Below are 143,236 nucleotides of genomic sequence, written 5' to 3'. Positions count from 1 at the left end.
CACACATGATGAACACTGTCATATGTTATAGCAGAGCACATGGAATTCCAGTATCCTAAATGTTCAGAGAATAGTGAATCTCAATGATGGCACTAGGTTCCCACTTATGCCATAAATATCAAGCAATAAACTTCTCGTAGCCACAAATGTCTTATGCCATAAATAACAAGCTATGAACTCTTCTAACTTATCAAGCTTCATATGGACTTCTGAACCACAAATACCTTGGTCATGATCCGGCAAAGCAAACTGGATGGGTCTGCCCAAAAAGAGATGAAGGTCGTAGACAAATGGCACCTCGTCTTGGCACACCAGACTGAAAGACTTTCCACCTCGACCGGCACGAGCAACACGACCTGTGGCACAGGCACAGAAGGAGGAGAACAGAGAGAAATATGTCAATCAGTCAAAAGACATCGGGTTTACATTCATACTAAATGTGGTTTCATTCACTTACTTAGTAGCTAGTCAGTCAACTAACTCTTTTCCCTTTACGTTATTAGAAACTACATAGGCATCAATACAGACAGAATGCAGAGCAAAGGAATCGTTTTTTTACAATAGAGAACAGCATGGGAACGCCAATCAGACATCCCAACGTCAACGCCAACAATCCCATCACTCACCCACTCTGTGCAGAAACAGTTTGGATTTGGAGGGGAAGTTGTAGTTGATGACGTTGTCCAGCATGGGGATATCAATACCACGAGCAGCCACGTCCGTCACCAGCAGCACCATAGCTTTGCGGTGGACGAAGCGCCCAATGTTGATCTTCCTGGCCGTCTGGTCCAGGGCACTGTAGATGTAGGCAACCTCAATGCCCTCTAAGGTCAACATCTGAAGACAAACAAAAGGACACAAACGTATTGCTTTAAGGACAAGAAATATAGGCAGAAATCTGACCTTGATGAAATAGTAGGTTTTACAAGTAAGGGATATTGTATAGAACACCGGTCATTATTGGGAAAATAAGTACCGACAGGGCGAACCAGACCCTGACGCGCCAACACACACACACACACACACACACACACACACACACACACACACACACACACACACACACACACACACACACACACACACACACACACACACACACACACACACACACACACACACACACACACACACACACACACACACACACACACACACACACACACACACACACACAAGGAGCTCTTAATAGCCCACGTTAAATGTGGGGTTAGGTGGTGACTGCGGGATAGTAGGCCTATCTTCAGCTGTCAAATGTTACCAATCAGGGGACAATTTAATCGTGTGTGGATTTGTTTGTAGACCAACATTTATCTCACGTGGCTTTGTTATATCATTTGTTGCCATGTGAATACAAACAAACCCAGGGGACAATGGAGAAAAATTGTATCGATTCAGAACAATTGATTCGGAACAAAATAGGTATGAAAGCGCCCTTAGACGAAAATAATGACCGGTAGAACTTTGGGAAATCCCATTCCAGTCAATGGAGCGTTCTACTTGCGAAGAGCCGTATAATAATTACAAATAGCTGCTACTGGTTCATAGAACTTACATAGATATGTGTACATGATGGTGGCATGCACATTAGGAGACAAAGATGGGGAAAGATACATTGAAAAGAGAAGCAATATCTTGAGTGTGAGATATAACACTATTACCGGATAGCCTTACGTTCAATCATTCTCACCTATGTAAGTTTAACATTGTGCAAACTTAATATTTTCCTCTTGGATAGTCACATACAATTGCTACATTTGTTGTGATGTAGAGAGAAGCAAGCAGATAAGAGAACAAATTGTTCAAAGATGGAAAAAATACATACTGTAAAATTGTCTCATGAGGTTCATTACACACGTCTCACCTCTCTAATGTACTCCACGTGATGTTTGGTGGCCACAAAGACGACCGTCTGCTCCTGGGCCTTCACCACGTTCCTGAGCAGGTGCAGCAGCATGGCAGGCTTGTCATCCAGCCTCAGGTGGAAGAAGGCGAGCTGGGACATGGTGGGATGAGTACATCATCAACAACTCATACAATCAGAACACACAAGTTTAAATATTTCTACATACACAGAAAGTATAAAGCTGACTAGGTATATATGCAACCATGTACTTTAGACTTAATTACTTAATCAATTCATGACATTTCCAATGGGTGTACTGCTTACTACTCCCAGATCACCCAGGGTTTTAGTCAATGACAAAGTACACAACATTATCGCATTAATAGCCTTAATTATGGAGTTATTTTATTACCTTCAACTGATCGCTCAGCTTTGTGTCGACATCAAGACGAACAAGAACAGGGTCTGTCAATCCTGCAAAAACCAGATGATAAAATGAACCAGAGATGAACCTACCCAACGGCAACTCATTCATATCAATTCAAAGACTGTGTACTGAAGACTCTTTACACTAGCAGTATGACAGGAGCTTTATATACCTGCTCGGGCAAACTCCACCAGCAGTTTTGGAAGAGTGGCTGAGAACAAGAGCGTCTGTCGTGTGTCTGGGAGCCGACGAATAATCTCCTGAAGCTGGTCAGCAAAACCCATCTCAAACAGCCTGAACAGGAAAAACTCATGATTTACTCTCAACACCCTGTGATGGCCACAATATTATATTTATATACAGGTTGGCAAGTTTGAATATAAGCTAAACAACAATTATTCTGCTCCAGATCAAATGTAATGCCTGCCCTTATACAATTCCAAACATTTTAAGGTCTTTAATATCAGAAATAATGTATAAGACATTTAAAGACTTTTTATGGATTACGAATGTAACTCTAGGGTTATGCTTACCTGTCAGCCTCATCAAACACCACATACTCCACATTCTGCAGCTTCAGGTTCATTTCCATAACGACATGCATCAGACGACCAGGGGTACCAATAATACTGCAGGAGGTAGAGCAATTTGTCAAATAAACAATCCCGCAAGTGAATGTAACGTATGTATTTCAAACAACTGGGGAAAAGTCGACATACATGTCAGGGTTTTCATGTAGAGCAGCAAACTGTTCCTCCATACTGAAATATAAAATGCAAACATGTCAATGCCACAGTCAACACATAGGACAATTGCACTCTCATAATCTTGTCACAATGTATTTTACCTGTCACCTCCAAGAATCAATGCAGTCTTAAAGCCAGCAAATTTACCAAGCTGGAAGAAGAAGAAAAACACAAATTAACATTGGTATGTTTCTCTTCTGTACTTCCAGACAGAGATAACACTCAAGGGGCTATCTAAAAGAGGTAATGACAAAAGATCTTACGAAAGACATAATACCTCTCGAGTGAATTTCATGGTCTGAAGCGCCAACTCTCTTGTTGGAGTGAGAATGAGGGCCCTGGCACCAGTCTGGGCCTGTGGAGCCTTTAGTTTCTCAAACATCGGAATCAAGAAAGCAGCAGTCTTTCCACTACCGGTCCTTGCCATAGCAACCACATCTTTTCCATCCAGAATGACAGGGATAGTCTGTCAAGAACAAAGTGACATTGCTCCATCACTTACACCAATAACACTATGAAAAAGTTTTAGCGTATGTAGTTGTTTACATGTCAAAATACGTACTTTTCGCTGAATAGGAGTAGGGACTTTGTAGCCCTTCTTCATTACTCCTTTAAAGACAGGATAACTGAGCCCTGCAAAGATTAAACAAAAAAGCATTTTTAGCTGGCCTTTGACAAGTTTCTAATACATATGAATACCGCTCATTGCTTTGTAGGTGCCAGAACTCACCCATGGACTGGAACCCTCCCGACTTCTTCTGCTTCTTGTTTTGGGCTCGTACCAACTCCCTGGTGTCTGGTTCGACATCCGACAGGGCGTCAGATGATGTTGGGAACCGTGGCAATTTTTTACCGGGCTAATAGAATATGAACACTTGCTGTCAATATACAGTTTAACTGCTGACGTTAGTAAAGAACACATTTTACAAGTTGCAATCCAACGCTGTGCTGCAACGTGCACTGTTTACATTAACGCCAACTAGGAAGTTCACCAGAGGAAAACAGAATGTTTTACATGACTATAAGTTAGCCGAATATGAAAAGCTTAAAGTTAAGATGTTTCATCACAAAATGGTCTTACGGAATCATCGTTCTTTATTTCGGCAGCCAACTCAAAGTCTCCTTCGTCCGAGTCCACCTCTGGTTCTCTATTTTGACCGTGTGACGGCCCGTGTCTCTTCTTTTTGGTTAGTTTCTTCTTTCTCTGTGCCATTGTCCAATTTTAGATGTCTTCGTAGCTTAGTGACGGAACAGATATCTCGCCAGTAAGGCTTAATTCGGAGATTCTCACTATTTATTTCCACAACAATTCAGCACAAGACAACCAAATAGAAGGGAGCCATTTTGAAACACGTGTGAAATATGGCGCACATGACTGACGTATACCGTCGCTGAGCATGACATCATGACTAGTTTTCCATCGGATCGTATCGAGGGCAGAGGACGGTGATAATGTAGTTATGTAGAGATTTCAGATCGGTGCATGCCATTTTCCTTCTCGTGTGCTGTACCCGATGTTAAGACCGCGCTCACTCGACAGAGACAGAGTTGCCGTACAGTAGCAACACAGCTAAATGTACAAGCTAACGGAATCAGCGTTTGCTGGCTAGCCATCAACTTCATCGAGGAAAGAGGAAGGAACTTGGAATATCGACCTCCAGTCCCCCCCCCCCCCCCCTCAGGTTGAAAACTAACTTGCTAACTAGCTAGGTAACACCACAGCCTAGAGGTGACTATATGTTTAATGGCATAATAACATAATTTGTATTTGTCAGCTCGATCGGCAGTATTGTGACATTCATTCTAAATCTGACACTTGTGGATTCGGCTAGCTTTGGTAGAGTTGAGCGTGGCTGATTTTGACTGTTGTTTAGCTTCACAAATGTAACATACTGTGACGTTAATGTTGTAGACCTTATGTTTACCCTGTGAACATTAACATTAAATCTACTTCTTAGCTAACACTTACGATAGCCACCCAAGACACACCTCTCATACAGCATATTTAGCGTGTCATTCATTGAATTGATGTTTGCCATGCTAGGCCTGTACAGAAAAATGTAGTCTCTCCACTAGATGATTGTTGTTATAGTTAATCTTCTAGTAGGATGAGGTACACCCAAAATAGCATAATGTGTGTGCATGGAGCCTTAACAAGTGTGTTGTCTATCTGCAGATGAGAGACAAGTCGCCTTTGGCCGCAGGACCTGCTAAACGTTCAATGACACTATGATTTGTGATGTCAGCGGGTAGTGTTTGATGCAGGATGCTTCAGATACCTTTTGTAAGCCTGGACAGGGACAGAGACCGGCCTCTTATACGGTTACAGTTCACCCACTTTGCTGTAGCCACGGTAAGCCTGCCACTTATTGGCTTCATCGGATGTGTCGCCACCTCACTCATCTCACACTTCAATGACTCCACCTACACTCACTGCCAGGTGCCCAACTACCTCCCATCCATCAGTGCGGCCATCAGCCTAACACCAGAGCGCTATGTGTGGAGGTTCTGTATCGGCTTGCACTCAGCGCCGCGATTCTTGCTGGCGTTCGCCTACTTCTCCTTCTACAGGGGAAAGTTTGTGAGACTCCCAGAGCTGCTTCTCAGCGGCCTGACACTGCTGGCCTCGCTCAGTGAGAACGTGGGCCTGCTGCTGCTTACCTACGTGTCCTCAACGGAGACCTACTCCCTGCACAAAAACGGCTTTATCGTCTTCATTGGGAGCTCCATCCTCCACATGGTCTGCACATGCAGGCTGTGGCAGGTGATCAAGAGGTCAGGCTTCGAGGAGAGGAAGTCCTTCCGATACAAGTGGCGCATCTTCCTCTTCAACATCTTCTTCTGCCTCTGCGCTGGCTACTTCTTCAGGCGCCATAACAAGTACTGTGAGCCGGGCATCTACACCCTGTTTGCTTTCTCCGAGTACTTGGTGGTCCTCTCCAACATGGCATTCCACATGACTGCTTACTGGGACTTTGGGAACAAGGAAGTGATGGTTGCCATGCCCCCAGAGGGCAAACGCTTCTGATTGGCTGTGGACTCTAGGTATTGAAAGCTGAAATATAAGGTTAACTTGCTACATAAGTTGCTTCTGAAGGCCTGAATCAAAGCATATGCCTCATCTTCTCTACCTACCCTACCGACACTACATTTTGTGCTAGGCTATTTGATGCTTCACAGATGTGACTACTGTGGCCAATTTGTGTCAACATGATGTGTGCTGTGTGCAGTGATATGCTAGCTATATAAATATATAATGTTTTTCAATTTGTGTACACAGTGGATTGTGTCCTAAAGTTTACTCAGATGCTGGTAGAGGTGGTATCATGTTGTCATTTGACGCAGAGAATTCCTGTCTGTGATATAATGCCTTGCTTGTGTAGGACTGGATGTTGTACCCATAAAATGACATGTGAAATCAAAGGATGATGATGATGATGATGATGATGATGATAAAGACAACAGTTATGATGGTTATGATGGTGGTGTGACCTACTAAAAACTGTCCTGAACCAAAGGTTGATATTTCATATCCTCTGACAAGACATGGTATTGAAAATGCCATATAGCACAATTTATTGGTCTTTGTTCAAATCAAAATTATTTTAATTAGTTTGATCCTATGTACACCTGCGATATATATATATATATAATGTTTTTTGTGCTTAATGTGTATTGTAACTCAGGTAAATGTCATTTCAAATTGTATTTGAATTTTATAGCTAATTTGTACTGAAGTAGTCTTTTTATTTCTTGATGGTAAAACAGCTTTGATAACAGCTTTTCAAATGATTGGATTGAATTGAATAAATGTCTGTTGCCATTGTCAACCTTATATTTTTACTGATGTCTTGAAATTAAACAGTTTGTCCACATAGTGGCAGTCAAGAGTTTGGGAATGAAAAAGTACTTCACTGAAAAAAAGACCAACAGCTTAATGGCTGGCTCGAGACCTAATCGTGGTATCAGCGATTTCATCACTAGTAGTTTTTGGCCTTCATCTTGGAGGCTGCAGCATAAATACAAAGGCCCTCCTTAAGGTAATGCCATTCAATCTATTAAGGCAATGCCATTCAATCTGTGATTACAAACTAATTTAGTTTCAGAGCTAGTTCAGTCTGAAGATTATTTCAGTAACAACTCTATTGGTCTGTATAGCCTATTGAAGAATGGCAGTGTTTTAACGAAATTGTTTTCCCTGTGTAACTTCATGTACTGGTCAATTTGACTGGTCTTTAGCTACAGTAGACTCTGAATACTCATCCCTCTTAGATGGAGATCCGGTGCCTAACAAGCTATTCCTACTGATCATGCATACTATTGTATGTGAGCTCATAGAGAATGGCACCTGGCTCCACAAATGTAACATGCCTGTTCATTATAATTGCCTATTAAGACATCAATGAGCTGACTGAAGTAATCATAGGGATAGCAGAGGAGTTTAACTTAACAGCTACACCTTCAGACACACAGAAATGAACATTCAGTTACAGCATATCTATCTATAGTATATATATAGATATAGATATGTGTGTGTGTGTGTGATACCGCATATAGATATGTGGTGGACAAGAAAATGTCTTGTCTTTATGTTGTAATTGACTTGATTGCTTAGAAAAACAACTTGGAACACTTTATTGAGTTAGCTTTGTTGAGGAGGTATAGGTAGGAGGTAGCTTCAACAAGTAATCGATCTGTAACAGTTATTACATAACCCTATCTTCTTTCCACGATACTCTTAACTCCATGATATGAAAACAGCAGACAACACATATACTGTGGCTCAAAAATAGTATATTTTCATTCAAAAGTATTCTAAGCTAAATCAGATCTTTAACTGACAAAGCCAAACTAAGCAGCAGTAGGAATGGTTCATTGTGCCCCAAGAGAAGTGAGTGTTTCAAGTGATTCATGACAGATTGACGTGATCTGCTGCAATCATATGAGAGTTAATGTTAATGTGGGTGGAAGCAATGGGCACAATTTGCTTATTTTACTGGAACAAAGGGTCAGCAACTGTAAATATGCATGTTTTAAATTATACAGCACAACTTGTAGTTTATTATTATAATTTACAGCAGATTATTTTGTGGATCCCTTGTCAATGGGTCATGGACCCGACTTTGGGAACCACTGCTTTACAATACTTAATATTGATACATACCGAAAGACTTTTGATCTCATAGGATCAAGTCCTTTTCGAGCATAAACACTTGTGAGAAAATGGATCTACTTGTCCATATGATTTTTTTTTCCTTCGGTGCTTGGCACTAAAGCTCCTGAACAACATGCTGATTATAGATTTATTGGATCAAACCAACTCATTCAGAGAAACAGGGATTCTCATTCTAGGTCAGAGAAAAAAACATAAAAAAAGTAATCAGTCCTTGAATATTCGGAGGGGAGGGGGGGCAAAGCAAATACGCTTACCATGACATACTGTCGGTGCGTCAGTGTTCTTAGCTTTCTTCGGTGAATTTCTTTCGAGGCATTTAGCGAAAAAATCCTCTTTCTGTCTCCCCTATGAAATGGGATTAGGAGACATCAACACAATTGTGAATTTTTTTCTTTCTCCAAATGAAGACAAATGAAGCACAACTTTCAAAGCATGTATGTACCACATTGTAAAACACCTCCCTTTCATTTTCATTTTCTTGTTTGTATGTCCTTTGTGTGACCCTGAATATAAAGCAGCAATCATTGGAGTGCTTAATGGTGTATCAGAACAAATGCATGGATGGGTAACTTTACATTTTACTCTTGCTTAGTTAAGCCAATTCAAATGAGTTCTTTAATTTCTTCCACAAAATTAATTGTTATCACAATTTGCATTACTTACAACAGAATGGTTGAAGTTAAGCTATTATATAGACATACTGTATTCCATCATTTCCAAACATATGTTGATTGTAAGTAGTTTTTTGTCAGCAGGGCTGTGTGTGTGTGTGTGTGTGTTTGCATGTGTGTTTTGTTTTCAGCTACACAGAGCACAGAGTCCAGAGATACATGGTATTTAAAGTACAAATCCAACCTTAAACTTCCCTACACCACATTTGTTATACAATTGATGCACCGACATTTTAACACTCGCTCACCATTTTTTTCCATGGTGGTTTTTAGGTTCCTGCCTTTGTGGTAACAACATCCTTGACTCCCAATCCATTATGTAGTTATGTTCGTCTCTGAATTCAAAGCCATTGGCTTTTACTGGCTCGGTCACTCAGCCTTTAGGTTGATTAAAAGAGGCTGGGACAACTGACGTCTTCCAGATGTGCCCGGCAGCTGCTTGGATACAGCTGGGCAGCACATCAAAGCCTCATTGAGCTGCATTTCATAGCTCATTAAGGCAAGTCTTGAGTGATGGTCTTAAATTTTGGTTTCTTTTTACTTTTGCATCCGGTGGTGGCAAAGGCGGAGAAGTTACTATTTATTATTTATTTGTTTACTTATTTGTTTATTTATTTCAATGGTTTGTTGTCTGTATTTTGCAAATGTCTTCTCTGCGACTGTATGCCAGCTCAGTAAAATCGAACATTTATGATGGAAGCCTTTGATTTGAAATCTTGTCTCGCAGCCAATGGTTTCACATAAACTGGCCCAGTCTGCTCAATATTTCATCATGTTTTTTTATAAACCCTCACAGCACGGAACTGATGTATTCTTCTGAGACATTTCCCCCAAATTATAAGCAGTTGGCACAGGATTGGGATCAAACTAAATAAAATTGCCCCCAAACTGCCACCCCCTCCCAGTTCCATTGCCTTGATGCCAGACACATAATGCAATTAGACAGAGGAGCATAATGCCATCTTTCCAATCCTATTCTACATGCACCCCCCATTACTCTACATGCATGAAATCACAGAGTATATTTGAGACCAACCAAATATGTCTCCACCCCGGGACTCTCTTGCTTTTATCTATGATAAGGGACACTGTTGCCCAGGGTGCCAGGGGTGATCCTAGCACAGGAGGGATGCATCTATTTTTCCCCACCTCTATAGGATCAGCTTTTGTTCTTAGCACAGGTTTAGTAGCTAAAGTCGATACGATTAGCACGTGTATGGGACAAAAGGTTGATCATTTTTGTTACCCTTTTGGTTTGTTGACGGGATCTCTAAGCCAAAGCTTGTATTAACTGAGCAGTCGCCTTGGCAAACGTTGCACACACAGGTAATTGGCTTAACTCTGGCAAGTGGAACATTTTCTGTTCACTGAGGGACACAGGTTTTTAAAATGACGCCTACCAAGAGTTCACTCTGCCTTGTGAAAACAGAGAGAGAGAGAGAGAGAGAGAAAGAGATGATAATGGTCATTGATAGTTTGACAGTACATCAAACTATCATACTTTGCTTGAACTGTTATTCTATTCTATGTGAGTACAGTACTTATTGCCGCACAATATCAACAATATTCCGGCCCTGTACCTTTATTATAACTTTATTGTACCTTGATTGTTGTAAGTCACTTTGGATAAAAGTGTCAACTAAATGACTAAATGTAATTGTAAATACATGAATAAACAAAGGTACACCACATGTGTATGTATATGACTGTCTATGGGTTTGTGTGCACTTGGGTATTTATGCTCCCATTGACTGTAAGAAAAGGCTTACTACAATGGATATCTCAGAGGCATGTAATATTGGTCCGGTGAGCTGTTTCTTTGCCCATTTGGCTTACACCACAAACATGAACAGAATCATTGAGACATCAGCGAAACCGCACAAAGCTGCAGATTGAGCACAACCCTGAGGGGCTAAACAGAGCAAAGCGCTCATAGATATCAATGACATCTGAGCATTTATATGCCATGATCTTATGTAAAGGCGCTCTATTTAAAATTCACGTCACACATTGTTTCCGATGGGAAGATGTGAGTTGGGTGGATATGAATATTTCCAGAGGCTGGAAATATGTTACACATGAAACGGACTGTTCTGCAAAGCACTTGGTCAAAAAAAAATATGTCTCTAATGAAAGTCATTAGGAAGGCAGATGTCAACATGTTCCGTGCTGGATTTTCTGATGAATACTACTCTGAGCTAAGCAGAGGCTGAATTTTAAGCTTGTGGGTGTGTGTGTATGGGGGGTGGGGGGGGGGGGGTAAATTAAAAGATTATTTAAGCTGTAGTGAGTCTAAGCTGTAAATGTGAGACTCTGAGAACATTTCTCAGTCATATCCGTGTCAGTTTAATTATTAATCTGTGGCTCTTAAAAGCCAGGCCGCCAGCTCGTCTAACCTTTAAATAGGCCGTCCAATTAACATTAAGAGGCCACCATTTCAGCAAATCAGATAGGCCTGCTTACTGAGTAGACTTTCCGAGCTAGCCCATACATTTCACCACAAACGCAAGAGAAGGCAAACAGTGGTCAGAGCAGAATTGTTGCCCCTGAAAATGTCCGCCACCCCTTCCTCATGAGAGCCACATATTAAGAGTCTGTCTGAGTCTGATAAATATAACTCACGTAGGACTGCAGCAGCACTAGATACAGGGTTTATGTAATAACTTAATTGTAGTGAGAGTGGGGGGGGGGGGTTAAGTTCAAGCTGGGCTCTGTAAAGCACCTTGAGACATCTTCATAAATTATGCTGCTATATACATTAAATTACATTTGAGTTGTTATCAATCATTGTATATTTCACACAACATTTGTATTTAGTATTTTAGAAGATATCATATTCAATGTTACTTGAAGTGCAGGGAAGGTGTACATTTTAGTGCACAGTACATGCACTCTGAGAATTGACCCTTTTGACCTTGGAGTTTTGCCACCTGTTCTACCAGCTGAGCCACAGACACTGGCGCCTTAATGCAGGGGCTTACCTGGGCTTCAGCCCAGGGGCCTCGACCAATGAGGGGCCTCCTAATAATAATAATGATAATCAATAATAAAAAACGGCGTGTCCGTATTCGCGGCGTCATTAGCCTACTCTGGAGCTAGCCTAAATAATTGAGCACATCGTAGTGCTCTACAATTACATCCATGCAGAGGCCCCCTTTGTCTTTTCCAATTCTAAAGTGTAACAAAATGTTAGCCTGGCGAGCCAGACCCACATTAAAATGTAATTTGTAAAATGTAATTTGCTGCTGCTAGGGGCGCGTCTAGATTTCTAGGCTAACAAAATGTAACAAAACGTAATAAATCCCAACGGGTGTAGAGGAGCTACAGGAGAGGCTGAAACTGACTGACAAACTTATCCTACAAACTCTGGAGATAACGTGGGTAGGATTGAAGCAACGATAAACGAATGACGTGGATTCCTGTAACTGTCCATGAAAACCGAAGGCATAGCAGGTAAATATAGTAGCAAATAGCCTGGAAATGAAACGGCTTTAAAAACATGTATTTCACTTGTCTCATTGGAGTGAACGCAGAACATGGGCTGTGGCGCAAAGAAATTAAGATCTGCATCTCCGTTCACCAACAGCTAAGTTTGTGCTAACCTATTCGCACATATAATAGTCTATGTTATGTTTTCTCCATTGTTAACGTGAGATATGTCTCCATGTAGTGTAGTGATAATGCATAAGGTAGCCATGTTCACGTCACATGAGCCAGCTTGTTCTGTAGGCTAAAAGTATTTCTGTCCCTCCCAAACTGCGTTAAACTGGTGTGTTAAAAAACATATAGCCCAGGGGCTTATAAGGCGCCCCCCACAGACACATCAAAAATTGACATGAATCAACTGGCACCTGAGCATCTCTGTCAACACATAAAAGGGGGACAACCTCATAACCCATGAACTGGAATCCCACATGATTTGACTAGTTGCTTGAATGCCACGCTCCTTGCTAGTGCCAAGCGTCCAGATGTTGGTGACCCTGAGGACAGCAACTTGAAGGCTGGAAGGCCTGGGCTTCCACCGTGCCGCGACCGTGACAGGAAAACTCTAGTATGCACAGATGGCTCAGGGTCCTCCAGGCATCTCCACAAGGTTCTTAGCTCGAGATGCACCCATGCACAAAATATATGGCTTCTGGTTGACAAAGGCCAGATGGAAAGCTATTATCAGTGAGATCATGATGGGAAACATGCAGTAGCCTGCTGTGCAAGCATTGCCCCTCTATTTCCTTGTTTTGATCATTTGTTCATTAATATCAATTCGCCACCACATTCTTTTCCACGTTTGCTTAGCAATGAATTCCTTACCATCTAATTATACAACGTGGCCATATATATTTGCACTTTCAGGGATACTTTCATAGATATTGCGACATAGGTAATAAATCCCAAACAGCTTGAAGATTTGTAAGGCTTGCCTTTTGCTCATGCCATTTGCTGCATAAGGGGAACTAGGATTTTCTGTATTTTTGTGGAAAAACTGCATTGCACAGAGATTCGAGACTTTCAATTACTTCTTATATTCAGGCGGCAAAAAGGCAGTCCCTTCTCTAGCCCTCATTCGTTAATCTCACGCCGAGTGCCAGTATTAAGGCGATAATCGCAGTACATGTGACAAAAGCGCAAAAAACTATCCCTGGAGTTGGTTTAAGAGGCCGGATAGGATTGCGCCCATGACAAAACCAGCGGGAGATTGCGCGTCACCCGGGCCCAAATCTATGGAGTGTTCTGTTGTATTCTCTTTTGCCTGGGAAGGCTCTCTCTTACACTAAAGGCTGCAGGTCTTCTTTGGGTACATTATGTTTATCCGTTGGCACCAAAAATGAGCTATTCAACAAACATCCCTTAAAGACACTAAATGTGACAGACGCTGAGAAATATAGCGCCTCGGAGCTGAATTAACATTTCATGCATTGTGTCCTGACTTCAGTCGTTGCCTCAGAGTGCTACCAGAGCGCACGAGTTCTCTCGCTCATGCCCCTGCTTTTAATTGCAAATTCATCAAGAATTCACAACGCTGTCACTCTCATTTTAACTCCCCCGGGGTCTTAAAGAGAATGTAAGAGACGAGTCATTGTGTGACATAAGATAAGTAGGGAGCCGCTTGGGATACAGATTCCGCTCCATCGCAGTGCGCGCCCGCCGGAGCGTTTTTGCGCTCTCTCTCTCTCTGTGGTTTTATGATCTCAGATGCAGTGTGGTCGAGCACCCGGAATACAAATTCATTATTAACTGCATTGTGAGGTCAAAACAGAGGTTATTTCATGACTGAATGGAATAGAATATGATATGTTTGCCTTGTTTTCGTTTTTGTATTAAGCAGATATTCATATTGGACAATATTTCCATTACCTTCCTGTTGTGATTTAACAGCCTACCTTTTGTTGACATTCTACAGCATAGGCCTACCACTGTAATTTCACATGTGCTGTCTGTAAACATTACAAGCCCTATCCAGAAGCAAACTGACTGCGAAATGGCCTATGACAGCAGTGTCTGGGATTTCACAGCTCAGCTCTGGGTGGAATATTGATTGGGGGTTCAAAAGACCACCAACCTCTACCGCTATACCCAATAACCTCATGGCAGAGACGTCTCTGTCAAAGGGGGGAGGGATGCTGTCTTTTAAAAGGGAGTGTTATTGGCGCTAAGCATAGGGAGAGCGTTGTTTAAAAGAAATAAAGCTCTCCAACGGGAAATATGTCACTCGGTTAGTAAATATGTCTGGATATGAGTGACAGAATCGTTGGCAGTCATCTATCAAGCGGGACCATATGTTGCTTTGGGTGGGGAGGGAACGGGAGCTTACTGCAAAGCCCGCCTTATCCTCAGCATTACAGACTCCAAGAAAGGATTTACTCTTTAATTCTTGATTAGATAGAATTTCTCCCAAGAACCAAAGCATGGCGATGCACTGAACACTCGGACCAATGGGAATGATGTATAGGTATACCGACCTCCACACAAGTAGCCTACTGTAAACATTATCACCGGGCTCTGATGAGACTCATTAGACAGTAGCCTACGGATTATCAATCAGAAATTAATCCCGTTTCTTGTATCGGTTCCAACTGAGCTGCCACAGTTTGTTTTGCTCTGAGTGTGCAACAGAGGGCTTTATTTTTCTCCCACAGAGGTGAGCGGGGGTGGAGGGGAAGAGAGGGGCAGTTCTTCTCTCCACAGAGACACACACACGCGCGCCTCAATTGCCTCTCCTAACTAGAACGTGCGCGGGCAACACAAGAAGGTTCTCGCTCACTTCTTTAGCTTGTTCACTCATGTGCTGCACACCCCCCTGCGCCTGCTGCCAGAGCGGAGGCTGTGACTGGCGCTTCGGCTGCATTGCATTCCCGGGCTGAGGACAGGAGGTAGTGGCTCGCGCCGCGCTGGCTCCTGAGGAGAGGATAGTCAGTACGCGCCGGCGGGATCTCGGATGAACACGGGCGTCCGTCGTCCTTCATTCCGCGCCCCCCTGACAGTCAGTCGTCAGCACTGCCTGCACTCATGACTTTACAGACTCTCCTGATCTATGGGCTCGGAATTACGTTGGCATTGGTGGCGTTGTTCAGCTCAGGTAAGTCTCGAGCGGGCTTTAGAAGGCGCTTATCTCAAGTGCAGCTGGCTGTGTGTGTGACAACATGAGTGCAAGTTTGTGCGAAACAAACTGTTGGGTATATTATATATCTTTGTAAAAGCTCAGTGTATTTTGGTTTGAGTAAAAACCGTGTAAGAGAGATGAGCTGAGGTTGCTGTAGTTTGTGTACTTATTAGAGTAGGCTATTTGATATTTTTTAGTCTGTTGATGAAATTTAAATTAAAACATAATTGAGGTTTCATAAAATTAAATGAAACCTCAGCTCTATCAATTTGCTGGGGGGGAAATGCAAACCCCAAACCTGTCAATAGCCTACTATGTTCACAGCAGTATAATGACATAGTCTGCTCCTCCATCATTCTCATATTTATCTTTTTTGTACATCCAAACTTGGGGGGCTGTTATTTTCATATTATCTAAATACCACCCAATTAAGTTTGTGGATCTTTACTGCCACTTACAATTACATGGATAGTATGGTGTCAAGCAAAGAATGGACAGAAAAATACATTGATCACAACAAAAGACCATTCATTGGTGGACCTTTCATGTGAACTGCATGGTTGGAGTTACATTAATCAAATCACATATTGATATAAGTGCTGTCCTGGGGCTTGTGAATTATTGGAGAAACAAATGTCATCACACTCGGTTTTGACTGCGGAGGAGAGTGAGTTCATCGATCACTCACAAATGGCTTGGATCATTGTGTTCTTATTATAGGGCTCCTGTTCAGAATGTAATCTTCAGGGGAGATGCTCTCTAATGGCTTTTCATCAAATCCATGCATGTTTGTGCTCACTGTTGTGGAGCATTTCAAGAAAACTGGTTTATCTCACTGCATCATTAACTAGGACCATGGTTGCCTCATCAACGAAAATCCAACATGGTCGGTCAGGAAGTGAGTGGTATGAAAAGTGTTCTGGTTGTGTTTAGGGTGTCTATATAACAGTACAATGTCCAGGGTTTCCTCTGGTACTCTGTATAATGTTTGGGGCTCTGCATTGATTTCAGCACATTTTTTCTTTCCTGTTTTTGCCTTGCATTTTATAAGAGCATTTGATAAGGATTACGTGTCTCTGAAAAGCCCTATGTGAGCTTTTGGGTTGGCTATTTAAGAGAGCACCAGCCAATGTGCCTTGGCTTCACTGCAGCAGAGAACCCTAGGTTGTGTGTGTGCGTGTGTGTGTATGGTGTGTGTGTGTATGGTGTGTGTGTGTGTGTGTATGGTGTGAGTGTGTGTGTGTGTGTTTGTGCAAGCAAAACACAGCCACCATGCCAACCTGGAAGATCATAGGCATCTCCCACCTCACACGACAGGATTTCCCCGGGTCACTGTAAGGTATATGGGGGTCCAGATTTGCGTCCAATCCCTTTAGACCTCTAATGGATTAATTCTGTTTAATCCGTTGGAGTCGCACGTCGAAGTGGTCGGCCTTCACCTGGATGGACACGTAGAGGGCGAGGCCATCTGGGCCAAATCAGAAAAAGACCAGGCCAAGTGTCAGACACGTTCTTGGGTGTGGGGATGATCACTACTAGGGTCACTAGGGTCAGTGTAGCAATTGACACTTGGAATGGTGGGACTGGGCTTTCTTGGGTGTGGAGATGAACCTCATAGGCCAATCGGAGGTGATTGTTGTGGGAAGGAGCATTTGTATAGTATAAGTATAAGTATATCCCGTGAGGGAAATTTGGTCGCTGCATTTATCCCAATCCGTGAATTAGTGAAATACACTCAGCACACAGTGAACACACAGTGAGGTGAAGCACACACTAATCCCGGCGCAGTGAGCTGCCTGCAACAACAGCGGCGCTCGGGGAGCAGTGAGGGGTTAGGTGCCTTGCTCAAGGGCACTTCAGCCGTGCCTACGGGTCAGGGTTCAAACCGGCAACCCTCCGGTTACAAGTCTGAAGCGCTAACCAGTAGGCCACAGCTGCCCCTCATGGTATTGGAATGGTGTAACAGGGCCTCACATACTGGCTTATTTTGCTAGCAGTCAGGCTTGAAGGCCTACAAAGTCCCGGATATTACCAAAGGATTTACAAATGAGAATCTATTTTTGCAGAACATCTAAACAACATTGGTGTCCTTAAGGACCCGGGCCACTTTGGGGGAATGCATGACAACACTAGAGGATTGCTTCTAGGGTCACAAAAAATCTTTTTTTGGATGCTCTGAATTATCTGTGGGTTGCTCATGGTTGCTGCAGTGACATTCACTGTACTGTGGTAACCTCTAGTTGCCGTTTCGGAAGTGTCCTAAATAAAATACTAGGCTGCATCTTCAGTGGATTGTATCTTTTAATAAATTAGGATATTTTGGTGGTTGATCATTCATATTTAATTAACAGCAATTGGCTGTTAAATATGTCTTGAATTTAGATTTTGCAAGTGGTTGTGTAAGTGACATCTTTTCATGAGAAAGCAAAGTCCAAATAGGGTTATTGAGATTTTGGTCTGGTCAACATATAGGATCATGGTTTATAGCACAATATACATCATGTCATCGTGATCCAAAGCTTCTTACTGCCAATAAGTAAAATCCACTAAAATTCTCTAGGCACATCATTCCCGCACACAGTTTCATTATTGCAGCCAAAATAGCTTTTCTTTTCAAACTCTGTTCTGTGTCAAAGTCGCCTTCAAAATTGTGCTTCGGTAGAAGCAGAGGTGAAGTGTGTATTTTTTTGTAAGTGATTAAGTGTATTTGTTATGGTTGCTGCTTGTCATGTCCACCGTGAGCTAAGGGCTCTGGCACTAATTCATCATCCGGGGGGCAGATGGTTGGGGCAGACAATCATCTGCCAGAAGACGCTAAATGTAGATATGATGACTCTCAGGCAGGCTCCATCACACCCCAGCCAAACCACAGGATGTGTGTGTGTGTGGGGGGAGGGAGCCTTGTGGACTCACAGAAAGCAAAAACATTCATCCAGTGTACGTGGAGGGATCTGGTCTGATCCGCTGACATCTGTTAATTAGGCTCTTTCTTTGCTCAGTCCAAAATTAATTGGTAATTATTTCAGTACTACCCAGCATACCGTATATGTATACATGTGTATATATGTTTGTTTATTCTCAGACATACAGTCATCATTTTGCCTGTTCTGCACAGTGCTGTTGATTTGAGAGAGGGGAAAGCAGTATAATGCCAGATTTATGTTCTTGCTGCAGTGTTGGCTGGCAGCCTTCAAGCCTTCCTTGATGTGCAAGTGAAGTCCATGAGTTATTCTGTGTGCTTTCCCTGTTCTGTGATCAAGTGTATGCACCATGAGTTGCCATGTCTTCAGGGGAAAGGAGGAGTGAATGCACAATGACTCTCAGAGGTGCCCGCTATACTTCCAAGAGACTAGGGCAGTGACTGCTATTGAAATGGCTGTATCTTCCTGTTTTACTTACATTTTTTTCCTGTAGTTGTGTGTGTGTGTGTCTCTCTCTCTCTCTCTCATACATTTTACATATTGGCCTTTTTGTTTCTGTTTATTTTGTTTATGTATGTATGTATTTCAATGTTTCCTTAGAATGTTTATACACACCTGTCTCTCATTCTCTCTCTCTATTGTACTTCAGTCAATCATCACGTCTTGCCCTCTTCATCTCTTTTCTCTCTCTCGCTCTCTCTCTCATAGCACATGGTCTGCAATGCTATGGCTGCAACATCATCCACGGGCAGCGGTACGTGGACATTGGCTGCGCCAACCCAGAAGTCATCACCTGCACACACTCCCACAAGGGCTTCAAGCACCGCTTCTGCATCAAGACAGAGAGCAGTGAGTAGTAGCACAGTACAGTTTATCTCTCCAAACCACACCCTCACTAAGGGACATTACACACACTTATTTAAAGATAACTATGACCTCACATTGTGTCAGTCACGTTTACACACTGACTCCATCATGAAAGTCTACGGAGCAAGTTGCCAGTGAATGAGATTTCCTGCAGAAGAGTTAAAACATTCTTTTAAAAACATACAAAAAATGCAGACTTGATGTGACAAAGCCTTGGGGCACAAGGGCTTCTGCATTCAGTACACCTCACTTCTTTCACCCTCACCCAGTCACTCACCCGCTAACTTAGAGGTTCAAAGACCATATCAGCATTAAGAAAGGGAGTGGTGAAATTTCGGAACAGCTGTGAAATGGTACTCCACCCTTTCTGTGAATCAGGAGGTTCATCCATCTTAATAAGGATGATGATCTGTAACAGCATGTCTGGGAGGCAGGATATCAAATCTCAAACCAAGACAATAAGTGTTTGAAGATGGAACATGTTCTGCTAAATGGAATAAGAAATCATTATTGCCTTCTTGCCTTCTTGAGGTTGTGGTAGTTAGCCAATCTGCTGTGTTAGGTAACAGATTGGGCGATGTGATATGATATGATTCTTGCGATTTTTCCCTTACTCACTCTAAGCTTTTCTTGAGGAAGCCATAGGATGGTAGTCCAGATATTTTCCTCGATGTAGAGGACAACAAACAATGCAGAAATAGTGGTGGCACAGCAAAAGCTTGTTGGATTTGTAGCTAGGTTATCAGTGAATGCACGGATCAAGGAGAAGCCAAGTCCTCCTGAGAGCGACGGTGTCAATCACAGCTTCTGAAATCCCGGTTTGACCTTTACTGGCTCCTCCGCTCGAGCTCTCATCTGTGGTCACTAAGGGGCCGGTGTCTGGGTATTAATTCCCCCACAAGCGAATCTGCACTGACCCAAATCCATCGCCCAGGCGAAATCTTTTATCTGCCCCAAACCCCCAACACCCCCCCCCCCCCCACACACACACACACACACACACGGCCTTCAGAACATACGCTAGTGTCATATCCTGGCTCAGAATGACCACCAACTTAACTTTCAACATGATAATGTGGATTAAGTAGAACTTTGTTACATGACTCAGGGAGATAGCATGGTGGGGCGCCGGGGTGGCGGTTTGGGATCAAGGGCTCAAATAAATCCTTTCAGGGCTCCAGTGGCCAACCGCAATGTAAAATGATGAATCACTGAAAATAATTTACCTTTTTTATCAGAGTTGCAGTCTGGTAATTATTACCGACAGCTGGACATAGCTTAAGAAGTCCGTGCAAATGTTTGAATTTGCAGTATCAGGCATTTATAGTCAGTTGGTGACTCACTCACATCAGGACCACACATCTTGCTGTCAGCTTTACCTCTGTAGCCGACTGCCAAGGCTGTTGCTTCTTATGAGGAGTGAGGGACGTCTGGTGATGTGCGCGTAACTCCACATCACTCTCTCTGACACTTGAGTGGAGGGGCCTGATGATGCGACAATTTCATTTTTTTTATTTATTTATATTTTATATCCTGACAGCTCAGGAAACAGATTGGGGTCAGAGCTTGGTATGAGTGTGTGTTCGCGTAAGCAATACAAAATATTATAATATGTATGTGTGTGTGTGTATGTGTGTTTTGTGTTTGTATTCCTCTAGTGTGTGTATTTATGTGTCTTTGTGCATGTGTGTATATTTGCACAATTGTATGATGCATAGCATAACAAGCTCTTTATTAAAATGTGGCTACTGCATTGATGTTTTAATCAGTATTGTTCAATCCAAATAAAATAATCTGTAAGAAACTGCAAGAAAATTATGTTTTCTGTTGTGTTGTAGTTGTTCACCCATTGCCTAAATCACACACTGAGATGCAACACACTGCATCACTACAGTATACATGGAGATGCGACACAGACCTGTCCTTTTAAAAACAACGTCTTGAGGGAGCCGCCCGAACCTTGCTCCTTAATCCCCCCCTGGCCATCCTTCGGCCCTGCCAGCTGCTGTTGCGTAACAGGTTTAGTGGCCCATTCCCCTTTGCCCTGTGTGGGTACGGGAGTGCCTTTCGGCCGGCTCCTTGGCTCCACTGGAGAGCACGGGTCCTCCTGCTGTCATTCATGGAGCGATAATGCAAGGCTTATCACACGCTCAAGGCACCAGCCACTCCACACGTGCTGCTTAAGCATTTGAAGTGTGCTTAATCTTAAGTGGTGAGAGAGATAGTGTGAAGGTTATTTTTTAGTAAATAGTTTTTTTTCACTAAATGCTCTTGGAATAGAAAAATCATGTGGACCACTATGTCTTGTGTGTAGGCTATGTGCGTGTTTATTGTTTATAGGATCCCCATTAGCTGGGTGTGTGTGTGTGAGAGAGAGAGAGAGAGAGAGAGAGAGAGAGAAAACTGTTACCCAGTAAAAGCCTGTGCCAGTGATTAATAGATGCAGGAATCAATTCAGTCCATTACTTGAGCTAAAGACATTTTAAATGCACATGGTATAGGGTTTTCTCCTCCAATCATGTGTCAATGCCTTTTCTAATGCAGATATGCAGAGTTGATATTGTTCCATCAATCCATCAGTGTCTCATTTCCCTCCTACCTGTCAACCGTTGAGTAAACAGAGGTGCGTTTATGTCATTGCAGCGGCGCTTGGCATCGTCCTGACAAGCGGCTGTGCTACATCTCGACACTGTCAGCAACAGGAGCTGCCTGGGGTTCGGATCCATTGCTGCGATTCGGATCTGTGCAACAGCTCCTCCTGCTGGCGAGCAAATGGACTACATTATGTCTGTGCGATACTCAGCTTGCTGCTGTTATGGCTGCGGTTATAATGTGATGCCTGAAAATATGGACTTGACATTACGTCATTTCTTTGTGTTGCACCAAGCAGAAGTTTGTTCGAAATTTTAAGATGACGATAATGACTTGCATGACCTGTTCAAGGTGTTTTTTTTTTCACAAAATAATTTAGATACAGTTGATTGTGATAAATGCAGTGATTAAATTCAAAGGATAGGTTATATTATTACAACTATTACCACCAGTTAATTTCAGTCATTTCATATGTTAATAGTCATAGTTTGTTTCCAGAGAATAACACCCAAGAGCCTATGAGCGCTCCAAATGTAAATATTCTGTATCAAAGAGTATTGATTTTCTTGAAGACTTTATTTATTATCGATTTATTTATTTTATTATTTTGTATATGTTGACCATCAATTGCACTTCATTGTTAAAGACATACATCGCAAAAGATGTAGTGCTCTGTTTAATGGCAAACTCTTGAGTCAGTGTGGGTTCTCATTGGGCACATTCTTGTTTTGTTACAGTATGCTTACTGCAGAGCAAGTGCTGGAGATGTATGACTTTGCATGTGTTTTATTAGTAATGACCAGAGTTTTTATGTCAACACAGTGCAGTGAGGTGATATTTCACTAAGTGTATTAAAGGATTTTAAAAGTAACAGGATTAAGTGTTTGTGTGCAACATTGAATGAAAATGATAGGGTTCTCTATTGATGCTATACCTTTGCTGCCATGTCCCAAATCAGTCTTGAGTCTTACTCAAAAGGTTATCAGAGAATATACATTTTATTTAATTTTCTTTTTGTCCTTGATTAGAACTTCTCTCAGCCAATCACAAATGAGGGATGAAACTGCATAATATTAAGCTTACATATATTTGTATGTAACCAGAGCTGAGTGCTCACCATGCAGCCATGACCGTTGATAGTTATAGAACTCACAGTGGATCTGTTCCTGAGTCAGTGTCTCTGTACTCCCACTGAAAAATCACATCCTCTTCCTCTCGCTGTGGTGAAAGAAACAACAGGAAGTGTGAATTTCCTTTCATACAATATGTACTGCAGAAATCTGAATGCCCTTTAAACAGTATTTCTATGGGTACTCAACATTTCTGCATTTGGGTTTCTAACCAGCTGAGCAAAGGACTGAAATAGTGATATGCTTCCCTCATACAAAACTAGACCTAGACCTACATAATGTGGCTAATAAAAGATGTGTCTGTCTATCTGTATCTTTTCAGTTGTTTTAATGCTGCAGTGTATGAAGTACAAAATGTCACCAACACCTAAAAAAATGATTAGGTATTGTCCGCCAGTCATTGTCAGAGAATAAGTCCCGAACAGCACCACGATACAAAGCTATACTGTATGCCAGCAAAGTTCCCCTTGTCCAGATCATTTTATCATCTTCAATAACTACAAGAGGAATGTATTCAGTTAATGATAGACTGGAGATTAGTATATCCTGTGATATTGTTGTGACTGGAACAAAATGTACTGCATGAAGCGAAGATGATGGGTCAAATCTTTTTTTTGTGTGCTTTTTTTAAAATATAGGTTGAATGCCGAAGCCTCAGATTGTGAGTGAGAGTGTAAATGTGAATTCATCACACTCTATGTCAGTTTCCATAAGTAGAAGATTGATGTGTTATGCAAATCTATTGGTTATTCCTGTCAGTTCAATAATTGTGCAGCTCAGTGAAATATAGATCTAGTAACTGCTAGCATTGAGCCGGTGAACTAACTGACCTCAATGTAAGTTCTCAAGTGAAAATTAATTGATTTATGACACTTTGTGAAAATGTCATCATACTCATAATCATGCTTAATATTCGAGCACTGAACAGGTCAGATATTAAGTGATTTGGATTGCTATCATTCGAATCACAGCATCTTTGTTGGTTGATAAAACTTTGTTAGTCTATTGTCTCCCAACCAAGGATTCAAGATTCAAGTATTATTTGTTTGTTACATACAGAGATACTATTTTGAAACATGTAGTAAGATGACATACTGTAGTTGCTCAACATCTTCCTGTGCAGAGGTGTCCTGAGGGATCACCAACTATTTATAAAGACAAAGAAAGAAAGATGAAAAAGATTTTAAAAAGTACAAAGTGTGTAAGTGCATATGTCAACTCCATAAAAGTGTTTAAAAGTGTTTGCGTGTTTCTGTTTGTCTTTCTGTTTTAGCCATGTGGCTAGAGGCACTTACCTGACCTCAGCACATGTTCGAACAACAGTCAGGGTTCAACAGTAACAGACATTGTCAGGGTGTGAAATGTCTTAATGTTTCTAGGCCCTTATTTGTACTCTTCTGGTGAAGATGTTCAGGGCAAGAAGAAGCACTCTGATGGGGCATCTGCAGAGCATACCACTCTGCTGGGCACTGCGATCCCGAGCTGTGCAATTTCCACACCAGGCGATGCTACCTTCTAGAACACTCTCCAAACCTGAAGAGTGGGAGGCCTTCAAGATGTAGACACCTTGGATTTCCACAGCCGACAAAGGAAGAAGTCTTTCTCTGGATTTCTTTAGAGTGTGTTGGATGTTGACAGTCCACATGAGGTCATCGGTAATGTGTACACTGAGGTATTTAAAGCTTGCAACCCTCACCACAGACTGTCCTCTGATCTTTAGAGGAGTGTAACTGCTGCTCTGCTAGCTATATAGTCCACCACTGTTTCCTTTGTTTTGCTGACATTCGGTGTCAAGTTAGACTGGCACCACTGTGGCACTTCTTCTACCTGACTCAGGTAGGCCTGGGGAGTATTCCAAGTACAAGTGACAAACATGGCTAAGTTAGTGGTAAACTTCCTACAAGAGTCCTATGGCATTGTTTTGTTAGGAGAATGAAGCCAAACAGCTCTTCTATTAGGAGGTTTACCACTTACTCTGAGTTAACTTACCCAAGTTTATCACAAAACTACTTGGAATACCCCCCTGTTCATTGTTGTTGTTGACACTTACTGGATCTGCACCTTGGTATTTTAATTCCATAATTCAGTTTTATATGGAGCTAAATTTGTCTCAATAATATTTGTATATGCGCAGAGGGGGATCCACAGATATTTCTTGATTTGCATGTGTGTTTTGATATCTACAAATAAAAAAATCCTATTTGTAACTCATATATTGATTTTTACAAATATAGATGTGCATTTGTAAATAAAATGCCATTTGTAAAACCGAAAACTTCATTTGTGAAATGTGATTCTGCATTTGTGGATCACCAGCACACGCATTCTTCGCTTTCCAAAGTTACGTGTTTTTGAGACGTTCTTCGCATGAAAGTTGCACAAATCCACACGTAAAAAAATCATATTTGTAATTTGTAAATTGTTTTTCACAATAGATGTGTATTTGTAAATGAAATGGCATTTGTAAAACTGAAAATTGCCTTTGTGAAATCTAATTTTGCATTTGTGGATCACCAGCACACACAGTTTTCGTTTTCGCATTTGTGGATCAGCACACGTGTTTTTGAGACAATCTTTGCGGCAGAGGAGCCACCCAGATCCACAAATAGCCTACCTCTAATTCGCCTGCTGACAGACTTTCTAATCCAGTAGATGGCAGTGTTGTTCTATGGGACTCATAACACACAGAGCTAGCAAAGCTAGTTCTTAAATCTAACAAGTTATGCCTTTTACAACAAGCTTTTTGCTGGAAAAGTGGTGTTCAATTTCCATAATCTTTGTTTAGTGAACGCATAAAACCGTCAGTTTGTAAGCAAAATCAAGAATGACAATCTTTGAGTTTGTTTATTGTTTATAGGTAACGATAAACAAACTCAAAGATCGTAATTCTTGATTTTGTGATTTCTTGATTCATGTGAAGAACGTCTCAAAAACACGTAAATTTGGAAAGCGAAGAATACATGTGCTGGTGATCCACAAATGCAGAATCACATTTCACAAATGAAATTTTCGGTTTTACAAATGGCATTTTATTTACAAATGCACATCTATATTTGTAAAAATCAATATACAAGTTACAAATATTATTTTTTTTATTTGTAGATATCAAAACATACATGCAAATCAAGAAATATTTGTGGATCCCCCTCTGCGCATATACAAATATTATTGAGACAAATTTAGCTCCATAGTTTTACATCCCCTAGCCCATTGCAGCCCTCTGCTGAGTGTCTGCAGTGTCAACCATCCATTAACAATAAGAGGTTACAATCAAGACTCTTTTCCTCGATGATTCCTTGTTGGTGGAATGAGTTGCTTAGTGTTCTGCGTTTTTGTGGTAGTTTTGGGACTTTCAAGAATTGTTTAAAGACTTATCTCACCTTACACCTATTTAGTTCCCAAACTTTTCCATGACAAGGCCCCCCATATACCATCAGGTTCGAGACAAGGCCCCCATGTAAGATTTGTTATTACAGCGATAATAGGCTACTATGACAAAGTTAAGCAATAAATAAATAAACCATCTAAATAAACACACAAAAACATGTAGTGCTATTTTATAACAATATCCATAATCATTTTTATATTTTTTTATCGTTTTTCTTTCGTTTTATTTTCTCGTCCAACTTGCTGCAGCCCCCCTGGCACCACCTCAAACTGGTGTATGGTGAGTGTTCTGGCGCATCATTTCTGTCGTTTATCACCCACACGTCACACATTACTAGTGGAATTCCCCTTCACTGTAAAGCGCTTTGGGTGCCTTAATAAAGTGCAGTATAAATGCAAGATCTTTTTTTGTCTGTTAACAACTCCTTGTCATCATCAAGTAGTGTCTATCTTTCGGTTATGGAAATGTCATGCACTATATGAATACATGCCATACATCTGTAACATTAACTTGATATTGGTGATACCTTACAAATTAGCTGGGTTAAATTTTAGCCTTGGGCTCCGAATCCCTTTCCTGTTCATTCTTTAAACAACGGAAGTGGAGCACACTCACGCTGCTTGCACGCAGACCTAAAAGAAAAAAATAGTAGGCCTAAAATAAAAAAAAAGCTTGCTCTTCTGGTGTAGCCAATGGAAGCATATCTTTGCGAAAGTTCTGTTGCCATTCTGTGTTTGTCCCATACGGTTCGTGCATTATTGTTCAAGGACTGAAAAACATTAGCTCACGGGCAATAGAGCTGAAAATCTTGTGGCATGCATGCCATGCAATAGGACTGTGCATTAACTGGCGAAAAACAAAAACTTTTTTTGTCAGATCATGGAGAGATTTCAGATGTGCAATAACTATAAAAGGTGTCTTCATAAGCTGGTGTTGGTGATTGCTATTGAAATGTTAAAACCGAATTGTCCACTAAAATCAGAATAAACAACCTCTGAATTCTTAATGGTGGGTAATGCTAAGAAGCGTGACCTAAATTATTAATTGCACAAAAAGATTGCTTTTTTGTTTAAAAAAAAAATTGATTAGATTCCCCATGCAAACTTTAAAATGAAGAAACGGAACAAAAATGTTAGTGTTGCATATTTATATTGAAGTATTGAAGAATCAGATGAAAATACAGTTGCTTAATATATAAAGTCTTATAGGCCTGCATATTACTGATAATTTAAATGTAAAAATCACATAGGCCTTTATTTAGGAGGATTACCCTCTCAAAAAAGAGGGTGAGGGTCTGTTTGTTTCAAATGCCTATAGCCCTCCATGTGATTTTGGGTCCTTCAGGTAGCCCTCATTCCCAAAAAGGTTGGAGTCCACTGCTGTAAAGGATCATACATCACAATATCTGTATAAATGATGAAGAAGAAAAAGGGCTGGAATTCACTGCATTTCACAATGGATTTGAAACATACCTAGGCCTAGTGCATATAGAGTTTTAGCTATGTCTCTTAAAAATCTACAAATATGTATTTTTAAATGAGCAAAGATATACCTTATTCAAGAAATAACAGATTTATTTAGAATGCATATTTCTGGATATGTTTATGCTTTAACGCATGATTAAAAAAAAAAAAGTCAATATAGGCCAATATAAAATATGAGAGTGCTGAGGGTGATGATAAATAAGGCAATTAGATAGATAGATAGATAGATAGATAGATAGATACTTTATTGATCCCCAAAGGGAAATTCAAGAAAGTGACAGCAGGAGAGGCTTTAGCAGCTTAATTTAGCCTACCTGGGATGTTGACCTCCCTTGCGCCATATTAAAACAACGTTTACTCTTGCTTCCATTCGTCACACGACCACCTGCCTCACTCATGTAATCTAGGCTACTGCAAGAAATTACTGCATATTCCGCATGTATGTGCCCTTTGTCCCAGAAGCCCATTGTATACGACAGAGGAAACCCTGTGCAGTAGGGGCCGCCATCTTGGATAGGCAGTCTCTCCAGCCCAGGATAACCTGCAGATCCCTTTAGAAACCTCAAGACATTAAACATATAAAACGCGAAACACACGGTAAGGTGATACGCATCATCATATAATAACATTTTGTTATGTTGTTTTATCTATAGAAATGCCATAGTTATGATTGTTACGGAGAACATCTAGAGGTAAAGTCTTGATAGGTAGCGTACACCGATACCTAACGTTAGCTTTATAGCAAGTCAACTCTCCAGTTAACATTAGCTATCGTAGTTTATATGCTAAGCTAGCATTATCTGCTCTAGCGTTACAAGAAACTTGACGAGCTAATAGTACCGTCATCTAAACAGCAAAGATCAGCGATGGCAAAAAATGTTTTGTCGATGGTGCTGATACTTGTGTTGACTGTTAGTAGGGTATGTAAGATGTATTTATCGCTGCTAGTTAGCCAGCTAGTTAGCCAAATAGTGTACGCTTATAATAGAGGTTGGTCCGATATTTCATTGCCTGGTTACTAGATATTAAGTAAGGCTGTCTAACATTTGCTGATATAGTTCACCTACATAGCTGACTTAACAGAGGCTAGATCAGCTATAGGCAAGAGGCTCCTTATCTTTTGGGAACGTAGACAAAATAGAAAATCAGAGAGACTGATCAGTGGTAAAGCGCGTAGAACACAGCTAGCTAGCTAACGTACCAACTGCTGGCAGTCCTAGTTCAACAACATCAGTTAACGTTACCGATTTACCGAACCACCTGAGGTTTGATGGTTGGCTGTGGCATTCTTTATGGCTGGGGCTAGTCTTATTGTGTTGCATTGTGGTTTAACATGAGTGTTTCTAAGATGGTTTATGTTAGCAATTTAGCTTGTTTGCTGCTAACATAATTGCAAACTGTCTGGCAAGGTATCGTCAGATAAAAATCCTGTTGGAGGTGGCTGTGTATGTATATATCTTGTTTTCAATTCTTCTGAAGAATTTGCTGTTATCATAAGGTCACAAAAATTAGTGGTTTTATGTAACATCTAACGTTAGTTAACATTGACTGTCATGTAGGATTCAAGTAACAAACGTCAATGTTGTACCAAAATGACAACACTGACCAGTGATGCTGAACCGCTTTAGGCCACAGACTGAGGATGCTAATGATTAGCTATTTTTCTAGCGTTAGCAAGCTAACGTTACTATAGGCATCGATGCAGTCAGTCCGATACTAATGCTACTTTGTTTTAACACTATCCTACATCTGTAACTGATTCGTCATGAACATGTCAAAGCTATCAGGAATCTGCGGCAAGTGTCGTCTTCTCTCTGAATTAATGCTACCATAAGCATAGAAAGCTAGCTTCGCTTGTGTGCAACATAAACAAGCACACCGGCATGTTTACCCACTTTGGAAAACGAGCTTCTTTATGGGTCACGATATCATATTATATTGTGTACAGTAACGTTAAACCTATAGCTGTATTCGCTTGGTTAAGCTTACATTTCAAAGAAAATAACAAAGAGCGTTCAACGTGACCTGATAGGTTGCGAGGTAGCCTATGCGGCTAATTTCTACCTGACGTATCTTTGCATTGCTTTGTTTTGGTGGCCTTTGAAGAGTTTATGCTATGCATCTTTCCTATTGGTAAGTCATAAAGCACAAATATGGCTAACCAGACGCTATCTGTGTAGTAGATATTGTTTGTAAATACTGTATGCTACGCCTCAAGGGCCCAGTTTGCCAACACGCCCTGATAACATAATTACTTAATTGAAGGATTTCCAGTCAGTGCATCTGTTAACGAATTGATTGCATGTAAGCTACAACCAAGGTTTAAGCAAATGTGGAATCTGTCGGTTAATTATTTACAAACATGTTTAATTGTAGAGCAGGATCTTCAGAAAATACTTAATGTGGGTCAGTAACAACCATGACCATTTGCACAGATGTATAACAGTGATTAACTGTATAGTATGAATACAAAGGTACAGTATATAGTTAGGATCACTTCATCATGAAAGCTTTCTGTGCCACCTATTCTTTGTGAGGACCATTTTACTTAGCTGCAGTTTGTCTCGAGAGCATATAACTTTTAGTGTGAGGGAAAACACAGCTGAAAGGGGGACAATTTGTTTTGTTTCAGCTGATCGATGCAAAAAGAGCACAGAGTTGCCACTCCTCACTAAATTGTCTACTCTACACAGATGGGTGTTAATTATTCCCTAGCACCTGTTGCCGATTAAAATGAGGGAAATTTTGCCTGTAATCCCACGTGACTGTCAAACGAATGAAGGTGTCAGTCATATGAATCGGCGGTAGGCAGTCTAATGCTGACGCCGCAGTGCAGTCACATGCTCTCTGCTCTTCTCTCTCGCCTTAATGGGCCCTTGTGGCCTGCCAGTCACATCAGGAAGTTAGGGGAGGGGCTTTCCTTATCAGCTGAGAGCTTAGGAGTGAGGAGGTTGAGATTGAGTTGGAGTGGAGTTAGCTGTTGTTGTCTCACACAACCCTGTGAGAAGGGCCTCTTCCTTCTGCCAGCCGGATTGAAGGAGAAGGGGGGGGGGGGGGGGGGGGGGGGGGGAGTTGTGTCCAGAGGAGTTGTGTGTTTGCATCCTCCTGGCAGGAGGGAGAAGGAGGGGGTCATCTGCAGCCACACATGTGACTAGGTCATGTGAAGGGAGGAAGACGGACTGAGAGGAGGGGGAGGAAGAGGGCTCGCTAGACTCCTGTGCCGCATCCAGCCCAGCCCATTAGGAGGGTGTGTCGGCGATGGCGTCAGTCATAGGAGGCGCAGTGGGGAGCGGAAGTCATCCTGGTGATGGAGCCTCATTCATCTCACCCCTCTATGCTTCATGCACACTCTTATCCCAAAACAAATCAGCCACCAAAGACTTTCTGTTTCCTCCCATTAAGGGCGGACTAAATCTCATTACCTTGTTTCCTTAACTCGCTGCCTTGCCTTCTCTTGGCTCTCCTGGCTGCTGTGCTGAGTCTTAAGTTAAGAAAGGGAAGCAGTGGTGCTTTAGTATGTATGTTTTCCTCAGTTAAAGGAACTGCATGCTTACTTTTACACCCCCACAACCAGTCATTGTTAGGCAATTTTAATCTTCAGAACCGGTTTAACGGTCCCGCTGTATAGGTCTACTGACCACACCATTGTTCAGAGTGCTTATGGGGAAAAAGAGACATCCGCTGTTGTTGTTTTAGTTATGGTTAAATGGATTAAAATAATAGCAGTTTTAAAAAGTCTGTATTGAGCATATAACCTCTAAGGGATAGCAACCATAGAATACAGTTATTACAAAGCTTGTACAAAATTGGCTGTGCCATGATTATGAAGTAGAATACAACCCCCTCCTCATTCCCCCATAGACCATAACACTCAAATCTATGTCAATACAAGAGAATATTTTCTCCATTTTTAATCAGTGGCTTAAAACTGAAAATGAAACAATGGCCTCCTATCGCTATCAGATTGTCCTGTTCCAGTGCAATTCTCTGATCTAACAGATTCAGATGTCAGGATTTCAAACTCCTTGAGAAATCTAGCGCAGGCTGGTTGATGATGCTGAGCTGTCCCTTTCTTCTCCATCTCGCTTTGGTGCAGAAAGCCTACTAATAGCTTTTCTCCCTCTTTGAATACTGACACTTTTCCCCTTCCTCTGTTGCTATTTTAGAGCGCTTGCCTGCTCGCTCGCATGCTGGCTGAATGCTGGCAGTTGTTGTGTGCCAGCAATTTAGGCTGTGTGTCTCTGAGTGTCAGAATGGGAAGTGGAGATAAAAAAAGTGGGGAAATGGGGTTTCTTTCTTGTGATGAGCCACGTCACAGTTTGTTTGAGTCACTGTGCTGGCAGTAGTGGCTAGTGGATATTGATAGCTCAATTATAGCTCTTGACTAGTTTTCAGTGATTGAAGTTAATTAGTTGTTGGATGTGGTCGAGTGTGTTTGTGTGTGTGTGTGGGGCGGGGGCTGTTTAGTCTGAGTGTAAGGAATGTTTACAAGGAATAGCATAGAGCCAATGGGTCATTGTGAAATTAACACCAACCACGTCTTCAGAAGCCCTGATAAGAACAAGTCTTAGGTCATTTTGTAATAGTTTTTTTATTTGTGATAATGACCTGTTAATTACATGGCTGCTTACCAAAGAAATTGGGATTTAGGCATAGTCCACACGTGCCAAACCAATCTTTTTTTCATCTGTCTTCCCTGGAACCGTATCAAGAATATTTGCGTCCAAACGGATCCATCTCAACACGACTCAACACGTTACTTCATATCCCAGGCCTATAGGTGGCACTGTTTCTTTACAGAAATTGACCAAAGCTTGCGCGCTGTAGGCTATACAAACAGACAGAATAGGCTACGACGAAAATGGCTAGTACAAGGAAACCAGAATTGTTTGTGTGAACTGATAGTGAACTGTCAACTATAGTCAACTGTTAAACGAATAAACTTAATTTTTATGGTTTGTGAAGGGTGCAGTCCTGTCCTTTATTTGGCTAACGCAGGTACAAATAATCTACTTTACTTTCTTCGGTTGTAGGATAAAATAAAGGGGACAAATAAAGTGCTTTGAATTGAATTGAATTGAAAAGGATAGTCCGCGATTCACATTAGTTTTGGATATCACCGCAACTGCATAGGCTACTAAACGCTAGGCCTACCCAAGTTCTAGGCTATTCCGTCGCCACATTTATAATATTGCTATAATACCTTCGTTAGTAACAGTCGATACTTTTGCCTGCATCAAATCGTGCATTCGCATTTAGTGCTTCGGCTTAACATGAGTTCTAAGCGTCTTTGTATGCTCATATCTGACTTCACTAGACTATGAATGCATTTATTTATGATGTAAGACATGTAAAATAAATGAATGACACCAGCACTACGCACAAATTAATTTAAACTTACACCGCACTTCCCTAATAACTTCTGACTAGTTCTCTCACGTCACTGACGGTAGCTAGAATGCATCAAGAAAACACTGTTCGGTCCACCAAGTCATGATAAGCTATTGGCGCTGCGCCAACACCAGTTGTGATATTTATCCTACTTAGTGTAATCATAGGTAATGTCATGTATGAAAACTAGTATTGTTAGGCAGTACTATAAGTGTCAAATCCAGGGCAGCTGAGGTGTGGCGTTGACATCATCAATACGCAAGTATGCGGTTTTGCCGTCCAAACGAACTCGCAAGGGCTACGGTTTCAGATTTTTCCACCCTGGGACCAGGTTTCAAAAAAGTGCGGTTTCGGGCAGTGTGTTTGCAGGATTCGTTTGGACGATCAGCCAAGACGATCCAAAACCTGTGGGTTTAACCCAAAAAGCGTCTCGGTGTGGACGGGGCTTTAAAGATTTAAAGTAAGCCTACTACATTTGCGTGCTAAGTAAGTATGTTGTAGCACTTTACCATAACTATGAATAAAAAAGTATTGGTTGCCTGAGGCAATGATTTGATGTACAGCTCAGCCATCCGCTATTAAGAAGAGTCACACCATGATGATTGCCCTGAATGATGAATTAGCGTGGAAGAGCAGGTTTTGTGTAATAGGGCTGTGCATTTCTTGAAAACCTCATTGTACGATACATATTACGATACAGATGCCACAATACGATTCATATGGTAATAGGCCTACATGTTGATTCTGATATCCAAAACAAAATTCACTTTCAACAGCAAAGACAGAGCCTTAAGGATTGCACAACTTAAAAACTCTTCAATTGAGGCCCACAGAGAACTTAAAAGTAAAAAGTATTATCTGTATCGATACTTATCCATACAGGACCACATGACGATATATCCTAGATATAACCCAAATAGTTTTGAGCACAGCCCTACTGTGTAATCACAAGCCTATTGCTTAGAATTTCCCTGGGAGATCTCACCACCTCCCCAGATTTGTATCAGTTTTGGCATTTTCTACACAGTTATTCTACAGCCCTTATTCAACATTGGGAAGTCTTTGTGTCTGTGTGTACAGCTCCTTTAGCGCATGCTGCTTCAGGACGTGTCCTGAGGCCTGAATATGCATCAGCGGCGTCTTTTGAGAGCGAAACAAATTGCCTCCATGACGGTGCCCCTTTGGGCTCAATCGAAGCAGAGTGAGCACTTTGTTACAAAGCTGCTGTGTTGCCAACTATTTTATTAGGCCAGTTCACAAAGTGTCTGTCACAAAGATCTCTGTACAGTATAGGCCTTTATCGTTGTCACTCTGCTCGGAGATGTGACCATATGTTTGCATTTGAGGCAGATTACGGGATCCCTTTGAGAGGGCATTAGGAGTTAAGAGACCACTTACAATTCTGAAAGTGGAATTTGTTTGTGTGCACGAAACCCCCCCCCCATAAACAAATAGCGCATCAAAAAACGTCCGTGTCAACTTCTACTGTCTCGCCCTGATCCCTGTGAGTCTTTGCCTTTGTTCTGCTAAGAGCAGGCTTAAAGGGCGTCACGGGTGGAAAAATACCCAGCTGTGACTTTGCAAATGGCTCTCTTTGTTTGTCCAGAGGGGTCTGGGGTCAGTCTTCCTATCATGAGCGACCGGCCGGCAGTGCTGTGTTTTCCTCATCAAACTCCAGATTAGATTTGTCGTTCTTAAGAAAAGAGCCAGTCTGGGGAAGGACTAAAGAACAAAACAGAATTTCCTGTTGACGGGAACTCTTCCATCTTCTGTCCTTCCTCGGACTTCTCTGCTCTGTTCATCCTTGTCTTTCATCCCTCCCCATCCCTCTTTTTTTCTCTCCTTCAATCCTTCTCCGCTCCTCTCCTCCTCCTCCTCCTCGAAGGCCTCATCAACCCTCCTTGACTCTCTCTCCTGCCTGTAGTTTTCCACCCACACATATGTGCATGTAAATCCCTGTCAGTCAGAAGCACACTCATGCATACCGCTCCTCCAGAAGTTAAGTCCGCATGGCACTCTTGACATGGTTGTGACTGGGAAAAGTCAAGATGTAGGCCCAGGATTTGGGTGCTCCATTGACAGAAAATGGGTGCTGGGGAGACTGTGGTCATAATTGGGGAGCTTCAGATGATGGTGGTGGCGTGGTGGATAAGGAGCTGGCCTAGCATGCAGTAGCCAGAAAAAGTTGTGGGTTTGATCCCTGGCTGCCACGCCTGCACCCTTGAGCAAGGCACTTTAGCCTGAGTTGCTCCGCTGGGATTGGCCCATGTACTAATTGATGTGTTTAAGTGGCTTTGGACAAAAGCATCAGCCAAGTGAATAAGTAAGGAAGATTCAGGTGGAACAGTGAAGCTATGGAGGGACCTTGGCAGCATCCAGTCGTCTGTTATTGGGTTTCAGTTTTGTGTGTTTTCTTTTTACAGAGGCGTAGGTTAGGGAGAACGGGAACTCCCTTCTGGCCTCAGACAGTGGATTTTAGAGAGGAGGAAGTGGCTGTTTTGCAGGGTTTCACAGGAACTTGGTTAGGGTTAAGGCCACTGACAATGACCTTACCAACCCTAACTGTTGACCAATCAGCATCAGTCCCTTCTCAACCAGTGGAGATGGTCACATGTAGTGCTGGGCAGTATGACCAAAAATGTATATCACGGTATTTTTAAAAATTCTTACGGTTTCACGGTATATGACGGTATGTTTTTCCATCCATAATCAGATGTTCACAGCATTTTCTACAGGTTGAGAGAGGAATTGCTGCAGTACATTGACTAAGGATGGTCTATTTTACTGTCATGATGTAGAATAACTCTACACTAGTGGTAATAAGTATAAGTATATATACTCTTTTGATCCCGTGAGGGAAATTTGGTCTCTGCATTTATCCAAATCGGTAAGATCATTAAACTTCACTGTGTGGGTTGCTAACTAACGACATCACCTACTAGCCAGCTAGTTACAGCTGTTGAACAATCTCAATAGAATTTTCGTGACAGTAAATCCCTTTCAATGCAGTATCCCTTAACGTTTTTCCTTAACTAAAGAAACAATTTAAGGTATTCTGTGCAACACCCTTAAATAAACCCCTTACCTAAGGAGAAATTAAGCCTTAAGGGTCCTACCTCAGGGGAAAAACTTATGGTGTTTTGTGTTTACCCTCACTATGCCTCGCAGTGGCACCATGCGTGCATGTGAAAAAAGTCGGCGCAGCGTTCCAAACGTTGTGTAATTAAATACACCGCTATGGCGGTATAATCATATCATAACGAAAATATACACCGGTATACGGTGTGAACCGGTATACCGCCCAGCACTAATCACATGACTCATTCTGTTTCTCTCTCTCTGTCTCTCTCACAACTTCTCTTAATGTTATATATTTGTTTTCTCTTTCAGAGAGCCACAATGGCCACCGCACCGTACAACTATTCCTACATTTTCAAATACATCATCATTGGTAAGTAGCTTTGGTAGCACTGTGCGCTCCGTCTACCAGTATTTTCTCTGCGTGTGCATGCGTGTACATGTGAGAACACTCCTGGTAGAAAAGCAGAATCAATGGACCTGTACATACTGTTATTTACACAAATCATGAAGGCACTAGACCCCCCCACCCTCTCTCTCACACACACACACACACACACATACAAAACCTGTATCTTATTAGTATGACAGTGCTGCTTTGCTCCTGTCTATTCAAGTTCAATGTTGCCTGAGTTCAGTGTGTCCTCTTTACTGTTGTGGTGCAGCTTGTGCCAAGCTCATCTGCCTGTGTTTTCATTCATGTGGCCTTGTGTAACATCTACACATTGGATGTTAATGTTTATTCCTTCTCTCTCTCTCTCTCTCTCTCTCTCTCTCTCTCTGCCTCTCCCTCTCCATAGGGGACATGGGGGTAGGAAAGTCATGTTTGCTTCATCAGTTCACAGAAAAGAAATGTAAGTACTTGTATCAAATCCCAGCTCACCATCTGTGTGTTAAATATGAGGATGTAGCATCAATCACTATGCCTCAGTCGTGGTAGAAAGTGATCTAGAGCTGTGCTATGTGTGTTTCTGGTATTAAGTACATTTTCATTGGGAAAACACAACCTCACAGACCTCACACACATCATTTATTCATAACTCAAGGCTAGAAGCCTCCTATTTTGCGCTTTGGGTTTCTTATACAGACAGATGGTGTCTTTGAAACAGACGGGCTGATTCTGCATGTCAAGATTGCTCCCCTGTAATAAACCAAGTGCCGTATTTAAATAACTCTCTTGTTTAGAAAAGCGCATCACAGCGTTGCATGAGTCACACGAGCGAGTTCACAGGCACAGACAGAAGGGCCTCTGCCACAGTGGCAGCTAAAAGAGGGGGGGGGGGTCAATTAACACCAAGGCAACAGCTCTCTTTGCCCCTCGAGTGGAAGTTCTCCATTTCTTTCAAATCTCTCTCTCTTTTCATTCATTGCTGTTGACTTGCGCACGCTCCTGCCGACACCTGCAAACAAATGGGTGCTTTGTGCCAGAGGGGGGAATAGATTCTGAAAACAGGTTCTCTCTCTCCTCTTTCCTCTCTCTCTCTCTCCCTCTCTCTAGTCTCTACTCTCTCTCCGGCGTTCTCTTTGCTCTCCTCTTCACAGCACTCGGCAGACAGAGAGAAATAAGTGGCTGAAGGCGGAAGGAGTCGGGGGGGGGGAGTGGGTTAGTGGTTGCTAACAGCTGGGATGTAAAGACAAGTATTGCATACCAACAAACCTGGGCCCTATATTGTGAAGCTAGTCCAGCCTAACTAGGATATGTTGTTGTTAGCTGGCTTGACACTCCCTAACAACCACAGTTATGCATGACCAATGACTGCGATGGTTATCAACTCATATCAGGGGATGTTTTGCAAATGGCGAACATCAGCTTCTAAACAGTGTGTGTGTGCGTGCGTGCGTGCGTGCGTGCGTGCGTGTGTTACTCGTGCGGCTGTGTTACTCATATGGCTGTGTGTGCCCTCAGCAGAGAGACTCTGCACAGGGCATAAGTGTGTGTTTGTGTGTAGTTCTCCCTCTTTGGCAGAAAATCTTCTCACACAGAGTGTGTGTGATCACAGCTTTTGCGGTGTGTGTGATCTCAGCTTTTGCAATCATCTTTTGGCAGAAAGCCCTGCTGTGCTGCCAGTTAGGTGTGTGTGTGTGTTTGTATACGTCATACATTGGCATTGCCATCTCTTGTTGGCAGGTAGTCCTGCTGTATTGGAGTGTGGCTGTATGCGTGTGTGTTCTTGTGTTTTGGAAGTGATGGTGGTCTGTATGTGTGTGTGAGAGGGAGAGTGTCCTTGCATTGTGGTGTGTGTGTGTGTGTGTGTGTGTGTGTGTGTGTGTGTGTGTGTGTGTGTGTGTGTGTGTGTGTGTGTGTGTGTGTGTGTGTGTGTGTGTGTGTGTGTGTGTGTGTGTGTGTGTGTGTGTGTGTGTGTGTGTGTGTGTGTGTGTGTGTCGTGGGAGTGCAGTGCACTGTAGGTGGTGCAGGAGAGTAATTATACTGATCAGTCTGGCAGCCGTGGCAGCAGCTATGGCGGCAGCAGTAACCAGCAGGTTAATTACAGCTGCCTGGACTCCGCTAATGGTTCACCAAGGAGTGGAGGATGCCCAGAGGACATGATGTCTCTTTATAATGCCTCTCTCTTATTTCCACTCTCTCTCTGTCTCTCTCTCTCTCTTGCTCTCTCTCTCTGTCTCTCTCTTCTCTCTCTGCCACCATGAGACCTTATTTGGCTCTCCTTTATTGAAATGTATCCTCCCCTGCCAAAGGGATGTTGTGGGACATCTACAGGAGATGTGCTCTTTCCAGTGTTTGTGGGAAGCAGACACACCTTTACTGCTGTCTTTACACACCTACAGAATTACACAAGTAAACCGATGGTTCATTTTGCTAACCTTTAGAGTCGACAGATGCTTGCATTCCAAGCTTAATGTAAGAGGCTCTGAACATCGAGATCTCATCCGTGGGAGTGGAGGTGAGAGTGGACTAGCATTGCGTTACGCGCTTCTGTTTACTCATTTAAGCCAGGAAACCAAAAGGACACGTCACATTGAACATCAAACACACCAACTCTGACTCACGGGGAACGGTGGGTCGATGTCTCTTAAGTGCACCGGCGGCTTTTTCCTGTATTGACCCGATCGGCTGTTGGGGGGGCACTAGTGAACCACTGGCCACTTAATTAAAAGCCTAAAGGTTCCCTCCCATTGAGGCTGCAGCTCTATAGAGACAGCTGGAGATCACACACAGACAGACAGCCATTGAATAGGCAAATCCGAAACCACATTCTCTCCCAAGTGCACAGGTGGCGTGCCCAGGCATATGGCTGGCGGGCCACACCCTCGGTGTTTCCGATCTCTGCCTCTGTGCCAGCTGAGTTTGCTTTTTATATTAATCTCATTATTTCGCGGCCAATATCCCTCAGAGGCAAATACTCATATCTGTGTTTCTCATGACTTCAATATCACATGAGTGGAGGTTGTAGGGGGATCCAGTGGATGATGCTGCAGGCCGTACATGTCAACACACCAGCCAGATCAGCTCACTACCTCATCATCATTTAACACAAACTGAGTCTTTTGCCAGATTGGGCTTTGCCAGCAGTTTCACTCACGTGGTGCCATTTTATATAAGGTTTGTTATCAGCGTGTGTCAGGATGTAATGTGTGTGTGTGTGTGTGTGTGTGTTGTCCAGTCATGGCGGACTGCCCCCACACAATCGGCGTGGAGTTTGGCACGAGGATAATCGAGGTGAGCGGGCAGAAGATCAAGCTGCAGATCTGGGACACGGCGGGTCAGGAGCGCTTCAGGGCCGTCACACGCAGCTACTACAGGGGAGCCGCCGGGGCGCTTATGGTGTACGACATTACCAGGTACACACACACACACACACACACACACACACACACACACACACACACCAGTGTTTCCCATACATTGACTAATCTGTGGCGGGGCGCCACGAAATAAAAATCGGCCACCACAGATTAATATTCGATGTTTAATTTAATTTAATTTAAATTAAATATAAGATCAAATCCTTGCATTGCCATTGAGCTGCGCTTTTTACGCACGCAACCTTTCCTTACCCCGCCCCGCTCTCTCTCGTAGCCCGCTGCTCCTCCTCTGCATGTGCATTTAAAAAAATTCATGATTGTTGAAGGATTGTTGTTGCCACATAGAAGCATTGCATAGAAGACCTCTGGCTAAATTGCTATTAAATCCGCTTAGCATCTTGACCATGCTGCGCAAATTTGTTCAAAACTGCTGCATTGAAGTGAACTCTGCTAAGGTCTTATCACAACATAGTAGGCTACATTGAAGAGACTCACTAAACTAATAGTCTGTAATACTGTTTGGATGTCGAATTTAGCATGCTTAGCCTACTTACAGCTGCTTGTCAAAGTCAGCTACCGCCACCGTTGTCCAAGTCAGCTACCGCTACAAATTCAATCCAATTCTGTGGGAAACACTGCACACACACACACACGCATATAGAGCTCAACAGTCCCATCCCCCTTCCAGGAAGGCTTACGGTCCGGAAGTAACTTTTCCATTCATCTCTCCCATTGACGCCAGGAAAAATCTGTATGTAAAGAGTTCTACACCTTGCTTAAGCTGAGCAGCTATGACGTGACTCGTAATCACACCACAGTTCATGCCAAGCAACAGAAAAACGAAAAAGGCAAAGGTACAACACTGTGTACATACTTTAATGTCCGAGCGAGGGAACTTCTCCCATCAGCCATTGCGAATACTTTTTGCTATGTTTTTCAGCCTTAACGATAGTTTAACATGCTTACCTTTGGATGTAAGACAACAACATTACTAACTTCCTACCATTTCCATTGAGTAAATTCAACTATCAAGATGAGAAAAACAGTCTTCATCGGATGGCCACACATCGCTTTTGACAGCCTCAGTATCCATCTTGATTCCAGCGAGTAAATGAATGTGCGGTGACTGGAATTAAGGCATAAACATTTCCATGGTAACCCATCAAAGGCTCCGCTTTTACATGGTAGGATTTTGGGTAGTGTAGTGTTTTAACGTGAAGTCGCGAACAAAACACATTTCTCTCAAAACAAGATAGATGCCCCATGAACTTTCGGCGTCTATATAAGCATATACAATCACTTAGTCATGTCATAGCTGGTTTTAAGTCTACCATGGACTGTTACGATTTTAAGTCAGTGGAGAAATTGATTCTTAATTCCGGAATGTAAGGGGGGACGGGACTGTTGAGCTCTACACACACACACACACCCACACACACACCCACGCACACGCACACACACACATGCACACACACACGCACGCACACACACACACACACGCACACACACACGCGCAAGAAGTTGAATAGAAAAAGGACCTGCATGTATTTCCTCACACACAACCCTAGTTAACAGCTCTGTCTGTTGTGTTCAGTACTGTCTCGGTTCAGATGTGTCAAAGGTACAGAATGCCCCAGAGCAATAAATGTTAACCATCACTGGCTGATTAGTAAGTAAGACATCTCTCCATTCTTTGCTTGAGAGGGTGAGCAGTCACAGCAGAGTCAGGTGACCGCTAGCCCTAAACAAGCAACCCCCCCCCCCTTCCCCCATCCATCCCATGATCCCTCAGAGAGCCTCTCCCAACCCATTGCTAAATCCGCACGGCCACTCTGGTGTGGGGGAGAACCTGGTGTCCACTGATCTCTGGTCAGACTGACTTCTGTTTAGAGAGAGCCCTGTGGTATTTTACCCACTGCTGTGAAACCCTTTTTTTGTGTCGAGCTGAACCGAAAGATTTGTGGACGTGTGTGCATGTGTGTGTGCGTGTGTTAGCCGGTTGAATGAATCACAAAACTCAAGGTTTGGACCGTATTACGTTTTATCAATAATGATAAGTGTCCTAAATCACCAATGAAAATAATGAACATACAAACCATAGTGCTGTAAGAGTGCAATGATTGTGTATTATCAATCAGCAGTTCACCTCCATTGTTGATATATAAATGTCCATTTGGCTAAACCTTGTGCTGGCACAAAATAGAACATTGTTCTATTAACAGTATATCATCACACATCAATCAATTTCGGTTTCTAAACATTCTTTGAAGCATATTAAAGCATTTTTTTAAAAACCGAAAACAATCGGTTTTACCTAGCTCGAGTTGCTTAGTTTCAACAGCTAAGCAACCAGGCAGCTACAGCGCTACACTCTGGGGTCCTGGGTGCTTTAGCTGTTAAACTAGCAACTCGAGCTAGGTAAAACCGATTGTACCGTCAGTATTTTGTGACCTCGAGAAACGGAGATGTATGTGTTCCTTTGATTCGTGATTTCTCTCTCTCTCTCTCTCTCTCTCTCTCTCTCTCTCTCTCTCTCTCTCTCTCTCTCTCTCTCTCTCTCTCTCTCTCTCTCTCTCTCTCTCTCTCTCTCTCTCTCTCTCTCTCTCTCTCTCTCTCTCTCTCTCTCTCTCTCTCTCTCTCTCTCTCTCTCTCTCTCTCCCCCCTTCAGGAGAAGCACATATAACCACCTCAGCAGCTGGCTCACTGACGCCAGGAACCTCACCAATCCCAATACTGTGAGCACTCTCCTTATTTCTCACCACGCACCCCTGTAGTCCCAACACACACTCGAACACTCGTCCTCTGATGCCATCGAATAGGATTAAAAGCCAGCCTTTGGGCATCTGGTTACTTAAAAATTTCCTTGTGCACTTCCACAAAACGTATTTCTTCATAATGGGCCTTAGGTTACATTCTCTGCTGTGGAGGACTGGTGGGTGTAGTTTGGGATGTAGTTGAGCTCTCTGTCTCCCCCTACAGGTGATCATCCTCATAGGAAACAAAGCAGACCTAGAGGCACAGAGGGATGTCACGTACGAAGAGGCAAAGCAGTTTGCTGAGGAGAACGGTATGGACAAGGGATAACAGAGAAGTGTGTCTCAAATGTTGTGTCCATGAATTACTTACTAGTGACCCTATTAGTGGGCAAACGAATACCATTTTACTATATCCACACTATTTTGAAACTTTCACTGCGTACTACACATACACATGTACAACAAAGGCTAGCTACTTCATACCACTGGAAGTCACTGGTTGCTTGCAAACCAAGGGTTTTAGTGCATTTAAAAGCCTAGTGTGCAGAATACATCTTTAGAATCCATGGGCCGAAGTCTTAACATCTCATAGCCGTTAGAGATTTGATATTTGTTCCATGTCAAAAAGAAGACGAGTTGTAGAAATCAAATCTAACAGGGATGCCCTGCATTGCTCTGTAGGGAATCTTTGAACTCTGCAGGTTATAGCTGCCCATTGATTTCCCCCCCCATTGTTCTGCAGGTCTGCTGTTTTTGGAGGCGAGTGCAAAAACGTGAGTTATTTTGTCAGTTCTTTATATTTGCCACAGTGTGTTTTGCCAACACAGACAGTGATATGCCCTGAAGTTAAATGCAGTCTTTGCCAATAGAGATTAACCTTGCCATGATCTCAACAACCTCTCCCCCTCCTTCTTCTTCCGTGTGTGTGTGTGTGTGTGTGTGTGTGTGTGTGTGTGTGTGTGTGTGTGTGTGTGTGTGTGTGTGTGTGTGTGTGTGTGTGTGTGTGTGTGTGTGTGTGTGTGTGTGTGTGTGTGTGTGTGTGTGTGTGTGTGTGTTGCACTGCGGTTCTGCAGGGGCGAGAATGTGGAGGACGCCTTCCTTGAAGCAGCCAAGAAGATCTACCAGAACATTCAGGACGGCAGTCTGGACCTAAACGCGGCCGAGTCGGGTGTCCAGCACAAGCCCTCGGCGCCACAGGGCGGCCGGCTAACCAGTGAGCCACAGCCTCAGAGGGAAGGCTGCGGCTGCTAATGACCAATCACCCAGTCCACCTTCCCCTGCCCCGCCAACATACACCACCCAACAAACCAACCAACCACCAAACCACCAACTTATCCTTTACACACACACACACACACACACACACGTAAACACGGTCACAAACACAAGCTCACAGAAAGGCAGTCCTCTTCAAAAAAACACACACACACACACTCACACACACACACACACACACACACACACACACACACACACACACACACACACACACACACACACACACACACACACACACACACACACACTCAAGATGCAAACACTCACGTCCATGTTGTCCTCCCCGCGTCCTCTTGCTCGGAGCTTGTGGGTTGCTTGGGTAACAGAGGGAGACGGGAACTAGGGATGACTTGATGAGGGCTGGGTGGGCAATCTTTCTTCCTCCACCCTCCCCCCCCCTCTCTCTCTCTCCTTTCTTTCTCTCTCTCTCTCTCCTTTCTTTCTCTCTCCCTCCCCTTCTCTCTCCTTCTCTCTGTCTTACATCACCCTTCCTCTTCTCCTCCGCCCCTCACTACCTGTATATTCCTCCTCTCTTCTCTCCTCCACCCATTCCTCTCTCCATTCTTCCTCTCTATTAGCACTCAGCCTGGCATCACCGTCTACACGGGAGCCTCGCCAGAAAAAACAGTACTACTCTGCAAAGAGAGCGAAAACAAAAAACACCACTGAAGTTACTGACAGGTAGATGAAGAGTCATATGGAAAACATCAAAGCTTTGTTTGTTCGTTTTTTTAACGTGTCATTTTATAGCTCAATATATAGATATAAATATATATAATACCAGCCACACTCGTGTAAACACACCATAAGATCGGAAATATAGAATCCAAACTGACCCTTGTAGGAAAAAGTAGGCACATCTAGACAACCACCTCCTGCATGGTTTGCTCCCTGTCTTTTTAACTGAATCGAAATGAAGTATGTAAGACTTTGTTCAACTATTACTTTTGTTTTGTTTATTTTGTCCCCCACACATTTTGGGTTGTGAAAGTAATGATGGCGTATGTAAGTTGCGCCTAATTAAATTAATAGCAACGTGCGCACACACATGATGTGTGCTTATGTGTGTCTGTGTGTGTGTGTGTGTGTGTGTCCTGTCCTGTCTAAGGCTTGACTAAGTCTTTGTATGATTGGGTCTTTGGTAGGGGCAGGGGTCAGATATTACCTGCCCTGGCCACATCTCACTTGACAACAACCCCACAACATCTTGAGTCCACACTATTGAAGGGCTCCGTGTGTATGCCTGTGTGTGAGAGAAATATGAAGTATGTGTGTGTGTGTTTTGTGTGAGGGTCTGGGGACAGAGCGTTTTGTCCTCGTAAATCAGATTATGACACTTTAAGTAAGGAGGAGAGAGAGAGTGAGAGAGAGGCGTTTATTATATTTAAAAAAATCTTTCTAAGCACCATTGTTTTCCTCCTTTGCACCAGCCCCTATCCCTCTCTTTTCCCCTCCACCTGTATCTCACCTCCAATACCCCACCCCCACCCCACCATATCAGTAGAACATGTCTGTCTTTACCAGCATTTTTATTTCATTTTCTTTCTTGGTTTGTTTGTTTGTTTGTTGCCTTATTGTTATGATTAATGTTAATATTATTATTACTATTACTGTTTAATCTTTACTTTATGCTGCGCTTGCTCTAAATACCGCTGTGGGACTCATTGTGTGTCCAATAAAACCGCTGTTTTACAACACTGCTACATGTCTCTTTAGAGACCTCAGAACGTCTGTGTGTATGTGTGTATGCATGTGTGTATGTGTGTGTGTGTGTGTGTGTGTGGGCGGGGGAGGGTTTCAAACCTGGAATATCGGCAGTGTTACTCGCACACATACATAAGCACGCATGCAACAACATACAGTAGACACACACATTTCTCTCTGGCTGTAAATCTACTAGTTGCTGTCGTATAGGCTTGTATATTAACACCACAAATTCATAAACGCCTCCACTACCAAAAGCAGCGCCAGGGCAATGCCAGTGTGGACACTGGTGTCCCGTCCTCAACCTCTCTGGAACATATATATACTAAGAGAAAGGCCTCCCACATCCCTACCCAGCTGTACATAATGGCTAATAGTTATTTGTTGGTTGCAATGCTAAATCGGGATGCATGTCGGAGCTGACCCGACTGGACTTCCCATAAACTTGTACAGGTGACGTGTCTTGTAGGATGCTTGTAACTTCTTTGCTTGGGGGTTGGGATTTAAAAGGAAAAAAAAAAATTCAAAATCAAATTCTGTAACATAGTTTCTATGAATAAACGTGTGGCCACGCTGGATGGAAAGGACTCCCTGTGTGTATTGCTCTGCTTGCGGGGTAATGTAAATGCCGCCACTGGGGGGGGTTTGATCTCAGGGGTCTATGAAACTCATCCTCCATTGGAAGCCAGTTTTTCCAGATGTTCTCTCCAGGTTGGGGAGAAAGTCATCCCTGACCGACTGTATCTAGCGTGTCAGGTCTCTAAGGGGATGTGGTGTACAGGGATATGTGATATAGGCCTACAGCATTTCATAAACCCCCAGTTAACGGATCACCATCACATTTATGCCTTGAAACTTTGAGGGTGGTGATTCACATCTGTATGCAACATTTTCAACATCTGGTTTTACATTTCAATTGTTTGTTCTAGAAATTGAACAACACAATGACATTGGCACTATGTCTGACCAGGAGAAAGTTTGGAAAAACTGGCAATATTAAGGGTGATCAACTTAAGCCAAATGGGTCATGCAGGCATTTGATCTGACAGAAGTGTTACTCCCCAAACAAGACTATATTGTAAACCTTTCAGCAATAGTGTCTGCTATAGCTGTATATTCGATTTTTGAGTCAGACAACATGGAATTGTGAACTTCAGGAAAGCTGTGGTCTCATCCAAATCCATAATCCACACTTTTAAAATATCTATCTATATATTTTTGGTTGTATTGTCAGGCAATCAAATACACCCAAGCATCCAGAAAAAAACTTCAGATGCTCTGCATACCCTTTTGACCCTGGCCTGGTGGTGGTGGGGATGTAACAATAAAACAAATGGTGTGTATGTGTTAAAGGGGGGATTACCAATTATGTTGTCAAGGAGGCAGTTCCAACCCCTTAATTGGCCGACGAGCAGTTGAAAAGAAAATGTGTAGCTATTCCCAGTCATTCTATGCCTCTCGCTTTTTTTGTTCACCATGTTGTCTGAGCCTCCGCCCTGGGTAAGGCGCAGGTGTTGGGTTAAATGTGGGGTGCTGGATGGGGTTTTGGTTGGCTAGGTAAACCATGGGGGGGGTGAAGGTTGGACAGTGTCAAGTGGTTCCTGCTTGTGCTCTGGTCTTACTGTACCTCCTCTTAGTCTGTACAACCACTTCCGGCTGTCTTGTCTCTCACATGTGTTCTGAGGAGTCAGAACCACCAACCAACACAAAAAGTACATAATGTATAAATTTTGAAGGAGTTGTGCTAACATTTAAATTTGTGTGTATATGATTTTAAAACAAATGTTGACCTTTTGGTTTTAATAATGATGAAATTAAAATGCTCTAGCCAGAAAATTTTACTTGACTTATTTTTTATGAAGCTTACGGTATTTGCAGATGATCTTACAATTGCAGTTGTACCAGTGGTTGAATGAATACAGCGACAACAGCTGTCACCTGTCTCAGGTTGTGTTTAAGCCTTGTTCAAGGTGAAGTGGAGTCTCATGTTACTGTCATTTCTCCAAGGGGTGATGTCATCTGAATCTCAATCCTCAAAGTCTGTTTAGGGGTAATAGGGACTAACTCTCTCACACACACACACAGGGCCTTCAAGCCTCGTCTTTAGGTCTTCTCATGACATGTTCTCTGTAGTCATCTTCTGAAAACACACTGTGCAGAATTTTTATCTGCATAACCTGGAACCTGAAAGGGTTCTCGGTTCACCTATTCTTTGTCAAATGTGCTATTTACATTTGAGTCACATGTTTCATTTGTATCTAGCATCAGTTGAAAGGAAGATGTGAACACATTAGATTCTGACTAAATATAACTTTTAGTTTAGCCTATGCTGAGTTTTTTGAGGCTGTGGCTGGTAGTGTCATTACCTATGGACAAGTCTTATATCTCCATCTACATATGCAAGGCAGATCCCACCTGTTACAACTGCATACCAAGTGAACCATGTAGATTACACTTGCCATAAGCCTGTCAAACCTTTGAGTTTTTAATGCAACAATTCCGAACTACATGGGGGGAAATAATTGTTCCTCTTGATGCTTTGGTGGCGGGTTTGACAACTGGGAATACCTAGAGAGAAAGAAAAGTCATTAACCCGTTTTTCCAGTTTAAGAGTATTTAACTTATTTTAGATGATAAGAGGCTTATATGTTAACTCAATTGCTTAATTCCTAGATATGGCCAATAGTTTGACGTGTAGATTGAGTCAGCAGGGGGCGGAATTGCTGGTTTTCAGTAATGGTACAACATTTGGTGTATTCAGGTTGTCAAATTTCAGATTTTAAATAAATTTTGCCACAGAGAACCTGAAAACAACACTGGATTACAAGTTGTTTGGGGATGACTGCATTTTAAGAGGCCCTCAGAAACTAACTTTAAAAGTGGAATAACCAGGGTTCAGCAGGTCATTAAAAAAAACTTTTTCATTTGCATATGTAGGTATATCCGTATAAATAACTGATAATTGATGATAGTTGCTTCCAGCAAACACCAATATTAACATTAATCTTAGAAAAATGGAATCAAACATCACAGCTCTCAAGTCGCAAATCTGTATTTTTATGCAACAAGAATTGCACCAAGATTACAGAAAGGAACACATGGAAAGGAGAAAATGCATATTTACAAAGAGCAAAATTAGTCTAAAACATGACGCGGCTCGGATACAAAAGGGAAAAGGAAAAAAAATGTAGTGGCATGATTGAAGTAGAAAAAAAAACATGTGTATGACAGTACCATGTGAGAGTAAAAAAAAAACAAAGGCAGCTTGTGGTTGGCGTCATCCTCAGGCATCGCAGTCCGAGGGCAAAGGAGTCGGAAAAACAGCAAACTAATACTGAACAAAACAAACACATTATTTCAATACTTAGAAAACACTTCAAAATGAATAGGAACATCTTTAGTAGATAGTTGTGGACTATACAGTGGAGATTCCTTTGTTTGGTAAGTACTTAATTTGTCTCTTATTTTGCTTTTTAAAAAATGGAAAGGCATGATTAACCATCACGGATAACCATTTTGTGTAAGACAAAAGGCAAAAGCATCTACTAGTCATGAAGCAATTTCACCATGCTCGAGTTTGGGGTGACGTGTACAAGTGGTCCACTTGACAACAACTCTTTAGTATCAAGAGTTTGAAGGGTCTGATTGACAAGATCATGATGAAATGGCGTCATAAACGAAGGTAGGCATTCACGGTTTTCTCTCAGATGACATCACAAAGCCGTAACAACATTCGTATACCATGCTCAATATTCCTGATCCTTTCCATGCTCGAGATTCCTTGTCCTTTTTCCCGACATTCTCTGGAAACAGTAGTGTTCGGTATGGAATTAGACTCACTCCAAGCACCTCCTTGTGAAGACAACACATTTTTGATTCCTGATACTTGTAGTAAAAAAAAAAAGATGTCCCTTATAAGGCCACAACACTGGTATCAGAGCTGGCAGTCTTTGAGAATCACAGCATGCGATTCCCAATGATAGTGTTTTTTATCCATAGGGCACCCGTTCTCGAGAAGGCAAGTGTGGTTCTATGACATCATGGCCACAAACACTCACTTCCTTGGCCTGTTCCCCTTGTTCCTCCAATCACATCATGCATGGCACAGTATTGCTATTCGATGTCTCGCTTGCATCCAATCAGGCCCGACATCGACGCCCAATCACACCTCATACCAAGGGAGCACTGACATCACACAAAATTGAGAACTGGAGCACAGAGTTTGCAGTTAAGCAGTAGGGCTGGTGACAGAATTGGGGAGAAAGAGGGTGCAGAAGAGTTGTGGCCTTGGAAAAAACGCCACAAGTGATACAAACGATGCCACACTCATGAACACTATCTATCACTTTAGATTCGAAAGGCAACTGGATTAGATTCTTTTTTTTAGGAGGCTCTGTCTTCTGTAAAGGGAAAGGGGATTTTTTTCAGTCAACACTACAAAAGAGGAAACAATAGAAAGATAGGTATACCATAATACTATTTTTAAAAGAACAACATTGGGTGATATACTCTGGAGAACCATCTGATGAGAAAAAATTCAAGTGAGGCGGAATTGGGCCCAGGCCTTCAGAAGGCCACAGTTGAGTTGCATTCATACATATATATTTTATGATTATAAAGAACAAACCCCAACAAAAAGGAAAAACAAACATCAACAAAAAGGTTTTGTGCACAATAACAAGACACTTAGTGTTTGGGTGCATCCTCCAATCTTTGGCAGAGGGTGAGAGGAGGTGAACATGTTTGTGTAGTTTTTTTTTTCTTTCTTAAATGTGCGGTAGTGCTCACAAGCCCCCACCCCCCACCCCACCCCTCACCCTTCCCCGTGTTCAACCACTACCAGAACCACTGATGACAGTTTCCTTTATTTTGCACCATCAGTGGTGTGTCGACTGTGTCACCACTGCTGCAGGCCTTAGGGTCAGTCCTCCACTATGAGGTCCAGTCCGTCCTCTAACCCCTTCCAGATCTCTTTCTCTTTCCCTCTCTCTCACACACTCACACACACACACAGTCACACACACACATGTACACATATGCAAAGCTCCGTTCCGCTACCTCTGCACGATGTCGCTGATCTCCTTGACGGAGGAGAGCAGCTTGCTGAAGTCCGGCGGCTGCCCGGCATTGGCGGAGTTGCTGGCCGTCGGGCAGATCTGGAGCTCGCGCAGGCTGCTCTCCAGCTTGTTGATGGCCTCGCGGAAGGCAAACTTGTTGCGCATCTGCTGGATGGACTCCACGTAGCTGGCGCAGTACTTGGACAGGTTTTTGCCGGCCTCCAGCACGGCACTGTGGCTGCCCGTCTGCTCCGAGTTGCGGCCGATGGCGTCGCGCAGCAGTTCAGTGCTCTCCAGCAGCATGTCGCGCGTGATGGCTGAGCTGGAGAGCCGCTCGGCCGGCTGGCGCGTCTTGCGCAGCGAGCGGCGAATCGACGCCGAGAACGGCGTCGACGCTAGCGGCGAATCGCCCGGTGAGGACCTCCCGCCTAAGCCGAGTGGCGCGCTCGTTGGGGACACGGCGGCGGAGGAGGAGGAGGAGGAGGAGGAGGAGGAGGAGGAGGTTTTGGACGCCTGCACTTTGGAGGAGGCGCTGGACAGCCCGGGGAGTTTCTTAGCGGAGCCGTCTGACGGTAGGAAGCTCTTGCCGAGCTCGGAGGGGGAGCTGGCGGGGCTGCCCTCAGAGCCGCCTTTGGCTTTGGGGTCCGACGGAGAAGAGGACGAGGAGGAATGGTGCTCGTGAGTGGGGCTCCGCGACGACAGCTTGCCCGCCTTGCCGCTTGAGGGCGGGGGAGGAGGCGGCGCCGGCTTGGGCTTCTGGAACTTGACGCGCTCCCTCTGCACGGGGGGGTCCAGCGGGTGCTTGTGGCGGCGAGCGCGGCACTCGTCGCCAGCCGCCCCCAGAGGCGAGAAGACGTTGGGCTTGAGCAGCTCGGCCTGCAGGGCGCTGGTCTTGTCCGACGACGGCGACGACAACTGGTTCTGGGTCTGCGGCCGCCGGCTCAGCTTGGGCGTGACCGTCTGCGAGCTGGACGCCGGGCTGGTCTCTGCTGCGTCGTCACCAGCAGGCTCCTCGAACTTCTTGGGGAGACGCGGGGGAGGCGTCAGCGCGCCGCCCATGCGCGGGGTCGCGGCCGAGGCGTCGCCCGAGGACTTCTGCTCGCTGGCCCGCTTGCGGGGCAGGGCGGGCTTGCCCCCGCCTAATGTGCCCGAGTCGAAATTGCGCGACGGCACGTCGCGAGGGAGCGTGACCGACCTCCACTCGGTCCGACTTCCGCTTGACCCAGAGGCTGATGCCGAGCGGAGGAAATGCGTCGAGTTGGACACACCATCCTCGTCGCCCGGCGGAGTCCCGGCCAGTCTGCCAGGGGGAATGGCCTTCTTACGTGAGTGGTGGGGGAAGAGAGGGCCAGGGTAGGTAGGGGCGCCATTGGTGATGCCGCCACTCGCTCCATTGTTGTTGGACGTGCCCAGGAACTTGACGGTATCGATGCCATGGCTGTGGTCACTGAAGGGCGACTGGCCGTTGTTGAAGGAGCTGCTGCGCTTGGGCGGGGCGGGCGCCGTCTTCTTCTTATTCTTCTTGATGAGGCTGGGGAAGAGGTTGGGGAAGAGGTTGGTGCGCGACTTGTCCTTGGGCAGCAGGCGCTCGTCCTCGTTCAGGTTGCTGTCCAGCTGGGGGCGCTCTTTCCTGGGCAGCATGGGCGACACGGCCACCTCGGGCTCCGCAGCATCTGCAACACACAGAACCCAGGGCCAGTAATGAGCACTGCTCTCTCACCGTGAAGAGTTCCTGGTGCCTAAAGCTCTCAGTATATCCACTATAACTAACTTTAACTGTGTATATAACAATGATCTAATATTAAAAATATCATCAACTATACAAAAGTTACTCCCAGTCACTGACATATCAAATGGTTTACAATGGCACTAAAAGACCTCTCTGCAATTCAGCGGTCAACAGACATTGACTACCCGTTTCTGACAGAGCAGATAGAGATACTGCTTTAAATGATCTTTTGGAAGTTCAGCTGGACTAATGAAAGACAGATCTGGATTCTAATTCTCTTAAAGCAACACTAAAGAAGATTTGCTCTTGGGGTCCCCCTGTAGCATAGCAGCTTTTCCATTTCGATTCCAAAGGGGGGCAGTGCTCCAACCCGAACACAAAAAGTTGCTGACAATGCAAGACAATGGCAGAATGCCGTTCGTCATGTTATGAGGTTATGAGTCATCAAAATTATTTTGGAAATGTTATATTAAGGTAAAAAAAAAACTCTTAAGGGTGCCTTTAATAAAAGAGTGATCTTGATTCCTATGACTTCTTAATGAAAGAGTGATTTGGATTCTAATGACCTCTTAATGAAAGAGTGATTTGGATTCTAATGACCTCTTAATGAAAGAGTGATCTGGATTCTAATGGCTTCTCTTAATGACAGCATGAAATGAATTGTGGAGAGCATGCATGTAGGTAGGCGGGTGTACCTGGGCTGTCTCCATCTTTGCCGTTCCTGCGCAGCGTCCTGGTCTTAGTGGGCAGCTCTGGAGCCTGCTGGATGGGGCCCAGGGTCATCTTCTTCCCCTTCTTCCCCAGCTCCTTCTCCACCTCTGCACACACACACACACACACACACACACACACACACACACACAGTTTGAGATACAGCACAAATGTAGCTTTCACTGTGTGCACTTGGAATGGCCCAGTGCAGAACAGTGCAGAACTTAATGAAGTAGTGGTGAACATACTAAAGGTGAACCATGTTAAGATGCAATGGTGAACTTAATGAGGGTGAAAACTGCTACTCTAGGATGGGTGAAAACGTACCGTCGGAGATGCTGGACTCCTGGAACATGGTCTCAAACGCCTGGTGGGTCTCAGCGAAGGATGGCCGCTCCTGAGGGTTCCATCTCCAGCCTGGAGGATTAACACAGCTCTCAGCACACACACACACTACAGCTACACCATGACTAAGTACAAAAACACTACAACATTTCCAATAGTCTAGGATAGGTTATGTTTGTTTTTACTCTTTAAGAGGAGATGGTGCCTGTAACACAATACCTAGTATGACTTACAAGACCATGGATGATCAACAAATTTTTTTCCTCAAACATTACTAAAACCCTGCAGTCAAAATATGCTGCCATGGTTACACCTCCTCCGTCTCTGTCTCTTTCTATATATCTATCCAGAGGCGGTTTACTCACAGGCTCTCATGAGCTCGTAGACTTTCTCAGGGCAGCCCTCGGGCCGGTCCATGCGGTAGTCCTTCTCCAGCAGCTCGTACACCTGGGACAAGTCAATCCCTGGGTAAGGGGACATCCCATAGGTGGCGATCTCCCACAGCAGAACACCAAACGCTGTCAAACACACAGACGTTTTGACATCAATATATATTTAATGCAAATTGTACTAATAAACATCACAATTCTCATAGCTAAAGACTGCTTTTGCAGCTGTGCATGAAAAGTATTCAAATACAGCCCATTACTAATACATCCTCATCACTCCCAGGAGGGTACCATTGCTATTACAAGAATCTGTGAGACATTATGAGTCATTGAGAATCAAGCTCATTCAGAATGATATCATAAGAATCATTGAATATTTTAAAGGGCTATGATGATATTTTTACCCTAGAGAGCTTCAAGGCTCCTTGAAACAAAGGATGCTTTCAGAGCGCACTAACAGGGCCACTTGCTTTCCTAGCTCCTTCAGACAGACACTCACCCCACACGTCGGATTTAATGGAGAACTTGTTGTAGGCCAGGCTCTCTGGGGCGGTCCACTTGATCGGGAATTTGGCGCCGGCGTGGGCTGTGTACGTGTCTCCCGTCATCAGCCGACTCAGGCCGAAGTCGGCCACCTTCACCAAGTGGTTCTCCCCGACCAAGCAGTTACGGGCAGCCAGGTCCCTGTGAACACCACAATCAAGGATATATTGAGATAAAAATATGAGGAATGCACATTTGGCACAGATCAGATGGAGTTTGCCTTGCCTGGGAGTGAACGACTCACATAAAAATACCTAATCAAATGTTCAGATCTAATCAGAAGTTCAGATTTGGGCAAAACTTCCTATCCTCAGGGCTTTATAGTGATTTGTGTGGTGAGAAATATTCCCTCAGAGACCATTTGTTAGGCTTCAGTCCAACAAACGTGCCTGAGGCCATACAGCTTCGCTCACATTCAGTGATTAAGAAAGAATGATGATGGCACAAGGAATTTCACACACATACCCATTCAATCACTCAGCAGTTAACTCATCAAACTGTTTATGTGATGACAAACTGAATATTTTTCAACTGATCGTGTCAAACTCACACAGGAGAGACAAGAATGTCGTATGTCATACTCGTTTTGACCACACGCTGAATCAGTGTGGATTGATAGTGTTAAATGCGATGTGCGAGTGGAAGGAACACTGAGCTGGAATCACAACCAAGTCGAGACCCGATGGATCACCTCTGTGACTGGCACCTAATCAAAACATTCCCCAGCGGAGCTATGTGTGTGTTTGTCTCAGCCCTTCGTGACGCGACTGGTATGCGTGCTTCGATCGCAGGCCGGGTCCCAACAGGCGTGAGGAGCAGAGCAACCTCCGTAAATCACAACGGGTCTCGGGGAGCCGTCATTAAACAGGCCGAGGCAGGACAGGTAGGCAGCTCGACAGGTAGGCCCTTCCCCATACCTGCCTCCACTCCCTTACTGATGGCTTATCTATCTGACTGACAGAGGGAGCCAGGGGCTGAATGGTAAACACTTTGACACAGGCGGATTCGGACACCTCAGCAATCGACTGTAGCCTATGGCACCTGGATTTGATATATAGTGTGCACATGCATAGCGTATCAAGTACAACACACAAGTGAGTGGGACATTGCTGCTGTGAATGTAATGGTGCGTTCAAGACCACTCAAATTCTACAGAATTCTACACTTCACCCCTTTAATGCTTTTGTTAAAATATTGATTGGTGTATAACAGGTTTTACAGTTTTAAATGACGGAAATCTGTAGGAACCCATATTTTATTTAACAAGGCGAGTCCTTGCATCTTTTTTTCAAAGAAGCCCTCGGTTCTCAAAAACACCATATTATAAGGCATTCCATAAAGAAATGTATTTTTTGTATACATCAAATTCATGAACTCCTTGTTGACTGTCAGCCCTCGTAAGAAGTATGAGGTAGACAGCGTAACAAGCCGTGGACAGGTGTGTGCAGACAGGGCAGCGTGAGGGTGGAGTGTGCGGGGGTCCTGCGCACCTGTGGATGAAGTTCTTCTTCTCCAGGTACTCCATGGCAGAGGAGATCTGCGTGGCCATGTAGAGCAGCACCACGGCGTTCACCTCCTCGCGGTTGCACTCGCGCAGGTAGTCCAGCAGGTTGCCGTGCGTCATGAACTCCGTGATGATGTAGAAGGGCGGCTCCCGCGTGCACACACCTGAGGTGCAGGTGAGACAGGATTAACGGAAGCATCACCAGCAGATCCCCGACTTCAGAAACGAGTGCATATTTATCATTAACAAGAGCCATGTCACTGGACCAGTATCAGTATCAATTAAGTCACACTCAGTTAGAAGTCCAGTAGTCAGAAATATGCCAATAACAAGTTACTGTCTTACTGTTGCAAACTTCAAATGGTTTATGATGGGTCTCAAATTATCACTACATATCTGGCGTATCACTGCATATATTTCTCTATATGGCCTGTGCTAGGCCCATTTGTACTAATCCATATTTATATATTTGAAATTCAATTTTGTTCTCAGCTGTTCAGCGCACTGTTCAAAGCAGCAGTGGGCCTCAACTCACCGAGAAGCTGCACCAGGTTTGGGTGTTTGATTTCTTTCATGACAGCAGCCTCCTTGAGGAACTCCTCCACCTCCATAGTGTCCTCCTGAAGGATTGCGCATATATTTTAACCCTTAAATCTGCTAAACCTCGAAAAGTGCATTAGCAGCATTCCATTAGCAGCTAACACCATAACGAGGCTAACATGCATTTAAACGCTATAGCGGTCCATTTGTCCATTGCATGCTTTCTGTAATGACACATTACAGACAGCAGGTGGGGACAAACTAGGCCCTGAATGCAGTACCACTATCCAATCTCATATCCTTTTTAGAATTGATTCCCAAAGACAATTGTCATTGTGGCCTACACTGAAGCATACAGGTTTACATTATACTCTTCCACCCGTCAGAGAATATACAAAGCATTATTTGCATGAATCCAAAAAATGTTGCTCGTGGGAGGAACTGTAGACTTCCTTAAGTCTCTCATAGTATAATTACCCCGGGTATTAAAGAGAGGAGTTTGAATGTTCATGATGGAATTTTCTGGCAGGGATAGTGAATTTGTTTCAAGGATTTAAGAATCTTTACTGTATTGTCATTCCAACAGCGAAATGTAGTGCTCAAGTCCCGTAATTAAACACCAGGGCCCACCATAACCCCATAAACATACTTCATGGTAGAAGTACCCAAATAAGTAATAAACCATATAATACCGTAATTTCCCAACTATTAGCCGCAGTTTATACATTGATTTTGCAATTGAGCTATGAGGTTAATACACAGGAGCAGTTAATATGGTATTAATATGGTTTTGTTTTTTTAACTTGCATAAAACACTGTCCTATGGTTTATACACAATGCGGCTAATACACAGGAAATTACTGTAAGTCATGTCTAAGAGCATCACTGCAGTTTACCACACCTTCAGGGTCTTGACGGCCACGGTGAGGTTGTACTTCTTCCAGACTCCCTCATAGACCTCTCCGTACTGACCGCCGCCCAGCTTGTGCTTCATGGTGATGTCGGTGCGCTCCATCTCCCACTTGTCGTAGTTGGGCGACACGCCGTAGACGGTGGGCTTGTTGCGCTTGGGCGCCGGGTAGTGCAGCGTGGTGATGAGCCCGTCGGCCACCGTGGAGTGGTGGTGCACCAGCTCCGCCAGCGTGTTGAAGCGGCTGTCCGACGACACGTACAGCTGGACACAGAGAGGGAGAGAGACGGAGGGGGAGGGGAAGAGGGGTTGGTGAAAGCTCTCCGAGACAATGTCCATTGTTAAAGACGCTAAATACATAAATAAGGTTGAGAAGTGAGGTGACCAGGGACTGGAGACCGGAGAAGAGAAGGAAAGGCAGAAAGACAAAGGGCTGGACAAAAGTAAAAGGGGGACCTTTTGAATTGAATCCTGGGAAAAATAGAGGTGGTGGTGGTGGGAGTGGGGGGGGGGGGGGGTAGCAATGGACAGGATGAATAAGGAAAGCAAAAACTAGGAAAAAAGGATGGAAATAAAAATAAGGAAGGGAAGGAAGGAAAGAAAGAAAGGGGTTTGTAAACAGGCAAAGTAAACAATATCAGTTATGACCGCTGGGAGCAATTACACAGGAACCTAGACAAATCAAAACGTTGAATTAAAGCTTACATTGGGTTCCTGATGTACTGAAATCATGTGATTTTGCACTAAAATGTAGACTGTTGGCTGCTAAAAAGTCCCTTGGCTGACTTGATTGAAATAAAAAAGCAACAGGACCACGTGATTCATCTAATGATGATGATGGTGTCCGGCATTTTTGTCTGCCAAACTCTCCGTCACTGCATCCAAAAGCCAGCTGTGCATTGCTTCAGTCGGCCATGTTAAAGCATTCCATCTACAGCGCTTTTCCATTTTGTTCTGAAGATTCAATGTCCAAATCCCACTTGTTCCCACTAGTTTTTACTTATCAAATTGTCTGTGTGTATAAGAAGCACTAAAACTCCTTTGTGACCAACTCAGCTGTGTGTGTGTGTGCGTGCGTGTGTGTGCGTGTGTGTGTACACACAGCACTGAAACTCAATTTTGACCTACTGAGGTCTGTGTGCTTACGTGAAACACTGAAACTGATTTCTGACCCACTGAGGGGTGTGTGTGTGTGTGTGTGTGTGTGTGTGTTGTTCACTCAGCTGAGCTGGGCCCGGTGCTCCCACAGCAGAGGGGACCTGCTGTTAAATTCCACAGGAATCTGGGGCATTCTGATAAGCCATACGTGCATCTGTGTGTGTGGGTGTGTGCGTGTCTTTGCGTGTTTGTGCGTGTGTGTGCGTGTACGCGTGTGTGTCTGGGTGCATGTTTGTGTTAGAGTGTGTGTGTGTGTGTGTGTGTGTGTGTGTGTGTGTGTGTGTGTGTGTGTGTGTCTGCATGTGCACGCGTGTGTGTCTGCGTGTATGTTTGTGTTTGAGTGTGTGTGTGTGTGTCTGCGTGCATGTTTGTGTGTGTCTGCATGCGTGTGTGTGTGTATGTGCGTGTAAGTGTGCACGTGTGTGTGTCTGCGTGCATGTTTGTGTTTGAGTGTGCATGTGTGTGTGTGTGTGTATGTATGTGTGTGTGTGTGTGTGTGTGTGCGCAAGCGTGTGTGTGTGTGTGTGTGTGTGTGTGTGTGTGTGTGTGTATGCGTGCGTGTGTGCGTGCGTATGTGTATGTGTGCGTGCGTGTATGTATGCTGGAGAGCGCTGGAGGGGAGGTGAAGTATCGCACAGTGGAGTCACTGGAGACTCTTGGCATTCCAGAGCGCTTAATGGAAACCCAGCAGGGTCCAGCTGTAGGAGCCAGACCGAGTGATGCTGAGGGTCAGCGGGAGAGCGGCCGAGACAGGGGAGACATGCTCTCCCTCAGAGTGTGGTGAGGTTGGATCAATGTGTCTGTGAGTGTGTGTGTGTGTGTGCGTGTGTGTGTGTCAGAGTGTCTCGGAGAGAAACAGGGATGTGTGTGTATGAAATGAAAGAGAAAGAGAAAGAGAGAGAGAGGGAGAGACAGAAAGACACAGAAAGACGTGTGTATGTGTGTGTGTTTGTATGTGCGTGTGTATGTGTGTGTGTATGTGTATGTGTATGTGCGTGTGCGTGTGCATGTGTGTGTGTGTGTGTATATGTATATGTGTGTGTGTGTGTATATGTATGTGCGTGTGTATGTGTGTTCTATCTACACAGTCACCTGGTCAAGTTCAGAACAGACTTTTGAAGTCTCCTTCTTTCTGGGAATTCTTCTCTGGCCTCACATTCTACACCGGCTCCTTGGTGGTGCAGAGACGAGCGCCGACAGCTGGCCACAGAGTCGCCGGTCAGGCGCAGCCCAGTGCAACACGGCGTGACGCTGACGCACCCCACCCCACCACAAACCCACTGCATTCTCCTCATCCCTCCCCACCTCACCCCCCCCCCCCCCCCTTTCTCTACGGTCCCTGCTGGTGGTTTGGCCAGGCTGCCTGACCAGCGAGGTCAGGAACATCTGACTGTGTGATGTCTGCCCCAGACCCTCCGGTGTGCCTCAGGCTTGTCTGAACGAGCGTCTCCTCGTGAAAAAAAAAAAAAAAAAAAAGGGTTGTGAAGGGAAGAGTGAGCGTGTGATTTTCCCACCGTTTCATGTCGAGCTGGTGACCTGAGGTGGTCTGTTCGAAGAGGAGTGTTGGAGCATCTGTGTAATGCTAATGACAAGGCAAACGCCTAAGGACTGGAACGTATGACCAAATGTCATAAAGACTGGCGTGCTTGCTCATGTGCTCATGAGGCAGAGACAGATATAGCGAGCATGTGGGCTTCTCTATATGTGAAGTGAGTGTGTCTGTGAGTCTGTGTGTAACCTATGTGAGTGTGGTATAACTGAGGAGAGGATGTGCGCATAATGGTATGTGTATTTGTGTGTCTCCTACTTATGTGAATGTGCTTCTGTGTCTTCATATAAACAGCACGAGTGCAGGTATGCTGCACCCTAGTGTGTGTGTGTGTGTATATATGTGTGCACACACAAAAATATGTGCTGTACCTCTGCAATCTACACTTGTGTGTGTAGGTGTGCACACTTTCACACACACACACACACACACACACACAGTGTGCCCATCAGTGGAAGGCGCTCACCTTGCCGTCGGAGGCCGTGTTGATGCGGTAGTGGTAGACGCGTCCCTCGTAGCGTAGCGAGATGGACCGCTGACCCGGGCTGCTCTCGCTCTCCCGCACCAGGAAGCTGCCGTTGATGCCGCTGCTGAGCAGGTACTCGGCGGCGTTGCGCGACACCGGCCCGTGGTACCAGCTGTGCTTCTCCAGGCTGTTGACCGGCGTGATGTAGTTGCTAGGCACCCATCCCTGGCCATTCTTCGTCTGGGCCTCACACCACTCGCCATTGTGGTTGTAGCCCAGGACACGGAGCTTCTCTCCTACAGGATCAACAAGAGGACAAATTAAGTTACAAAGTTAAGTTACAAATTATGTTTCAATTTAATTTGTAACATTACTTAGCTAAGCTTGACATTTAAGTTGAAACTTAACTTCACCTAACTCTGAACTTAAGTTATGCTTGTACATATGTCACTTATTTCTGACAGCTAAGTTAAAGGAAACACAAAAATATGTTACATAAATGAGGAACATGAGATAGGAGAAGTCATCAACAGTAACACTTCTGCTGAAATATACATTTGATACATTTGACAATACATATATCGGGAAATCTGTACATTTTTCTTCTCTCAGCTAACTGAATGAACTGAATGACATGACCAATGCAACCGGTCACTGAACAATGAGCATTTCATTAATTAAATATGTACAAATTTCTATTAAACCACATTGTATTTTGAGAACAATTATAGTGTACCTTTGCTAAATCCCCCTTCATATTCTTTGAATAGAGAATTTTATGCACGCATTCCAGTAATTCCATTGTGAAGGCAATTCATACAGCACAATAGGGTATGAAGGCTGCTCTGAATTTAGCCTGCTTTTGTCTCATTACAGGATGTAGAACCAAGCCAGCCTGATCGGAGGCAAGTAGCTCTCTGTGACACTTGGGAATAAGCCAATGTTGGTGTTTGCCAAATACACATGCAGTCTTACACACTGATGTTGGACTGGATGTTGTGACTTAGTTGTCACAATTATTCGCCCATTATCAAAGCAGGCTTCGTATCCACGGAAATGTGAGCTATTTCTTACACTCACCGAGTGACAGCTGAAACTGTTAAACACTAAGTCCAACACCAAATGACAGGAGGGTGAAATTGAGACCACAAAAACAACAGGCACAGATGTTCTTGTGAATGAGTACCTTGGTCCAGGCTGGTAACTCATCATGGTATTCCAAAATAGCATGGGATATGCATCTATCTGTGGTTATCTATTCTGACCTGGCCGACAATGAGTTGTAATAGAAAGTAATAGAAGTAATGGAAAACAGTCTGTCTCATCAGTTCCCCCTAATGAAGACCACTCGCTCTTAGTAGAAAACACCTTGTGCTATTCTTAAACCGATTTCTTAGCACCAGCAGATAAACAACACCAGGCTACCCACTGCAGAGCACGTCACGTAAACGGTGACTCTTTGACTCAGTCGCAAAGAAATTCTCTGAATGCGGAGTAATATTTGCCCAGATAGTGAGCCAACAGTCTTTTTCCATTGCTCATGGGGTTCATTGCCTGTTAGCCATTAGCATTCGTTGTGGTGGTGGTGGTGGTGGTGATGAAGGGGGGGGGGGCTTCAGACAGACTGATTCAACACCCTCCTGTCTCTCACAGTGAAACATTACAAAAATACTGAGTTATGATAACTATTCTAACATATCTACAGCCCCCCCCCAATGAGTTCACTTACTCTGGAAGCTAAATAAGTTCCCTAAGATTGCATTTCTTTATTGAATACACTCCACTGCCAGCCTGAAGTCATTCAATTACTAAGTGTAATTAATTCCTATAGAGGATCAATGGAGCTCCAGCCTGGGCATGCAGCCAAAATGCCGTAGGGGACTGAACTGCTCCAACAGATCTGTCAAGTCAGTCCGAGCCTTTGCAGATTCACTGCGTCTTCGGGTGGGGGAAAAGATGTGAAAAAGCTGAGTGTTCTAGTCTTTCGCAAAACCGATGGAGAGAGAAAGTCAGAGAGATAGAGAGAAAGGGAGAGAGAGAGAGAGAGTGAGCGACTGAGAGAGAGAGAGAGATGATTTATCTCACGTCAGCCGTGATCAAAACTCCCTTCCACTCTCATTATGGCCGCTGAACCTAAAACCCAGAGCGAAAGCCTCTTAAGTCTCTGGGCCTCCCGGGGTATAAACGGCGTCTCCACAGCTGCAGCATTCAACTCTTTCTGTCTCTCTCTCTCTCCTTCTCCCTCTTTCTCTCTTTCACCCTCTCTCTTTTCCATCCTTCCTCTCACTCATCCTCTCACTTTTCCTTTCTCTCTCTACCCTTAATATTCTTTCCTTCTTCTCCCATTCTGGATCTCATATATTTCCTTCACCTCTCTCTCTCTCTCTCTGCCTCTATTCTTCTTCCTCCATCTTACTCTCACTATCTTTCATCGTGGTGCAGGTGCTGCATTGTTTTTTCAACAACGGCCTGCAGATGGAAAAATTTGAAAGAAATCATCTGTGCACGAATAGAGATAAAGGAAGTAGGTGTGTGTGTGTGTGTGTGTGTGTGTGTGTGTGTGTGTGTGTGTGTACTGCACTTCACAGCACAGCAAATATGTGGGTTTCCAGCTAGTCACGTCACGTCTGTCCCCTGACAGGCCGGACACGGGAGAGGATAAACAGTGGTTCACCCTCACTGATAAAACACATGCACACACACACACACACACACGCAGCGGGGTCACACTCATGCTGCCCATCAGCAGGGTGTTCAGGAAGGTCACTGTGGAAATCGTGCCCCTGAGGGGGAGGGGTTCAAACAATGTGTATGTTGACTCACTGATTCACTGGTTCCTGTCTGAGGGGCATTGGCTGCTGTTAATGATTTCATGCAGGCTGGTGTGATTTTAGTGGAAAAACCCTGGGTTGTTAAAGGCCAGAAACATAACTAAGGGCTGTTTTTTTGTGTGTGTGTGTGTTTTCTTACCTTTAGTTATGCTAAGAGTGTTGTCCCCACTTGCTACAAAGTCGTACAGTGCCACAAACAGGTTGGGGTCATTTTCGCTGGGTCCCGCTAGCAGGTTCTCCTTGGAGTTCCAACGGGCTGCTTCCGACAGACCCTGGGGCTCAAAGTCAGGTCTCTGTTCTGCAACACAGGAGGACATGAGAAAACGTTAGTCACACAGAGGACATAAAGCCATATCAAATCAACCAACCAATCACAAACACACAGAGAACATTAACGCCATATCATCAATCAACCAATCACACAGGCACTAGAACAAAGGCCATAGTACAGGAGCACAGAAGCAAAGGAGTGCAAAGAATGTTACAATTATAAACAATTGCATACAACTGCACACAAAATATCAATAAATATTAGACTATTATCAATTCAAACAAGTAATATTACCAACTGATAGGGTTGTTTTGGAAACACCATTGGGTCAGTTATCCAGTTTTCCAGCACTGACTTTTCCTTTCTATTTTCCACATTTGAAAAACGTTATCCATAGTAATGAAACAACGGAAAGAATGACCAAAACAGGACAGGAGTACAGATTGAACATATTCCCCTTAAAGTAACAACACTGGATTATACACCATCAGTCAACTGATGACAGGGCAACGCTTTAGTTTATCCAGCAAAAAAGTCAACCTTAATGCTTGCTCTGTCAAACAAGATGATGATTTTAGACAAGCATTTCTTTTTTATTCTAAATGGCAGTTATAATACCAACATATAGAACCATGTGATGGAGACCATATCTTTTACATGAACTCGCTAGTTGTCTGCACAGAAGTCAGTGTTCAATATAAATAGTTGAGTTGGCTTGACACCTGCATGGCCAGCAAGATAAGAGGTCCTACACAACTGCGTCAAAGTGGGTGCAGGAGAGTGTGTGGGGGGACATGCCACATTCCTTGCATGCTTCACTTTGAGAAGCACAAAGCATACCCGTCCTCAACAAGACACGAGCCTTGCATAACAGCAGTCGCTTTCAGCACACTGAACCTCTCTCAAGAGTTTACAAGTCATTTGCTAAGCGAGAACTTTTTCTAAACTAAGCACTCCTAAAACAGTTGCGTTTAATTGCGTTGTTTTGACTCTCGGGCAACTGAATGAGTTACTTGTGCAGTGTTAGAATGTGACCCCTCCAACACCCCCATCTAGAGCAGGTGCTCCATTATGGCACATTTTTGTGCCTCCTTTTCTGACGTCTGCAATCAGGTGGTGCGCCGGTGTTTTTTTTTTCCACTTCACTGCAGAGACCCAAGTGAATCTTTCACACAAATTCAATGATCTCTTGTTAAAACAAATGCCACTGATTGCACAGATGTACTGGAGACGAGTGAAGGCAGAGTGCACTTCTGTAAAAGAATACAAGGCTTTACATAACCATACACACAGACTGGGACAGGATGCAGAATAACATGTCTGAAATGCGATACTGGTACTTGTACTTGTACTTGGCACTGGCTTGTAATATTGCATACAGTGATGTACAAACTTGCACTCACCATTTCCTTAAAAAAAAAAAAGAAAAAAAAGACCTACAGCCAAACTTTTCAATCCATTTCAAAATGAAAGTTAAGAAAATTAAATTAGCCAGCAGAAGTTTGTTTCTGTTTCCTTATATGCTAGTCAGGAAGTACCAGTGGACAGGATGAAGTGCAAAAAGAAATTTTGATGCGTCAGATGACACCCTCCGGATACTTTAGGGTGAGTGGGTCGAAATGAGCAACAGTACCGAGTTTTCCCACAATCAGCAATTTCCTTTGCTCATCCATCATTAAGCTCCACTCAAAGTGGTTTAACTGTTATCACATGACTTAATGTAAAATGCAACAGCTGACCAACAGGAATTGTGCTGAATGGTTCAAGCTACAATTCTTGTTGAGAAGATAGCATGACTTGTTGCCAAGGCTATTTAAAAAGACAGAGCACCTCGTTGAGCCTGTAGATGCAACACGGCCCATGAAGAGCTCCTTTTGCAGTTTGGGGTTGGTGTTGTTATTGGGTTGACATTGAAAGCGACTCCTTGCTTGCTTATCTAAAAGTCAATCTAAAACTGCAAATCTACATTGCATCAGCGGAGGATGTGATAAGTACTCCACATCCGTATTACTGTATTACTGACAACAATGACTATATATGTGTTACTGACTACTGACTATGACGCCAATTGACTATAATACACCTTTAGCACCCTTGAGCGTGTCTTGCACTCGGTTTCTCTCTTAAAACCGGAAAATCGCCCGGCATCCTCAATGGCACGGCGCTCTCTTTTCCCAGAAAATATGTCATGCGGAGCCGTGGCATTTTCCTGGCCCTGGTGCGCTGTGTGATCTGATGACGGCATTAGGAGGTAATAATCTGAGATGGGATCTTTAATAAAAGCGCAGTGCAGTTGGTAACCCTCCTCTTAAGCGCAGTTAGGCCGGTCTCTCATTTCCTGAAGCGCACAGGCTTTATTTTCAATTATAGGCCAGTGACTTGCTCTGGTTGCTTTAGAAGAGGGCAAACCAGCTGTAACATACATAGAGGTTTTAAGTTAAGTGAGGCAGTGCAGGCATTACAATCCATGCTACAACTCATATGCCCATTTTAAGCGTTCGTTGAGTCTTATTTCGCTTTAATCAAACAAAACTTTGCAAAAATTGAAAAATTGAAAAGAAAGTAAGAGAATAGAAAAACAAAAAACAAAAGAGATAGAAATGGACTTCACTCAAAATTATTTCAATGTCATCCAATCCAAAATCGATCCACAGGGCTTCACACTTCTCTAAGGTGGCCTCTCCCGTTTCATAACACAGGACCTCAGGGCCTCTTCCACAGTCCTCTTGGGCCAAACCGCCCGGTCATGGGACTGATAGTCAGATGTCATCACTCGCAGGCAAGCCCCACTGAAGGACGCCTTTAAACCCTTCAGTCGCCCTGTAACACTCCAGGGTCCAGCGGGGCGCAAATTAACATTCCTGAGGAGCCGCTGATAAGAGAGAGGGAGAGAGAGGGAGAGAGGGAGAGAGAGAGAGAGAGAGAGAGAGAGAGAGAGAGAGAGAGAGAGAGAGAGAGAGAGAGAGAGAGAGAGAGAGAGAGAGAGAGAGAGAGAGAGAGAGAGAGAGAGAGAGGGAGGCTAAACTGTTTGGTGCTCTGCTCTGCAGGAGAAGCCCGTGGAGACCTGAAGCGTGAGCACTGATGAGTTACCAACAGGCTTAATGGGCCTTTACATTGATGGGGTCTAAACACCAACTCAAGTCAAAGAAATGGGGAATGCTATCCCGGAGTCAAGAAGGGTTTTAGTTGCTGTAAAGGTCCTGGGTACTCATTAGAAAGGCCCCCAATGAAAGAAAAACAAAAAGAAGTGAGGTAATCCTGTAGTAAGATATAATGCTTTTATGAAACACTGCATGCAGCCAGGGCTTCATAATAGCGTTGTAATAGCATGTTTTTCAACAGTTCTCTACAGCCTCAGTTCTTTAGATCTTTCCCCATTATACCAAGCCTCTCACATTGCTCACCTCCAAAGGAAGTCTGAGACTTCTCACACACTTTTTCTAAAAAGCAGGAAGTGAAGGTAGAAGGTAGAAAGAAGCAACATAGAATGCCGCATTGGAAATGACAAAAGATTCAATTCCCAACAGACCTTGACACTAAAAAGGTGGCTTTACTGTGTGCTGTGAATGTTTTGGATAAGTGGGTGAACTAGTAAACACATATTGCCACAACTTCCTGAAATGACAGTACTAGGGAAACATGCTGCTGTGACCTCTTGGTTTTTAAAAGTAGTCCCTTATGAATGACAGGAAAGGGGACTACAATGAAGTCAACGTACATCGGGGAAAAGAATCCGTGTGTGAGAGAATGTGTTCTGGATAAGGGCATCTGGCATGGAGAACCGGCAATGATGACCAAAGATAAACAAACGGAAGAACTGGCTGTAATTCCCTCCTGGAGAGGAGAGGGGGATGGGAGAGAGAACACAGAAGAAAGAAAGGAGGCAGAGAAAGAGGATGCAGAGGGGACAGAGAGAGAGAGACAAGGCATCCACATGACAATGGTGAAAACTGCTATGTAAAAACGTAAAAGGTTTGGCTCCTTTTTTGGCCTTTAGTTTACAAAACAACTGCTTTATCAGAGTTTGAAAATGCAAACTTTTGAAAACAGGTTCTTTTGAAAATGTAACCCTTACGTAGTCATGAAAAACAGGGGGGGGAAAAAATCACGGTGGAAAAAAAGTTGAGAAGAACGTTCCAAGAAATGAGGCCTAAAGTTCTCCCCCTCTCTCTCTCTCTGTTAAATTGTGTGTTTGTCTTGACACCAAGCAAGTCGCAGGACTATGCACACACCACGTGGTGTTGCTTTCCTGGCTCAAAATGCCTCTGCCGTTAGTGAGGTGTGACACCAGGCTGAGACATACACCATGACCGAACACCCGTTGGGGCAGTTTGGGAAGGGAGGGGTTGGTAGCTGGAGAGGGGGGCAAAGGAAGCGCCGAGAGGTGTGCTGAGCGAAAACAGAGCAAGTGGCAGAGGAACGCAGGGGACTGAGCGAGCCAGAGAAACCTATAAATGCACTTAGCAGAGGCTCGAGCCCAGAAACACAGGGAGGGGGAGAGAAACACTTCCAACAAAATGGAGGCAAGGAGCCAAAAGTGATCAAAGTCGCTAGGAACTCGCGTCCCTCCAAAACATTTGCTCCAGCGCCAAGCAGCACATGGACAAACTTTAAACAAAACCTTGAGTGGACAGAGAGGGAGAAGGGGGGAGAGAAAGACTGTTGACTTCATGGTTCAATCCAGATCAATTTCCTTACTACATACTTTTTTAACAGACTTTAAAGCATTTAAGCTACAACTAAGCTATCAGCTAAAGCTGATAAACAGCACCTATAAGGAACCAACCCCTTTCCCAGAAAAAAAAAGGGAAAAATCTTTGTTTGGGGTTTGTGTCTCTGGTCTGTGAGTACCTTCAGTGGATGACGCAAGTCTAATCACGCAAACAGATCTTCAACACATTACCACCAGACCACATATGGGCTCCATCTAGCCATGCTCACTGAGGGGGTGGGGGGATTGGGGGAAGGGGAGATCAGCAACACTTATCCCATGTACCAAAACAGAGACGCAAACAGCCCAAACCCTCCAGACGTCATGCTTTATTACTGAACGCCAAGTCTTCAGGCCCAGAAATAAGAATGTGGTAACAAACATAAGCTGATACTCGGAAAGAGTTGAGGGGCTAATCTAGTTCTGAACTATGGAATCTAATAGAATTTGGGCCATTAACCAAAGCCCCTGTCGAAACTTGGTTATCCGACCTCTGCGTACTGGGAGGTATGTCAACGTTATAGTTAAGGCCACTAATACATTGCTTCATTAATCAAGCTTTGCTCCGCAGGCAGGAGGTTCGGACAGTAAATAAATTTTCCTCAGCCTGCGAGTCTCCATGGCCATTTAGCCCACTTAGTCATGTCCTTGCCTTGCGCAATCCAAGCACATGGTGAACTTTGGGATGAAATGCCATCAAAAATCAATTACACTGACAGGACACAGTTGAAATGTTATCAGCTAAATTCTTCGAATTCTGCCTCCAGTAAGTTAAGTGAATTTGCTCAACACTCAAAAAGATCAACACATAAATACTGTAGCCACTCCAAGCCTTACAGAAAAAAAAACATTAGATTGTCCAAATGCATGCTCAGAGCAATCTACTCTGGTTTGAACTTTTGCTCTTCCCTCAACTATGTAAAACACAAATGAATCTGCCAAAATCACAGATCTGTGGGGGCTTCAGAAAACAAGGGCAAAGTGCTGTTCTGTAGCTAGACCATCGAGAAAGCTTTGGGCAAAACAAAAAAGTAGAGAGCGAAAACGAACAGCCAGGAGTCAGATTTCCTTGTATTCTCTCCTCCCTTCGTTTTTTCCTCTCTTTCTTTTCGCGGAGAGCCAGTGTGTCTAGCTTCGATCTCCCTCCCCTAAGCTCTCCCCCTCTCTCTTTCTCCCCCTCCTCCACTTTTCCGAGCTTGAGCTTTCGGAGAGATTTTTGAGGCCTCAAAAAGGCTCGGCACCATCTTCTTTTACTTTACCTAGACATAGTAAACTAAACCGTCTTCATCTTTAGCAACTCTTATGTTTCAAATTCCAAAAGTAGTAATTTCTTTCCATGAGCTACCATCATAAAAAACACACACATCCACACACAAACACATCCACACAAACACAAACACATAGACATACACACATACACATGCAAACTAGTCTTTAGCCAGCTGTTCCTATACTGTCCCTGAGTGCTTACCTTCAAAGTAGTAACTGGAGGCAGACGAGAGGCCTTTCTTAGATTTACACCCCACCAATTTCAGGCAAATCTCCAACATTTTCATTTGCCTTATTTCGCTTCCCCTCTTCAAAGAAATCCACCTCCTTGGCACTACTTATCCAAAGTTGATAGAAGAATTCTAAAATTTGGACTAAAGACAAACTGACAACAACCAGAAAAACCCACAAAAGTGAGCTTAAAAAGTGAGGTTGTTGTCCTTTTAACGCGACAGATCCAGACAAGTCCACTTTCTCCGGCTTTAACAGATAGCTTCAAAAAACCGAACAGTGCTGTTCACTTTTCAGTCCGAGGCACTCCATTTTTTTTCCCCAGCCCAGTAAAGAGTTCGGTTTCTCTCCCAAGACGTGGGGGGAAGAAAAGACACGGAGGAACAAAAAGAAAAAAAAAAAAAAAAACGCTGCTCCAAACAGCCGCTTTTCCGCGCTTTGAAAGCCGTGCGTGGCTGGCAGATGTGCGAGTTAGTTGCGGGCACTGGAGGGCCGTCCCCGCTGTGCCATTGCGCTGGTCTCCTGTCCTGTCCCGTCGGCGTCAGCGGCGTCGGTAAGCGGGAGAAGCACAGGGCCACGCTCGTGCTGCACTCTGCCAACAAAGGGGCTCTTTCAGCCACTGCTGCTCGCTGGACTGAATGACATCAGCTGCCTGGATCCTCCCACCTCGCTCCACACACTCACACACACACACACACACACACACACACACTCACAGAGCCACACACACACTGAGGCTCAGAAGGGGAAAAAAGCAGCCCTCATCTTCACGGAGAGGGGGGGGAGACACACAGACGGAACCCCTCATCAAAACACAGGCGAGCTTTACCAAATGATACGCCACGGAACAGAGGAGCATTCCTAGGACTGGGCTCTGTCTTGGTCGCTCTGTTTGAGGAGAAGTCAGGAGGCTAAGTTAGAGGAGAGGAAAGCAGAGGGAGACGAGAGAAGGAGGCCCCTCCCCTTAAAAAACCACCAGCCCCCTCTCCTCTCCTCAACTCCTCCTCTACCCCCCTCCCCCCTCTGCCCAGCAGTTCTCTCCCCCCTCCTCCTCCACTACCACCTCATCCCTCTCTTTTCTCTCCCCCTCTATGCTTCGATCTGACATGTTTACACGTTTGACAGAATGGGCATTAAAACTAGGACAAACTTGTGCACTGCACGGCGCTGCTTGGCTCAAACGGTCCCCAGATAATAACTCTCTCTAACAAACACATACATGTGCACACTGGCAGTCTTCCTTGATTTCAAAGTTTGATTTTTCCAACTTTTCCCTCGCCAGAGGCTACATCTACCTTAATTAACAGTGCTTGCATAGTTCCAATAAGAAAAGCCAAACATTGATGGAAAGAGGGCTAAGCGTATTTGTCAAAGGCTAATAAGTGCAGAGCTCAGATGCCGTTGCGACAGTTATTCCCTCAGCTGTCCTTGAGGCTGGCCTGACTGATACTTAAACATGGTTTGTGGTTTCAGCAGTCACACCATGAATCCCGTGTGCAGAAACCTAACACAGATGAGCAATTCAAATAAAAATGTGAAGAGGGGGAACTTCAGTTTCCTGCCAGTGTCTTTTACTTTGGAGAGGAAAGGGAAGGAAATAGAACACACAGCAGATTTTGCTTCCCCTTAACACTAGTGCTTGTGACATTGTTGACATTGTTAATCTTCACCGAGGAGGAAGGAATCAAATGATGCCATCTGGGTAACAGGCCCGCTCAGTACATTCTATTATAAAGCCATTGTAATAACTCATAGCATTTGCTGATTTTCACACTCACTGCATAAAGCAGACAAAAAGAAAATCATCAATAAAATGAGTCTGTCAATAAAGTACCAATGTACTGCTGATCTAATATGACATCTAAGAACGAAGCTATACATTGGAACATTCTTACTCTTATGTGCAAGAGAGGGGAAAGTATTGGGGGTTGCGCTGAGATGACATCACATCACATCAGCTCAGGTGCAGGGAACCAACAGAAGCAGAGAGGCAAAAGATTGTAGGTTCACACTCTGAAGAAACAGGAAGACTATCATTTATCAAAGACCTGTGATATAGAGTGCAGATGAAAGAGCACAATGTTTTCCTCAATGCTAGGCTACTTAAAAATGGAGTAATCCACACCATAATGGGGTAAAAAAAAACTTGTGGTGGTTGTGACCTATCTATAGCATTCTAGATGGAATCCACCAAAGTTTCCAAAATGGAAACAACATGACATTCTAATGTTCAGATTCCAGAGCCACAAATGAAAATGTAAGGTATTTAGAATCCTCCCATTCCGTTGCTGTATGCTTTTCTTAGCTGCACGAAAATGGAGATGAGACTGAAAATGGAGATGAGACTGAAAATGGAGATGAGACTGAGCCAGGGAGTTCAAACCGCATTCTCAACCCAGTTCTCAACTAGACAAAAGAGTCCCAAATAAAACATATCTGGTTAAATAAAAACACATGGAAGCAACTCTTCCATGTGAAAAAAAAAACAGATTGTATACTTGATAAGGCAAGAACTGTGCTACATTTCAAACCAACCAGGTATCTCAGGATAAATGGTAGTGATTGTGGAAAACAGTCATTGATTATGCTCACAGCTGTACTGGACTAATGGAATTTTTGTATGACATCTCTAACCAAAAATATACTCATTATGACATTTGCAACAGTTTTACAAGCCTTTTCAGCCCACCTAATGGTTAAATTACATTAAAATACAGGGTATAACATTTGCAAACTCCATCAAGGGCATCTCCCGTTTACCAGGGCTTAAAATAGACGTTCCAATATGCCAAATAGTTTACTTCCAAAAATGCATCCCAAAATGATGCCGCTGGCTGCCTAAAAAAACTCCAAGCCTGATAAACTTGTTGACCCGGCGCTTTCTGTGGGAGAAATGGGTTTTCAGGACGGCGGCGAGGGCTCAACGCTAAGTATTAGTTCTTCTGGGTCACATCCACTGAGGGTGAAATCACAGATATTAGTGCACTTGAGCTGGTGACTCCAGACAGGCGGGAAGCCGGGGCCACTCTGGAGCCTAGAAGCATTCTGGCTGGCAGGCAGGCAAGGCAGGCGGACTGGCGGGCTGACTGGCTCTCCCAATGGCTGACAGGATGGCTGGAAGTCTGGCTGGCTGGCTAACGCACACACACGCACACACACACACACTCATTCGCTCAAATTTCCAGCTACCAGATGAGAGAGACAGTCTTTTTTTGGGGAGGATGACCATGAGACTTGCCCACACCACAGGACAGCAATTTCATGTAGTATATACTGTAGCCATGGCAGTAGTGGACAAGGGCTCAGGTGTCTTGTTTGTGCCGAGCCCAGGAGCAGAACTTATATATATATATATATATATATATTCAACTGATATAAGTGTATATTTTTAATTTGTAACAAAAGGCCAAAGTTTTGTAGCCGTGTCGGCAGAATGTTCGGGTCCAGTGTACGCGTTGGACAATGCAAATTTTGTCCACCGGACTGTGCACAAATATCTAATGTGTTATTGACCTGTGCATGTTGATTGTGCATATGCATGTCATTTTAATAAAACACTGTTTGTTAGCGAACACAAACTTTTTTCTTTTTTTAAGGTATCCAAGAGCCTGTACACGTACACTGGGAGGCCTTGTGAGTGGTCATTGTTTTTGTTAGCATTACCGGAGCAGGACAGGCACAGGCATACAGGAACACAGCATTTTGGTTGAGTTTTATGGCCCCTCTATGTGCGGCGTGCAGGTCCAACACTGGCGCTTACTGATAATGTTTTTCCTCAGCCAGTCCTGGATTGCGTCAGGCGTAGGCAGGAACAGGGTTACTGCACACTCACTGACACACACACATACTCACTGACACACACACACACACACACACACACACACACACACACACAAAATGGAGCCCCCCTGATAACATTTCCTTAGCCTGCCGCGCACCCCTCGGAATGAGTCAGATTCTTTTGCAACGTAGCGGGCCAGCTGAGTGCCTTAGTGAGCTCACTGCATGCCTACGTGCACGACAGACGCCTGGACCGCAAACCCGTGAGCAACAGCAGCCGCCAATCAAGGAGACACGATCGTGTGGCTTCTTCCACATTTCAGAGAGAAAGAGTAGAGAGAGAAAGAGAGGGAGGGAAAGAGAGAGGGAGGAATGGAGAGGAGAGGCAAGGAGAGGAGAGAAAAAAAATTGAAGAAGGGAAAAAAAGGTTGCAGATGGAGAAACATGAAGCAGATTGTTTAATGATGAGCTCATAGGAGAATCACTCCATAGCGATTTATATAATCCCCCATCTCAGTATGTTAACAGTTAGCTGACGTACACAGTATGGTCTTGGGCCTTTTTTTATAATAACCCCCCACTCCTCCCCTGTTCTTCACTCCCCTCATTTTCTTCCAGCTTTTTCCAAAGCCCACGGCATAGATGGATGGAGAACAGCGAAAAAGAAAAGAACACCTACGGAAGGAGGAGGCCATTTCATTTTAGAACAAGAGCCTCATAAAGCAAACACACACACACACACACACACACACACACACAATTACACCTTACGGTTATGGCACCATCTGCACTCCAAGTCTACCTCCTACAAAACTCCTCTGCCTTTCATTACATAGTCGCCAAAGTCACTTTACTGCATGATGCATTGTTTCTGTCGAGTGCAACATCCTGTTCAGAGAACTTTCACCGCCCGTAGAACCAGAGCAAGAATCGCCTGTGAAGTCTCATAACTATGAAGGTGAATTATGCAGTGGAATGGGAAGAGACTCAGGAGGCTCCTGTACATTGTCTATGATGACACTTAGAATCCCTTTTAATGGTGCACATGTCTGCCTTATGGCCTTTTAATGTGCAAAGGCTATATTGTAAGCATAACAGAAAACAGCTTCAAAGGCTGTCCTTAATCTATATGAATTGCTGCTGTGGCAACGTATCCCTTGAGGGGCGCAGACCAAGTAGCGATCGTCAAAACAAAAGGGAAATACTGGGCCTGCTGTGGCCGTGTAAAAGGGAGCAAATAAAAACGATCCGTTGCCCCAGTGCTATTTAACAGTGCTGTCCTAAAGCTCACCATTAACGGACAAACTTTTGCGACAGAACCACACTCGCACACAAACTGACACACACATCACGCGAAGAAAAAGTGAAACCCGATACCGTCTAACAATGTCAGAAATGTCAGCCAGCCAGAGCCCTGGCACTGAGCCCGCCCATTTTGGTCAGGGTAGCACAAGGCATTGGCCTAATTCCACCAGAGAATTTTAATTAGAGGGAAGAAGGAGAGGAGAGAGGAGAGAGAGGCACCCCAGCTGTAGCTAATATCTGAGTCAAGCCCCGACGGCAATGAGCTTCTCTTGCCCTCTTGCTCAGTCAGCTGACCCCCAACCCAGCAGAGACTGGCACAGCTCAGAGGGCCCCCTCAAAAACACCCCAGCGTCACCTCCTCCCCTCACCTCTCCTTTAGCATCATCTCTGCCTCACTCTCTCTCTCTCTCTCTCTCTCTCCCCCAAGCCTTCTTCTCTATACTCGCCTCCTCTCATCCCATGGCATGTCAGACGCCCAGCAGAGCACAGGCACCCCTCCAAACAGCAGAGCAGAGCGGCACGTCTTCTTCTAGCCTTCCCTTTGGCTTCTCTCTCTCTCCCTCTCTCTCACTCTCCCTCTTGAACCTGCCCAGATACATGCCAGTGTTTATTCAGGCGGCTGTGGAGAATGCCGTCTTGGCGTCTGGGAAGGATGGTGGGCATGGCGAGGGGCTTACGGAGCGAGGTTTTGAGTTCCACGTTGTCGTCGCCAACGCCGCTGCTGCTGTTTGGTAAAGGCATAGCATACATGCAACAGGAGGAGAGGAGGGAATGGGGGATAATTGGAAACGGGTTTGGGGGGCAACGTGGGCATGAACTGAGTTTTATGACTAGGGTGTGTGTGTGTGTGTGTGTGTGTGGGGGGGGGGGGTGGGGTGGGGGGGGAGGGATATGCCAGGGGTCAAAAGGGTGTAATAAATCAGTTATCGGAGAAACAACTAATGCTAGGCATGCTGACGTTAAGAGTTCACATAATCTGAGAGTCATAGGGATCGACATGGGGTGGTTTATGGTGGAGAAGGAAGGGGAGAGAAGGGTGAGTGGGGGAATGGAAGAGGTTGGGCTGGTGCAATCTGAGCTTCTAACAAGGCTGCTTGGAAAGACTGGCACCAGTGAAGCCATACAAGTGTCCAGTAATACTAGTAGAAACTGGCTGATGACTGCAAAGAGTAACAGCATAGCATCACGTCTTTCTAAACACCAAAATGAGCTTATAAATGCTCATACTTTTTATAGACACACAAGACTTAAGGCACTGTCGCCATCGCCTCAGTCAATGTCAGTCAGCCGGGACGGGTGTCTTCAGGGTGTCTGATGGCAACGTCTAGGCAATGTGTGGACATTGAGATTGGGCCACTCAGTCGTGGACTTTGACGCACTGAGTCCATAAGGGCTGAGGACTGTACCACGGTCACATTGCCAAGTGCACGAAGGCTCAGTCTCTAGCAAACATCTTCAGCCCTTAATGCCCTCTGCAAACGAGGCAGCCGTGGGCTACTGGTTAGGGCTTCGGACTTGTAACCGGATGGTTGCCGTTGATTCGAACCCCGACCAGTAGGAACGGCTGAAGTGCCCTTGAGCAAGGCACCTAACCACTCACTGCTCCCCGAGCGCCACTGTATCATGCAGCTCACTGCGTCGGGATTAGTGTGTGCTTCACCTCACTGTGTGTTCACTGTGTGCCGAGTGTGTTTCACTAATTCACGGATTGGGATAAATGCAGAAACCAAATTTCCCTCACGGAATCAAAATAGTATATACTTATATACTATAAACATTACTCTCTGTGTTATGACATTAAACTGATCGTCTACCTATAGTGGAAAGCCAAAAGTTATAGAAAACGTTAAACAACTACGATAAAAGGGTAACGTAAATGGTACGAAGCATAATTTTGGAATGGTCAAATTAACATGTCACAATGTGTTGTCCCATTCCTATTTATAGGATTTTGAGCGTTTGCCGTTTCTTTCGGGCAATCGCTAGGGATTCAGCTAGTGAACCTGGGAATTTCACAGGAAGCAACACCTGTGTTTATCAGGAGCCTACAGCTGGAGTCTGATGTCTATTATAAACAGGCATCACAATGGCCGTGGCTGTAAACACCTATGCGACCAACACATACACATACACGCACACGCGCACGCATGCGCATGCACACACACACACACACACACACAGTCTATCTATAACACAGTGTGTCTGTAGAGTCTCGCACACAAACAAGGGGTCACTGGAGTACCTCTGAAGACAAAGTTCTACATCCACTCATTCACTTCACTTCAATTCAATGGAAAAGAAAACAACAAAAGAAAACAAAAAATGTGGAAAACATTGTGGAACACACACTGTGACTGGAGCAGCTCTGGCCACGTCCTACCGAGCTGTAAACAGCCAGGGAGTATAATTATTCTGCGACTGAGAATAATTTGGGCTCATCACCTAATCAGTTAATTGCCGTTAAAAAGGTACCTCAAAATTCCAGCTCAGGATTTTTTCTTGTGTGTGTGTGCGTTTTCTCACACACAAGTCACAGAGCTGGTTTGCCAGAATGATTTCCACAGTGGAAGGAAAAAGCAACTATGCTGAGAGACATGGGGAGGGGGAATGGGTTTAAACGTGAAAAAGATAGGTCTAAGTACGCAGGCCAGGGGTCATCCATCATTTATCTGTCAAACTGTTGTTTAATCCCAGACAAACAACACACTCAAAATGTTTAATATCTCTCACTTTTACTTTTTATTTTAACATCACACATGTGTTGAACAAACAGTCTAAGAAACAAAGGGGCTTTTTCCACCTTACGAACATTAAGCCACGCCAATGTGATTCCTGGGCCTTGTGATTGCTTGCCCTGTAGCCAGCGTTTTAATGCAGACCTATATTGCCTATAGGTGACTGTGAGAACACATAGTGAGAATGAGTGTGTGTGTGTGGATAAGGTTGACAGAGGACAACCTGCTTAGTTGCTATGGAGGTATAGGCAAGCGAAACTGGAGAACTGCTCACTCTCTGCCTCAGTTGTGTTTCCCCAGCCCCATCCCCCCTCCCTCTCTCTCTCTCTCCCTTTCCTTCTATCCCTCACTCATTTGCATGCTCTTCTCTCTCCTCAACTCAGACGTGCTCTCCCTCTTTCCCTCAGTCTCTCTTTTCTTCCTTTTCTCTCTCCATCTCCCTTGCACTGTTTCTCTCTCACTTATGCGAGTTCACTTGCTTGCTCTTTCCCTCTGCCTCTTTTCACACTTTCAATCACTCTTTCTCCCTCTCTCTCTTTTTCTCTTTCCCACTTTCTCTCTGTTGCTTACTTCTTTGAGCAAGTGATCTCTCCATTTCTTTCTCTCTCCCCAACTCTTACTTACAGGCGTAAGTCTATGTCTGTTGCTCTCTCTCTTTCCTAACTTTTTCAATTATCTTTCTTTCAGGCTTTCGAAGCTTATGCATATTGTTCTCTCCCACCTCTCTCTCCTATAACTTCTTCGATTGCTCTTTCTTTCAGGCTTCTTAAGTCTATGCCTGTTGCTCGCTCCCTCTCTCTCTCTCTCGGCCCCCTTTCCTTTGTGTCTAAGTGAAACCAGATGCGGAGCAGCTCAGCCCTCCTCCATCCTGCAGAAGAGTGGGTGAGCACTGGTGCCTGCACCGGCCGCACAGAGAAGGCCTGGTGCTATACACACATACACACACACACACACAAAAGCAGCAGGGATGGTCCTCAACCACTAACTGTACTTGGACCATTCAGACCGAGACACTAGAAAAGCAAAGAGGTCTTAACCACTCACAGGGGCTTGATAGAAGAGCAGACAAAGAGTTCCATCCCAGCACCTAGCCTACTTAAAGCTTTGACCGTTTGTGACATATCCTAGTTGGCTGAAAAGGCCTCTGTACTTTACATTCTTACAGAGCAGTACGTAAACAGAGAAATAGACAAAAGAGTCATGGAAGTGTTGTTTCTTTTAATTTAAGAAAACAGAATTTGGAATCTTTTACCACAGCATTCCATAGGGTCAGAGCTTAGAATTAACAAGCTGTGACTAGACGGAATTTTTATCAGAGCCTGGGATTCCCATCATAGGTGCAGGTTGAGGATGGTGCAACTTGAGGGGAGGTTGGGGGGTAGGGGCACAGCTGTGGAAGAAGGCTTTGCGTTTGAGAGCAGCCGAGTGCCACAGAAGGCCCGACACTGCATTTCTCTCTTTCTCCAAGCAAGTGTCTGATTTAAGATGTGGAACACACACACACACACACACACACACACACACACAAACACACAGAGCTAGTGTTTGGATTTTAAGAGTGGTGCCTGGTTGAGCGGTTCCTACCACTGCTTTACAGGGAAAGAAAACACACACAAACACAGAGTTGAAATTCATCTGGGGACTTTTCTTGTGGAATGCTATTGTTTCTGGATCCCTCCAGAGGACCGGCTGGCCTTCTCACGCTTGCTGGCTGTGATGATGAAACCCTGCTCTGCTGCACATGCTTACAGCGCCCCAACACAGGGGGAGAGAGAGATACAGGGAGGGAGGGAGGGAGGGAGGGAGAGAGAGAGAGAGAGAGAGAGAGAGAGAGAGAGAGGGAGGGAGGGAGGAAGGGATGAAGGGAGAACAAGGTGGAGAGAGTCATAGGGATACAGAAAATAGAAAGTCTGAGAATCAAGAGAGACAGAGGGGATGACTGAATGACAGGAAGAAAAAAAGACAAGAGTAAGTGAGAGAAAGACAAAGAGAGGAGAAGTACAGGGGGAGAGAGACAGAGGAGCGAGAGAACAAAAAAGAAAGAGCAAGATGTGGAGAGAAAGCAAGAGAAAGAGCCTGTGACAGAGCAGGATGGACCCACTGGTGGGGAAGCCTCCTTCTCTCACTCTTCCGCTATCCTCTCCTCTCACCACAGTTTCCTCCCGCCCACCACCTCTCCACAGCGACCCACACTGAGCATCCTGCTCTAAAAACAGAACCACAACAGGCCACTTCCAACGCTTATTCAAGCAAAACAAAACAGAGGACCACCATGGTGCAACCTCGACCGGCTGACCACTTCACCTCTACACACCAACGTGTGGCTGACGGTAACAATTCAAACGGCACAATCAACACTACTCCTATGGGCTTACAACCAGTGGAAGGCCTTGAATTCTTCAATCCTATCTGAATGGTCTTGTAAAACTGAGATACTGATCTGTAACAGATATTTGTGTGGTGCCCACTTCCTTGCTGATTCTTCAAGTCTACTTTTTGATGGAATTTGGTAGCCAAAGAGGCAAAGCGCTGGCAGAACTCTTTAGAAAAATAAAGATTTTTCTTTCAGAGAAGGTTCTTTCATAAGAGTATTCATATTTCATTTGAGCACAGCTCTGAGGTTGTGCCTGACATCAATATGATTAACAGTACTGAAAATAAACTCTTTCAGACTGGATATTAAGTGTAAGAATAAAAGGAAAAACATAAAATGGCAAATAACAGCACGTTACCTCGACTATGGAAACACTGGTATAGGTGTCTTTTACAAGAAGTGGCAGTGATTTCTTGATTGTTTGTAATGCGTCATGTCTGGTCTATATGTTTTCTGAATAGACCTTGAGTCTGGCAATTCGATTATTAAGTGATGATGCAGTAATGGGATAATAAATGTCTTTCCGGGTCCAACGGCTTTCAGGGCTGCTTGTTTTTCTCCGTAGACAGTAAAATAAACAATTTTCCCGCTATTCAGAGTAGCCTTTAATACATTGTCATCCTACTACTCACTTGTTGCCTCAACATAATAAAATTCTATTTTTCGCGGAAGCCTGGACATTACTCTTGCCTATATCATCTGGCTGCACAGCAACATTATTACTGTGTTAAAGTTAAGCGATTTTGCTTTACTCTTACTAAAACGGAGGTGATCGTCCATTCCGAAAACCGGCTTGCAGCACTTGTAAACGTTTTTTGACAAAAAAAAACCCGTGATGTCGGACTTAACCGGATAAAGATGATGAGGATCAGCATGAGGCATCAAATATCAAGCTGACATTAGCCTTTTAACAATATTAACTGACCACGCCAAATACAACTTGCATTGCACTTTTGCAAAAACGAGTGACCATTTTCTTGTGATCTATCACAGTAGCTGGAAAGGCCAAAACTTTGAAATCTTTCAGATGGTATTTTCAAAAACTGCCACAGCCGGAGTCATATTTCCACAATTGAAAACAGATCGGCCGATAGATCAGGCTTCTTCATGCAAATGTGCTCATCTTTTGGCAAGAAAGAATCGCAAAGTACCACATCAAGAGGCAGAGCCTGGATTCCCGCCACAGCTATAAACATTATAGGCAGAATCTGGAGGCTTTTTTATTTTTTAACACATTTCAAGTGTTGTTCATACAACTCAAAGTGCTGGAATTTGGGCTTTAAAACCATCAAATGGAAAATGATGGATGGCATAGGCTGCTGTGGAATACAGACTCTACAGCATGGACAGACTCAAACTCACCACAAGCACAATGTGCAAAACATTTATACACATTTCTGATTAGCCTCATCATTGCAGATCCCTAAAATGGGGAAAGTGAACTGAAAAGTAAACAACAAGAGTTCAACAATGTTTCTCGTCTGCACTCGACTGTGTCTGGGGCACGACCATTGCCACTGTAGTGTCCACACGACTGCTTTGGCATTTCTAGGCATGAGCATATTTTTGTTTTCAAGTTCAAAATCACAGATACTGAAACAAATTGTTTCATCGAGAAAATTAATCAACTATGAAAATAATCATTAGTTGCAGCCCCAGTACCAAACAGGGTCATGAAACCTTCAGGTTGTTCTCTTCCCCTATGTAAAAAAAGCACATAGCCACAGAGAGAGGGGGACTAGATAAATGGACTAGATAGATAGATAGATAGATAGATAGATAGATAGATGGAAAGAGAGCAAGCAAGAGGAGAGGAAAAGTGGAAGGGTAGTAAGATAAAGAAACAGAGAGAAAGAAAGAACGAAAGAGAGAAAGAAAGAACGAAAAAATTAAAGAGAAAGAAAGAAAGAAAGAAAGAAAGAAAGAAAGAAAGAAAGAGAGAGAGTAGGAACAGCTCCAGTTTACGGAGAGAGGAATGCAGCAGAGATCACGTTCCTGACTTCATTGCTGTGGCTTTCCCTGTCCTCTGCAAAACATACTGTTTAAGTCAGAGACTGTCTCCTGCTCTGAGGATGCTAGGGGAAAAGCTGTGATTGGCTGGCTGGACATAGGTTTCTCAGATCCTCTCTGATTGGCTGTATGGGATTCTAAAAAGACCCACAATTGGTTAACTGGTGCTCATGGATTTCTCAGAGGATCTCCTGATTAGCTGGCAGCTCCTAGTGACTTCTCAAAAGGTGTAAAGTAATGTATTATAATTTAGGGATTAGTATAAGCTGTTTACACTCAGATATTCAGCCTAACTAGGCCTAGCACACATAATTAAACTAGGCCTACATTTATTCAGAGCTATTTATATTATAGCACTTTCTCCAAAGCATAGTTCAAAACAATACATTTGAACAAGATGTGTAGTCGATTGACATCAAATCCATTAACTTAGTGATGCTACTGTCTTTCTCCATAAGCCCATACAATACCACTTTTAATCAGTGCGAGTTACAGCAACATAGGGTCAATGTTGACGGTTTACGCCTAGGTAAGGCTGGCCACAGTCTGGGAATTTGATGGGCCAAAGGAATTAGTTTGGCGGCACAGCTGCTTCTCAAGACCCCGATAATTGGTCCAGAGTAACAGCATAGCATTCTGCAGTCCTATGTGTCTGACACACCACAAAAGAGAACATGAGAGAGGTCTCAGAGACCACTTCAAAAGGGGCAACTGGGTGAAATGTGAGAGAAATGTGCTGAGTCAAGAGAGTCGTTTTGATCTTCTGCAGCAAAGCACAGATGGTTAAGTGCAGGGCTGTTCTGACCAGCTGACCCTGTGGATCTAGGGCGTCTGCTGCTAGCCTCAAGCACAATTCAGACAAGAAAAAGACTAGCAGTGATGGAGATGAGCAATGGGACACCACCACAGAACGTTGATGAAATGTCCGCGACTTGTTGCAATTAAAGAAGAAATAACCATTGGTGACACAAAAACATTGCGTTGCAAAAATTAAACTCTTTTCAATTTATGAGGTGACAAGTGGTTGGTGACGTGCGAATCATGTCATGAATCTCTAACCCCTCCGGAGGAGTGAGGATCAGGGGCTGGATTTGCGGGAAGCCTCCCTCAACCCATCCACCCCTACACCACCCCCACCATCTCGGCCTCCCTTCCCTTCCACACCTGCTTTTGTCAGTCTTCGGCTGGGCTCAGAAAAAAAGTGACTGCGCTCACAGACCCTCCTCCAGGTGGTCAGAAGAACCTGATCGGCCAAAACATTGAGTCATTGTCTCCAGGGGGTAAGAGAGAGACACAGAAAGCAGTCATTTACAGTAAAGGCAAAGAAGACTGCTAGTATCGTTTGAGGAGGGGGCTTTTGGGAGGGAAATTCTCATGAAATTCCCAAATTCCCAAGGAAAAACAAAAGGTGGGAAACTGCACCAAAAATTTCCAAAATATTTCTAACACCCTGGCTACACCAGGTCCGCAACTTAAGTGCTCTATTTGCGTAGTGTAAGAATAGTTTTAGAGGACTGGTCTAATTATTTTGAACAGATATAGCCAATCTTAAAGCTATATTTGAAAATTATTATTAGTATAGTATATATATATTCCTTTTCATCCTTGAATTAGTAGATTCACAGTTCATATTTCGTTATCTTAATTGGTGATGCTTGATCACGTGTTTTAAATGTATCATACAGTGAATCTTGAACAGAAGCTTGACTTATATTACAAATCAAATTGCAATCGCTATATCTGTCAGAAAAATCCTAATTAGATATTATCCCTGAATCCTTCAGCCCTAGTTGCAAAAGCCCCACATCTTGCCATCTGAGCTGAGGAAGACAAGCAGTTTTCAGTCGACTTATGGGGGATTCATGCCAACTCAAATGATCCATGGAACTCCCCCAAGATGAGGCCTGTCTTACCATATTTTATATCTGAGAGGGGGGTTAGGATACCTACGAGGTGGAGTTGGGCAATTAACATCAAATACACAAATACTGTTTTTGATCATCTCTTATTGTCCAATGTTCATGTATCAAAATTAGGATTAAATTAGATACGTCACAACTTTGCATGTTTAAATAGATCATATTTACAACAGATGCTTACTGTCCTCACAGAATTTTGTTAAGTAAAGCATTTTGAAACTTGACAACAAAAGAGATCGCTGTGAGGATTATTGCGATGTGTATTTTGGATCATCTCGCCCATTCAGCTCTACCTACGACGGTGTGTGTTGGCGTCACAGGCCGGCTGGCTGGCCCCACCAGCCATGGAGAGGAGAGCCAGCAGCTGGCCCAAGACAAGACGCCTCCGGTCTAACCAGGAGGCGCCTGCCACCCCCCACTCCCCCAAGTCGAAAATAAACCTACGTCTTCAAGACCCATAGGAATCACAGGGGAGCTTTGGTGTCTAGACTGCAGAGATTCCACAAGTTCCAGCCAGAAGATGAAAAAAAAAGAGAGAGAAAAAAACAACAACAAAAAAAAACTCTGGGGTCCATCCACTCTGCCACGGTCCATACATGTGCAGCAGCTGCTGCTGTTGTTCCTACTGCTGGGCGGCGAGGAGGCCGTGGACTCGGAACAACAGGAATCCGAGGAGGTTAACATGATATCATGGCACATGCCCCCGCATTCTAGGAGTCGGAGTGTCGTGGGTTTTTTTTCTTTCACCCAACACACACACACACACACTCACACACCTCTCAAACACTCAATGAAACCTGATGACAACAAAACAATTTCTGCAGCAGAAGCCCTGGAGCTGAAACAGTAGTTCTCCAGCCACACGCATTAATCACAAAGAGACATGAGGGTGAAGATCGGCCAGAGGTATTCGGTTGGAATACCCCGGTGCCGCTCAGCTCTGCTCAGCTCTGTTCTGGTCACTGGCCGTCCGTCGTGTTGCTGGTGCTGCTGAGACTGCCTGCCCTCTGCTGCCACCTGGAAGACTAGTAGTCAGCATTACAGAGGTGCTTCCAGAGAACTAGCACTAGCGCCAACCCACACACCAGCAGGAAAACACTGCAATGGTACACACACACAGTATACGGCCAAAAAAAAAACATGGACTGTTTAATGGTCAAAAGGTTGAAAATGAAGTGTATTGGGCATTTAGTTGACATTCTAGGAGTTTTAGCAACTTTCTATTCAGGAATTATGTGTTTACATATCATCCAAGCTCCTCTGCGGCCAGACAAGACGAGTATAGTAAAGCAAATAAAAAGTGTTATAAAAGTGGCATACTTGACTTATAATCTATTACACCTGCAGGGCCTCAGAGTTTTGCAAGAGATCGCAATGCACTCTCCCGGTTGAGACACCAGGCAGTAGAGAGAGCCGAGGCTTACATACACACACATACACACACACACACACACACACACACACACACACACACACACACACGGAGAGCGATGCGAACAGGTCTTTGCTTGTCCCTGCACTGCAGAGACAGCGAAAGCTGGGGGAGTCATGGGATAGGAGGCCCTGCAAAAGCCCACATGGTACTTAGCCCAAGACATGATCCTAGACCCCCTCGCTGCCAGGCAGGCCTTTCACTTGTGGTAACTCATCCAGTGTATGAAAAACCGCACTCATAACCCATTCATTTCATCCCTCACACCATCTCTGACACACATGCACCCGCACAGACAAAAAAGTCCTGATTCCAAAATGGGGCCGATATGCTGAAATTCTTCTTTCCCCCTTAATCTATAGATTTGATTTTCAGACAGTTATCCGACTGTCTGTCTATTTTTTTCCCTGTTCATTCACTGTCTAGGTTTCAAAATGCATGCCATTTTTAAAATCCGAGCACATGCTATTAGGTCTCTCTGACCCAGTCCACCTTTATCTCCCTCTAAAAAAGAAACATGCATTTCAGTGTTTTATTCTCAATTTCTCAATTTTCAAATTCTTGTGAATGTATTTTTGTTCTCACTCAAACACATGCCAAAATGTTTCTGTTTCTCCCTCTCAAAATGCATACCAAGGTGTTTGTCTATCTGTCTGACTGTGTCTCTACCCTGACCCCCACCCCCTCCACTGTTGCGCAAGCTGGAATCCAAGCTCCTCTGCTTGCCGTGACAATGATCCGTGTTATGGGAAGAGGAAGAACTCCGATGCGCGCGCGCGCGTGTGTGTGTGTGTGTGTGTGTGTGTGTGTGTGTGTGTGTGTGTGTGTGTGTGTGTGTGTGTGTGTGTGTGTGTGTGTGTGTGTGTGTGTGTGTGTGTGTGTGTGTGTGTGGGTTTCACCCTCTCCCGGATGGCATGTCAGCCCGTTCAAAAAGGCACCAAAGATTCCTCTCTTATCCTTCCCCCAGCACACGTCCAGGTCACAGCCTGGCAAAAATAGGCAGATGCCGCTCTTCCTCCCACTCCTGGGAGCCTCTCCAACACAACACAACACAAGACAGGATACGGGGGAACGCTGGTCAAGCCCACGTCATGGGATGTTAGTCATCGGCACACTCAGTCTTGTTTGGCCGCTGGTTCATAATTGACAAAAACCATGGACTCCACAAGGCTGCATACACATGAAACCACCCACGCACTTTAGTTACACACCACAGACACCCACACACACACCCACACACACACACACACACCACCCCTAGACAATCCAAGAAAACATACTAAGCTATATGCCAACTGAATGCAAATCGAGAGGTATTTTGTTATTCTCATGTAGCACATCATCAAATTATAATTTTTCACTCTGCACAACCTTCACGTTTCCAAAGCAGCATGACGTAAACAGTACTTCAATCCAGAGAACGTAGAGAACAATGCAAGACAATGCAGCTGGTGAGACAACATACCCAAACAGTTAAAACTGGGAGTCTGAAATGATCTTTCTCCCAAAGGGAAAAATAATCAAAACAGCATGCAAGCATCACAGAATCAGACAGTTCATCTCTGGCACCCATTCAACACATAGCGTTCAGACATTCTTCTTCATATTGAACTTAAATGTGAATAGCAGCTGACCACAAACTAGGCCCTAATCTCGTCTGCTGTCTGGCTGTCTCTGTGGACGAAGACGGCAGCACATCACTGGCAATATCATCAGCAGACAGTGGCCAGAGATTAACAGGCTTGGACTGATGGAGTTGGAGAGTTGGGGTTGAGTGAGGAAACGAAGACTGACAGCTCCATACATACTTTGCTCCGTGCCCATACCAACAGACACATGTTATGGTGAAGATTCAGAGATAGCCTAGGCCACTGCCGCAGAGGGGACCAAACCAACAGACTGCACACAGAGGCACAGAGGGAGGTTCTGTTTTGTTGTAGAACCACTTCGCTCCTGCCAAACCGTTTAACCGAGACAGACAAGGCAGCAACAACAAAAGCGGCAAGCCTCGGACAACTCCATAGAAAAAATAAAAAACATGTGTGAGGAGGACTTGAAGCTTTTGCAGTGGGTCAGTGAGTAGTGGAGCGGGGATGGCGGAGTGTCTTACCGTGTGCAACAAAGACGTTTAAGGTGTGTGGCCCATGCCGCGACGAGCCTCCATCCTTCTTCCCACCCTTGATGAAGGGCAGCGTCGGCAGACTGGTCCTCCTCTGGTCCCCGACTAGCTTCCCTGGCTGCTGCCCCATAAGGCCCTGGGCCCAGGCCTGCAGCCGGGGCAGGCAGCAGGGAGAGGGGAAGCAGCAGACCCCCCCAGGAAGGAAGGGGAAGGGAGCCCCTCCGTGGCTAAGTCCACCGAGTCGGTCCGAGGCCTCGGGCGTTTCAGTCTGGGAACTGGTGGTGGAGGAGGCCGGTGAGGAGGGAGGCAGACTTGAGAGTGAGGTGGACTAGCCTCGCATCCCACCGCCAGGGATGGTGAAGAGTCTCTCTGAGGTGTTGTGGGCGGTGGTGGCGGCGATGACTGAGGGGGTTGTTCAGTCGGCAGCCAAAGCACTGTGAAAGCCTGTCCCCTGCTTCATGCATTGGCTTTTCAAGAGTGGTCCATTCTTAAGTTCATATGCAGGCTGACTGCTGTGAATGTTGCCAAAACTGTCCAATGACACAGGCTCAGTAGAACACCTAGTGCAGGCACTTGTGTTCAAAGTATTGCAGGGCAAAGGCCTACAGGGTCAAGTCCTACTAGCTAATAGAACTTTTTTCTACACAACATTCAAATGATGCCACCAGCATTCTCTAGTAGTGGATGCCACCATGTGTAATAAGGCATTCATTTATGAAGATGATAAGCTTTCAGTGTTAATGACTGAGCAAAAAGGCACTTTAGTTAGGGTTTTACTGTCAGAAATACCTTACTGCAAATCTGCTCAGCTAGGAACCAAAAAGACTGGTGAATCCCTGGGTGGTCGCAATGTAGTTTATGGCAAAGTTAAAGTTTCCAGAATTCTTTCTATCTTCCATGAAGCAACCTGGTTCTTCGATGTAAACTAACAACACCTGTATATTGGTGTAACCAATCCTTAGTCAGTTCCCAAATAACACCCAACTAGTGTCTACTCTCAAGGGTGTGATATGTGCTCTTTGACAGAATGTTATTTAATGGGAATGCCTAGAGAAATGTATTGGACCTCAATGTAGATTTACTTCCTCTTCGGCTTTTAGGGGCAGAACTAACTTTGTATAAGTTATAGCAAAGCTATAACAATACTGTGTTCCTCAATTGTTAACACCACAACACAACTATTTGGCATTTAGACAACGTGTCACTTTAACGAGGAAAATGTATCTTTAACGGTATACATAAAAGATCCGATAGTTTGCAGATCAGATAGTTTGGGTATGACTAATTAGCATACTGAACATATTTATTGTTATATCAAGTAATAAAGAAGCATAGGCTAGTTTACTAACTTGGGATAAATTAGCATTGTTGAGTTGCCTGGCATAGAAGCTAGGTTACTATCAAATCGGTGCCCAAATATAAACATTATGTCGATAGCCAAGATTCACTATACAAAGTAACGAAGAGTTGCAATCGCATTATGACTGTTGCATAAAGTTTTCAAAGTAGTCTTTAACAAAACGCAATGGTGTTATTGAATATAATGCTTTCACTTATTGGAACCCTCGAGCTATCGATTATGCTATCGCTAGCACTTCGACAGCGCGAGTTTTCGGGTAACGTTAACGTTACATACAGGCAACTGCTCACTCGTGCTATTTGGCTAGAAGCTCTTTAAATACCCCCAAAGTTACCACAAAACACTGACCAAGTAATTATCACCTTGACTGATTCCTAAGTGATGACCTGAAACATGCTTGTGCTCAGCAAACACCCAGCCCTTGGTTCCCGAGTACTTCTCCAACTTCCGTGTCTCTCGTACTTCTATCCCAGGCTCCAAAACCCGGACCACCAACCAAAGCACTGACCCGGTCCTTCTGGAGTTTGCCACGATGGTGTCAGGCTCTTTTTTCAGGGCGCCTTCGACATGTGAAATGGTCACAAGTTGCGTTGCACTTTGTTGTTTTCCTTCTACTTTGCATTGCTCGTTCATCAATTTAGGAGCAATTAAAGTATAGCTACTCAACCAGTCGTCGTCTACGCCGCCATATTTCCCTACGCAAGGTGGAGGGGTGGAGGATACGTTTGACGTCAGAATATATGCGTGCATGCGCCAACATGAACAGATCCAGGAACATTTTTTCGTGCAATTCCCCCTGACTCACTACGGGTTCAGTATGGTACATCACCCGAGAAACGCAATAATTGTACAAGTTCAAATACACACTACGATCTTCAGCTAAGTCTTCAAATTACTGTTATTGCCTTAGCTATGGAATCCTAGTAATGCCAAACTTCATACATTGCAGAAGAAATACCTATTATGTAAGCATGATACCTAAGTTTCCCAAGTTTTTACCCCACCAATCCACAAAGTGGCAGACATTCCCAACATTCTGTGCAATACTGTGTGACAATGCAATAGATAACAACATGTAATGTGATTATTTTGGTTTGTGTCCTAAAAATGATCACATGCAACAAAAGAACTGCAGCCACCTTCTAAACATCATGTCAGAAATAAAACCCTCAGGAAATGTCGCCATTTATTTTTTTACAAGAATACATACAAAAATTATATTTCACCATCACTCATAGAATGACAGTCCATGTCAACTACAAAATGACAGCAATCAATGGCAAAATATATGTTGTTCCACTCAACTTATTTTACAGTATTGAAATAGTGAATACTTTTCTGTCATCACTGGTCAGCTAGCTGGCTTGGAATGCAGAAAAGCCTTAGCTTTAACATTGCAGTCAGGGGTGCGAGAGGAGGCACGACTTCATCCATCATGTGTCACGCGCCTCAACCCTCCTGGTCAGCTAGACGGTGCCTTGTTTGCAAGACAACTTCCTCCATGACCTCTGGTTTCAGAATGTCTTTAATCTAAAATCAATGGAATCCAGAGAACCCTATTTATACATCTGAAGTGGGTTTAAATGTGTGACCAATGAAGTTATTCAATGAAGTAGAACTAGACCCATTTACCTGGTGCGTGAGGGCGGACTCATAGCAGTACAGTACACTTGTGTCAAACAACATGACCTTGTGGGCTGCCAGGGCAAGAATGCAGTTTCTCAGTCGAGATATCACCTCCCGATCTGACAGAGACACAGGCTGTCAGACAGGAAAACAGAGAGAAGGGCAGGAAGAGAAAGAGAGAAAAGAGATACAAAGAGAAAGAGAGAAAAGAGATACAAAGGCACAACAAGCATGTAAGATAGCAGGCCAAAAAGCTAGAATCAATTAATCCAATTCTGAAATATTGCTAGTATACATAATAGCACTTTAAAGCAACACGATGCAACACTTAACCACCTTTTAAGGTAGGGGTGGATTGCCCTAATGTGGGACATTTTTTGCTTTACGGACATCTGTAGTAGGCTATATTATGCTACAATGTTAGGACAATACATTAAATTCACTTCCAATTTTGATCACAGGACCCTACAGCTTTGGCTTTCCCATAGTTTCACTGACATTCATTAGTTTGGGGAAGAGCCACACCTACTGGAGCTTAGGTGTCCCACATTAGGCAGTGTCCCACATTAGGGCAATTTAGTATATGCTTTATCAGGCAACTAGTTTTGGTATTAATTTTAATTTTGATTGTATATGGTCATGTGAAGGGCAGATAGACACATGCGTTTTTCCCACCAGCCATTCAGCATTACGTAGTTCTGTGTTCCGAACTGAAACACATCGCAAAAATGAAAGAAACCCTTTCACAGCATGATATTGCTGACGATAACCAAAGACACCACTCTGGATGGTGTTCACAAGGGTTTGTATGTATTTTATAGTTAGCTCACTAGTAAAGTGTTACACAGTGTTGGTTTAACATGCAGATACATTGAACTGCATTAAATTAAATTGTGTGTAAAATGCCTACAATGTCCATTAAGCAGTAAACACAAGTTGTCAAACAGTAAAACCACGGTTGTTTGTTTACTCTGAAACTAACTAGTAAAGTGGTGAGTACTGTTGCTTTAACAGATGCCATGCATTGAACAAAATTGTGCATGACTACAACATCTGCAAATACAGTTCAAACAGTAAAAATAGGGTACTCTAAGGAACCCAGTGCTCTCACCTCTATGCTGGTGTAGTATCCCCCAGCAACTTCATCCTGCTGTCCAGGAGTGGGGTAGAGCCATATGAAGCCGTTGTTCCCCAGAATGATGGAGGCCCCACAGGGGAGGTTGTGAAAGTGGGTTTTCTGCCTCTTCACGAGCGAAGGGGACACCTGAACTACAACACCCTGGCCCAGCTAAACAGACAGGATGAAGGATAAAGTTGTTGTAAATAGTTATGCACGAATACACTGGCTCTTCTCTACATGGCTCCAAACTGTTTGATGGGAAGAGCTGACCGATGAAAAAAAGTTTAAATTAAAAGGTTTCAGACAGTCTGGTGAAGGGCTTGCCAGCTCGAACAGTTACTTTTTAGCAAGAACATTCTTTTTTTCCAAAAGAAAGAGCAGTACACCAGAGTTTTTCTTCCCTGCTCTTCTCTGAGCAGCTGCTAGGACTGGATGTGCATACTTTCTCTTTGTCCTAAAACTGACCTATTCACTGCTCAGCCACAATCCACTACAGGACATTCAAATAGAAACAAGAAACAAGAAAAGCCTTTTCATGCCATCATGTGCAGAATTTTCACAGCTGCTACGCATGAAAACCTAACAAGCATAGTTCCTTACCTTTCCATATTTCAAACTGCGTGTGTGGAGAGATAGGGCTCCATCAGAGAAGACAGCCTGCACCTCGGCCTAGCAGGGAAGCTGAGTTAAGGAGAACATGGCCATCTGAATCAGCGGTAATACTCACATTAGGAATGACCTACAACCTACACTCAAGGCCATTAAAAAGCTTACAAGACCACACTGGAATAAAACTTCACCATCTCATCAAAGCTGGGACAGCTGATTTGACAAGAAGGAACTTTTATGTGATAACTATTATGGAAATTCATTATTTCCATGCAACACACTATGGTTCACTGGTGCCCTCTTTCTTCAATTGAGAACTGTAGCACCCAGACACTTTGGTACAAGGAAGCCATCACTCAGAGTATGGTTCACACTAAATGCCACATCATGTATGCTACTGTGAATTCTTGTGGATAAACAACCTATCAATGTATCGTTAATGGCATCAGGACAGCTTTCAGTGATCAAGGAGGACCCTCTGAGCAAGTGTGTAAAGTAAGACTCAGAAAAGGGTAGCATTTATGACATACATTTGACCTTAAATCAGGAAAATTTGGAGAAGTTATCACCACAGATGAATGCATAAATAGCATATATCCAACACACTTACAGGGAACTTTATAAACATTATGATTTCTATTAATCTTCATTATCTAAATGCAACATCATCCTTGCCACTGATATGGCCTAAGGTCATACAACATTTAAAGGACAACAAACAGACATTCAGAACCTTTCACAAAACCCACCCCTTTGATATTTGATTGCTTTGTTCTCTATTTTACCACAAAGGTTGGATATTTCCTCATTTTTTTCCTTAATGCATTAAGATCAATTTCCAAAAGATTATTTTATATTCCTCTTTTTAGTCAACTTTAGCATTGGTTCAAAAACTTATGAGCCTCACTGTAATTCTATAATATTCAACCATGGCAACAACAACTCACAAATCTTGAACCTAAACTGGGCCAATCTCCACATAGCACTGATGCTCCTGTCAGATTCCAGATTCTGTGCAAAGGATACACTGATGAGGTCGCCCTCTTGGAGGTAGTCTCTCATGGACAACTCATCCTCTGCTGATCGCCGTCTCTAAAGGTGGAGTAAAAAGAAATATTTTGTGCATAGGTGCCATTTTAAGCTACCAGGGCTCAAAAGCTACTGTACCAACAACATAGATAGGACTGCATACATATGTTGGTATTAGGCCTACTATCTGAAATGTTGTAGATAACAGGCACTAGACTGTCAACCATTTCCATCAAAATTGTATTTATTAAATGGACAGGTAGACATAAGGTGTGCATGTAACATGAAGGTAGCAATTCTGTCTATACATCAGCTGGATAAACCTACCAGCTCTCCACCAGGTAAGTTAACAGCAGAGAGGAGCAACACAGAGTCTAGACGAGAGTTAGTCTCCACTTTCCATCGTTTCTGTTGCACCTAAAGGGGGAAATCAGGCGTCAGAGTATCTGTGACAGTGTCTTTCTTTACAGAATATGACCCACAATTCATACTGTACCTCTGTAATCCTTCCAACAACCACATCGCCAACTTCACCATTATATCTGAGGACACATAAAATGATAACTTCACCCTCAGTCAGGTTCATATAAGACCTGTTACCAACCAGTATCGTTAATGTATCTACATTGAAAGTGAACTGAAGTCATGCAAATGTTCTCATGCATTTCATTGTCAAGATGGCAAGTACCTTTCCCATTTTAAACATCTGCTGGAATCTAAACTAGAATCAACCTACCTCGTCTTTAAAGGACGAACACAAATAAGTTTGTTAACTCTCTCGACCTCCCCAGCTACAGACGCAGTGAGCTTTTCTTCATCCAAATATGTCCCATGGCCCCTGTAAAGCAAAGTAAAAAAAATAAGAATCATTGATAACATTGTCAGACACATATTAAGTCCACCAGATTGCACTAACTCAAACCATCCTCACACAAAGGAAAGAGTGTCGTGGAAATTACAGCTATGCACTGGTTAAGTTGTGCAGAACAAAATATATAAAATATGAAGGGTGCGGAGAGCATTAGCTATGACAGTATTTACACTAGTATTTACAACGACCGAAAATCAGAAAATCGTGATAGAGGGCTATGTATTCTGAATATATACAGCTCTATTCTCATGAAATTTAATGGGGAATAGAACATAGTATAACTGTTACTGATGACAGTCTATGAATGAAAGCCAAAGCAGGTTTTACTGTTAGCATGAACAGCAAGCTATATGTTTAAACAACTCAGATTCAGTATGTTAAAATTACTCACCGCATAAAACCAGTGTCTGATGTAATAATATCTCCAGGAACAACAAGGCTGGCTGTTGCACTTTTTGGACCAGAAAGAGATACTTGTTTCCGAAAAGTGGGCAATCTCATGTCCGCGGCCATGCTTCAGGGCTTCAGCAGGAGGATGTTGTTGGTGGCGCTTGCTGATGACGTCAAACAGAAAGGATTTTACAAACTAAGTAGCTTAAGCTTAACGTAATATTCAAAGATATTAGCTAAAACACAATTTCTTTCTGGATATATAATTGAGTTATGGTGAATATAATATAATGTCAAATCTTTGTGACCAATATTTACAGCAGCGTAATCTGTGCTCATTCTATGGCATCTGGTGCCACCTGGTGGACAATTATTTGGCCTAGCCTGCTTGGTTAAATGGGCGCATACACTTGATTGTTAAAAACTCAAAATAAAGAAAATAATCTGTGGATGTTCCTCATTCAATTTATCTTGTATTTGGACTTCCATGTCTATGTCTTAATCCTAGTGACTTGGCAAACTATCCTCTGGTTTTAGAATTGTAGACATAGGCCTGTCAGGCCAGTCTATTCTCTTTTCTGAACACCAAAAACATCAACAGAATGAATTACGTCAACACTTTATTGTAGTGTGTTTTATGATTTCTTATTATTTTTATATTTTATTCTTTACTTTTTTAACTATTCTTTGACTATTGCCTTTCTATGCTTTTATTAGCTATTCCTGTTTGCTTTTGTTTATGTAAAGCACATTGAATGACCTCTGTGTATGAAATGCGCTATAAATAGAGTTGACTTGACTATTGATTACACTTTCAGATCTGTTTTATAGAATAGTGGTTCAACAAACTCAACAAACTCAAGCGGCTTAACGAACCCCTAACATGGGGCAACTTGAACCACAAGGCCACTTTTTGGGGGGCCCCAATCAGGCACTCTGCTAAGGTTTCAATTAATGACACACAACCAGATATGCTAAACTACCATTTTTATTCCTGTCTCATATTTCATTGCCGTCAACTTAAGTAGAGGAAGTTAATTTTGTTGTGCTTGGATGTGTTGAAATTGTGGACTCGCATGCAACAAGAGAGCATAAAACTGATGGACATTTGGCATCTAACTGATGAATATTCTCAATGTTAGAACTGTCAAAGAAATCTAGACTGAAAAGAGAGGGAATTTGTACGGTTGACAGTGTGGTCAACTGTAACAGACCATTCACATTATCTTATCTCAGCAGTCAGTGGTGAGAAATGAGACAATACTGTTTTCAGACACTAGGGGCATTGTGGACATTTTCTCTTTCTTGTACTCAACAACGATCAGTGAAAGTAAACGATTAAAACCATTAAGGTCCAGTTAAAGAAGCTGGCTTATTTTAGTAGCTTTTTCCTGACATTTTCATTCAAATAGATCATGTTAATAGCTTGGAGAGAAATGAAATCTAACTTGAGATACCATCTTGTGTAATACTAAGGATTTACAGGTGTTCATTTAGTCTGTGTTATATCAAACCATCATGCATATTCTATAATGACTGTGTATGATGATCTACTTCCTCCCATTATACAGACAGAAATGAATTAACCTAACATTTTTAGTTTGACTTTATCAGACAACTGTTGTGAGTTGATATTGGTTAGTAATGAACAGTGGAGGAAAGGGAAAAAACATTGCTATTCAGTTGAAATTATTTATTCAAGGAAAGTACAAACATATTTACAATATATACATTGTTTACAATAAATCCAATGCAATGTTCAACACAAGTAAAGTGACCATTTCAATACTTTTAGTATGTTTTATAACTGCTTTTAGGTTGTGTTAATTAGTGATTTATTTTTTATGAGAACTTTGTCCTGAGATGCCAGGGTATCGACACTGCGTTACGGATACGAGTTTTAAAACTCTTTGTAATTTGCCATAATAAAAGAATGCCTAAATAAGTAGCTACCATATAAAACTGGACTCGGCTGATTGTGCTTAAGTTATCCTGTGCGTTCTGATTCAATGTTCTATTAGAATTTTTATAAACAGTGCTAAAACTGTACATTTTTTTAGGAAATCCAGGATCAACAACACTCACTGAAAGACATATATCTTCTCTCCGAGTCTCTCTCTCAACTCTCCTGTGATCCTGGTCATTTTAAAAACAGTAGCATACTGATTATGATGTACCCACTTTATATGAAGTGATTGAGGTTATTCGTGAGGCAGTCTATGGAGAGAGCTCAGCGCCATCAGTGCCTCTCTCTCACCCCTGATACAGTCTGTGTCTATGTGGCTGACTCCAGCCCACATTGTGAGTGCTGCCTCCTTGCGTGTTCCTCTCTGTGAGCAGTAAAGTGCAGTGTTGTTTTGCATGACGACTTGTCTGGGGAGAAGAAGAGGAAAACAGAAAAGCAAAACGAAAAACACCACCCATGTGTCTATCAGAGCACCATGGTAGGCATGTGGTGGTGGATGAGGGACACGGCAGGGTGGGGCATGGGAGGCGGTGGCGCCATCTGCTGGGTTGGATGAGAAGGATGCGGAGGAGGAGGGGGTGGTGGAGAGGAGCCCTGGTGGCTGGCCTCGGCCCCCGGCCGGTGCCGGGCACTCTTCTGGTGGGCACGGAGGCCGGCCAGCTGCGAGTAGGCGCTCTGGCACACCTCACACTTGTAGGGTCGCTCGCCGGTGTGCAGGCGCACGTGGTTGCGCAGCGTGGACGACTGGCTGAAGCGGCGGTTGCAGAAGCGGCAGGCGAAGGGCTTGTCCAGCGTGTGGATGCGCATGTGCGAGCGCAGGTTGCTGCGCGAGTTGAAGCCACGATGGCAGATGACGCAGCGCATGCGGCTCGTCGAGGCGGATGCAGGCACCGAGGAGGAGGAGGAGGAAGAGGAGCCGTCGCTGTGATGTGAATCCTCTGTTTTAGAAGAGAGAGGAAGAGATAGAGGTGTTATAGGCTTGGGCTTGGTGGAGAAACCAAGTACTAAGGACACACACACATTCACAAGTAGTCTACTGCACATGCAAATGTTTCGTCTGCTGCAACCAGTTGAACAAAACCCTATTCTTCAGACTCTCTAACCTGGAGACAGCTCTTCAAAGTGCTGTGGGCGACAGGGCAGAACGACCCCCCCCAGCCACGTAACACTCATTGTCTCCCCAAAGAGGTTCTCCCAAAAAGCCATTGAAACCATTTTATTCACCACTTGTCATAATTAAACCCTCAGCACTTTCCTCCATCTATAGAGGTGTTCCACATTTTGGCTTTTAAAGCAACACTAAAGCACTTTTCCTCTGTCGCACGCATGCGATTTGTTTATCTAGCACCGGCTTTGCGAATAACGATGTCCACAGACATGGTAGAGTATGTTGCATGATTTAATGAAAGTATGATGTATTGCGACATCAGAAGCAAGTCAAATTTGTAGTTTCTTATGTCTCATTCCATCGAACTACAGATTCGCTACCCGATCTGGCAAACTTACATAGTGCGGTTATAGCCGATAGAGGGCCGCAAAGCGAATGCAGAACTGCCGTTCACCCTGTTACGAGTTCATGAACCACTGAAACGATTTTGGAAACATTATATTAAGGTATGTTAGTGTTGCTTTAACTAACTGTTGCTCTATGCACCTATGTCATGAATCATAAACTACACCTCCATCAAACTTCTTTATATGATCCCCCTTTTTTTGCCCCTTTCTGAATGGTTTAGGTGATATGGATCAGTGAGCCGTACCAAAGACCACTAAGCTCAGTCAATGGGCCCAATTGTGAAGGCACAGACAAGATATAGATCTTGAGCTCATCAGGGGTCTCAGTGCAGTAAGACACATCCGACAGCTTTACAGAGGTAATGAGCGCCTTGGCTAATAACACCTATTGTCCTTATAATTACACTGACAATGATCAGCACCAGTCATGCACACAGACACGCTCTCTGGTTCTCTCTTTCTTTCTCTCTCTCTCTCTCTCAAAGTCTGATACATAGACTTACAAACACACACACACACACACACACACACACACACAGACACACACACACACACACACACAGTCATTATATGTAATATCTTTTAAGTGACTCACCATTTCGACTTTTTTTCTGTTCATCTTCTGTGTTGGGAACTCCAGGTATACCAAGAAATGTATTGTGTGAATTTCCATACCAGACAAGCAGCTCTTGGTCTGGGGGGATAGTCTGTGTGAAAAAAACAACAGCCGACATATTATTTAACAGATCTGACTGGACTGACTGTAAGCCAAAAGCATTCAATGCCATTTCAACCAAGAACTATCATTCAGGCTCTTAGATGCCCTGCTTTTGGAACAGTGAATGGTTCGATTTATTCATCCCTGGAGCCAGTGAATGTACTGGGTATTCTGGCACAGAAACAATCATGAAGCTACAGTTCAAGGGTTTGGCAGCATGTAGCCCTCAGCCAGACTGAAGCTTTTGGCTCGCCGGCAGCATTGCCCAGAAGAATCCCACCCTGTGTATTCGTTTCCAGGTCGAAGTTAAAATTAGCGTGTCTCACCTCTAAAGCCTTGTAGTAAATGCTGCTGCCAATCTGCACCACCTCCAGATTCTGCTCCTGCTCGTTGCGAGCGCACTTGATATAGGTCATCCAGCTACGGTGGTCTTCCTGACTGGCGTCGATGAAGTAGCGCACCGTCCCATCTTCGTTAAAAACCTAGGGGTGAGCACCAACAGAAACACATTAAGAATGCTTTCGGACACACACAAAGTGTGAATGCAAAAAAAGAAATACAAACTATAAAGAAACAGTTGCACGATACTTATAACATTCATGTGCTTAAAGTTATAAAAACAGTAGCTCTAAACGAGTAATGCTGCCCTTTAATGCCGAAGTAGATCTGCTTGAAAATCACCCCTAACGAGGTGCACGTAAATGAAGAGAGCCTCACCTCCCACATCAAATTATTATTCTTCAGTAAATCCACGTGCTCAGGAGAGGTGACTCTTCCCGTGAAGGGGCCCATTTCGGTGCCGGCTTTGATCCAAGTCTTGGAGAAAATCCCGAGGCCCTCCCCAGGGATGGAGCTTTGCGCGATGATGACCTCACTGGGTAAGACCAGACTCGACAGCTTCTGCACCTCTGCAGAGAACAAAAAGAGTTACATATTAATGAGCTGCACAGTTAAGGTCCTGTTTACTAAGCATTTTACATTCCATTTATCGAACACATTCTCAGTGTAATTTGGGTCAATTTAGATAAAGTATGTCTGCTGTCTTTATAGATTAGTCTACACCATTTGGTATAAAATTAAATAAAAAGCTTCTTGAAAATAACTATTGCCCTATATTCTCATGACATTTTTATATATTTTTTTCTTATCTGGTGTTCTGCCATAATCTTTATTTTACAACAAATCATCCCAATTGTATTTCAGTCACGAAATATTACCTCTTTGCCGCTATCTAATTCGATTAAATAGCTGAAAAGGACTACATTGTTTAAAACTAAAAGACCACAGAAAGCATTTTCAACCTCATTTGAAAGCGTGAAAAGAACAATCTGGGATTTCTTTAATGTCAAAATCAAAGAAATTTTATTTGAGTCCACCAAAAAGACTGGCCGAACCGAGGTTAAATGGTCCCGTATTACCCGAGGTCCAGCAATTTGTCATGCTTCTGAATGATATTCATTAAACGCAACTGGAAAGAAACGGCTAATTCCAAATTCATTATCCTTTTAAGAACTTTGTAGCAATAAATTTGCGCTGAAAGAAACTAGGACTTGTTTAAAAGACCCAGGAATTTCTCAAACAAAAAAATGGAAAGGCGATTAGATGGTTGACATGTTGTGAATGGTAATAGAATTAGCCTTCATGGCGCATTACCGCAGGAACAGCGATCTATTAAAGCGAAAGAAAGAGAAAAGCGCCGGAGCCCCATAGCTGCCAACAGAGGAAAAGAGACTGTCCGGAGATTGATGAATGCGGGATAAAACCCGGGACATCTTAAAGAAAGGAAACCTTTCTCTCTCCTCAGTTTAAGTGGAAACTTTCTCAGGTCAAGCACAAAGTTAACCAAATGAATTTAATACCCTTCTTCTTTCAGTCACCAACAGTTACACGCCTAACAAGCTTCTAAATGCAAGGTCTCAAAGCACGAAATGGGTTAATGCGCTAAATGGGTGCAAAGAAAGGAGACAAAGTGGGAAAATGCTGGAGAACAGTAATGCGAAAGTCACGGGGACCTTGGGAAGAAATCTCGAACAGTGGGAGAGTATAAATTCTCACTTTTTCGGTTCATTCTTTTTGACAGAGGGCCCCGCTGATGGTAAGACCCCACGGAGGTTTTTTTCAGAATATAAATATAAGGGCCATTTTTACGCTCTTTTAGTCAATTATTGTAAGGGACAGGGTCATACTTCTTTAACTGGAGTGATAATACAAGGTGAACTTAAGTAAAACAGGGCAGTCACAACAATTTGGACTCAATAATAATAATTTCCCATGAAAGTGAAAAATGATTGATATGGAAAGATATTTGTGTGACAAATAGGGCGTCATGTCATTGTTATTTTAACATTTCATCACGTGCAAATAAACGTCCGGTATTTCCATACCATAACCATACCAATTTTACGCAATTCACTCTTCACGGTAGGCTATGGCTTGCTCTCAAAATCTCAATATTTATTTGCAGTATGTTCATTAGCCTACATCTATACGCAAATATAAGCTCTTTTCAAAATATGTTCGAGTTAGATTTAAAACACATTAAGCATTTAATTTCCAAAAGTGCACGGCAACTTACCACCGGTGAAGGACTGTGCGAGGACCTCGGCGGTGAAGGCAGTTTTGGGACTGATGCTGTTGGTCTTCTCCTCGAAAAGGTGCTCCCCCAGAACGTTTCTCCAGCGGCCATAGAGGAAACTATGCAGAATGTCCGAGGTGATGATTTCAGACAAGGAACGACTCTGAGATTTGTATCCGGATTTCAGCATTAGAGCTTCTGCAGGCAATACTGAACCCATGGCATCGAAAAGTCACTTCAGTGGGAATAGTTTTGCAAAAAGAAAACAGTGACCGATACCTTTACGCTTAAAAGGGGGACAACTCTGTGACAGTCTTATTCCTGTGAGTAGGACGCGCGGGTCGAAAATGCACCTCGTCCAGCAGTCAAGGTTCTCTTATATGTGGCCGGCGTGACCCTGTTCTAATTAGTTATTAATGGCACTCCCCTATGCTATAGAAAACGTCTTCGCGTATGTGCCACCCCCTCTGAGAACGAAAGTGAGATGCAAACACACTCAGTCTGAGTGTGTGTGTGTGTGTGTGTGTGTGTGAGAGAGAGAGAGAGAGAGAGAGAGAGAGAAGGAGGGAGCCAGGATGAAGTGTGAGAGAGAGGAGAAGGGGGTAGTCTCTCCGCATGAGTGGTTGCTCACTCTCCTGCGCTGTTGCACAAAGTAACCTAAACAGTGTCCATGCATCTTGCAAGCCACCTGAGGATAGCTTATCCTAAAAGTAATACATGCAATATGTCTCAAACTATTAAACATCAGGTTTAATTTTAACTTTAAAATATCTCAAAATCAGACTTGTTCAAAACACGTAAGGTTGACTCTTATTTGAAGTAATATTTTGACAATTACAAAGTCGCAATGACTGTAAATATTACCTATTGTTTGTTGGGAGTCGTAAACAAAATCGATAGTTTAATAGCCTAAAAACAACAAAATCAAAGTTGCCTTTATTTTTTACGTTCAAACTCCAATAGCAGAAACACGTGGTTATTGTTAAGCTATTTTCTATTTTCATATAGTTCCATTATTGTATTTGTGCACAAACCTAACAAAAGTGCCCTCTTTTTCCACAATGAGTGGTGAGAGCGGCGTTTCTAAGATTTCTTCCCATATTTAGCATGAGATTGTGCAAGTCTTGGTGATTACGGGAGAATAAAAGAGAAAAGACCGTGTTGTCTGTTTCATTGTCCCTCATGCACACACACAAATCTGCCTTGACGAGATCCGTCCTCTTTTCCCCTTGTAGTGAGCACTTTAATATTCATAGATGTTCATATGAAGCCCTCAGATTGTGACAGCGTTTATACTATGTGTATACGGCCTTTTTCTCAATAGCCGGCTCCTCTATTTTTCTGGTTTGATGGACTGCAAGTAAAGGAGCACTTTCCTCTCTGCATCGGCAAGGACATCTTTATTCTATCCCGGATTCGCGGGTTCACCATTCACGTCGGCTTGGAATGATGTCAGGCGAGTGAAAAGTGGTGCAAATCAATCTTTCATGGTATTTTGAGGACAATTTGACATCCATGCACCCCTCTTTTCTTAAAAAAAAAAGAACAAGGGGATGGGTCCGAATATGAGGAGAACTTGGGGTCTGACGAGCATGGACGCGCAATCGAATTGGATAGAAGGAAGATGCAGAGCGTCAATAGCAAGCGGGTCGCTAAGAACCCAGTGACGAGGGAAAATTAAGGTGAGTGACAGGGCAAGAAAAAAGATTACGCTTCAACAGCTGCATTTTATAGGGGTGTGTCCCCCTCATTCATTTGTCTTTCACCAAATGATTTTCACCCCTCTTCAAAGGGGTTCATTCTCATCGCCTCTGAATTGATATTTGGCATATAAAAGTTTATTTGAAACGTTCGAAACATGTAAACTATGCGCTTGAGAAGGTCAACCTTTTATGCTTCAACAAAGAGTTGAGTAAATTATGAATTTAAATGATTGATTAATTTAGCTTATTTCCCCATATAAAAAGGAAACTCAAAATATTATACATTTTTTGCATTGATGATGCCACACAATGTCAATGTCAGACATAATCCCGTAGCATTACGTTGTTCAATCAGAACATTCCGGTGCTTTTTTAAATCTCACTTTTTGGATAAAACTAAAAAGAGATGTTTCGGTATTCTTAACTGTGATTAAACTGCAATAACATGTCTCGCATGTTGATTTTCGATTTGAGTGTGTCTATCTTGAACTCCTATGAAAATACTGAACGTGCATTAGTAGCCTATTCATTGAATGAATTTAGTTCAATATCAATTGCCTCTCTCATGATTTGCACATGCACTACCAAATTGGAGAACAAAATGAATAGCATGAAACGCTAACATTAATTTACACATGTAATTGGACTAAACTGTTAATTAAATTGGATTAGAGTATCAATTATACAGCCTATTAGAACATTTAATCCTAAACACTTTCATTCAGTCATAAATCACAAAGTCAATGACTCCTTGCTGCAAATTGGTCAACCCTTTCAAGAGATCAACAAGCACAGGCTGCGTAAAATTCAAGATCTTCCAAGTTTTTATTTTGGCCAATCCAAATAAAACGAACAGCTTCCTCGCTTAAAAGTAATATTGTATGAGACACACCAGCTGTTTCTCCCCATCTATTCAAGCAGAATAACGACAGAATTCGGTTTTCCGAGGGGATATTCATATGTACCATTAAAAAGAGATTAAGGTAGATTTCACAGCATGGGTATAGCGGCGGAGAGGCTTATCGGCAGGAAAGGTGAGAGAGGGTGAATCCGTCCCCCAAAGAGCTTTCCCCGAGATGGGACTCAGCACCTGCCCGATGACACTCCAGCACCGCGGGAGGTGCTTTTGAGAAAGGGGGGTAGCCTAGTAATAATCAAAGTCTGAAGGTTCTGTCACAAACGTTCTAAACAAAAAAACTCATCTGAGACTATAGGCATACCTACAACTAAAAACTGAAAGATGACCAGGTCTATGTCATCAAACATTTAATGGAAATAAACAATTAGGCTAAGTAAAACTCAATAGAATTTTGTCATAAAACCAAATGAAATGCCCTTTCATCCTCTCTATATGACTAGAGAGACATGTCAGATGCTGCTGTGATTTTAATAAGAAGATAGGAAATCAATTGCATGTGCAAGTCTCTGCCTGTGTGCCCTTTTCTAAGTGTCTGTATGCTTGTCTTGAGTGCACCAACTCCCAAGTACAATCTCCCCCATACTCTCAATGGAATCATCCCAGACAACCCTTTTCTGTCCACATGCAGGGGCATCATATTCATAAAAGAAAGACACACCAAGAGGATCAAAATCATGGGGAGGATTTGAGAACAGCTGCGGATTGTCAACGCGGGACAAAGGGGAGAGGAGTGGGGGGGGGGGGGGCCCTTCTCACTGGTGCTGGTGCCACTCCCTCCCAGCGAGGGTAAATATTTTAAATGACAATGCTCAATAAATGTTGGATTTCCAACAAAATTCCCCCCGGACAGGTTCCACAGGGAGTTGAGACAATGGCAAGGGCAACGCCAGGGCTATCCCTGAGCTGCGTGTCTACAATGCAGGCAAAGGGAAATCCTGTATGAGTGCCTCCTAATTGCTCACACGGCAAGAGGATCACAAGCAGCAGACTGGGTGCAGATTGAGATTAATGTGTATAATATGCATTACATTTAATGTATACTTAATACAGCTCCTGACAATGAACTTGCCACTTCCACTGAACAGAGACGCCTAAATCCAATGCATGTTACTTGGCAATGCTTTCAATAATTTACACTTATTTATTCACAGATTAGATTTCAATTATGCAGTGTATTTGCAACCGATGGCTGGGAAGTAATGGGTACATATACACAGTTTAAGAGTATGGAAGTAGCAGTGGTCCATGAAATGTGAAATGGAAATTACGCAACAGGTCAGACTTTTGATAGGGTGCCAGTCACAAATAGATAGGGATATGGGGGTGAGTGATTTTTCTTGGCAAAACTGAGGCGATGCATTATGCAATGCCTTGCTTGTATAGGCCACTAGGACAGCTAGAAAGTCATGGCAAAAGTGGCAAACAAAGAGAGATGGCATTCTGTTCAATTGAGCAACCCTGCAATGAGAATGCGACCAGTCAAGGCCCTTACATCAACACTGAAGCACATGAAGGTCACATGCATACATAGATACATACAAACACTTTCAGTTCAGGTCTCTAATGGGCTCACATGCTACAGGCATAGAAACGTGACAATACACAAGACCTTGGGGGATGCTGGGGGGGATTAAAACCATGAACTATGTGCCTTCGGGGCATGAATATACAAGCAAGCTCATCTGTATTTAATAAGCCCACTTAGGCGGTTATCTCCTTTGATAGGATGTTTCCTTTATGACTTGCGGCCCTTGAGTGCCACCATTTAGGATTCAATTAGGAACATCCTCCCCTCATCGGATGGCCACTCATGGCCCGCTGAATGCCCATGCCAAAAAAGGGCACCAAAACGCCTATTAAAATGACGGAAGATGAACTTCATATATCCACATATTCCCTGACTGATGGTAGATGGGGACATTGCCCATTACTGGAAGGGGCGTCCGCAACTTTTTAAGTACCCTTTTAGAGGGCAATTTCAGCCCTAGCGAAGACCTTCCCTGGGTGCGCTTGCTGATGTGTAGTTACCGGATGTCTAAATGTACAAAAACCGCAACTGGGTGCTTACATCACCCACACAAACACTCCAATTAAAGAGGGGTGAATACAACTAAACATTTGTTAGAAGACACACACACACACACACACACACACTCTCAACACAAAAATGTTTTAGTAATCTATTTCTCAAGGACAAATACAAAATCCTTCTTATCTGTTCTGATGCATGACTAAACAGCTCAGGTGAAAAAATTAAGAAGTTTAAGGACTTAACCATAACAGCAATAATATGAGGAAGATTCCTCTAGGAAATGAATAAATTCTGCTTTTAATCATGAGACTTGCTGGCCATTTATTTCAGTTAAATGTTAAATGCAGCATGAAGTTGCATAGAAAATATATAATTCCTTTATACACACAACAGCATAAACCATACAAATAGACTATTGTTTTTCCGTACATAGAATGACTTAATTTTATGAAAGAGCTTCAGAAAAGAAAAAAAACACAAAGAGCTCAGTTTTCAGTATGAAGGTTCACTTGATCTCGGAATGTGTTAGAGGAAACCAAAGTCAAGAAACAGAAATGAATAAAAAGAAAATAAAAGAAGCACAAAAGTAGTCTTTTGATGTTTTTAATACACTGTTACCTGTACACATGAGGAAAAAACACTAAAATTAAACATTTTTTGAAATTATAATATCCCTTTTCATTAAGCAATGAAGTTAATACTAGATTTTCAAATTTTTGTAACTAATCAATCATACATATATTAGAGATCACACATAATTGAAAGAAAAAATTATAATTAAAAAGTTATTAGCATTGGACTGTACACGAGTCCACAGTGTGTACTGGTTGGGGCATTAGGGGAAGCTGGGTGGTACCAAATAAGACAACTTTGATCTTAATACTTATAATATAAAAAACTACAATTAATTATTACACAGGTAGGATCTGGGGGCTTAGCAGTCTTGAATCGTACAGAAACATACATAAAAACCTATCATTTCTCATTTTTGTCCATAGCAAGATGCAACATCAAATTTCAAATTACACATTCACGATCTTTGAAAAATTTCAGTATGAAAACAGAACAGAAAAACAGGGAGAGTTTTCCTGTGATAATGACTCCATGAAGAGAAAAAAAAAACGTCTTTGATTTAATTATATATATATATTTTAAATAAAGTATTTAGTCAAGTATCCGAGCATACATACATAGTTTTACAAGATAGCAAAGGCAAAAACTCACAATATGCAACAACCCCATGTATCCCAATATCAGATCATTGTAATAAAAAAATTATCCATTACATTTCCATACGCCTAAAAAAAATATATCTAAGATCTACAAGATAAACGTTTGTCAAAATATTAGAGAATCCATCTTTGTTTCAAAAATGAAATAAGATATTGCACCTTTTTAAACCAGAGTACAATAAAATGACAAGGAAAACAGAATACAAAGCACAACAGGAATTAAATTAGGAATCGACTGCCATTTGCCAACATCACTCATCGTTTTTTGTAACAAAAGAATACATTTTCCTGTAACAAAACATCACAGTTTCATTTTACTGAATTAAAATGCTTTATGTAAAAGGAAAAGAAAGAAAACATTTTTACACATTCTTTAAACATTTTATGACAAAAACAAAACAAAAATGCATTCAAGACTGCTAAGCCCAAAATTACGATTTTATTGCAACAGAACTAGAAAAAATAGATTATATTGCGTTGTTGAAATGTTACAATTCCGGGGTTCATTTTGGCGGGTTTATTTTTAAATCTGAATTAAAAAGGAAAATATAGAAAAAAAAAACAGCTGTGAGGTCCAAAAGGGATCCCGGAATTTGTCCATTCATATAATGGTGTACACAAGTATTTAGTAACAATTTTTTTGATGTTCCTGATTTAGAAATATTCTTTTTTTTAAATTGTATAAGTCATTCTACAGCTAGTGTTTCTCGCTAAGAAAAAAAAGTAAGTCTTCAAGGCGTTGCAAATCTAGAAACCTCTGTTACAAAAGGTTTTTGTTTTCATCCTCTCAGTGATTCAAAAGTCTCCGACTAAAGGGCTTCCACTCTAATGATCCTGCAAAAAGAAAGAGACCACAGCGTTAGAAGAGGAAACACGCTCAGAAAAACAGCAGCCAGGAGGAGAGAACACAGATTCACACACTCACTCACCTCTTCATTCAACACATCACATCTCCAAATCAAAATGAGTAGACATAACAACAGAAATGTTATTGCTCGTCATATCTTCAGAGGACGCCTGCTTGAGTGTATACTAACTGAAGCAGTACATGCAACTTTCCATTATGCCATCACCTCCATCCAACAATGACTCCTCCTCTGGCTCATTAAGGGCCGAGAACAATAACTATAACAACGGCAAAAAAGCATCGCTCTAGCTAATATGAAAACATCCACACATAAACTACAACGATAATTAAACCAGTATCATTATAGTAAATTATCTTTATAGTCATCATTCCTGGTGTGAGCGGCCCTTTACATGTAAAATTAATTTATTCACTTCACCAATGTTTTCTGACAGCACACTACAGATACATGTTTTCATCAGTGTGTGTACTCCTACAGTGTTTAACCACTGACCCTGTTTTTTTCTCTAGCACCTACAAGAGACTTGACGTAATCAGCTGATCAGCTAAGTCAATAATTGACTTTTATCAGGAGCGGTCATGCTCGCTTTGACTGTAAACCTGTTATGACACCCAGCTTTGCATGTCTTACTGGATTTATTACTACCATCAATTCAGACCCAGTTGCTACTAGATATCTAAAGTCATCTCACGGTGACTGTCACGTCCGGCCAAGTCTGGCTTTCACGACAACCAGTGGAAATATGGTTCAATGCAGGAAGTGTAAAGAAAAGTCTTGAATTTTTTGATGTAGTATTAGGTCTCCTCTGCATTGTAGTTTGAATGTTATTCCTCATTCTCTGAAGTCACTTTGGGTAAAAGTGTTTGCTATATAAATAAATGTAATGTAAGCTGAACATTTAAAGGTTGTATCAGCGATTTCGGGCCCAAAAAAGGCCCAAACATAAATGATTACATTCGTCTAATCTTTCCTAATGATCCGCTAGCTGTCTGCCCCATAAGCAGGCAGTCAAAAAAACACGTGTCTGTAGGCAACCTAGGCTCCGAGATCTGTACACAAAAACAATTGCTACCAACAAGGGTTGGCAACCCACTCAAAGGCAAAATAAAGTGTTTTAACCAATAACCGACGAGATGTGCGTTTAGGAGTTTTAATTGCACGGGAGGGAGGGGGAGGGAGTAGCGAGCTAGCTCTCCGTTTTGTTTGAACATCAACAGAAGTAACGTATCCCAGCTATTGCCGATACAACCTTTAAGAGAAAGGTTAACGGTCCAGCAGATTCTGGGTAAGAAAATGCCTCTGCAACCTACATTTCCTGTGTTGCCGCATAGAAGATGTTTGCCATTTCCATTTGCACCATTTCTGCTGTTTGACCACACTTCAACCTGTGGATTGTGCTAGTCTTTGAGTGTAGTGTGGTGTAGTGAGGTGATGTGGTCTTCACCTGAAGGCCCGGAGCCTGTGTCTGCTGTGCACCCTGGCCGTAGTAGGCCCCCTGCTGTCTGTAATACTCCACCCAGGCAGCACTGTAATCAGGAGGGGAGCTCTGCTGAGAACCTGACACTGCAGCCTGGGCTGGAGAGGGAGAGGGAGAGGGAGAGGGAGAGGGAGAGAGAGAGAGAGAGAATTAAACCAACATATTGACAAGGCAAAGAGAATCGTTCACAGGTAAAAGAGGATTTTAAAGAAGGCTGAGCAACACTGCGCAATTCACCACACGCGCAGAACTGAACTGTAATGAAACCCTACAGCATGGTAGCAACATGAAGACTGTAAGCGAATGCAAGTGACAGAGGAGAAAGAAAGGGGGCAGAAGACAACACAGCAGACCGTGCGAAAGTAGAAGACAGAACAGTGATCTTACACACAACAGCTGAGAGAGTCAGAGAGACAGACAGACAAAGAGACACATAGCGCTAGAAAGAGGCTGAGAAAGAGCTCAGTCAGAGAGGAGTACGTCAGAGCAAGAGCAAGTACTTGCACTTACTCTGTTTCTTGTAGTACTCCTCCCATGCTTTGCTGTAGTCAGGGCCGGTGCTCTGGGCTTGGCTCTGCTGACCTGCACACAAACAGACGATTGAGTCAAAACTTCTGCCATGCCTGAGCCTAGCGCCACCCATCCCATTACTGCATGCATAAAATATGATAACAAATCAGGCTGTCAGGCCCCTGTTTACGACCACAGCCGGCTAGGGAAGAGAGGGCCTAAATGCTCCAGAAGACTTAGCAATAGCCTTCATGCTATGAGCATGAAGTGCATCCAGCATCCACGGTGTGGCATTGTAACTGATTAGTAAGCACAAAGCCCTAGTTATAATCACTCTTAAGCTGAAGATTAAGATACTGGGACATATTTAAAGGTGACCTGCATTATAGGAGATCAGACCTGTAGCGAGAACACTGTTCACACAGTTGGACCATCGCCTAACCACACTGGCATGTCTAACTAGCGTGGCTCATCCTCAATGGAATATAAACACTTCACTATCCTCATATCATGATTTCCCTTCTTTTTGCAGATATAGAAACAAAGGCTTTCTACAAATAATAATTTTTTATGTACTTTTTTTAACACTCTTACGGTGGGTTTCCACACAGCAAAACACCTTGCGAATTTCGGCCAGCGAAATTTCGCCTCGGGGGCGTGACGACCAACCTGCTAACCTTTTGACTGCAGTGTCTAGCCAGTGGTGGCAAGCGAGCTAATTAGGCTAATCGGCTAGTTCAACCGTTTTAAGTACTTAATGAAGATATCCAGGGGTCTTTATGCCTCGACTAAGTTGATGTTGCCTATAAACAACAATTCATGTTCATAGAAACAACAAGGTCAATAAGACATCATATATTTCATACCTGTGTTGCAGCATGTAGCCTAGCAGTCTAGCTAGGCTTACAATGCAATCCAATGTCCGAACATACTAGCAGTTCGCCTGTCGGCTAGCTAAAAAGTTTGAGTGTTTAAACGAACATAATAGTGGTCTATTCAGTGGTGTATGTGCTAAGTTTGCTATAAACTGCAATTCGTGTTGATACAAGTGCCAATGTTAGTGTAGAAACATTTTAATCACATACAAATTTTCATGTCACAGCTCAGGTAGTCTCCGCCATCTTGGTGAGACTTTTTTGTAACTCCTGCCTCCAAACTCAAACACGCGGACCTGATTGGTTCTCGAATGGTCCTCATTAAAAAAAAGTTAAACTTACGCCAACTTTGTTTCGCCTGCGATTCGCTCTCATTTCACCCAACCAGGGCAAATTTCTCCATTCAACCTCAATGAGAGCGACGCTAAATTTCGGTGTGTGGAAACCCACCGTTGGTGTTGAAAGACGCAACACTGCAAGTGTGACATACGCACCAAAATAGCACCAGCTGTGCTACTACAATAAACGCAAAAATTAGAGGTGCCATGTCAGTGCGTGTAAAAACTTTAGCACTTTGATGAGGAGGAATTACAAAGAAGGGAAATACACACTAATGCTCTTCACTCATTCTTGAGGAGAAAATATATGGACTGCTGAATAAAACTTAACATGACAGGTGAAGTCTGCTGTGAGATGGACAGTAACCAATTCCACCTTTGGCCAAGCTGTGTTGGAGAGTAGGGGGGTTGCCATGGCACTGCCAGTGAGGCTGTAGTGATGGAGACGGGGGCTGGTGGACAGGTGGGGGAACAGCAGGATACTCGGTGTGTAGGGAGGGAGGGGGGGTCTGGGAAAGGTTCTCAGATTTGATGTTTTGGGTGAGGTGTGGGGGGAGAGGGGTGTCTGTATGGGGCTGTGTGGGGGGCAGGACTGAGCAGTTAAGACCCTCAGACATCTTAAGCCTGTCCTGCTGGAGGGCTGGCGGAATCCTAGCCGGCAGGAGATCGGCTGGCAGTGAAACACGGGTCGGTTAGTGGTGGCTCCTTTAGTAACTCACAGCTATCTCCCTCTCATACACGCACACTCCCTCACTCACACACACACTTGCCTAGCTTTTTATAATACTGCTCCCATGCTTTGGAATAGTCCATCTGTCCAGTCTGGGATCCATTGTGACCTGCAACCAGACAGAGATAACACTGTTTGAAAAACAGAGCCTCTGAACTGATAGGCCAGTACCTTTCTCTGTCCCAACCCCCCCCCCCTTCCTCTCCTCCCTTCATCTCTCCGTGAAAGTGCAGAAACGCCAATGCGCCTCTCTCTACCAGCCTCTAACCTCCTCGGGTGGCAACAGCGACGACAACAGCAGCAGCAGCGGCAGCAGCAACAGTAGCAGCAGCAGCACGTCATTGTCCTCTTACTCACCAGCATGTGAAATGTAGTAATTCTGTTCACACAAAGAGCCATGGCATAGTGAGGGAAAGCGTGAGTGTGTGTGTATGTGTGGGGGGGGCTGTATTGTGTTCTATGTAAGAAATGGAGTTGGCATACCCCACCACTGGGGCAGGAGGTGCAGAAGAGTGGTAAAGAAAGGGGTGGAGGAGAGAAGGGGGGGGGGGGGCGTGAATGGTTGCAAGAAGGCCTCGGAAGAAGTGGTGGCTTTTGTGTGTGTGTGTGTGTGTGTGTGTGTGTGTGTGTGTGTGTGTGTGTGTGTGTGTGTGTAGGGGGGTATTTAGTAGAGGACTTACTGGGGTCCTGCTGTCCCTGGGGCTGCCACGGCTGGTATGTTGTGCCCCAGCCCCCGGTCATGAAGGTCTGCGGTCCACTGTCACAGGAAACAACGCAACACCACTTTAAATAAAACAATCTCACAAAACAATCTCAATTTACAGCTAAAATGTATGATATAGCAGGACATCACAGACCATCACAAGTGAGTCACACCACATGCATTTATTAAGTGAGAGGCTTATTTACAGCTTGGACAGTGTGTGTGTGTGTGTGTGTGTGTGTGTGTGTGTTCTACCCAGGCATTATTTATAAAGAAAGAGCCATCTTAAGAGAGGAAGTTGTGGAGTGCTCCCTGCACATTCTGTCATTAAAAAAAGGCTTACCAGGCACAAGAGGGAAGTGAAATGGGGGAAAAACACACGCATGCACACACTCACAAAAACAAAAAAGAAGGCACTTACTTCTGGTGAGGGGTGGCCGGGCCTTGAGTGAAAGGGTTGAGGCCAAAACTGCTGTTGCCTCCCAGCCCTGAAGCCTGGGGGGGAAGCAGAGAAGAGCAGCGCAATGAGAGAAAAGAAAAGAAAAGAATAGGAGAGAAAAGAAAGAGAAAAGGAAGAGACACTCGAGGCTGAATGAGCAACCAGGCGGGGTCAGAGGTCAGACATCGGCCCCTTGCGCACTCCATTAGGCGCGCGCGTGATTGATTGTAGCTCTTCTCCCTGGTGTTTGTGGAGAGGGGCCAGGTAGGGTGGGAGGGCCATGAGGGGTGTGTGTGTGTGTGGTTCTGTGTGTGTGGTGGTTGGTAGTGGGGAAAGAGAGTGGCATTTGGTGGTTGACTTTACTTCACCCCCGAGAAACCTCCAAACCCACAAGTTAGGCCAAGAGAATGCTGTATGCATATAGATCGCTCTAAAATGTCATACTGTAGATGCACAAAACACTTATTTTTAACTATTGTGATGTTCACATTTTGTAGGTTTCTTTTGGACAAAAGCGTATCCAAAATACTATAACCATAACTAAGTGCAATACTTCAATTTGGCATTGGAGCTATTGGACTTACATACATACACACACATACACATATATATATATATATATATATATATAGGGCTATATTTGTCAAGTATTCTTTGAGCAGTTACAGTTAAGCCCCACATATTTTCTCTCCACTCCTATGGTATATATGAATTATAAAGTACCTTATAGCATCTATAAGAAAGGGCTGTATAATGACCCAGTTATTCCGTTAATATGGGTTTGAGAGACCACCTTACAAACTTCACTGACACAGCCATTCAAGAAATACGTGGGTGGCAAGTAGGTTGGTTACGACGGGGGTGGGGACAGAGACCAGGGTGTTCGAGGGGGGGGGGGGGGGGGGGGACCTACCCCAATCTTCTCATCGATCAACTGCCGAGCCACTTCCATCTGCTGGGGGGTGCCGCGGATGGAGAAGATACGCATGTTTGGGTCGGTGTTGGGCGGTGGGTTTCTCTGCAGCTCCACATGGGCTCCTGACTGCTGGTTGATGTTCTTGATGGTCTCCCCACCTGGAAAAAAAATATATGTTTGGTCGCGTGAGTTCATACTGCCATTGGCCTTCTCTGACACGTTTACAACCAACTGAACAAGTGTTTTGGTCACAACTGTTGGCCATCTGATCTGCAATCAAGACATCAGTTGACACACATACAGGAAAATGTAGAATTGAAAGGTTATTTTAACTGTTTGATCCTTGTGATGATTTGAATTTCTCAAACTGTTGCTGACTACAGTTCTGAGAACACTTGGGGAGAGTAAATCAGCAATATGAGACCTGGAGACGCGGTATGTTTAGAGAGGAGTCAACAAGACATACGACAAAAAGTTCACCGTCCCTACTGTGAAGCTTGGAGGATCTCTGATGTTTTGGGTGTGTGTGAGCTACAAAGGCACATGGAATTTAGTCAATTGTGGGCAAGATGAATGTAGCTTGCTATCAGAAAATATTGCAGGACAATTTGCAGTCATCAGCCTAAAAGCAGTGCATGGGAGACACTGGGACTTTCAAACATGGCAATGATCTGAAGTAGAAGGCCAAGTTGACCCTTCAGTGGGTACAGCGGAAAAAAAGTGAAGGCTCTGGAGTGGCCATCACAGTCTCCTGACCTCAATACTATTGTGCCACTTTGGAAAGATTTCAAACATGCAGTTCATGCAATGAATGTACAGGATTTTGGAGGCTTTTTATCAAGAAGAATGGGCACCTCTACCATCTGAGATAAAAAGGTACTCATCCATAGCCATCACAAAAAAACAGCAAACCATCACCGACGTTAAAGGGGGCAATGGACAGTATTCAGAACTAAAGGTATGTAAATGTTTGAATTGGGATCACCACATTTTCTTTAGAGCCATGTTTTGTTTAATGATTGCACTATTCTGTGATTCCTTATGGTTTAATTTGAATCCCATTAAAATAAAAAAAATAAAAATGTGTTTAGCCTGATCACTCATGTTTTCTAGGCCAGCCATTTTACAAATTCTGCCGGAGTATGTGAACTTATAAGCAAAAGCATATTATGCCTCCATTTGCTCTGTATCTGCTTATTGTATGCAACTTTTGGACTTGTTTTGTAAAGTTGAGTCAGGGTTTGCATTTTTGGGGGGGCTGGTTTTAAAGGTGCCATTTGTAAGATTGTTACCGAACGTTCTGTAGGCCAAAATCAAAACACTGGTGAACGTTCTCAAGACAACCAGACGCGAGCCTCTTCTGGGTTGCCAGATGTAATGAAGACTTAGCTAACGTTAGTTGACCTGCAGCTGCTTTAGCGTTTCTCCAACAATGACCCAGCTACACATTACGGAAACAGTGAAAACAAAAAATACCTCTCTAACCAACATAACATATTTAGCTGAAGTTAGCGATGCAGATGAAGTTTAGCCTAGGCTACCTGTTGTTGAGAAATATGGCCAGCTCTGCGTCAGACTTGATATTCTTCGTTTGACGAAGACGTCACCATCTCAGGAAGCTCCTCCGATGCCCACTTAATTTGTTTCTTGTTTTAATTTTGGAAATTTGCCTGCCTCTCGTAGGCGTTCATGACTACAACTGACAGCTGTTGACAGTTGGCCTTTGCTAATTTGGCAACCCAAATAGGAGGACACGCTAGCCCATTATTAATACGCTATTCTAGAATTAATCGTTCAAAACATAAACGAAAATTCCAAGAGATTCCGCCCTGTATCTAATTTTTTTTCATGGGTTTTACAGGTTAGAGTAATGTTGTCAAATAAGCCATTACTTCAATTCATCGTGTTTCCTTACTCTCTGACAACATATGGTGATCATTTTTGGAATGGTTACAGTTTATTTTCCATTATTTCCTACATACTGGTCCTTTAAGGACGGGAAAATAGGTAGGCTGCCCATTGAATGGCTCTAAAATATTAATTCTAACATTTCATTTTCTCTGTTAATTTTTACATGGGCAACGTTTGGTTTTAAAGCTAAAGTTAAAAAAATAAAACCCTCCACCCCATTAACAAGTCTCTCTCCACTTCAGGAGCTACAGTAGGACACAAAGATATCCACTGCTTTAATTGCAAGGATCCCACGCCGCTAGGCAGCTTAGGTCAATTAGACCTGCCCAATTAGAGACGGCAATTCACAGACACTACTGACCCACAAATTAAGAAGAATGGGGCCGGCCACAAGCGTTCTGATTCCTTCAGAGTCTTAAAGCCAGTAAGCGCAATGCATCTAACTTCAGAGTTCCACAAGCTGGCTACAACATCTTCCCTTTGTATCTTAATATCCGCGCAAATCAGAAACAATGGCCAGCACACCCCCTGCCAAACAGGGAAGGGCTGGCGTAGATGTACAGACCACCAACTGTGCTGACTGGGGCTGAAGTGAAGTGCACCTCCTGAGTGATGAACATATACAGGCTTAACATACGCGTCTTAACGTTTCCCCTTATCAAGTGACTTCTTGACTGAAAAGTAAGTATAGAGATAATCTCTCAGCCCATAACACTCTCGTTTTTTCTCTCATTGGTTCCAATATATAATTCATATTGGATAGCTCAAGTCAGGACTGGTCAGTTAGACTGAACTAAAAATTACAGGGCCACAGGCTAAGGAAGACCCCCAACCATATGTGCTCCTTAGTCTACAGCAATCAGAATCAATGCAAGTACCTTCTGAGTTGCCCAAGCTGGCTACATCATCTTCTGTTTGCATTTTAATATCCGCGCAAATCAGAAACAATGGCCAACACTTCCCCCAACACAGACGGCAGGGCCAGACGTATGGGCCACCAGTCGTGCTGACTGCCGGGGTGGTGTCGAGAGTCAGGAGGACAGAGGGTGCTACCTCGGAGCCCCCCAAAAAAGGGGGAAGGAAGAAATTAGAGCGTATCCTCTACGCCATACAGTTTCCTTCTTTGGCCCTTTCATACGCCGCCACTCAATCTTGTCTACTGGGTGGAGGAAAAGGGGACTGGCGGAGGGAGGGAGGGAGGGGTGGGTGGAAAGAAAGCAAGCAAGCAGGCCAGCAGCCTCTTCTGTCTCCTCTGAAAGGCCACCACCCACCGTTGGTGTGGTGTGTGAGTGGGGGGGGGGGGGGGGTACAGGAGTAGCGATGGCAGTAGAGGTGGTGGTGGCAGGAGGGGTTTGTGCAGGGGATGTCCGAACATCAATTACACGTTTGTTCGCTTCTGGGTGACACTCAGGTGACCCCTGCTGACCCCTGGCTGAAAATGCTCGTCAAAGAGTCCCCGCCTCCACGGGCCTCCTCGCCGTTGCTAACTGACAAGGCATGGGCCATTAACCCATTGTCAGGCAAATGAAACTTCTGCATTGATGAAGCCATTATTAGGTCTCCCCCAGTCAGACACAGAAGAGGGGACTAAAGACACTGGCCATTCATTTCATGGACTGGGGGACCTGCAATGAGGCAAGCTAATTTGGCTTCATCAATGAGACTGGTTTAGTGAGCTGGAGAGAAAGAGAGAGGGAGGGAGTGTTATCTATTGGCGCAGGAACGTTAACTGTGGTTTTAAACAGAGAGAAAAGGGAGTTTACAGAAACAGCCATCAAAAAAAAAAAAAAAAAACTTAGGCTTTCTGCATGGGTAAACAGCCAGACAGTTGTGGAGTGATACACTTAAAATGGGTTTTTAATACTGTTGAATGCATTCTTAATTCAGTTACAAATGCAGGAATATTTGTTTTCAGGATCACTCCATGTCTTGTTGTTGTTAATATCAGGGCAGTTTCTAATACACATCGGTGCCTGGTTTCACATTTCTATTTACGAGTGCTCTTAACACAGGAACACCAAACTGCATTCCTTCATGGTTAAAAGCCCCTCATACTCATATTGGCTGAGCAACCCAGTAATGCAAAGCCAGAACATGTTGTAGATCCAGAATAACTTAAAGTGCATTGACAAAACTAACATAACTTGCTAGCCGCAGGTATGAAAACTAGGACATGTGAAACCATCTGTTCATCAAACTATGAAAACTGTTTGGTAAAAGTGCAACAGTAGCTTCCTTTTTAAAAGTGTTTTTAAAAAAAAAAAAAAAAAAGTTAATGCAAGTTCTTAAGAGGGTCTCGAGATCTTGTAAGCAGTGTGTGAGTGTGTGTGGTGGCTGACAGCTTTGGCAGCCTGCTCCTCTTGCAAGCATCGTAAAGATATTAATCACTCCGGCCAAAAGGCCAAGCTGACAGGTCCCTGAGCCCAGCGCCCGCACCTCCTCCATGGCCCTGTTTCACATGCTAATGCCCCACGGGGAGTCACCCAGGTTTATCCGTCCCCTCAGCCCTCGCCACAAAAACACCCGCCTGACATTTCTTTTGCACTTTTTTTATTATTATTATTACAGATGGCCAAGGTCCCTAGTTACCGCCCCTCCGAGCCACACAGTGAGCCGCGGCAGATAAAGAGGGCCCCGACAAACAGACGGTGTGTGTGAACGTCAGCAATGGTCAATGACTTTTAAATAGCTGGCAATAGAGTGAGCATGAATGACCAATAAGCTAATTCAGCTCATTCATTCCCTTGACTTGACTCCATCTGGCTTGAAAAGGCTCTTTTATTAAACGCTGGAGGCAACCTCCGTGTGTGATTGAGGGCTTTCATTATTAACTCTCAACAATTAATGTCACATTACATGCATTATCCTCTCCTCGGGCCCCCCCTGTGAGCAGGTCTCAAGTGGCGCTTGAGCCAAGTGGATGAGTGCGAGGGGGTAGGGGTGAGGGGGTGGTGGGGTGTAGCGACATGGCCACCCAGGCAGGTGTCCCATTCTTGGGACCATTGTGTTGTGGTGCATTTTTCTTTTCTTTTTTTGTAAGTTAAAAATAGTGAAGGGGTGAGAAACGACCAAATTATTTTCCACTTGTACGCCTGTAAAGGTCGACGCGCACATATTTGTGGAATTAAACTGCCAGAACACGCTGTTAAAAACGTGCATTTCGTGGTTAAGGTTGTGAAACCGGGTGCATGTATAAAGAACTAGTGGGGTGTGGGGGGGCTGCTATACTGGATTCTGGAGTTTTTAAACAGGGCAGGTCCTCACACATTTCTAATGGCTCGCTTACAAAAACTACTTTCATATGGTGTATTCAAAACAAAGGCAGACAGATAAGACAGAAATCGAACAATAAAAGAAAGAAAGAAACGATGAAAGAAAAGACTAAACTTTCCCGTACCTTTACCAATCACAAGGCCACACTTGTCCGCGGGTATCGTGTAGGTCACTTCCTGAATTCCTCCAGGCGCCCCAACGTTCCAGTCCCCACGTCCTCTTCCACGGCCCCGGGCTGCACCGCCGAATCCGTCACGCTCCTGCACAGGGGGAACACAGGTGGTAACACCTGCCGTATCTGTACCATCGAGTACACCCACAACATGGTATGCCTTAACATGCCGCTTTCTGGGAACGACTGAGATCGGCAGTAAAGTTAATAAATAATGTGCCCGTGACGACTGTAAAAGTCAAGGCAACGCAAAATATTCGGCAGATCAGCCACAATCGGCTGCTACATGGGACATTTTAACTAGAAAAAGCAAACAAATAAAACGGTCATACATTGGCTAATTTAAAAAAAAAAAAAAAAAAAAAAAAAAATGTTACCGTCATAAATCCCTCCCCAAACACATTAATTGTGCTATCCGAGTGAGTCTACAGCATGGTCCCCGTGAGACTGTCCCTTAAGTGCCACACTGACATTTCCACCAATGGCTGAACACCCAGTGACTAAGGGAGAGTAGGGAGACGGGGAGGGTGGGGGGGTTGGGGGGACAGAGAAAGCAGACGAGCTCGCTGCTGTTACCTGTCCATACAACTGACTGAGGTCCCCCAAACCAGGCCAAAGGCCCAGTGGGTCCAGGACGGGTCGCTCTGGGGTCAGGCTGGACCCATCCAGGGACCAGCCGGTTTGGGGCGGGAAAGGGGATCGCTACACGACAACAACCACAACAACAGAAACAATAACAACAGGCAGTGACAGTATGGAGGCTTCAGGAAACAAAATGGCGGAAAAAACAAAACACAGCACCCTCTTTACACTACGACCCCTGTTTGCTTTAGTCAAGTGCATCCATGTTGATCTAGATATGGCAAAAATGGCCACACAAGTGCTAATAACATTATCAATTATGTAAATCTTATTTCTAACAAATGAAAACATTAGTGTAAAGAGGGGTCACTGTCAGTCAAGTCATACTGATAAGTAACAACACTCAAAATGTAGAATTACTGTACATTCTCGTTAAGCCGTTGCTTACTTAAAGAAAATCCTTGTGAAAGATTAGCAAGAATGGTCTGTGTTAATTAACAAAGAATTCCTTTGTAACAGGTATTATGCAATCCATTCCTTTCCAGGTGTTAATGGGGTAGAACGAGTGATATTTGGCTGTGAATACGGAGCAAAGAACAATCAGGGCTTCTAGAAGGCTCTCTAGACGTCAGGTTACATGCAGCCTCTAGAATGTTCTGCTCTCTAAAGGGAAGACAGAGGCTTTAAGGAGCAGACAAGGGTTAGAGACAGCTTGGAGAGAAAGCCGAGGTGGGAAGGAGGAGGAGGAGGGGACTAGGTGGGCGAGTGGACGGTAGGGTGAGCTGGTGGCGAACCTGTGCAGTGTGGACCAGCTCGTTGATGAGGTGGACTGCATGCTGGCATCTGTCCGGCTGGCCCATCACCTGGGCAATTCGGTCGGGGCTGATGCCATCATCTGTGCAACGGGAAACACATTTGAGTAATACCCAAAATAAAAGGGCCGAATCAACGGCAACCCATTCAGCGCTTCATTCAAGAGACATTGGGAGAGTTAAAAAAAGAGATTTACTGCCAACGAGGAGAGGCAGAGAGAGAGAGAAGGAGATAGAGCAGGCAGGCTCATACATCATGTTTGGGCAGAGAATTGAGATGCAAATTGTGGACGTTGTGGAGAATAATTGACTTCAATAGACCAGCACCAGGGGATGAGAAAAAAAAATAGGTGTTAGATAGGCAGTTACATGTTTTTACAATTTTTTTCCATTCAAGTGCCATTCAGCTGTATATAGCATTCCCTGTAGGTAAAACAAGTGATTTTTAGAGATATATTTACCTACAAATGTGGATTATACATTTATTTTTATTGTATTGTATTAAATAAAAACATTTACTGCTTGTGACTCTAGCCACGTTTTGTGCCTTAAATTATTTAGAATTGAACCACATATAAAAAAAAACTAAGATCAGTCAGTAAACTAAAATGCTTCATTCTATTAGTCGTTTTCACCGAAATCCATGCAAAGGGGTTTTCCTAAAAACCTATTCACCATTTCCATTAGAGCCAGTACCACTGACCACAATGTGACTGGAGGACAAGCACCAGAACTGAAGTATTGGCACCAAAGAGAAAAAGGGGGTTACTGCAACAATAAGCAGGAGTTGCTCCGATTCACTTGTTCCTGACATGATACACCCAGATAGCTAACAGACAGATGTGGCATAGAATGAGTTCACGTTTTGCCCGAGATGCTGTTGTCTTACATGGAAAACATGTAATGATTTTTTTTTTTTTATGAAGGCCAGAGATAAATGTCATCATTTAAAACTGCCTTGCATGCACAGACACACACAGCTTCAGAGATACTGTGAGGCGACACAATGGAAAGTCTGACACAATGACGGCGCCAACACCCCGCCTCCTACACACACAGACACACACACACACACACACGCTCTCCCTCCCCATCCGTCCGTCTGTCCGGTCGACTCATGGCCGTGCACCCACCTGGCTTGAACTGGATCCTCACGCCGGCGTCGTTCTGGATCTTCTTGATCATCTCACCGTTCCTGCCAATGACTATACCCACGGCAAACCGTGGGACCGCAACCTGAGAGGGGGCAGCCAGAACAGGCTAAACGGTAGAATTTGAGGGAGTAGAGTGGATGTACAATTCTTCATATTTTGCTGGTGTTTGCAATGTCTTATTTCTATGTAAAAGTAATGAGCACAAACAAATGTAATTTATTTCATGGCTATCAATATCAAACATAACATTATTGGCATACAAAAGATTGGAAGTATTTGCATGTCCAAATGGATATTTTTTACGTATGCCAATTACTGCCACAACTAAGTAGACAAGTGAAAATAGGAATTTATGAAAAGACTACTGATATACTGACATTTTTCCTGATAAGGATTATTCAAATTTTGATATATTTCAGCATAAACATATTTCCTTCAATAAATAATTGAAGAGATAGATTCCTGTTTAACTACAGATGAATGCTACTTTAACCACATGGATGTAAGACACAATGTCATGTTAAGGAATGTGCTGAAAATTCAGTCTTGCAATCATTTAAGGAGAATTTATCTAAAAGAGCACTTACATCCATGCTGCTTCCCCCCATCCTGGAGCCAAAGTCCCCTCTGCCAGTGCGGAAGTCTCCCTGGTCCTTGTCCCGAATTATCTCCACCACCAGTTCACGGGCTTGCTACACAAAGCACACACACCACACACAGATTAATTAACCCTCCGCAAAAAGAAACATTCTTCAACTACTGGAGGTACCACAGATTGAGTACTGGCCAGCTTGATGTATATGGATTAATCCTAGTGCTAGCCTAAAAGACTTTTTTAAAATTGAGATTTTTTTTTGTTGTCTAGAAATAGGTTTAATCCTTGTACAGGGACATGGGCCCTGTATGTTCAACGAGAATATACAGAGTTCTTTGAGTTAAGAAGGGCCAAATGAGGGGTGTCGCTGTGCCGCATCCTTTAGGGTCCTAGTGCCCATGGACACACTTCCTCATCATTTCCATACCCACCACCAATCCCTCTCTCTCATTTCCTGTCACTTTTGAACATCCTAACTGAACAAAGGGGCAAGGTAAACAAAAACGCTCAAAAACTATAATAACCTTAAAAGGTCAATTTAAATATTTTCTATATATAATTATATAATAGTATAATTCCTAGCCAGCACACAAACTGATTGCCTGCTGTAGAAATGTTTTATACATGTAAATACGAGCACAACAAATCGGCTCTGAAAACGAACATTCAGAACCGTTATGCAGGATTTCTTAGTCAATTATTGACAATATACGTGATGCCAACCCACAGCTGGATTCAGTCCTAGGGCAAAGGACTGACTAGGGTTCAAGGACTTTGGAAATGATAGTATAAAACTTTACTTTTACATTTCACTTTGGGGGTTAATTCCTCTAAAATATGAATCAAGTACCCTGCATTTCAACCAGTTTTAAATCAAACAAAAAGGGAACTGGTATCAATAAATCAACAGTCTCTCAGCACAGCCTACTACCAAACATGTGCTTAAGAACGGCTGGCGTCAAACACCCCTCCTCCCACCCACACACATACACATGCCATATGGAAAAGACCAGTCTGAGGTGAATGTGACAGACCTGCACTTTGTAAGGGTCGCCAGTGATTCTCAGGGGCTTGTCCACTCCTGTTGGCATGGGGCCATCTTGGATCATGATCATCTTCACTCCTGTTCTCTCCTAGAGTACACACACACAGATTAATTTGCATATCTCTCAAATTCCTCAACACTGCAGCATGTCCTTAGTTGCATGTTCAGATATTCCCACAACAGGTGTTCTGCTGAAATAGGCAGTATTTCTAGTTTCCACTGACTATGTGCTAGAGGTCGACGGATTCAGGTTTTTCTATCAATTCCTCCAGGATTTCGCAAGGCTTTTTAAAAATTGTTGCAACCTAAAATGCCTGATGTCACGACAACTTTTATAAAAAAAAATTGCGATGGAAGTTGCAGTGTTTTAGGCGTTTACTGCGAAGAAATTGCAGGAGGAAGTGAAAAAAAATTATTATTGAGGGCAACTAAGGGTAAGACCAAAATAAGACCAAAATAACACTGATCATCTTGATATGCTTATTAATAAAAGGATAAGTAAAGGTAAATATGGTAAATTTGGCTAGGATAATTAACAAAGCAGTATAACCTTTTGTATAACAGCCCAAAAAAAGATAGCCACCTCCACCACCTGTCACTTTAAGAACGTGAGTAGCCTAATTACATTTCTGAGTGGATTGGAAGGCTTGCATCTCACGGTTTCCGGCTATGAGTGGAAATAACTTTTTGCATAGTGCATTAGGATACAGTACCCTCCAGATTTATTGGCACCTCTGCTAAAGTTGACTAAAAACCGGTATAAAAAAATTATGTGTTGGTGATTTATTGTAATCTCCCCCTTGTAATACCTTCTTAAGCCTCCCTTTGCCACTAAAACAGCTTGTAATATTCTCCTATGACACCCCATAAAGTTGGAGAATACAAAGCAAGGGATTTAAGACCGTTCGTCTTTACAAAATCTCCCCAGATCGTCCAGATTCCTAGGTCCACACTTGTGCATTCTCCTCTTTGACTCACCCCACTGTTTTTCTACGGAGTTTAGATCAGGGGACTTAGATGGAAATGTCCGAAGCTTGATTTTGTGTTTAGCAAACCATATTTGTTTAGATCTGGATGTTTGTTTTGGTTCAATGACCTGATGAATGATCCAATCATGACCAACTTTTAGTGTCTTGGCAGAGATTGACAGATTTCCTTTGAAAATGTTCAGGTTTTTCTTGGTGTTTTCATGATACCAGGCACCTTCATTAGGTTCCCAAGGCCTTTGGGAATAAAAACAGCCCCACAATAGGACAGCCCCTCCACCATAATTCTCATTAGGCATGGGGTTCTTTTCAGTATAGTCATTCTTGTATGTATACCAAACACAGGTAAAGTGTTTCTATCCTTTTTTTTTCCATTTCATCTGACAATAGACCACACTTACAGACAAAGTCACTGTACCATTCTGTGTGACTATAGTGAAAAATAAAGTCATGAAGTACTTCTGAAAGTTCACAGACACTCTGATTAACTTAAATAAATTGAAATTAAATATGAAAATGCTTCTGTTAGGTTTTGTATATAAGCTTTTTCAGGGGTGCCAATAATTGTGAGCAACATGTTTTCATTAAAAAATATTTATTTGAGATTTTCCTTTCTCAAAATAAATTTGCCTCCCTTCAAGGTCGGATTTTTCCTATTTCTTTCATTGTGAGATTACAATAAATCCCCAAAACATTATTTTTTATACCGGTTTTTAGTCAACTTTAGCAGAGGTGCCAATAATTCTGGAGGGTACTGTATGTGGATGCAATTCGGGATGTTTTCTACGGCATTAGTTAAAATAAATGTTAAAAAAATAACTTAAATGAAATCTTTATTGGTTCATAGAAAAGACAAGTGTCTTGCAATGTTATTAATTTTTATGATTTTGGTAAGCACAACACAAACTAGGTGAATTAGCAAACATGAGCTAACAAGGACATGTAGAAGACTGCCAATGGGTTGCATAGCCTACTCAAATATCAGTAAACCAAGTAGGCCTACATGAACTTATTTTCATAGCCTAGCAACACCAGGTTGAGAGATGCAAGTAAGCAGATCATTAACATTAGCCTTCTATTTATTGTCATCAAAACTGCAGAGGAACGAACAAGTTATATAGGCAGTCTCTGGTGTCTGCAGAATTGAGTGTGGCATCTGGCTCAATATTCTGCATGAGGGACTGTTGTGGTAGGTAGGGCTGTAACGATACAAACCAAATTGTGAGGTTGGTGTATCACGATTTTTGACCCACGGTTCGATACAAACTTCGATTTTTCTTTTTGGGGGGGTAGACATTTTATTAAATAACATTAGAAGACCAGAGGATTACTATAATATAATAATAAAAGTAATAATATAGAAGTATCCTGATATAAAAATAATAAAAGTAAAGTATAAAAGTAATAATATAGGAGTATCCTGATATAAAAAGATTTTACTGAATGTCTACTATATTTATGACAGCACACTTTATGCAGATTAGCCTAGGCCTACTATTTTTATTACAACTCTACCTCTGATTCAGCTGTCTGGTTGAAGCCTGGAAATATTGTAAACAAAGTAGCATAGTTGGCTAGCTTATCATAGTCTACTGATTGGCCTGTTCAGTTTTCCCATGTGTGTTTAAGTTTCAAGGTAATACTTGTTCTATTTGGGACAGGCCCTTTTTCAGTCAACTTGAATGCAAAAGTTTTAAACAAATATGTGCAGCATGCTAATGATGCTAAGCGGATTTAATAGTAGGCTAATTTAGCTAGTCGTCTTCTATGAGTCCTTGCTTTCACGATTGTGAATGTTTTATTTGGATTGTGTTGGCCGAGTTGCACGTGCTCATTGACTAGGAGAGGGAGGGAGAGTGAGAGGGAGGGAGCGCGAGAGAGAGCGGGCCAAGGAGAGGAGGTTTACTTCTATATTGTTTGGTAAAGTTGAACACATAGTCTACAATGAAAGCAACGAGAGGTATGAAATGATTTATTTATTTTTGGACAACGTAGGCTACCGGTAGGCTAAGTAAAGCGGGAGATGTGTGTTGCTTATGCGGCAGCGTAAGCTGCAAAGCACTGCGTGAAACACTAGAAAGGGTGTGTCGCGGTTCTGCCTTTTTCCACCACGACACAGTATCGTAGATATGAGTGTATAGTATAGTATAAGTATATATACTCTTTTGATCCCGTGAGGGAAATTTGGTCTCTGCATTTATCCCAATCCGTGAATTAGTGAAACACACTCAGCACACAGTGAGGTGACACACACTAATCCCGGCGCAGTGAGCTGCCTGCAACAACAGCGGCGCTTGGGGAGCAGTGAGGGGTTAGGTGCCTTGCTCAAGGGCACTTCAGCTGTGCCTACTAGTCGGGGTTCGAACCGGCAACCCTCGGGTTACAAGTCCGAAGCGTTAACCAGTAGACCACGGCTGCCCAATGGGAATCTGAGTGTCGCGATTTTGGTTTCGAATCGCATATCGTTACAGCCCTAGTGGTAGGTGAATTTTCACAGGGGAAACTACAATGATTGGTCAAATTTGCGGAAAAGTTGCGGTGTTTGGACAAAAATGCAAGGTCGCCCAGAATTTGCGGGGATTTGTTGAATGTGTTTTAATTGTTGCGATCGCAACATCGCAAATTCCTGGAGGGACTGTTCTATGGCCAATGCCAATATTTAGAAATCAGCGTCAGCCGATGACCAATATACGCTGCCCCCCCCACGTTTATTTGCAGGATAAAATGTAACACTAATAACTTAAGTTGAGAAATTTTGTGCATCTTAACTTATGTCCCCATTTGGAGTTTTTTGCCCGACATTGCACATCATCTACTAAGGAGGGCACTGCTCCGACATACTTTGGCCCATCATAAAATGCTTGACCTCTTTTGAAAGATGAGACCCAGTAGAATTCTCAGAAACAGTCAGCGTGACTAATGTACTGGCAGAGCTACAGAGGCTTGAATGTTGTTTTTTTCTTTCAGACGGTAACATACATCTCTGGAACTGGCCACATTTGGGCCCTCTAGGTCACTTGAAGTGGCCTTGAAACACAATTGAGGCCTGGAACCAGGTCTTGTGAAGCTACATCTCAAAGTAGATGACTAAACAGTAAAATATGAATTTTTCACAAATGTATTTGTGTTGGAATACCTATGCGTTTAGCTCAGTGTCATTTTTTGAAAACTTAAGTCATGGTAGCAGGTTCATGTGAAATAATGCTATAGGTTGCTCAGACACATGGGTGGACTATCTAACCGGAAGAGTCTCGTGAGCCAGTGTGCATCAACTTGTGTCAAGGGAAACAGCTTCCAGCACACAGGAATCACCGGAAAATATGTTTGCAAACTGTATGTTTCTAATCGTTTGCTTTTGTATGAGCTGGATTATACATCTACCAAACGTATTTTGAATAAAACATGGATATTCCATTACTATGGGTTTTTACCGACATTTCAAGACCATTTATGACTGGTCTGAATATTGCCATCCTTGTGTAACCCAGACTAAAATATACAGAGGCACAGATTCACAAGGTGGTGTAGGGGATGTAGGGTAAGCGATGTTGGGTAACGTCACTTCTAAACACGCATCTTGTCGTTGATATGCTTGAACAGTTATGCTTTTATGGTGCAGGTTGGACCGGGTTGTTTTTGTTGCCGTTTTTGGAGCCTGGGCTGTCCAGAGGCTGCGTTTTTTTACAGTGTATTCAGAGTAGAGGTAGCTAGCGGATGGTGAGCATATTCCAGGTATGGACACAAGCCACTGGCGACGACGCTGTAGAAGTTTCAAATTTCCGCTCTCAAATGCAAACGACTAGTTGCATTAGAAGGGGCATTGTCAGCAATTCTACTCAACTGTAGTTAAGTGTAGCCTAATCATGCTTTTGAACACAGTTTTTTTCCACCATCGTTAAGCTGCAGTGAATGTGTGTGACAATTGCTCCACCCCACACACAGAGAGAGAAATTCTCAGACACCAAAAACAGAATTGATAACGTCTGAGCTTATCAATATGGTCTATAATAATTTAACCCGGGCGGATGATGGTTTTGATAGGCTACACATCCCTACCTAAGTTACATCTGGTTGAAGGCTCGCCATCAATAGCCTATCCAAAGTAGCAACGGCTGTATTCGCGTTTTCTTTCTCTATGAATATTTAGGGCTGTGAAAGATAAGAATTGTTTTCTCCCAGGAACAACGCTGTATGCATACTCTTCCAAAGTTTTGGCTGGGGTCTGATGGTAATTTAATTGACACAAGGGGCCGCGTGGGAGCGAGTTAATCGACTTAATATATAGATGCCGATTCATTTAAAAATGTCAAAATTGGTCCGATTAACCGGCCGACCTCTACTTTGTGCAAACAGTCAAATGCACAGGACATACAGGATTTTAGCATCCAGAACACTGCACACAAATCTAGAGAACATTGCACACAAGTCTAGAGAACATGGCACACACAAGTCTGGAGAACATGGCACAAGTCTGAAGAACATTGTAAACAAGTCTGGAGAACATTGCACACAAATCTAGAGAACACTGCATACAAATCTGGAAAGAACATTGCACTGAATTTGGACATAGGCTTGTTAGACTATGTGCTTTAGTGGTCTGTGGTGGGCTCAAATACTGATTACAGACTTGGCTGTGAGACAAATGGAGGTCAATAGAGGGGAGGAGTACATTATGTCAGTTCTCCAGGAACAACCAATAGCAGTTACTTGTGAGCATAAAAGGACTTGGGACTAAAGACTTCAGGTACTTGTGACTAAAGTACTTCATTTGTGTTTGTAGAGCTACATTAAATTAATCAAATATTTAATAACAATTTTATAGAATTAAATCTAAATCTACACAAGGATCTCATAATTTAACATATCTAATGCAGGCATCCTGCCTCAGTGCTTTAGGCTAGAGACATCCTTGGCAGCTTTACCTACTATCTAGTCATGCTGTGTAGCAGTCTGCTTTCATACACCAGTAACTGCATGGACCATATCATATACTCAATAAAGAGGTACATAAATGTGTGTGTATATGCCAATTCAGGTGAAATAGTCATAAATACCAGATATTTTCATCCATGTTGGTAAACATTCATATTTGTAGATAAAAAATTGTGTGAGGTTTTACTCATGAGGAAGTAAAACAGATTTTTTATTTCATAGTTTTTGAGTTTATCTTGAGTTTACCAGGAGCTACTCATTGTGAGTGAGGAAATGGCCGGGAGCAGTTCTGACCTGCAGCTGTTTGATGGTGTCCCCTCCTTTCCCGATGACCAGGCCCACTTTGCTGGCGGGGATGAGGATCTCCTGGATGGTGTTGTTGCCATCCATGTCGTTGTGGAAGCCCGGACCGTTCCGACACCGCTCCACGATCTGCCCCAACAGCCTCTTCGCCTGCCTGATGGCCAATCACAGCAGGGGATGGATCAAGTAAACCAGCGCCCATACCATTACGCCACAGGCTTGCCTGTATTACTTTGTTTATGTGTACTGTATTGTGAATGTAAACACTTCACTTTTCCCAACTAGCCTTGTAGTAAAGTAGCATGCTGGTATGTCGGGGAATCAGTACTTGCTCAGTACTCCCAGTACTGACACATGGCTGTCAACGAGTGTTGAGAACTAGCTCAATACTTTCAGTACTGTAGTATGGTTGTTACCAAGGGAGATGAGTACTTACTCAATGCTTTCAGGGCTTCCAGTGAGAGTGCAGGGTCTGTCCATCATACCCCCACTATCTGATGACAAGCACACAAAACAGAATTCAGCACATTACATTAGCTTACCACAGCTATTAAGAATCAAAACATCTCTGCACACATTATGTAACAACCTGCTCTCACAATAACATACTGCCAGTATTTGCCAACATTCAAAGTTATTACAGAGGGATTACAATGCAGCTCAATGTGCTGATGTAAATGACGTATCCCCTTGTTATTCCGGTTTGATTTTGCCATCAGCCATAATATGTATCTGGAGCTAAGGAATCCCGACTTACCAGCAGCAATCTGTATCTTGCAACCAGATTCCAACTGAATCCTCGTGATCTGTTCGCCTCCTCTGCCTATAACTGCAAAGAAAACGTGTGAAGTCACACCGTTGCTGGAAAAAGCATCACAATCCCATCTTACACAGTCTGCCAGATACTCACCAACAGTTTGATCATGTTCAGTACTACACAACAATCAAAAAAACATCTTAAAATTCTCAGATCAGTATACTTATCCTGATAACATGCATACAGTATAATTACCAGACAAACTCATAATTTACTTCCATATTAACAGTTAAGTACATACTAAAGGTTGCACAAAAACATAATTCAAGTAGTATAACTTGAGTAGTCCTTGCATATAAAAGTCTGGAGTTTGAGTACACAAAACTGATCTACGAAACTGTGTGGAAGTGCTCAATGCAGAAACTCAATTAAAACTCAATTGATGTAACTGGTTGAGAACTTGAGTACTCTGAGCGACCTCTAGCACATACTGTACTCCCCTGACCGACCACCCACCCCCCTTGCCCCATCCACACTACTTACTGAATCCAACCATTTTATCAGGCACTTTGTAGTCTTCTGTGATAATAGCCCTGGATGAGAGAACACATGATTTATCGTCATCATAAGACAAGAGGTATGCATTCACTCCTTTTTTTTTTATGCACACACATTAGCTTAAGATGCATATTACCCACTGGTGTTATAGTGACTGTCTGAAATAGCCTTTCACACTGTACCGCATCAATAATACAAATATAGCCTATTCCATACAATATTTTCTATGGAATATAAGAAAGTGGCGCCAGTTTACCTTTGATGTACCATTCCACCCAGCTGGCTGCCAACTGTTGGAGAGAGAAGAGGGAGTATGATGACATATCTAAAGAGACAACAAATGTATCTATGTGTGCCGACACATCAATATTAGGTTGCAGCATCGGAAAGTTCACAGCTGGTTAAAGCAAGATCTAATGGAAGACCCACAGAAGCGTTGCTGAATGGTTATGGCTGCATGGACACAACTGCCACACGAACAAAAAGGAAAAGAATTTGGAATGGCCCATTCTGCTTTCCTTTCTGAGCTAATTGCCATTTCATTTTTATCATATTCTTTTAATCTTGTGCATTTAATAAAAGTTTTTTTCTTTTCCAGAAACAAGACAATAACGTTACAACTTGAGTGGACACTAGTCAAGAGCCAACCCCCCCCCCCCCCCCCCCACCCACCCTCCAAATGAACCCCAAATTGTGCTGAAGTTAGACATCAACATGTTTCTGACTTGGTCATCACCCCAGGAGCACCATAAGGGATCTGCCTTTTCACCTCAGAAGTGCTGAAGCTGATGAAACAGATCACCATTTTGGGTGCAAGGCCAACGATTATGTTTTATGGTGCAGTTACGCACACAAGCATCAAACTTAATTTTCTTCTTCCCCTAAAAGAACCAACTATTCCTTAAAAATTCTCTGCATTAATGCAGACTTACTGTCAGAATTAGATACAGTGAATACATCATTTACATAGGTCACTGGAAATTCTCAACCCCACACCACCACCACCACCACCACAACAACAACAACAACAACAACAACAACAACTCCGACCCCTCATCCAATCAGTGACGCGGACCAAGCCATGTTTCTAATGACATTCTGAAACCTTTAGCAAATGTCACACAGCTGGTTTACGCTGCACTGGCTTTCACAGATAACTCGGCATCCTCTCAGCGGCTCCGATGAGCCGCTTGTGTGCAGCAGTCTCAGGAACAGAATGTCCTCGGCCAAGCACGCTGGAGAAACAAACGCGGCACACAGAGAGAGAGAGAGAGAGAGAGAGAGAGAGAGAGAGAGAGAGAGAGAGAGAGAGAGAGAGAGAGAGAGAGAGAGAGAGAGAGAGAGAGAGAGAGAGAGAGAGAGAGAGAGAAAAGAAAGAAAGAGAGGCTCACAACATACAAGCCTGTCCTCTTGCTCGTCTCTGTGTTGGTTTACACACAGCAAGTGGGTCCTGATGTGCAAGCTTAATATATTGCAATCTATAGAATAGCACCAATGCTTCCAAATGCTTGCATGTGCAATGTGCCTAGCAAAGAAATTAGTCTGGTAATTGATTTTATGTCAAGACTGTAAGCACACAACAAAACCGATGACAAAAACAACTGCTGGTATTCCTCATACTTGCTAAACAATATACGTGGGTGAGCAAAAATCACAAAGATAAATATCAATCTTGTCTGTAGCATGTTGCTAATAGAAACGTCTTGCAGGGTCAGGGGTCAAAATGTCTCAGATTATTTCCCCTAGTGTTAATCCTACAGTGACTGGGAATGTGAGATACCACACAAGTGTTTTAATGCCGCTGCTTTATGTGGAACACCACAGCCAGTCTACTACAAGTGACTGTGAGTGTATTGAGTTTAATAGTAACAGCATTAGTGCTACTAACCTGTGATCACCACTAACTGTTGGTAAACCTTAATCCAGCTTGTCTACTGTAGGAACTCGCATATAATAGTCGACATTAACAGAAAACTCATAGCAGAGCTGTCAACAAGCAGGTCAGGATAAACACAAAGCCCTGAAATACATTGCGCTGGGGGGAAACCGTGTCAAGCCACCCGAAGCTGGTTTATAAAGCCTCAAGAATAGCCTACTGAGCACTTAAAACAGTTGCTTTGTTTCTAAGGCAATAGGCTATCTTTGTGTGGGTGTGTGTGTGGGTGTGTGTTTGGGTGTGTGTTTTGACCTTCTGAAACTTCACTCAACAGGTAGCCTATCAATCCAACAGAGATAATGGCGGGGCCATTTTGGTTTTCATTATCAGAGCAAGCAGAGTGTTAGGCATAAAAATGCCAGTTGGGTGCTCAAGGCACAGGAAGAGACAGACTGATCATTTGTGCAAACAAGACAGACAGGCTCGCAGAGTTGTGCTTTTCAATAAGAGTGACAAACATGTGTAACGGTTTTCAGTCCTTTCCTGACTCAAAAAAAATCTGTCTATGCACCCTCATGGACTTTGCCTGTCTTTCTTTATTAAAAGACAATAGGTTAAGTGCAAGAGGCAATGAGAGGCAGCTGAACAAATGCTTGTGGTATTCAAAAAACAAAACTTCTGTGTGTGTGTGTGTGTGTGTGTGTGTGTGTGTGTGTGAGTGAGAGAGACGGAGAGGGAGAGAGAGACTGCTTCAATAGACTTAACAGCTTCCCATTCTAAAACTTGGAAAAATATTGCAGCGACAATGACTGGACCGAACCAGTGGAAATGGACCGGGGCAAAGATTAGTCATATCCAAAGGCCTTACATAAGGCTTTCGATGTACACAGTCTGCCTTTCTTAAAGAGACATTGTCTGCAAGCTAGGGAATTTTCCACCAGCTGCATATGTGTCTCTGTCTGTCTCTCCAATCATGGTGTCCTCACCCGAGCTTTGGACGGGGAGCGAGGGGGAGGAATACGAGCTCTATTGGATCATCTTTATCTTTTACCTTTTAGCATTTTGGCTAACGACTTAAATATATGAATTAATTGCAGGGCGAGTCTCCCTGGAGCAACTCGGGGTTAAGTGCCTTAGTCACAGGCACAAGAGTGGCACTCATGACTTTCAGGTTACTGAATGCTAGCCCGGCTTTTTAAACACTACCATTGCCGACTGGATTACGAACGTTCCTCTGCACTTCACCCTTCCTCCATCCTTCTCTCCCGTTCTTCGGTCAACTTTCCTCTCTCTCCCTCTCTCTACCCCCCCCCCCTCTTTCCTCCATTTGTTTCTCTCCAAAGACAAAAATACCTCAGCGTCCCATGACCGCTAAACTTGATAACGCAAACTTCAGCTTCCCTTCAGTTTTGCACCAACTTAACAAGGACGCTGCTTGCGAAAACCCTTCTCGGCATCTCGCCTTTTTTCCATTTCTTTGGTAAAGCTCACATGGGTGTTTCATGTGTACTTTCCCTACGTTTATGCTACTTAGTGTACAGCTATTCATCTACAAAGAGTAGTGCCTTTACCATGTACAAAACATACCAACACGTCAGCTATTTGCACAGGCCAATTCTTGAGTCAGCATTTCCAGGTTGTGTCTGACTCATCATGTCAGAGTACCAAAGCAACTAGCTAATGAAATCATACATACAAGTCAGATAAAATTGCCAGCCACTACATATCTTACAAAGTAAAAAAGAAAGGACCAAGCATTGCGGAACATGACTTCTGAATTCTGTTCTTCGGTTCTTATTTCTGCCCAAGCCTTCTTTTGTGCTTGAGCGCAAAACCGGTTTCACTTCTCCTGCCGCTACGGCTGCTGCTGCTGCTGCCACTGCTTAACCCAACATCAGAAGCCTCGAGTCAAACCTCCCAGAAGCCTCGAGTCAAACCTGCCAGGACGACAACCCCCTCCAACCCTCCCGTTCCTCGTGTGCGCAGCCTTCTGACACACACACACACACACTTCTGCAGCTACCCAGTAGCCCCACACACACACGGCAGTCAGAAGACCAGGGCCAGACAAGTGTCCCGACCTGGCCTGAGTAACTTGTGATCTGTTGTGGCCCAACCTGGCAGGGATAATGTACTTTGTGAGGAAGGAGAGAGTAATCCGCCCCTCAAATAACATCCACTAGCTGGCCAGCCCGCCGGCTATTGGGCCCGTCCAGCTAGGCCACGGGAGCAGAGCATGTGATTCAATTCAGAGGCCCTTCAGAAACCTGACCAGGTAACAGAGAGAGAGAGAGAGAGAGAGAGAGAGAGAGAGAGAGAGAGAGAGAGAGAGAGAGAGAGAGACTTGGAAGGGGGTTGCAAGAGCAACGGAAGGTGAGTGTGTGTGTGTAAGAGTTGCACTCTGACAGTGAAAATGTACTCCATACTGGCTTGGAAGCCCTAGAGGTCAAAGAGAGTGAAACTCCACTCTGCATGCGTGGCCATTTTTACAACCCCTGACTCTCACACACTTACTGTCCCTCTCACACCCCCTACCCATCCAACGTGACCTTTACTGTACTGCAAAAAAGGAGCGACCCACTTAGGGCATGCTGGACCATGCCATAGAGCGCTTTCCTTGGATGGTCTGACTTAACATGTCACAAAGTAATATCTAGAAGTAGCATTTGATGGCTTGGCCCTCTAGTTTCTATACCATAGCTCAGCTACCTGGCACCACAGACAAAACTGAACTAAACCAGTTTATCATAATTACATAGAAAATTACACACATTGGTGATTGATGAATCTGAAATATGATTATTCTTTTTACTTGTTCCTTGTTGAACAGAGATTGTGGCAAGAGTTGCATCATCAGGGGATTTGAGGTCTTACCTGCTTTCATTGAATTTGCTTTAATTATTTCTTACATTATAAACAGCTAAGAGCTTTAGAGCTTGAGGTGCTGTCTTCTAAAGACTCACTCAGCATCTACTGAACAGCGGGCCACCGTAGTCCAGGTTTCGGTTTCAACACTCAACCACCGGATCTTCAGGGCATGAGTAACAAAATGGACTCAGTTGGGCGGTGTATTTAGGGCCTCTACAAGGGCATAGATGACCTGTGTAAACCTAACACAAATCCACCGCTGAACTACAGCTTACTGAACTTTAAGGCCAAACTCACTGAAGTCCAAATGCTTCTGAACCCAGCTCCAAATGAACATGTGGCACTTTCCTAATGATTTACTCCTTCAAGGAAACCCTTTCATACCAAAACACACACAAATATGACTGATTTAATCTTTTTGTAAGTTCTGCCAAAAAAAAAAAAAAAAGTAACTTGTACTTCAATTCAGCAACCAACTGATTTGCATGATCGTGAAAATTGCATTTTCAATTTTGGACGTGTGTCTTCTCGGCCCTACCCCTACAGTTAGCTGCAGCGCCTTTGCGCACATGGCCCTGACACTTCAAAAGCTGGTATAGGGGAGCAGTCAAGCCCTTACACATGACGGGACCCACGAGGTAGAGTCTTTATGTTACACTGTTTGCCATCCACCGCGTCTTGAGCAGTGCACACAGAACCACTGTTTGGTCAAGGCCAATGAACCAGTGGTTCGCTGGACGGAGCTTCTCTACTGACCAGACACAGGGCTGCAAATATAAACCAGTGCAGAGACTACGATGACCACTTCTGTGGCTTGAGAATAGTGCATTTTTGCACCCCCCCCCCCTCCCTTCACAGATGGACAAGTCATTAGCTAGCAGACTGGTTAAATGGAGTTTTCCATTGTCCCACACCATCCTTTAGTTTCCATTGGTTATCACTGTGACATGTGACAGGACCAATTCGAATGGCGGGGCTCACCTCTTTGGTTATATAAAATGTCTGCACGTGTCCATATTTCTTGTTACACGTACATCAGACAACTTATTGCACACTGAGATGTTAAAGACTGGGATTTGGTTCAGCCTGTTTTTTTTCTTCTCCCTTGGCTATCACTGTTGTGACATATGACATGACCAATCCGAATGAGGGTGCTCACCTCCATCATCCAGTGTGCGCTTCTGGCCTCCGTAGCCATAGAGTGAGGGGTCCACAACCGGAGAGGAATTGTTCATATGGGGCATCTGGTCTCCACCCATCTTAGCCGCAATCTGAAAACAGCCAAAGAAGGAAGAGAAGGCCATAGAGGAAAAGAGGAGAAGGGGAGGGGGAGAGAGAAAGAGAGAGAGAGAAGGGGAGGAAAGAGAGGAGTTAGCATGTGCAATTGATTAAGGTGCTTAGAACACATCTGCCAGAACAAAAATGCGGACGACAGCCGGCTGGCTACTTCTGTGCCTGAAGGCAGTCCACAAACATGCCCCAAATCCAGACAAGTTTACTCTTTTTTTCATCTAAAAAAGGCATTTCGAATGGGACTGGTTTACGACAGTAAAAAGGCTTACTCTGACAACAGCACAGTCAGTCTAGCAATGATGACTCCCCGCTGTGGTAGGAAAATGGGAGAAACGGAACCGCCGGGACGCTAATTGGGTTCCGTTCACACATCAGGCAGTTTCCGCCAGTCCAATTAGCTTCTCGGAGAAAATGTTTGCGCTGCCAGTCAACGGCAACACCCCACAAAAGAGAAGCACGCTTGCTCTAACTCCCCATTCTTCTGAGTTAGACAGTTGTCGCTCTCATTCGTGCATTGCTACATTGCAGCAAATTGAGCTACATTGTGGTCTCAGCTATCGTGTCTCAGCGATTATGTCCACAAGTCATTTCTATATATATATATATATATATATATATATATATATATATATATATATATATATATATATATATATATATATATATATATATATAAAGAATATTAGCACACAATGTACAATCTGCTCCAATTAGAGGAAACCAATTAAGGTTTCTATAACTTCTCATTCTCATTCACCCTGTTTGTGTCTTTCTGGGCTGCTGAAGTGAGGACGAGCGGTCAGTGGGAGGGAAAAAAATTAGATAGCTGAGAAAAATGGAGTGAGGGGGGAGAAGAGAGAGTGAGTGAGTGAGCGAGGCCAGGGCAGAACACCACAACTGGACTACAGTTAGCGACGAGGGGGAAGGGAGGGGGTGGGCAAGTGTGGGGGGGCCCCAGTAAGGGGTTTGGTGTAGCTAACTCCTCCTCTTCCCTCTAGCCAAGAGCCTCTTTCTGAAGAATGCTGGGGAGGAATGCCAGAAATGCAAGCGCGCCGATAAATCACACACACACACACACACACACACACACACACACACACAGAGCGAAGGCTGCAAGTTGCCACTCGAGGAGGTAAACATACAGTCTGTGGAAGCCCCACGATGCAGGACAACTGGTCACTTGTTGCTGCTGCTGTCTGGAGGGAGAAGGGCCAGGGGGAGGCCGACTTTCAGTTGTGTTAAAAGGGAAGCTTCCTGAGCGGGAGATTCAGCAGGGGGAAGCCCTCGAGGGGTCACTGGGCTGTTTGCACGAGGCTAAACCTCCACAAAAAAGTGCAAGTGGGCCACTGCAGCTAAGTCAATCAACATCAGCCCACAATCATTATAGACAATATAGATTAAAAAAATTACCACAAAAGGAAAATATTGTATGATACTGTTTTAGAAAACAAGCTCAACTTTTAAAAACAGCTTCTGTGCCAACACGAGCCACACCATGCAGTGTCACTAATTTGGAACTGTAGCTGCACTCCTGAACCTCTTTGCAAACTAATTTAGCCATGGCTGAGCAAAACAAAACAAGCCATTGTTTTACCAGTGTCAAACTTCAGCCACAACCAGGAAATTAAGAAGGGCAAAACAGCAATTCTGGTCCCAGAGTTATGGTTAGAGACAAGCTTGGCCCCTCTGGACTTTGTGTACTTTCAAAACGAAGGAGTAGCAGCATGGAGCATTTCCTCGGCCTGGAATTACGCAATCTTGTCCGCAGCAGAGGTGTGCAAGCACCAGCGCAAGGCCGCAGCTCGGATCTGCGTTGTGGCTCAGGCACCGGCGCACACAAAGGCACTGATTGTCAGCAACGGCGCATAATTACCCCAAATAAACATGGGCTAACGCATGTCTTACATAAAGCTCCAGACCTGGCCAAAAGAAGAAGAAGAAAAAAGAAAAGGCGCATCTCAATGGGCGCAGTAAAACAGCGAAGAGAACGCAGACTGCCGTTCTGGCCACGCTCCCAGTTCTATTTTTTCCCTCTCCCGCAGAGCTGATGAAGGCGAGAAGAAGTGGAGTGGAGCGGAGCGTGCGCGAGTGACAGCGGTTTGGTCCGGGGCCCTCTCTCGCTCGCGGCTGGCGGGTTCGCGGAAACCATGCGGGGGAGCTGGCTGGGGAGGGACAGCTGAGTGCGACAGCAGCGAGGGGCGAAACTGAAACCGCCCACAGGTGCCATGTGCGAGTACAAGGCCATTTGCACGCACGCACGGACGCACGCACACACTCAGTCATACCCTAGCACACACACACACAGGGCTCACACAGACACACTCACACCCTAATACACAATATGCACACACACACTGACACACAGGCAGGGCAAAACATATGGATAGTTCTGAGACAAATGGCATGGGTGTTACAAAATGGTCCTAATGCCTCATGGAGGCAGACCACCATTTGCTCATGTTGAGAAAGTCAAACAGTAGATTCTGTAGATCTGTAGATTCTTCTCCAGCCTATATTCTTAATCAAGATAGCAAATGTAATTTGTGAGCCCCTCCCTCTCTTGACCATAGACAGTACAAGTACCCCAGCACGAGAAGAGAATGACCAAAACTCATGGTTAAGGGGGTAGGCTAGAGAGATCATTTGCAGTGTAAAGGTGACAGGTGTGGGCAGCAGAGAGGCCCAGCATGGCTTTCGACAAGGGTGCCAAGGCCTCATCTGAACACCAAGCCCCCGATTGCCGTGCCGACAGCTGAACCTGCACTGTATAGACCTATACTCTTTGCACTAACCAACCAGGACACGCACCTAGGCTTTGCCAGGGACTGTGTCGGTGCTAAAAAATTTAAAACATTTTGAAGGGGTTCAAATTAGGTGAACATATTTCAAATCAGTCAAACAGACTCACCCTAGTCTACACATTTAGACCTACTCATGACTAAACATTAGCATACATTTCCCTCAAGATAAATACTGTATCTATCCTACTTCTCTTTGTAATTTTATAAACAAACACACTTACTTTGCACGGATTGTGAACAGAGCATACTGGAATACCAACATGTGAGCTTTTGATTAAGACCCAATATCATCATGCAACTACTGGGTTGTGTATATAAGTGAGGTTTAAACGGTCCTGTGGAAATATCTTTTCAAAATTCATTTATTAAATAAATTAATGTAATTCTTCTAAATTACATTTAATGGGACACATTAGGGTTATAACATGAGACATTTTGACTATGTAAAGCACCACTGACAAAGGACAGAGGGTGTTCAGTGGTCCTTGAATATTGACAAGGTCTAAGGGTGTCAAAATAATGACAATTAGTACCCATTTCGGCAACGTTGATGTCAGTATGACGTAATGACAGTGTGGTGCTATCTGGCACGTGGGTACATTACCCTGCGATTTTTGTCTAAGTAAATAGCAGCCAAGTGCTGTAATACTATTACGAAGTACAAGTGTTAAAGCATAAAATGTAAATATTGCAATTCATGCCTTGCCAACTTCACAAGTTTAGAATCAGCGCGAACGTTTCGCATTATCTAATAAAACCTACCGTTAATATATTAACTTACTTTGCCTGACCTAAGTAAAGTAGAAAGCAAATTAGGCCACTCACTGACCCAGGACGATAGCAGTTAGCCAGCTAGTAATCAGCACACCTAACTGGCTAACTAGCTAGCTTAACTTGCTATCTAACGTCGTTCTTAAAGCTGGTGACATACTTTCCAAACTATAGTAGTACGTGTGGATATTGGAAATCTACTTCTCCGCGAAGGCAATCAAGCTATATGGAAGTTGTGGTGTTTTTTCAACATTGTATAACTGTCGAGCAAACTGCGTATGCTTGGTTTAAATTAGCTCCTTATAAGTTGTTCAGCGACTTCAAAATGCTTGCTATCGACGGGCACACTAGTTAGCTTACTATAAACTCAGCGAAAAAAACTAAACTTTACTCGATAAATTACAAGCAACTGTTGCAATGTAGTCAACCTAACCCAGTTTGTGATTTGACAAACAACTTGGCTTTGTCTGTTGTTTGTGAGTTAACTTCGAGCAATGTTTGCGTAAAGTCAGATGGTTTACAAGGCTTTGCGGAACAAGGCCACAGCAATAGCAGTGTGCTAGCCAGCTAGCTAGGAAGATCTTAACCTAGCTAGCTAGCTAGCTGCAAGTTGTGTGGCGTTACAACAGGTTGCAGTTTGTTGCTCGTGTTTTGTTTTTTTAATCTCTCCAAGTCGCCCACAGTCTTACAGCCCAAAAGTTGTTTCACACTTTTCCCCAACTTGACTTGTGTCTTATTAGCTTAAGAGTTAATTGTTGATAGTTTGTTGGGCGTCTTCTGGCCCACATTCTCTTAATCTGCACGCACAGCCATGCAGTCTTAACACTTGGACCTTGTGTAGCCAGTTATGCTAGCTTAGTATGTGCACAAGAGTGTGTTCTCAGCGGGTGAGGGGGGCTGGGGATACGCTGCTTAAAAGTACACTCCTCCCCCACCCTGAACGGCCTAGCTCTAATCTTACGCGATTTCAAAAAGATTCCTCTCTGTCAATTGTATTACCTGTCGGGCCCGGTGTAAAGCGTCGGCGAAGCCGTCTGCTTTCATCCCAGGCTGAGCCACCGAGGCCTGTCCCTGCACCAGCTCCGCCATCATCATCATCCCTACTACGGCAGCGTTCAGCAACACATCCGAAAAAAAACTCTTTAGCCCAGTAGCGAGCAAGACGATCAGGCAACACGCGCCGACCCCGGAACAGGAAATGAAACCCGTGGAGTTGAAATATCGCGAGAGAATTTCGTCAGCGACTGAAATCAACTTATGAAGCATTTCTTTTACTGCCTATTTTCACAAACCTCAGAGACAAGGCAGTGTCAGACAAAGCATGCAATATGGCGAACCGTGGAGACCTACACACTAAATAAATAAGGGCCATGCCGTTATTGGTTACTAAAAGAAATAAACAGAGGAAGTTACATTTGTATTTTATAAAGTCAACTCTTTTACTGGATGTTTTATCACATAGACTACTAGGCAATAAATATCGTCTCACATAATAACCATCATCTGTCTGTATGTATGCAATAGAGTTAATAAGGCGAAGATCAACCCAAATGTGGTTTTTGGCTATCAGAATTCACCAAAAAGCTCAGGGCATCTTAAAATCTGGCATTAGAGTCATTTACATTTGCAAAATTGTATACTCAAAACCACTGTAAAGAACTAAATACATTTAAAAACAAGTGTATAAACACAGTTATGTAATACAAACACCATCAACACCAAAGAGGCCAGCAACCAAAGGGAAGATACATTGTATATTTGTGAATTGAGACAAGGCTTTATAGTATAAGTAAGTATAAGTATATATACTCTGTGGATCCCGTGAGAGAAATTTCGTGAATTAGTGAAACACACTCACCACACAGTGAACACAGTGAGGTGAAGCACACACACATATCCCGGCGCAGTGAGCTGCCGTCAACAACAGCGGCACTCGGGGAGCAGTGAGGGGTTAGGTGCCTTGCTCAAGGGCACTTCAGCCATGCCTACTGGTCGGGGTTCGAACCGGCAACCCTCCGGTTACAAGTCCGAAGCGCTAGTAGGCCACGGCTGCCTGTTATGTGAGCATTATGCAATGAATGGGCCGAAGGTTGTAACAGCACAGTCTCTCTTCTTAAGGCACAGGCTATTAATCAAGAACAGCATTATGTCTATACTGTCAAAAACATTTGTCAGGCAAACAGAATATGGTTTGAAACAAAACTATGGTGGAATGTTTGAGGAGGACACAGATCAAGAAAGCCCCTTTTCCAGATCACATCTGCGGTTACACACTAAAATACTGTGCTGAGTAGCTTGGAGGAGTTTTCCAGCAGATTT

At 43.5% G+C, this 143,236-nt stretch overlaps 7 protein-coding genes across 18 annotated transcripts in view; 2 read left to right on the top strand and 5 right to left on the bottom strand.

Moving 5' to 3' along the window:
• The window catches only part of ddx54 (DEAD (Asp-Glu-Ala-Asp) box polypeptide 54), an 11,936-nt gene extending 7,573 nt beyond the window's left edge, over positions 1-4,363 (bottom strand). For both annotated transcript variants that reach the window (XM_076284238.1, XM_076284239.1), the window contains exons 1-12: positions 4,101-4,363; positions 3,750-3,876; positions 3,582-3,652; positions 3,297-3,485; positions 3,121-3,170; positions 2,993-3,034; positions 2,807-2,902; positions 2,446-2,567; positions 2,259-2,320; positions 1,865-1,996; positions 627-837; positions 225-356 (exon numbers count right to left, since the gene is read on the bottom strand). In XM_076284238.1, the coding sequence (XP_076140353.1) occupies positions 225-356; positions 627-837; positions 1,865-1,996; positions 2,259-2,320; positions 2,446-2,567; positions 2,807-2,902; positions 2,993-3,034; positions 3,121-3,170; positions 3,297-3,485; positions 3,582-3,652; positions 3,750-3,876; positions 4,101-4,232 (1,366 nt within the window). In that variant the 5' untranslated portion in view covers positions 4,233-4,363. The remainder of the gene's footprint in view (positions 1-224; positions 357-626; positions 838-1,864; positions 1,997-2,258; positions 2,321-2,445; positions 2,568-2,806; positions 2,903-2,992; positions 3,035-3,120; positions 3,171-3,296; positions 3,486-3,581; positions 3,653-3,749; positions 3,877-4,100) is intronic.
• Positions 4,364-4,443: 80 nt separating this feature from the next.
• On the top strand, positions 4,444-6,894 carry pgap2 (post-GPI attachment to proteins 2). 2 transcript variants are annotated; one of them, XM_076284242.1, is made up of 2 exons: positions 4,444-4,729; positions 5,196-6,894. In XM_076284242.1, the coding sequence occupies exon 2, from the start codon at positions 5,286-5,288 to the stop codon at positions 6,045-6,047; it is 762 nt and encodes a 253-aa protein (XP_076140357.1). In that variant the 5' UTR covers positions 4,444-4,729; positions 5,196-5,285; the 3' UTR covers positions 6,048-6,894. The 2 variants fall into 2 exon arrangements, with proteins under 2 accessions (XP_076140357.1, XP_076140356.1); XM_076284241.1 differs by having other exon boundaries at positions 4,444-4,748.
• A 21,447-nt stretch (positions 6,895-28,341) lies between these two features.
• rab14l (RAB14, member RAS oncogene family, like) lies at positions 28,342-45,811 on the top strand. The gene is made up of 8 exons (XM_076284237.1): positions 28,342-28,443; positions 36,628-36,688; positions 37,116-37,169; positions 39,939-40,116; positions 42,749-42,815; positions 43,060-43,147; positions 43,579-43,609; positions 43,910-45,811. Exons 2-8 carry the CDS (start codon positions 36,637-36,639, stop codon positions 44,085-44,087), a joined length of 648 nt encoding a protein of 215 aa, XP_076140352.1. The 5' UTR covers positions 28,342-28,443; positions 36,628-36,636; the 3' UTR covers positions 44,088-45,811.
• A 3,043-nt stretch (positions 45,812-48,854) lies between these two features.
• Positions 48,855-89,790, bottom strand: abl1 (c-abl oncogene 1, non-receptor tyrosine kinase). Of its 3 annotated transcripts, none has more exons than XM_076284234.1 (11): positions 87,698-89,790; positions 63,690-63,848; positions 60,720-61,015; positions 57,538-57,810; positions 56,632-56,716; positions 56,083-56,260; positions 54,549-54,733; positions 54,026-54,178; positions 53,643-53,732; positions 53,300-53,422; positions 48,855-52,548 (listed from the first exon to the last, which is right to left on the bottom strand). In XM_076284234.1, the coding sequence occupies exons 1-11, from the start codon at positions 87,834-87,836 to the stop codon at positions 50,873-50,875; spliced, it is 3,357 nt and encodes a 1,118-aa protein (XP_076140349.1). In that variant the 5' UTR covers positions 87,837-89,790; the 3' UTR covers positions 48,855-50,872. The 3 variants fall into 3 exon arrangements, with proteins under 3 accessions (XP_076140349.1, XP_076140350.1, XP_076140351.1); XM_076284235.1 differs by lacking the exon at positions 87,698-89,790 and adding an exon at positions 70,004-70,913; XM_076284236.1 differs by lacking the exon at positions 87,698-89,790 and adding an exon at positions 70,323-70,913.
• A 430-nt stretch (positions 89,791-90,220) lies between these two features.
• Positions 90,221-94,865, bottom strand: exosc2 (exosome component 2). Its single transcript, XM_076283265.1, has 9 exons — positions 94,713-94,865; positions 94,187-94,288; positions 93,947-93,992; positions 93,778-93,867; positions 93,448-93,513; positions 92,413-92,481; positions 91,804-91,980; positions 90,699-90,827; positions 90,221-90,596 (listed from the first exon to the last, which is right to left on the bottom strand). The coding sequence occupies exons 1-9, from the start codon at positions 94,832-94,834 to the stop codon at positions 90,516-90,518; spliced, it is 882 nt and encodes a 293-aa protein (XP_076139380.1). The 5' UTR covers positions 94,835-94,865; the 3' UTR covers positions 90,221-90,515.
• Positions 94,866-97,142: 2,277 nt separating this feature from the next.
• prdm12a (PR domain containing 12a) lies at positions 97,143-101,705 on the bottom strand. The gene is made up of 5 exons (XM_076283392.1): positions 101,486-101,705; positions 99,628-99,818; positions 99,237-99,392; positions 98,788-98,899; positions 97,143-97,615 (listed from the first exon to the last, which is right to left on the bottom strand). Exons 1-5 carry the CDS (start codon positions 101,703-101,705, stop codon positions 97,143-97,145), a joined length of 1,152 nt encoding a protein of 383 aa, XP_076139507.1.
• A 5,023-nt stretch (positions 101,706-106,728) lies between these two features.
• fubp3 (far upstream element (FUSE) binding protein 3) lies at positions 106,729-142,089 on the bottom strand. Of its 8 annotated transcripts, none has more exons than XM_076284226.1 (20): positions 141,917-142,089; positions 137,212-137,323; positions 131,565-131,598; positions 131,294-131,343; positions 130,751-130,822; positions 130,430-130,487; positions 129,985-130,147; positions 123,762-123,860; positions 122,720-122,824; positions 122,112-122,214; positions 120,961-121,061; positions 120,161-120,286; positions 119,537-119,672; positions 114,226-114,386; positions 113,295-113,368; positions 112,851-112,927; positions 112,211-112,279; positions 110,228-110,299; positions 109,685-109,815; positions 106,729-108,205 (listed from the first exon to the last, which is right to left on the bottom strand). In XM_076284226.1, the coding sequence occupies exons 1-20, from the start codon at positions 142,013-142,015 to the stop codon at positions 108,197-108,199; spliced, it is 1,851 nt and encodes a 616-aa protein (XP_076140341.1). In that variant the 5' UTR covers positions 142,016-142,089; the 3' UTR covers positions 106,729-108,196. The 8 variants fall into 8 exon arrangements, with proteins under 8 accessions (XP_076140341.1, XP_076140339.1, XP_076140345.1 ...); XM_076284224.1 differs by having other exon boundaries at positions 122,112-122,238; positions 141,917-142,088; XM_076284230.1 differs by lacking the exon at positions 120,161-120,286 and having other exon boundaries at positions 141,917-142,087.
• Positions 142,090-143,236: the final 1,147 nt, after the last annotated feature.

This window comes from Alosa pseudoharengus, unplaced genomic scaffold, assembly GCF_046254945.1.
Source record: "Alosa pseudoharengus isolate Yale_2024_CS ecotype anadromous, Long Island Sound unplaced genomic scaffold, YU_APseudo_1.1 YU_APseudo_1.1_scf_14, whole genome shotgun sequence".
Lineage (NCBI taxonomy): Eukaryota > Metazoa > Chordata > Actinopteri > Clupeiformes > Clupeidae > Alosa > Alosa pseudoharengus.
The sequence above is the reverse complement of the archived record's forward strand: the minus strand, read 5'-3'. Positions and strand labels throughout refer to the sequence as shown.

What these genes read in the sequence shown, in the direction of transcription:
- pgap2 (XM_076284242.1), top strand. Translation starts at nt 5,286, where the DNA reads ATGCTTCAGATACCTTTTGTAAGCCTGGACAGGGACAGAGACCGGCCT.
- rab14l (XM_076284237.1), top strand. Translation starts at nt 36,637, where the DNA reads ATGGCCACCGCACCGTACAACTATTCCTACATTTTCAAATACATCATC. An exon ending in TCAGTTCACAGAAAAGAAAT is followed by an intron (nt 37,170 to 39,938) that starts GTAAGTACTTGT and finishes TGTGTTGTCCAG; the next exon opens with TCATGGCGGACTGCCCCCAC. An exon ending in ACCTCACCAATCCCAATACT is followed by an intron (nt 42,816 to 43,059) that starts GTGAGCACTCTC and finishes CTCCCCCTACAG; the next exon opens with GTGATCATCCTCATAGGAAA.
- abl1 (XM_076284234.1), bottom strand. Translation starts at nt 87,836, where the DNA reads ATGGGGCAGCAGCCAGGGAAGCTAGTCGGGGACCAGAGGAGGACCAGT. An exon ending in CACTCTTAGCATAACTAAAG is followed by an intron (nt 61,016 to 63,689) that starts GTAAGAAAACAC and finishes TTGATCCTGTAG; the next exon opens with GAGAGAAGCTCCGTGTCCTG. An exon ending in AAACCTGGTGCAGCTTCTCG is followed by an intron (nt 56,261 to 56,631) that starts GTGAGTTGAGGC and finishes CCTGCACCTCAG; the next exon opens with GTGTGTGCACGCGGGAGCCG.
- exosc2 (XM_076283265.1), bottom strand. Translation starts at nt 94,834, where the DNA reads ATGGCCGCGGACATGAGATTGCCCACTTTTCGGAAACAAGTATCTCTT. An exon ending in ACTTACCTGGTGGAGAGCTG is followed by an intron (nt 93,514 to 93,777) that starts GTAGGTTTATCC and finishes CTCCACCTTTAG; the next exon opens with AGACGGCGATCAGCAGAGGA. An exon ending in AAGAGGGCGACCTCATCAGT is followed by an intron (nt 92,482 to 93,447) that starts GTATCCTTTGCA and finishes CTTCCCTGCTAG; the next exon opens with GCCGAGGTGCAGGCTGTCTT.
- prdm12a (XM_076283392.1), bottom strand. Translation starts at nt 101,705, where the DNA reads ATGGGTTCAGTATTGCCTGCAGAAGCTCTAATGCTGAAATCCGGATAC. An exon ending in ATAATAATTTGATGTGGGAG is followed by an intron (nt 99,393 to 99,627) that starts GTGAGGCTCTCT and finishes GCTCACCCCTAG; the next exon opens with GTTTTTAACGAAGATGGGAC. An exon ending in TTTACTACAAGGCTTTAGAG is followed by an intron (nt 98,900 to 99,236) that starts GTGAGACACGCT and finishes TTTTTCACACAG; the next exon opens with ACTATCCCCCCAGACCAAGA.
- fubp3 (XM_076284224.1), bottom strand. Translation starts at nt 142,015, where the DNA reads ATGATGATGATGGCGGAGCTGGTGCAGGGACAGGCCTCGGTGGCTCAG. An exon ending in AGCTGGTCCACACTGCACAG is followed by an intron (nt 120,287 to 120,960) that starts GTTCGCCACCAG and finishes GTTGTCGTGTAG; the next exon opens with CGATCCCCTTTCCCGCCCCA. An exon ending in CCAGGGACAGCAGGACCCCA is followed by an intron (nt 112,280 to 112,850) that starts GTAAGTCCTCTA and finishes GTCTGGTTGCAG; the next exon opens with GTCACAATGGATCCCAGACT.